The sequence below is a fragment of the Panicum virgatum genome, chromosome 5K (genome assembly GCF_016808335.1).
Source record: "Panicum virgatum strain AP13 chromosome 5K, P.virgatum_v5, whole genome shotgun sequence".
Lineage (NCBI taxonomy): Eukaryota > Viridiplantae > Streptophyta > Magnoliopsida > Poales > Poaceae > Panicum > Panicum virgatum.
Window position 1 is genome coordinate 43,271,748 of NC_053140.1, and position 138,667 is coordinate 43,410,414.

The 138,667-nt window shown below is 46.6% G+C and overlaps 12 protein-coding genes, 2 long non-coding RNA genes and 4 pseudogenes across 19 annotated transcripts in view; 7 read left to right on the forward strand and 11 right to left on the reverse strand.

Annotated features, from left to right (window-relative positions):
* The window catches only part of LOC120707562 (putative receptor protein kinase ZmPK1), a 2,664-nt gene extending 2,642 nt beyond the window's left edge, over positions 1-22 (reverse strand). Inside the window, exon 1 of the mRNA XM_039992479.1 lies at positions 1-22. This exon is cut by the window's left edge and continues 2,642 nt beyond it. The gene's annotated coding sequence lies outside the window, so the exon portion shown is untranslated.
* Positions 23-15,286: 15,264 nt separating this feature from the next.
* Positions 15,287-17,022, forward strand: LOC120707564. The gene is made up of 2 exons (XR_005689024.1): positions 15,287-15,444; positions 16,033-17,022. It is a non-coding gene; the product is annotated as an uncharacterized LOC120707564 (long non-coding RNA).
* A 1,886-nt stretch (positions 17,023-18,908) lies between these two features.
* Positions 18,909-21,679, reverse strand: LOC120707563 (putative receptor protein kinase ZmPK1). Its single transcript, XM_039992480.1, has one exon. The coding sequence runs from the start codon at positions 21,465-21,467 to the stop codon at positions 19,080-19,082; it is 2,388 nt and encodes a 795-aa protein (XP_039848414.1). The 5' UTR covers positions 21,468-21,679; the 3' UTR covers positions 18,909-19,079.
* Positions 21,680-36,870: 15,191 nt separating this feature from the next.
* Positions 36,871-39,567, reverse strand: LOC120707565 (annotated as a pseudogene).
* A 3,660-nt stretch (positions 39,568-43,227) lies between these two features.
* On the forward strand, positions 43,228-46,076 carry LOC120707566 (annotated as a pseudogene).
* Positions 46,077-47,942: 1,866 nt separating this feature from the next.
* On the reverse strand, positions 47,943-53,553 carry LOC120710126 (annotated as a pseudogene).
* A 197-nt stretch (positions 53,554-53,750) lies between these two features.
* On the forward strand, positions 53,751-54,749 carry LOC120710127 (putative receptor protein kinase ZmPK1). Its single transcript, XM_039995795.1, has one exon. It carries the CDS (start codon positions 53,751-53,753, stop codon positions 54,747-54,749), a length of 999 nt encoding a protein of 332 aa, XP_039851729.1.
* A 2,522-nt stretch (positions 54,750-57,271) lies between these two features.
* Positions 57,272-58,652, reverse strand: LOC120707567. The gene is made up of 2 exons (XR_005689026.1): positions 58,313-58,652; positions 57,272-57,614 (listed from the first exon to the last, which is right to left on the reverse strand). It is a non-coding gene; the product is annotated as an uncharacterized LOC120707567 (long non-coding RNA).
* A 6,447-nt stretch (positions 58,653-65,099) lies between these two features.
* LOC120707568 lies at positions 65,100-68,110 on the reverse strand. The gene is made up of 5 exons (XM_039992481.1): positions 67,916-68,110; positions 67,472-67,773; positions 67,010-67,095; positions 65,500-65,582; positions 65,100-65,306 (listed from the first exon to the last, which is right to left on the reverse strand). Exons 1-5 carry the CDS (start codon positions 67,933-67,935, stop codon positions 65,279-65,281), a joined length of 519 nt encoding a protein of 172 aa, XP_039848415.1. The 5' UTR covers positions 67,936-68,110; the 3' UTR covers positions 65,100-65,278.
* Positions 68,111-69,829: 1,719 nt separating this feature from the next.
* LOC120707569 (putative receptor protein kinase ZmPK1) lies at positions 69,830-72,453 on the reverse strand. The gene has a single exon (XM_039992482.1). It carries the CDS (start codon positions 72,384-72,386, stop codon positions 69,993-69,995), a length of 2,394 nt encoding a protein of 797 aa, XP_039848416.1. The 5' UTR covers positions 72,387-72,453; the 3' UTR covers positions 69,830-69,992.
* A 9,491-nt stretch (positions 72,454-81,944) lies between these two features.
* LOC120707570 (auxin response factor 2-like) lies at positions 81,945-87,501 on the reverse strand. Of its 4 annotated transcripts, none has more exons than XM_039992485.1 (11): positions 86,960-87,501; positions 86,601-86,846; positions 86,432-86,516; positions 85,846-85,936; positions 85,601-85,765; positions 84,660-84,779; positions 84,491-84,563; positions 83,431-83,596; positions 82,484-83,349; positions 82,290-82,380; positions 81,945-82,207 (listed from the first exon to the last, which is right to left on the reverse strand). In XM_039992485.1, exons 1-10 carry the CDS (start codon positions 87,212-87,214, stop codon positions 82,372-82,374), a joined length of 2,076 nt encoding a protein of 691 aa, XP_039848419.1. In that variant the 5' UTR covers positions 87,215-87,501; the 3' UTR covers positions 81,945-82,207; positions 82,290-82,371. The 4 variants fall into 4 exon arrangements, with proteins under 4 accessions (XP_039848419.1, XP_039848418.1, XP_039848417.1 ...); XM_039992484.1 differs by having other exon boundaries at positions 82,290-82,409; positions 84,690-84,779; positions 86,960-87,500; XM_039992483.1 differs by having other exon boundaries at positions 82,290-82,409; positions 86,960-87,497.
* A 10,552-nt stretch (positions 87,502-98,053) lies between these two features.
* Positions 98,054-112,085, reverse strand: LOC120710128 (annotated as a pseudogene).
* Positions 112,086-113,395: 1,310 nt separating this feature from the next.
* Positions 113,396-115,485, forward strand: LOC120710129. The gene is made up of 3 exons (XM_039995796.1): positions 113,396-113,479; positions 113,568-114,621; positions 115,478-115,485. The coding sequence occupies exons 1-3, from the start codon at positions 113,396-113,398 to the stop codon at positions 115,483-115,485; spliced, it is 1,146 nt and encodes a 381-aa protein (XP_039851730.1).
* A 507-nt stretch (positions 115,486-115,992) lies between these two features.
* On the reverse strand, positions 115,993-120,211 carry LOC120707571 (NAC domain-containing protein 73-like). Its single transcript, XM_039992487.1, has 3 exons — positions 119,699-120,211; positions 119,365-119,566; positions 115,993-117,003 (listed from the first exon to the last, which is right to left on the reverse strand). The coding sequence occupies exons 1-3, from the start codon at positions 119,855-119,857 to the stop codon at positions 116,402-116,404; spliced, it is 963 nt and encodes a 320-aa protein (XP_039848421.1). The 5' UTR covers positions 119,858-120,211; the 3' UTR covers positions 115,993-116,401.
* A 7,201-nt stretch (positions 120,212-127,412) lies between these two features.
* LOC120707572 (pentatricopeptide repeat-containing protein At5g46100-like) lies at positions 127,413-131,020 on the reverse strand. Of its 3 annotated transcripts, none has more exons than XM_039992488.1 (2): positions 129,370-131,020; positions 127,413-128,423 (listed from the first exon to the last, which is right to left on the reverse strand). In XM_039992488.1, the coding sequence occupies exon 1, from the start codon at positions 130,891-130,893 to the stop codon at positions 129,451-129,453; it is 1,443 nt and encodes a 480-aa protein (XP_039848422.1). In that variant the 5' UTR covers positions 130,894-131,020; the 3' UTR covers positions 127,413-128,423; positions 129,370-129,450. The 3 variants fall into 3 exon arrangements, with proteins under 3 accessions (XP_039848422.1, XP_039848423.1, XP_039848424.1); XM_039992489.1 differs by having other exon boundaries at positions 127,429-128,449; XM_039992490.1 differs by having other exon boundaries at positions 127,429-128,423; positions 129,365-131,020.
* Positions 127,686-128,692, forward strand: LOC120707573 (protein DMP6-like). The gene has a single exon (XM_039992491.1). It carries the CDS (start codon positions 127,793-127,795, stop codon positions 128,444-128,446), a length of 654 nt encoding a protein of 217 aa, XP_039848425.1. The 5' UTR covers positions 127,686-127,792; the 3' UTR covers positions 128,447-128,692.
* A 1,531-nt stretch (positions 131,021-132,551) lies between the features above and the next one.
* On the forward strand, positions 132,552-133,510 carry LOC120710695 (two-component response regulator ORR12-like). The gene is made up of 5 exons (XM_039996293.1): positions 132,552-132,639; positions 132,904-132,950; positions 133,073-133,150; positions 133,279-133,349; positions 133,429-133,510. Exons 1-5 carry the CDS (start codon positions 132,552-132,554, stop codon positions 133,508-133,510), a joined length of 366 nt encoding a protein of 121 aa, XP_039852227.1.
* A 1,553-nt stretch (positions 133,511-135,063) lies between these two features.
* Positions 135,064-138,234, forward strand: LOC120707574 (protein DEHYDRATION-INDUCED 19 homolog 3-like). Its single transcript, XM_039992492.1, has 5 exons — positions 135,064-135,538; positions 135,647-135,834; positions 136,902-136,979; positions 137,072-137,352; positions 137,757-138,234. The coding sequence occupies exons 1-5, from the start codon at positions 135,463-135,465 to the stop codon at positions 137,863-137,865; spliced, it is 732 nt and encodes a 243-aa protein (XP_039848426.1). The 5' UTR covers positions 135,064-135,462; the 3' UTR covers positions 137,866-138,234.
* Positions 138,235-138,667: the final 433 nt, after the last annotated feature.

Consider the following 138,667-nt stretch of genomic DNA (forward strand, 5'->3'; position numbering starts at 1 on the left):
GACACACATATAAACCTAAATTTGTTTATCAGAGTGAAAGCTAAATGTTTGATGACGTAATAGCAGATGCGTAGATCAGATCTCGGCCATGTCACATGTTTAATATTCGATCGGCTTATCGTGGCCAACAAGGATGCTGCCATTGCCCGTGACCCTAAAGTAGCTTTTTTTTAATTGATGCTATGTTGATCATGTGACTCTAAGTCGTAGACTAGCATTGAAGCAATTTTTCCTCGGTTGGTATCGAGCATCTTGGAAATCCCCGGTGTAAACTTGCGCGCGAGCGGCGTCGTGCGCAAACCACATGTATCGTCTCTGCTTGTTAAAGCTGCATCTTTGTTTGATTCTTTGTTAACAAAAGTTAAAAGGCAATTTTGAACTTTCTTATTTTCCCCAGGAATTTCAAAACCCACGGTAACGTTCGTCAAGATGTTCATCTGGAAGCCGTGTCAAAGTGTAGTTTGGGTGCCTTACTGTTACTCTGGGAAAAAGAATCGTAGCTGAAAGATATCTTTGCGACTTGGCCAGAAGCCCAGAATAGCTACTAGTTTGACGGAACGACTTGTAGCATCTCAATTTACTGTTCCTTCAGTTACGTTTTACTATAATCTCGTTTGGATCCAAATGCTAATAGGTGAAAATCCAAACGGGAGTGCTAATAGGGTGGGCTAAACTATAACTAAGAATCCAAGACTTAAAAATTTTAGTATTTGCTTGGATGCTAATATGTGCTAAAGTTTAGCATTTATTTAGGCTATCCAAATATACTGGGAGCTCTAGAGGTGCTTGTTATTGTGACGGGAGTTGCTTGATGACACCTTGCTGCCTTTTCGGCCACTCACCAAAGCAACAAGGTTAGTATCTGGTTACTACTACTACAGCCGCGAAAGGTCGGGCGGTCGAGTTGGCTAGCCCGGCCTGGTAGCATCGCGCCCCAACATGTCCTGAGTTCGACTCTCAACGTAAGCGAATTTCTGACTATTGGGGTAAAAAACCCACTCGCTGTGCTCGCCGTGAAGCTTGGCTGTGGCAGAACCGCCAAAATTAATTCAGTTAAAGTGCTCTAACTATTATCTACATACACTTCAACGGAGTAATCTGACAGTCTGTCAAGTAAAATCCCGATAACACCACTGTATTTCGGATCGAAACAACATACCTCACTCGAAAGTGAGCCCAGATATTACAATAACCAAAATTTTACAAACTTCAAAGTAAATGTTATTATAAACTAAGTTTGAGAATTCAGATGGAGTACCTTAGAAATTTGAAAGTAGATAAGTTCTTCAGAGTTTTAAAGACAATGGAAAAGAAAACGATAACTAGCGTCGATATATGGCATCATGAAGAAGGCCGTACATGACGTCAATCTCACCAAGTATTCCCAATGTTACTTGAAAACAATGTTAAAAGCAAGACTGAGTATACTAATACTCAGCAAGGCTGACCCGTCTTAAGGGTATATAACATCCCTTTAACTAGACATGAAAGATTTGTGAAGGCTCTGGAGTTTATTTGCTGAAAAGCAATAAAGAGTAGGTCCTTAATTTCAAGTTTTAGCTTTCAAGTTCTAGTTTCATTAACCATTCTAGATTTGCACCTATCTATACAAGTATGGTATAGAAATTAATTGCATCCAACAAGATTGAGTATCATCTTTGTTTCACTTCTTACTCTATGTGACAAAGAGATTAAGCAGTCTCATTATCCGTAAGAGGCGGAACAGTTCGAACCGAAATTCCAATCCTTGCAAGGTAAAACCTAACGCACACACTTGGAGCACTATTGAGTCACTCTCAAGCAACCGTTTGCTTCTCATTTCGGTTCATAGATCAGGACCACTCTCCTCGAGTACAGCGAACAGTCCACATCCTATACCCCGTAGTCGTTGCGTAACATATAATAAATTTTCGTCATAAATTAACTTTCTATCTCTAAGAGAGAGTGGGGTAAAGTCCATTTGCCGGGCCGATCAGTTACTAGGCTTGCCGCGTACCATATTTACGGCATGTGGCTAGTACTTTCAAACGCTTAATCAACACTACCACACACTGCGGCCTTATCAAGTTTATCAACATAGATGGATTACCACCATGAAACTTGTATCCCAATCCGTCCATGGTCCTTGTAGTGATTGCAGAAAGTAAACAATCAACTCCTATAAGCTCGCGAGTGACAGGCAATCACTCGATTTTTACCGGTCCTATTAGCATGGCAGCTAATCGAACTCTGTTTCTAGTATTCAAACAATAGGTACCTAGAATTATGCATCTAAGGTTTTCATTCAACTCCAACAACTTAAATGCACAAATAAAAGTTACTAAAAGTGGCATAATTTAAAATAATAGGATTATGCACCGGGGCTTGCCTTTAGAAGAGTCTATAAAGTTAGTACGTTGTAGTTCTTCCGAGGCGAAGTTCGAGACTTCAGTTAATTCCGCAACGTTGGTTGGACTTCACATAGTTCGCTTTCGGATTTCGGGTTCACGTTCAGGTTTTCGTTATCTTCCGTAGTGTTGACTTGGACTTCAGAAATATCCCTGTCTGGTTCCTGGAAATTGGAATAGTTCGTACTTTCTGTCGACTAGCGATATCGTTTCTATATGCAATGTAGTACTCGAAATTAGTGAAGTGCTTAAGTATAGCTTTCCTTCACTAAAGAGTTGTTATCCAATAAAGTAAACATTTAAAATTAAACTTAAAAGTGTTACTTTACTGGGCAATCATTTATAGAGTAAAAAGGAACACAAGGAATTACATAAAATAACAGGACTAGCTACACTAAGTAGCATGGTTTGAAAACAAAGAAAAGCAAGGGTAGTTCTATTTAGGAACATGGGGTGGGTTGAATTTGAATTCAAAAGAATTTCAACAACTAGGGTACCAACTCAAAGTGAAAAAGGAATGGCCATGTATATGAATCAATCCAAACATGGAGCTTATTTCAACAAAAACAACACTAGCATATGTGAATTAATCCTAGAACTCAAGAATAAATCAAAAACTCAAGTTAAACAATGCAAAAATTATCCCAAAAATTACCACAAGCTACTTGTGTTCATTGGAGTTCATGGTAAAAAGATGACCCCAATAAATTAACAAAAACATGCTTTAATAAAATAAACAAATGCATAAGTTAGAAATAAACAAAGCACATGAAATAATAAGCAAAAACCAAGCATTTGAGCCACAAATTTTATACAAGAACATACATAGCATATAGATTACATGTTTCAAAAATCAAGAATAACAGGGCTATGATTAAAAAGATATAAATAAATTTCTCATTTGCTAACAATTAAACTAGAGCACAAAATATAAAGTTTCATGCAAACTTTAGTAGCCAAAGTGATAGAGCTAGTCAAGAGGAGCACAACAAAATTAATTTGGCATTTTTATGATTTTTCTACATTTTTCTAGGAATTTTCAAATTTCACATGAAAAACATAAAAGGGTTCTGGACTTTTTGCATAAAAGACCCTAGAAAGATTCTAATTGAAGCAATTAGGTCCCTTCCATGGCCGGCGATGGGGAAGCTCCTGGCCGGCCAAATTCTGACGAGGATGGCTCTCCTCCGGTGAGGGCAAGGGGTGGGAGAGCAAGAGAGGTTTGTGGGCTACCTTGTGGTAGTGGTTTGGGGGCTCGGGGTGGTCGGTGGCGGCCTGTCCACGGCGAGCAGCGGCCGGCCGGCGAGGGAGACGGCGCTGAGCGGTGTTCGGTTGAGGGAAGGGAGGGGTAGCTAGGCTTGGAAGGTTCCAAGGGGCGAGGGCAAGCCTATGGATCGCTCAAATTGGACAGAGATGGGGTGGAGAGAGTGTTCCGCGTGTGGCCGGTGAGTGGCGGCGCGGATGGTGGTCGCGGCGGTGGATAATGCCGGGGAGAGGGGCTCGGTCAGTTATTTATAGCCTGGAGGTGGAAGGGATGAGCAAGAGAGGGAGAAGATGAGCTTGTTGAAGTCTGTGAGCAGGATTCGGCGGCGAGGATGCCGTCCAGCGGCGGACCGGCGGCGTGGCGCGAGCAGGAGAGGTCGGGCGCACGTGGAGTGCGCGAAAAAGGCCAGTAGGGGCAGCTTGAGTGGCGGCGGAACCTTGGGTGTGGCACGTGGAGGCGACGCAGATCAACAGGCGGGCGGGGGAACCGGTGGCGGGGCAAAAACCACGGCGGACGGCGGACGGCGGCCGGGCAACGCCCCTGTTTTCCAGCAGAGGGAAGAAGAAGATGAATAGGAAAGGGTGGTTTTGTAATATTCCGAAATTTCAGGGGCTTAACTATAAAATAAAATTTCCCGTTGATCTAGGGCTCAAATGAAAAAGTGCCCAAAATGAAAATTATTCAGTTTTTCAAGACCTACAACTTTCATGTTGTGCATTCACTAGATCAAAGGATTTTGAAATATTTTCAAATTCGTCAAATCTTTTAAAAAACAAAAGAACCCAACTTAAATTTTGAAATTGCAAGGGTATCCTTAAGCTTAAAATATCTTTTTATGAGGGTAAAAGTGAAAAACAAAAAATGCATTTTAACCCCTCATAAATTTTAAAATTTAGCCTTTTGCCAAACTATTTTGTAAAAAGAACTTTGCATTTTTCCAAAATAACAAAAATACCCTTGTTATAGAAATCATGGTTTAAATTTTTAAATCAACACAAAATTTTATTTTTGACCCCTAAAACCTGGATTGTCACATTGGCCCTCTTGGGCATGGGCCAGGGTTCGAAGGGTTTATCTACCTAGGTAAGTTGGTAGGGTTTCCTCTTAATGAAAAAACAGTGGGGCCGCCCACCCCCACCCCCGATAGAGGTTTTTTTACTACTGCTACAGCCTCTATTTTGACAACAACAATGTGCTGCGCCTCATGTATGATGGACCGGATATATTTCTATATATTAAAGACGCACTGCTCGGCGAGCTTCCATTCGTCCATGTCGGCCAAAAAATTTTACACCGTCCGATGCACATCTCATGGCTCTCCTCCCTTCCGCCGCAGCCCAAACCCCGCCTCCTCGTTCCCACCGCCGTCCCGTCCTCCCCTGCTCTCCTCCCCGCCGCCGACCCACCTCTCCTCCTCCCCGCCATCCCCGTCCCAGCTGCTGCTCCTCCTCCTCCTCCTCCTCCTCCCCCCTCCCCGCCGCCAACACGGCAACCAAGCTCGGCGCCGGCGCCGCTCGCGCCGCGTGGGCCATCGTACTCCTTTCCCCTTATCCTCGGCACTCCCGTGCAGCGCGGAACTCGCGCGGCCTCCTCTTCCCCACCGGCTCTCTCCTCCTTCCCGCCGCTTTGGTGACTTCGGGCGCAAGAAGCGAAGGGTAGCTCCGGCGGCCGCGACGGCCATGGGCATGGCGTACGGGAGCTCGTGGGGAGCTCGCTGGTGGCATGGAGAGGGAAAGACGCTACTTGGGGCAGGTTGAGGAGGGTTTGGGGGTGCTCACCTCGAGAGGAATCGGACCGAGATGGCCCAGGCGAGGAGATCGACGGGGAGGTATGTTCTTTGGCCGAGAACAGAGGAAGGCGGAATTGGAGCGAGGAAGAAGATGAGCGGTGTGACTGGACAGCTCGGCGAGCTCGATGGTGGCGAGGAGCTGCACGAGGGCCTATTTATAAGCGCTGGAAGGCGGTGGAGAGGCGGGGCTACGGTGGTGGCCGGCCGGCGAGCTTGGCGGGTGGCTTTAATGGCGCTCGGCCGCTTGTGAGCGTTGCGGAGCGGCGTCTCGAGCGGCGAGGCGGCACAGGGTGACGGGACCAGTGCAAGTGGAGGGGCCCAGCCGCTCGGTGTGGAGCTCGGCGTCGAGCTCTGCTCGAGCAGTGCAGGCTCGGGCGGCGAGGCAATGGTGCTGTGCTGTCGACGGGCGGCGCGGCGAGCATCCGGGTAGCCATTGATGGCGCTCGGCATCGCGAGCGGCGAGGCGGCACAGGACGACAAGATAGGTCGGGCAGGGCCGAGCGGCGCGCCGGGCGTCCCGGGCGCGTGGTGCGCATGGGGCTCAGGGACGCGTGTGCGGTGCGTGGGTGCGTTGGTGTGGCAGAACCGCCCGAATTAATCCGGCTCAAGTGCGCTAACCATCACCATAAAGGTAATCCCGGCTAACACGCACTTCAACCGGAGTAATCCGACAGTCCAGTCGGGTAGAGTCCCGATAAAACCACCTGAGCTGCATTCGAAACCCAAAGCTTACATGCAACTCACACGAAGGTGAGTCCGGAGAGTACAACATTTCACAAATTCTTACATCACAGAGTCTTAACTTAAATATTACAAACCGAGTTTGAAATATTAAAAAGTTACTTGAAATTCAAATTGAAAGTAGTTCAGAGTTCAACTGCAACGGAAATAGAGCGAGTTCTAAACGACGATACAAGATGTCATGATGAAGCCCGTACATGACATCACTCGGCATTGTCATCTTCGGCCGGAGTCGAATCCCATTCCACCGACCAACCAGGGGGTAAAGTACACGGCCAAGTCAAGCTAGCTACCTGATCTTCAAACATATCACCTGAAAACAAAGTTGAGCCACAAGCAAGGCTAAGTATACTAATACTCAGCAAGGCTTACCCGACTAAGGGTATACTTAGCCCTTAATCTAGACATGCAAGGCTTTTTGGCTTGAGGGGTTTGTTTTGCCGCAAAGCATTAACGAGTAGATCCTTAATTTCAGGTTTTAGCTTCCAAATTCTAGTTCAATTAACCATTCTAGGTGAGCATCTATCCAATAGCATACATGGAGGAAAACAATTATCTTTCATCATCCAAACAACCATATTCATCATCATCATCTTTCACTTCTTACTCTATGCGGCAAAAGGGTTAAGCAGTCCCAATATCCGTGACAGGCGGACGATTCAAATCGAATTTGTTAACCTGGCCAGGCAGACCTAAACACACGCATGGGAACAGAGTCACCCACACAACAGTTCCCTTCAATTCCCGCTTCACGGAACAGGCCCGCTGTAGCAGCACCGTCCAAATTAAACCGGCTTAAATGCACTAACCATCATCTTAATACTTAATCCAGTTACTGTGCACTTAAAACGGTGTAACCTGACAGGCTGTCGGGTAAAATCCCGATTAAACTACTGTACTCCAGGATCACAATTGCACTTAGACCCGTACGAAGACGAGCACAGGTGTTACCAGCATACAGAAATCTTCAAATTAATTTACAACACCAGTTTTACATAAAAGTCTTAAATACAAACAACAGAGTTCAAACGCACAGCGGAAGTTTAAAACTGAGTTCGAAATACAATACGATAGCTACGACGACGATAAAAGGTGAGCTCCACATCCTGCCCACCGATGTGACGCCAACCTGCCCAATCTTCACGGGGAAGACGGGGCCCACTCGACGGTCCAACCTGGAGGAAGCGGCTGTCCAATCCAGGACGCACAGATCTCCTCGAAGTCCGCAGGGACACAACCTGCTCAGAAGGGTTACAACAACAACCCTGAGTATACTAATACTCAGCAAGGCTTACCCGACTCTGGGTATACTTAGCCCATTACCTAGACATGCAAAGCTTTTTGGCTCTGGAGTTCTTTTGCTGAAAAGCTGCTAGAAGTGAATCCTTACTTTCAATATTTTAGCTCCATTTAGTATACCAAGTATTACTAAGTTCGCCTATTCATCTAAAACACACATGGTGGAACAGATTATCTTTTAGTAACTTCCAAACCAGTCTTTTCCATTCCGTTTTCATTCCACTTTCTTACTACGATGTGACAAAGAGATCAAGGCTCTCATAACCGCGAGTCACGGCGAATCGATCCGATTTAACCTTGCAAGGTGGACCTAACTCACACGACACATGCAAGCCCCGTCGGGCCACTCGCGTCAACTGTTTCCACATTACCACGACATCTGAACTACGCCTGCTAAAACCCAGGTGATGGGCCCCTCGCAGTGAACTCCCGGAGAACCCGGAGGCGGCATCCTATCCAACACCCACCAACTCCCACGCCCAGCGTAGCATGGCGGAATTCAAATCACCGCTGTAAGGTGGTACACAGCTTACCGGTTTCGACTACCTCCTACTTCCGGTATGTGGTTAGTACTGTTCAATCCTCGATCAGCACTGCCAACAACGGAACGGTCCTCAATCGACACAGGCGGAGCTAACTTTCCATCCATTCCATACCAAAACCAACTCATTTCCGCCCGGTCTCCATTTCTCTTAACTCCACAATTCATTTCAAGCCAAAGCTAAGGGATCAAGATCCTAAACTTGCGAGTGACAGCAATCACTCGACTTCTACCGAAATCCTATTTAGCAAAGCATTTCTATCGACACCTGCATACTAGTATAGGCCCACGGTACCTAGGGCACATGCATACTATGGTTCCATTCAACTCCTAGAACATAAATGCACAATACTTAAATAAACGATGAATACTTTAAATTATGGTTATGCTCCGGGGCTTGCCTTGCAGGTCAGCGGGGTTAACTAGGTCTCCGGGGGCGTGCTCAACGGCGTCCTCCTGTTGCGCTCCTGCTCGTGGCTCCTGGACCGGCTCAGCAACTAGCTCGTGGACAGCGTCGGTCGTGGCGTCTACACGAATAAAATATGTCATGCAACAGATAGGACACAGAGCAATGCATAAGTGTTTACGATGCGAAACCAAAGCTCAACATTTAGCCTGCAGTGTTCCTTCCAAAAACAGCTACTAACTTTAAAATAAATAAAAGAGCATGGCGAGGGCAAACTACAAGCAAAACCCTAACTTGCAAACATGATCTAGCAACACAATTAAACAGCGTAACGCGAAGACAGTAAAGCATGCCACGGAATTTTTCCGACAATGAACGACGATCGGAAGCATTTGTCTTAACCCTAGAAAAGCAATTAAACAACAATTAGATCCACACACTTGCATATAGAACAAGCACCTGAAACTTTTTCAGTGAACAACACATACCAAGAGTAAGCTACTGCAAATTTTTCATAATTTTTAGAGCCATGGAACTACCTACAATAATTAAACTAGGTTTAAAGCAAACTGAATTTTCACCACAGCAAAAGTGACAAAACACAGGCACAAGTATTTTTCCTCAGAAGCTTGTGATTTTAGAAACCTAACAAAATTTGTTTCGCATTTTTCACATTTTTCTGTAATTTTCTACGCAATTATGAACTTTCAGCCGAAATAAAGAATAAAACTGAAACATAAAAGGTAAAAGGGGGGGCTGACAGCCGGGCCCCACTTGCCAGGGACCCAGGCTCGCCCCCCTCCTCTGCTTTGCGCGCACGGGCGGCGCGCGGCCAGGCGCAGCCCGCGGCGGCGCTCCCCGCCGGCGGGGCCGGCCAACGGCGCTGCGGCGGGGCCGAGCGGAGCGCCCAGGGCGGCCGGGATACAGGGCGGCCGGCGGCGCATGGGAAGGCGCAGAGGGAGGGCTGGCGCGGCAGCTCGCGGCGGCGCACAGCCACGGGCGGCGGCGGCGCATGGCGTTCCGGCCGCGGCAAGGCCAAGAGGCGGCGGGATGGGGCGGCGCAGGCTTCAGTGGGGCTGAGCGGTTGCGGGGCGTGCAGCGGTGGCCCGCGAGCGGGGGCAGGGAGGCCCGGCGACGTGCGCAGGCGGCGCTCAGCGCGTCCGCGGTGGCGCGGCGGCGCTCCGACGGCGGCGGCCGCGGATTAGGGTGGGGAGAGGGTCGGGGAGTGAGATAGGGTTGCGGCCGAGCTCACCGTGGATCGATTTTGCGCGGAGGAAGGCCGGAAGGGGGTCGTCGTCGTGAGGGGCGAAGCTCGGAGCGGAGCTTGACGGAGGTCGACAATGGTGGCCGCGGTCTGGAGCTCGGTGCTAGGCCGATTCGGCCGGGAAACAACTCAATCAGGCACGAGATGAGGCGGAGGAGGTGGAGGGCAAGGTGAAACGGGGTTCGGGAGGATCAGGGCGCAAGGAACGACGGCCGGGCGATGAACGACGGCCGGCGCTGCGCGTGACGAGCTAGGGTTCGCTCAGTCCGCTTGCTGCGCGAGGAAGGGGAACGGGATGGATTGCACTGGAAGCCTCTCGACCTAGCGAGGAGAAGAGCGGCGCTCGGACGACGAGGATCGCCGGGATGAACGACGCGTGGAGTCGCTCGCCGGCGTTCAGTCGCCGGTATGGGCGCGGGCGTGCACAGTGCCGAGCACTGCAGTTCCTCTGCTCACTCGTTGACGATTTCTAACTCGATTTTTGACCAAATACAACTCCAAATTTCATATAACAACTTGAAATTTGGCCAAAATAAAAGTTGGAGAGGATTAAAAGATCTACAACTTTCATTTTGGGCGGAAGTTGATTTGGAGCTCAGATCAAGGACAAAAACGAGATCGAACACAGCTAAGTAGATGTTTACTAAGCAAACACGATTAGCGTTAATGACGAATTTGAGTCCACGATTAGCGAGTTAACTCGTGATTAGCGAGACGATTAACACAGGGGTGTTACACCCACCGCCCTCAAGTACAGCAGTACGACGACTCTGTACTCGCCATTAGCTAGATGTGAACAAGTTCAAGACGGTGGGGAGTATGTTCCGGCCTCGGTTCAATCCAGTACTTAAGCTTACCGATTACCATATTCTCGGCATATGGTTAGTACGTTCAAACGCTTAACCACCACTACCACACACTGCGGCCTTATCCATTTTTACTAAACAGACGGGGCATCACAAATGTCACAGCCCCGCCCGTGAGCCTTATAGTTGCAGTATGTAGTGGACATTCAATTCCTATAATTCTCGCGAGTAACAGGAAATCACTCGACTTCTACCGAACCATTAGCCTAGCCAACTAGCGACCTAAACCAACTAGTGTTCAAGCATAGGTACCCAGGATCATGCAACTAAGGTTTCAATCAACTCCTGTAAACGTAAATGCACAAGTATATAGAAATATAAGCAGTTGCATAAATCTACAGTAGATAGGACATGCTCCGGGGCTTGCCTTGCTATGCAAAGTTAGTCTTGGGCTCTTCCGAACTTTGGTTCGGGTCTTCGGCGGCTTCAGTTAGATTAGCTTGGGCTTCATGCTGCTCACTCTCGGACTCCGGCACCAGCTCGTACGTATCGTCGGCGAGAGTAGTCGAATCTACACGAGATGCATATGCATGAGTTTACGTGATGATCTCAATTCATGATTTAATTCACTATAAAGTTGTAAACCAACACAACTCCAGTTAAGTTGGAGATTATGTTCTCTTTATTGGTCAATCGTTTATAGAGTACTATCTAACATGATTTTATTCATAAAAGGACTAGGAGTTTGTTGTCTTTCGCTTTCTTGACATGAAGAAATGGTATTTTTCTTAATTAACACTATACTAACCTGTAACGCCATAACTAGGGTTACATATACTTTCTGGTACTGAAATTTTTATGCAAGGTACAAATCTGAGTAACATGGCTACTGTGAAATTTTTAGCTAATTTCATTGAGCATATTAATTATTAAAAAGACATTAAACAGCTACTACTAGGAGCAAGATTCATTTATACAGAAAAAACCACACAAGTAAAGATGCTACAATTTTTACTGAGGCTTCCTACTCTTATGTGGCGTCCACTGTTAATTTTTCAGATTTTATGGAGCAGTAAACAGAGCATGAAAAAATAGAGAAACATATAGCTGTATGGATCAAAACTAATTTCCATAGACTGTTACACTAATTTCTAGAGGCTCAAACTTTACCAGAAGGATTTAGTACTCTAATAGAAGCTCTAGTAAAAATATGAGATTTTTCTATATAGAGAAACTATTTGTCTTTATTTAGTACATTTCATCCTACAATAAATTATTTGGATCAGTTTGACTTAACTAAAAATTTCCAAACTTTTTCTGAGGAATACATGAATCACAGTAGAGAAACTGTAAAAGTTTCAGCTAATTAATAATATCGGAACAACTTGGATAAATAAAACTATTTAACCTAGGCATAAATAAAGATCTATTAAAACCTATAGCTAGATTTCTCCTATGGTCATGAAATTTTTACACAGAGCCATTCTATTTGCTAATACAACACTGTCCAAACCTCATAACCAGAACATGCATATAACTTGAGATACCATAAAAACTACCTATTATTTGTATTTTAAATAGAGCAAAAACTAATGAGCAAAAGAAAAAGTGCATGTAACAAAAGTTGTAGATCTCTTTGCAAAGATTCCAGAATAGTTGAGTTTGCATTTTTCTGACTTTTCTACGATTTTAAACGAATTTACAATTTCGCTGTTTGAAACTGAAAACTGAAAACGAGATTTGCAGTCATGCCCTTAACTTTAGCGCAAAACCCCCTGGGATCTAAAAACAAATCACAACCATGCCCTTGGACGGAGGTTGAAGAAGGGCAGGATAGGGGCGGCCTTTCCCGGCCGAAATCCGGCAGCTCCGGTCGCCGGCGGCGAGGGGAAAGTGGGGGAGGAGCTAGAGGAGACCGAGCTCTACCCGTTTGTGGGCTCAAATGAGGTTGGGGATGGCCGGAGGTGTGCTCCCCGCGGCGAGCAGTGGGCGGCGGCGACGGCAGGCCGCGGCGGCGGCGCTCCGGCGAGGGGAAGCGGCAGTGGGGTGGTCTGGGAGCTTCACCAAGCCATGGAGAAGCTAGGGGGCTTGCTCGGGTGGAGGAGGGCCGGAAGGGAGAGCTCCGCGGTGGAGCTTGGGCGGCGGCCATGGCGGGCGGCTGTGGCTCGCGTTCCGGCAAGGGGAGTGGCGGGAGCGACTGAATGGCGGCTCGGGGAGATGGAGTGGAAGGCGACGAACGTGTCTGGGTGGTCGTAGTAGGTCGGGGCGAGCCCGGATGGCGGCTCAGCGTGGAAGGCGAGTTCGGCTGCGAGCTCGAGCTCGGCGCAGCAATGGTGGCCGCGGTGCGGCTCGGTTGCGCGAGCAGGGAGCTCTGCGTGGGGAAAAAGAACAAGGGGGAAAGGGATGGAGGAGTGGGATGCTTTGGTTCCGCAAGGGAGGCCAGGCAGCTCTTGCAGGCGTCGGGCAGGGGCTGGCCGCGGCGCGAACGGCGCTTGGCCGGACGCGGCCGTCGCCGAGCGTGGCGTGCGCGGGCGGAGCAGCGAGGGCGGCGTGCGCGCTCGAGTGGGATGGTGATGGCGCGGCGCAGCGAGGCAGCAGCACGGCGACAGCAGGCGCAGCGAGGTAGTAGCGCGGCAGCGGCGCAGCAGCGCGAGCGTGCGCGCTCGAGTGGCTGAGCGCGCGCAGGGAGAACAGGGAGAGCGAGGGAGGGGGGAGAGAGAGAGTAGAGAGAGAAAGAGATTTGACTTTAAGTTTTCTCAAAATTTTCAATTGGATGATGAAAAAGTTTAAATACGAAAGTTGTTCAAAATTCAAAATCCTACAACTTTCATTTCAGGCACAAACTCATTTGAAGCTCCGTTTGAGAGTTAAAATTTGAAACTTAAAGGTAACCAAGAACTCCCTACACAGTTTGTATTTCAAAATTTTCTCCAAATTTTGCATGGCAACTTGAATAACTTTGAACATGAAAGTTGTTTGTCATATAAAACTTTATAACTTTGGTTTTAGGCAAAAGTTTATTTAAGCTATGGTTTGCACTTTGTATTTTCGGATCTTTTCAGCATTTTCTGAAATTAATTATGGGAGAGAAAGGTAATGTGGATCGACTTATCATTTCATGTGCAAAAACTCACTTTCTTCCCATGGCTTCAACTAGACTTTGGTTTATTATGATTTTAGTGAGGTGCCTATGAAATTTCACAAGCAAACTTGCATCAGTTTAAAAACTATTCAAAGTTTTCGACCTATGCACATATACACTTAGACACACATACATACACATCCATTTCAACGTTTCTTGGTTAAGGATGCATGATTTGGTGCTAATGACTCTGGTTCATCTAATTAAACACCTGGGGTGTCACAGTTGGCTGGCCTGCTGATGCTAGTGCTTCGCTTGCGTGCGTGCTGTGTTCAAGTGCTGCTTGCACGCGTGCAAGCTGCATGCCGTGTGTGTGCTAGAGCTCAGAGATGAGAGATGATAAAAGGGAGTTGGTGCTTGTGCATGAGGGCACGTACACGTGAAAGAAGTGATTAGGGATATTTTAGAGAGAAGTTTATATACTGATGGAAATACAAATGAACGAAAGATGTGGTTGGCTGGAAGAGAATATTTTTGGATGGAAAGAAAATGAGCTCAAGAAGATTTTTGCAAAGTTTTAAAATTGTTTTTAACGAGTGATTTATTGGGGTGAAATTTATGGATGTTACAAGTGTCCATACTAGCAGAAGTGCTAGATATGAAACAAAATTTTCATTAGTGCACAGATAGAGAAATTTTGAAGTTTGGGTGCTATATAAGAAAAGAGCAACTTTTTTTTGATCGGAACACACATGTATTAAGTTAAGTAAACAGTACAAAGTCTAGTACAAATACAGATACGCCCAGGTAGGATACAGAGTAGCTGCTCCACCAAAGTACTTGCAGAAAGGCCCCTAAAAAAAGAAGAAAATACATTAAGATCCTGGGACCTCTGCAACTACACGCCTGTGGACGCCGCCGCCACCTGCCGTCGCCGGAGGCTGCTAGAAACAGTCACCGCCGACCCCAGGTCGGGAGGATCTCCATCGCCGCATGGCTTTAAGAAGAACCGCAGTAGAAAAAGCAAACACTGCAGATCCATCGGTCAGGGACCCGCCCAAGCTCCAGCGACCCTGGACCAAGGCTCGCCGTCGGCGACCGCCGCCGCCGAGCGAAGATCGAGCCTGGACCACCCACCAAGGAACCGCCGGACCTCCAGCTTGCTCTGCACCCTAAAACAAAAGCTTCATACATCCACCGCCTACCGAAGCCGAGGAAGAACGAAGACCAGACCCCTGTGCAGGCGTTCCACGCAGGGAGCACCACCTCCACGGTCTCGCCGCCGGCGTCGGAGTGGAGCACCAACAGGGCGAGGAAGAGATCGAGAGGACGTTATTCCTAAATGACGCCGCCGCCGCCGCCTCGCCGCCGCCGCCGGAAACCAAACCCTAGAAGAACTAGTAACTAATATACACCGCCAGGCAGAGAGACACCATTCCCGCACACATCCGAGGGCCCGAGGGCCGCCGGAGGCGGAGGGGAACGGCGACCTCGCCGGCGGGAGCACGGGTCGCTCCCCTTTCGCCTCTCTCAGCTGTAGCAGGGAGAAGAGAGGAGAGAGTTCGAGAGAGGAGAGAGTTGGTGACGGAGTACAATGCCAGATAGATACGTAATTTTCTCTATTTTTTTTTACTGATGAGTGGATCGTGTGGGTACATTTTGGATGTGTAGAAATGAAGGGACACCAATTGGGCTCACAAGCCGGCCCAGTTGCTACCAACCTCGCCATTCAATAGCAGCCCAAAACTCCATTGTCATCCGGCCGTGGCCTTCTCCTGCCCCAACGCGCCGCCGCTCCTCCGCCGTCCGCCGTCCGCCGTCTGCGCCCTCTCACCAGGCACCAGCCCGCTGCATCTGCAATGAGGGTAAGCCCTCTCGTCATCTCCATCTTCCTTGTCGCATGCGGCTGCTGCTGGCACTGCACTCACTTGCTGTTGATACCCATCGGCCTCGCCGGTTCCTGTTCCGGCTATCACTGGCGGGGTGCGCGCCTGGAGAAATTGTTGATTTGTGGATTAGAACTATGGCACGTTAGCTTAAGGTCCATTCCAAACAAAATAGCCCCCGCGCGCTTGATCAACATAGAGCATTTGGCAGCTAGTGCTGCGTGCTGCCCAGAAGGCCAACCATGTAAAATATGCGGGGGCGGTTATGTGGCGTTAGGGTTTGGCTCTGTTTCAATCAATACCTTATTCGCTTCCGATTCTGGAGAAAATAGAGTCAAGTTATGCATGTTTACAGAATTCACGCGACATAATAGGTGTCGGTAGCCAACTTCTGGATACCTCATTTTTCTTCGGTTTTGATATAAAAGATAGGAATCACTTATTGTGCGTTTTCATGGAACCCAGAGTTGAATCAATTATCACGCTAGGCGAAGGGGCAGTAATACTTTTATGAAGGGTCGTAGTTCCATGTTAATCAGTAGTTAACATTCTTCTGTCCTGGTTCAGAACATTGTAAAACAAATTCTGGTGTAGCATGGTGGGGTCAATGCCACAAGCTTCACCATCAGAGCAACTTGTGCAAGGAAGGTGGAGGCTCCATTTTTTTTTTGAACCAATGGCAGGAGCTCTACCGCTCAATTAAGACGAAGGAATGATTTTATGTACAAGGAGGTTAGTCAAACGAGATGCTAACAGAGCATCCGAGTAGCTAACCACCCCACGCTACCCGGTTGAGCACTAACACGATGCACTGCCATTGGTCATCATTGCCGAGCATGGAAGCAAAGCTACCAGCAGCTCCCACTTCCGATGGCAGGCCACCTACGAGCCACCTACCGAGGAGGCTCAGCGCCCGTTGCGCCAAACCTGCACAGTGGGCGGTGCTACCGAACTCGTCGCCCTACCTACCGGCGTGGTGGCCCTCGTGCCTTCTCTGGGGCCGGTGATCGACAGTTTTGGTCGCTTCTGCGCCGATATGCTGCTGTGCAAGTCCGCTGGCGCCGGATCCGCCCTCCATCGGGCTGATTCTTCTCTCAGATCATGGCTGGGGGCCTACGACACCACCGCGGTCACCGGGTTACTCTCCAATTCGGCATGGCCATCTTTTCCGTCGACCGTGGCAGCGGCATCACCGTTACTTCTTGCTGGAATGGTGGTGATGCCGGGTAGGTGTTCCAGGCGAAAGCCCTTTTCGGCATTGTGTAGGTATCGATAACGGCGGCGCTTTTGGGCGTCGTTTCCTTGAGGCGTTACCGTGGTGTCACCTACAACTGTCAGTGGATCTCCGGGTGAAAACTCAAGTCCAGCTTGCTGGATGTGGCGGCGATGACATCTTCGATGTCGTTCTCTTCTTGAAGCGTCACCTTGGAGGTCATTCGGTCCGACTTTGGTACTTCAGCGGCATCAAATAATTCGGACATCAAGTTTCTAAGTAAACGAGAGATGTGGTGTTTGGTGCGGCATAAAGACTTTACAAGGATGAAACGGAGCGAAGAAGAAAGTTAAAGCTTAGTCTTCTAGTTTTCTTTCATTGTTTTAGAGTTTTTTTCTTGTATTCTGAGAACCTCATTTGAGGTGTAGAGTCTAAGAACTCTTGTAACTCTTGGGTATATATATCCACCAGATGGATATAGAGGCCGGTTTATCCCTTATCTAAAAAAACGAGCCACCTACCGACGGGTTCAAAGCACGAGGCTGCAGCTGGTCATCGTTGCCAAGCTTAAACAAGAGCAGCTCCGACTTCCAGTCACAAACCCCACTTCGCCCCGGCGGATGCAAACCCTCCGTAGAGCACCGAACCATGATGAAAGGGGCGTGCCGCATGTCATCGTTGCCGAGCCACGTCCCTGACGCAGCAGCTCCGACTTCACATTGCAAGAACCGCCTCCACGCGTCTACCGGGTGCCGAGAAGTGCAAACGCCGAAGGAGACATTCAAAGCCTCGGTGACGATCCAAGTGCAACGCCTTCAGGAAAGAAGCGACGCCGATAGCGCCACCGTCGCACGTCCACTGCGGACCGGGCTTTTTCACCCTTGGATGACACTGCTAGTAGGGGTGGTAAAGGGTCGTCAAATTTGGCCTAGATAATCTAAGGGCCAGGCCCTAAACGGGCTGGGCTCTAATCCTATACAATTTTGAGCTAAAAAATTTAAGAGCCAAGTTGGGCTGTGAAGTGACCACTAGGGTCATGGCCCATTACCACCCCTAACTGCTAGAAGGGAAGACGCGACGTCCCCATTAGGAAAAGTGGCGCCTACCAGCGTCACCGTCATCAAGGCTTTCACCCAAAAAACCCTCTAGCACGATGTCGGGCCTTGAAGCACCCCATGCCTAGCAGCACCGCCCTCACCGTTGTCCCATAACCCCACACACATCCGTATAGAGGGGTATCAACGTGCTAGCTCCTCGCAGCAGCCGCACAGCTGCGTCGACCGCCACCCCCTCTGTCCGGGCAACCTGTAGAGCCGGACCTGACTCCGGCACTGGCACCCGCCGTCGGCCTCCGCTAGAAGCCACATCCAGCCACGAACTCGGCGCCCCCGGCAGACGCCCCCGCCTCCGTCCTCAACTACCCAGGCCGCCGCAAGTAGGCAAGCTAGGCCGAGAGCCCCCCCTGCCGCCCCGCGCCTACACGGGCTCCGGCTGCCACTGCCACAGCCACCGTCGCCCGCCACGCCTCCTGGCTAGGGTGAGCCGGATCCAGCCGCTGGGGCACCGGATTCGGCCACCAGGGCAGACTAGGCCGGCGCCGCGCTGCTAGCGAGGAAGGAGGTGAGGGGAAGGCGGAGGAGGAACCTCCAATGCCATAAGAACCCGCTAGGCCCTAGTCGGTGCCGTAGGGGCGGCCTAGCCGAGCTCCACGCAGCCCGGGCTCGGCCCCGCCCCGCCGGACCACCACCATCCACGCCACCACACGAGAAGAGGCCTTGCCGCCGCCATCCCGGTGAGCTGCGCGGCCTTGCCGGCATCCTGCTTCGGCGGTGGCGCGGCGGGAGAGGGGGAAGGAAGGTCGAGGCGGCAGCTAGGTTCGGGGCCTCCCGGGTTGCCCGAGTGGGGGGCGACGCATGGGCAAGGGGAAGGTTCAGACTCGCACATCCATTGGAGGCTCGATTTTACTGCTGAAAAGAGGTTGTTTCCAATAAATTGTGTGGATGTTGCTTCCTCAGGTAACAAAATAGTTCCTTGTATGTCTTTGTGTACAATGATATCCTAGGAGTATATTTGCCTATTGATGTGGATAAGATTTATCAGTCTTTGTGAATATGATGTGCTGAAACTTGTGATGGTGAAAATGTTTAGGGAGATGAAATTCTCGGGCTCTGCTGCTCCCCTCTATCTAATTAGCAGATGTAATTGAGATAAAGGAACTGCAGCTGCTGGGTTCTAGTAATTTTGACATTATTGCATTCAAATATCACAATCTCCACATTTTACATTACATCGATTCAGTCAGAGCTTTTTATCTTGTCTCATCGTTCCTATAATAACATGATAAAGTTGCACTTGGCATGAAACTTGTTACGTCTTCAGCTAGTCTGGCATCTGTTGCAAGTCAATATGAATAAGCAGGATGGTAGTCATCATCATCACAAGACATGAGCACCTTGACAATTTCATCCATTGTCGGCCTCTTGCTTCTTTCTTCGAGGCATGAAAAGGCTATTTTCACCATTGCAATTGCCTGCTCTGTATCAAAATGGCCATGCAACCTATCATCAACAATGTCACTAACATTCCCGGAAGACAGAATATGTTTAGCCTCCTGGACAAACTCCAGGAAATCTATCTGTCTTTCCTCTAACAGTATGCCACTTGAAACCCTGATTCCAGTCACAATCTCCAGAAGTACGACCCCATAGCTGTAAACATCAACCTTTGCATTGATTGGCAAATTGAGTGCCCATTCTGGTGCCATGTACCCCATTGTGCCTCTCATATGGGTAAAATTGAAGCTAGTGCCATCTCGCTTCGCAAGCTTGGCCAGTCCAAAGTCTGCTATCTTGGCATCGAAGTCTCGTGTTAGGAGTATGTTTTCTGGCTTCACATCACAGTGAACAACCCACTCAAGGCATTCATGATGAAGATAAGCAAGGCCTCTTGCAGTGCCCAGGGCAATTCTGTACCTTTGGCTCCAACCAAACAGGCTTTCCGTACTTCTCTCACCAAAGAGGTACTTATCCAGTGACTCATTCTCCACATACTCGTACACTAATAGCCTGTTTGGCCCTTCTGAGCAAAATCCCCACATTCTGACTAAATTTATGTGATTGATTCTTCCAATAAGTGTCACCTCTGCCCAGAATTCCTCCTCTCCCTGGCGAACATCTGTAAGCTTCTTTACTGCCACTATTTTCTTATCTTCAAGCACACCTCTGTAGACGATTCCTGCTCCTCCTCTCCCAAGCTCTTCTTTGAACTTTCCAGTTGCTTCCCTTAGTTCTCGGTATGTAAACCGCCTGAATTGGTTTGTAATCATCTTGTACCCATCCTCCATTGATTTGGGTATGTTATGCTTCTTGAAGAAAAGGTACCAGCCCGTCACAATAACAAGCAACTCTAGAGCTCCCAGTATTGCAGCAAAGGCATAGAAGTATGTCCAGTTTATGTTGTCCTTCTTTGTTCCATACATACTTGCTGATCCTCGCTTGACCTCAGAGCCCGGTGGTCCACAGGTGAGGCTTTCCTTTTTAGAGATTGGGGATAAAGAACTATTCGAATTTTTTGGTACTTTCATATAGTTGTCTCCAGGAAAATACATGTAGACCTGACCATTGTAAAGTAAATCTTTAGTGTAACACCAACCATCTCCAGCCTTGTATGTGAAAGATAAGCAGGTACTGATGTTCAAGCAAATGTTCCTGCATGCTTCAAATGAGATGGATTTATTTGAGGACAGATCAAAGCCATAGTAGTCGGCATGAGGTTGCTTGACAAATGTAAAATCCTCAGGTGATTGGTTTTTATCAGTCAAGAACATTGGTTGGCATCCTTGGTTCCAATTTGTTGGATCAACCATCTCATAATCTGGAGGGCATCTGCACTGGAGACCACTGGAGTAGTCACAGAGCCCATTCTTTCCGCATAGCCCGTGCACATAGCACATCTGTGTTACAGCCTGTCCTGTGACGTTCCATTTCCCTGTTGATGCATTCAAACTGTACATTCTGAAATTGCCATCGTAATCGATTGTGATCCTTCTCTTGATTCCTGGACCTGAATCTGAAGCCTCTATCTTAAACCCATCACTTGACACAAAATTACCCATGTCATCTAGAACTGCTGTCCTGGTGCTGTTGAACCTACTGCGGCCATTTTTTTCAGCGTTGTAATCCGGACTTGGCCAGTAGATGCTTGTGATCTCTGGGCCGTCATACAACATCCGCAGGATGTTGTCGTTGTCGAAATAGAGGTGATAGTAACCAGAGACTAACCTTGTGCCCTTTGTCAGGTTCTGCCCCGGGAGCAAGGTGTCCGTTGGCGAATGGAAGCTCTGCCACACGATATTGTTGCTGGAGTCGTTGATCACAAGGTTGCCGTTGTTGAGGAGGACTACTGTTGTGTGCTTGCCTGACGATGTCCTGCTCTCCCACACCGTGGAACCATTGGTTTCTGTGAGTATCAGGTTGCCGTCGTGGTTCAGCGATATCCTGGAGCCATATTTGTTCACGGGAGAGTAGCCACTCGCCGCGAAATAGGGGTTTGCCGTCCAGACGACAGTTCTATTGGTGGTGCTTGTGGTGTACCAGATGGAGAAGGTGAGAGCATTTGTGCCAAGCTCGTGGAAGCCGCAAGAGAAGGTGCGGTCCGGTGAGATGAGGAAGACCTCGTTGTGGTCCTCTCCTCTGATGTGCGAGCCGGTGGTCATGGTCTGCCATGGCGATGCACCAGAGCAAATCTTGGAGAGCAATGGAATAAGGAGGAGATAGAGCAGTGCAGTCATTCTTCTTCTCAGGGAGCTCTTTTGGCTGTGGAGGCGTAGGAAGGTAGAGCAATGGTGATAAGGTGGGTTGGTAGCTAGACGATGACACGCATATAAACCTAAATTTGTTTATCAGAGTGAAAGCTAAATGTTTGATGACGTAATAGCAGATGCGTAGATCAGATCTCGGCCATGTCACATGTTTAATATTCGATCGGCTTATCGTGGCCAACAAGGATGCTGCCATTGCCCGTGACCCTAAAGTAGCTTTTTTTTTTAATTGATGCTATGTTGATCATGTGACTCTAAGTCGTAGACTAGCATTGAAGCAATTTTTCCTCGGTTGGTATCGAGCATCTTGGAAATCCCCGGTGTAAACATGCGCGCGAGCGGCGTCGTGCGCAAACCACATGTATCGTCTCTGCTTGTTAAAGCTGCATCTTTGTTTGATTCTTTGTTAACAAAAGTTAAAAGGCAATTTTGAACTTTCTTATTTTCCCCAGGAATTTCAAAACCCACGGTAACGTTCGTCAAGATGTTCATCTGGAAGCCGTGTCAAAGTGTAGTTTGGGTGCCTTACTGTTACTCTGGGAAAAAGAATCGTAGCTGAAAGATATCTTTGCGACTTGGCCAGAAGCCCAGAATAGCTACTAGTTTGACGGAACGACTTGTAGCATCTCAATTTACTGTTCCTTCAGTTACGTTTTACTATAATCTCGTTTGGATCCAAATGCTAATAGGTGAAAATCCAAACGGGAGTGCTAATAGGGTGGGCTAAACTATAACCAAGAATCCAAGACTTAAAAATTTTAGTATTTGCTTGGATGCTAATATGTGCTAAAATTTAGCATTTATTTAGGCTATCCAAATATACTGGGAGCTCTAGAGGTGCTTGTTATTGTGACGGGAGTTGCTTGATGACACCTTGCTGCCTTTTCGGCCACTCACCAAAGCAACAAGGTTAGTATCTGGTTACTACTACTACAGCCGCGAAAGGTCGGGCGGTCGAGTTGTCTAGCCCGGCCCGGATGGAAACAACATACCTCCCAGTGACGTTAGATGCCACCTAACTTATAAAACATAATTAGGACATACGAACTATCTACTCTATTCCTTAGCGCATCTAACGTCAACTTTTCGAAAATCCGAAATTTTGCAAAAAAAAAAAAGTTTACTTAACGCAGTTAAGTACGCCAGGAATCACCCCAGTGCAATTAGCTCTGATGCCAGCTGTCACAGAACAGTCCAAATAATACCAATTAAGTGCAATAATTAACACTTAAACTCAAACCAGAATTACTGCACTCAATCAGTACACTCAGACCGCCTGCTGTAACCAGGATCGATTACACAGGAACTCTCGCCAAAAGACGAGCATAGATGATTACCGGCAACAAAAGCGTTCAAAGCCATTTACAATCCGAGTTTATAACAGAAGTACCACCGTACTACAACAAGTGTTTACAAGTCAGTTTTACACTTCAAACCTCAGAGTTCAAACGCAGCGGAAAGTAATTTAGAGTTTAAAACAAGCTTCAAAATACATTACGATAGATAACGTCGCAGACAAAGACGAGCTTCACACCTTGCCCACTGATGTGAGGCTCACCTGCCCGAACTTCATGGAGAAGACGGGACCCACTCGACCGACCAACCCGGAGGAAGTGGTTGACCAATCCACGAGGCGTAGATCTCCTCGGAGTCCTCTGGAACGCATCCTGCTAAAAATATATGGCAACAACAAGCCTGAGTATTCTAATACTCAGCAAGACTTACCCGTCCATGGGTATACTTAGCCCATTAACTAAACATGAAAAGCTTTTTGGCTCTGGAATTTGTTTTGCTGAAAAGCTACTAATACTGGATCCTTACTTGCAATATTTTAGCTCAATTTAAGTTTATCAAGTACCAACTAGATTTTCCTAAACATCTAGAGCACGCATGGTTGATCACATTATCTTTTCAGATTACCATAGCCAAACATTCTCAGTTCAAACTCATTCCACTTCTTTACTACGATGTGACAGAGAGATCAAGGTTCTCATATCCGCGAGTCACGGCGAATCGATTCGATTTAACCTTGCAAGGTGGACCTAACACACACGTCACATATAGGCCCCGTCGGACCCTACGTGGCAATCCTTCACATATGCACACCGAAGAACCGAATTGCCCTGCGACCCGGGACTGCTAGCCCCACCGATACCATCGAAGGGTCAGCCATGAGTTTGTATACTAGCTCCACTGGTGAAGACAGTATCAAGTCCGGCTACCGGTGCACATATGATATTGAGCTTACCGGTTTCGACTACCTCCTACTTTCGGCATGTGGTTAGTACTGTTCAATCCTCAATCAGTAGTGCCAACAATGGTACGGTCCTCAATCGACACAGGCGGAGGCTCACTTTCCATAACTTCCATATCCATAACCAATTCATCTCCGTCCGGTCTCCATTTTTCCTTTCTTTTTCTCAAAGATTCATTCTCCAGCAACTTTTCATAAGTCACAAGACCTAACTCTCGCGAGTGACAGGAATCACTCGGCTTCTACCGGGTTCCTAATTAGCAAAGCAGTTCTAACGGTGCCTGTATACTAGTAGAAACCCAGAGGTACCTAGGGAGAAACATGCATACTAGGTTTCATTCAACTCCTAGAAAACTTAATGCACAATATTTAATTAATAACATTGAATACTGAAAATAGAGGTTATGCTCCGGGGCTTGCTTTGCAGGTCAGCGGGGTTAGCGACTTCTGGATCTGGCTCGACGGCTGCTTCGGTTTGCGGTTCTCTTGCTTGCGGCTCCTGGATCGGCACAAGTGTTCATGATGCAACGATAACACCGAAAGAAAGATTATTTGGCAGCACAAAAAGAAAAGATTGCGGCTAGGAGCGAAACACGTGCAGAAACTCAACTTGCCGACACGAATAAATCACAAACTTTACTAGCATGAAAATACATTGATAACACATGCAAGAAAAATTTATTAACCATTATTGAGAAAAGAAAACATTTACTTTGCTACTAGCTACAATAAATCGAGCATAAATGGACTTGCAACACACGCAAAGCTTTTACCCATGGAAATTTTTCAGTGAACTACACATACAAAAAGTAATTTACTGAACAAATTTCATAATTTTCAGAGCAATAGAACAACCGGTATTAAATAAACTAGGTTAAACAAAAATTGAATTTTTAGCAGGGGCAAAAGTGACATTAACCAAGCACAAGCATTTTTCTTCTGAAGACAATGATTTTTGAAACCTAACAAAATTTAGTTTGCATTTTTCGCATTTGCTGCATTTTTCTTCAAATTTTGCAAACTTCACTCAAATCAAACAAAAACAAAACCAAAGACCACCCCCTACCCCCACTGACCAGCGGGCCCCACCCGCAGTGGAACAGAGGGAGCAGGGGCTCCCCTGCTCTGCCCCGGCCACGCCTGCCGGCGGCGCGCCGAGCGCGAGCGCGGGGGCCGTGGGGGGGGCGGCCAGCAGGACCGCGCGGCGGCTCGCGCGCAAGGGGGCACGTCGGCTCGAGGCCCGCGCAGGGCAGCGCGAGGGCGGAGCGAGGCGGCGGCGGTGTGCAAGGCCAGGGCGACGGCGCGCGGCGTTCCGCCGGCGGCAGAAGGCAGCGGCCGCGGGGTGAGGCGGCACTGCGTCCAGCGCAGCTGAGCGGGGCCAGGGCGCGCGGCAGCGCTGCGGGGGCCCGCGCAGAGGCGTCCCGCGGCGTGCTCACGGCGACAGCGGGCAGGCACGGCGGCTCACCGGCGGCGGTGGCGCGAGATTCGGCCGGGGAAGGGGTCGGGAAGGGAGAGCAGAGCGCGGCCGAGCTCACCAGGGGCTTGATTTGGGCGGAGATGGACCGGAGATGGGGTTCGACGGAAAGGGGCGGAGCTCGGGGACGACGGCAATGGCGGCACGGTGGTCGGGAGCTTGATTCGGCCGGCGTGCGGCACGAACGGGCTTAGGGAGGGGCGGTGGAGGTGGAGGGCGAGGTGGTGCGGCTTGGGGCGTGGAGAATCGAGCGGGGTGGCGAGGATGGCCGGCGTGGACGCCGGCGGCGGCCTGCACGGCTCTGCTCGGCACGGCTCGAGGACGAAGGAGAAGGAGGAGGAGAAAACGGACACGGCTTCGTGGGAGATAAGGACGGTGCGTGAGCACGGCAGACGAGGTTTGCCGACGGCCGACGTGTGGCGCGCCGGCGACGATGCGGGGTCGCGGTATGGGCGCACGTACGGCTTCACTGGAGAGCCCAGTAACCGAATTGAATTCGTTTGAAATGATTTTGAGCAAAATTTGACCACCCAAAACTCTAAACTTCATATGGGAACATGAAATTTGACCAAAATAAAAGTTGTAGAGGGATAGATGGTCTACAACTTTGCTTTTGGGCGAAAATTGATTCGAGGCTCGGATTAAGGAGAAAAACGAGATCGAACGCGGCTAAACAATGTTTCACCACGCGAACTCGATTAACGCTAACGATGAGCTTAAGTCCATCATTAGCGGGTTAAGCACATGATTAGCATCGCAAATAACACTGGGGTGTTATAGCCTTCCCCCCTTAAAAGAATCTCGTCCCGAGATTCACGCACGAGAAAACGTATAAGATGAGATGGGGCATTTGAGAAGTACCTTGATGAGCGTTTAAAAAGTCCGGATACTTGGATCTTAGAAACTCCTCTTGCTCCCAAGTAGCTTCATCTTCGGAGTGATTACTCCATTGAACTTTGTAAAATCGGTTGGTGGTGCGACGAGTAACTCGATCCTTGCCATCAAGTATCTTGATAGGACGCTCAGGATAAGTAAGATCAGATTCTAACTGAATGGTGTCACTGTCAATAGCTTCAATTGGAACTCTAAGACACTTCTTGAGTTGCGATACATGGAAGATGTTATGAATTGCCTAAAATTTTTCTGGAAGATTCAATCGGTAAGCCACAGGACCACATCTTTCTACAATTGGGTATGGACCAATGTAGCGGGGAGCTAGCTTTCCTTTTATCCCAAATCTTTGCATGCCTTTCCAAGGTGATACTTTTAAATAGATGTGGTCACCGACTTCAAAAATAAGTGGATCACGCCGTTTATCCGCATAACTCTTGTAACGGGACTGTGCAATCTTCAAATTCTCTTGAATAAGATGAACTTGTTCTTCGGCTTCTTTAACCATGTCAGGTCGAAAAATAGTCCTCTCTCCAACTTCGGACCAATTCAGAGGAGTACGACATCGATGACCGTATAAAGCTTCGAATGGTGCCATTTTTATGCTTTCTTGATAGCTATTGTTATAAGAAAATTCTGCTAATGGGAAACATTGATCCCATTTTTGTGGATAGGCTAGGACACATGCGCGGAGCATATCTTCTAAAATCTGATTGATTCTCTCCGTTTGGCCATCTGTTTGAGGGTGATAGGCTGAGCTGCGGATCAATCGAGTTCCTAAACCAGTATGCAATTGTTCCCAGAAGCGAGCAACAAACTGGGTCCCTCAATCTGATATGATAGTCTTTGGCACTCCATGTAAACATAGGATGCGATCCATATACAACTCGGCATACTTCTTTGCTCGATAGATTGTTTTAACTGGAAGAAAATGTGCGGATTTGGTCAGTCGGTCTACAATGACCCAGATCGAATCATAACCCTTTTGAGTTCGGGGTAAACCGACAATGAAATCCATGCTGATGTCTTCCCATTTCCATTCAGGAATACTCAAGGGTTGCAACGTTCCAGCTGGCCTGAGATGACTAGCTTTGACCCTACGACAGATGTCACATTCTGACACATACTTGGCAATTTCTCTTTTCATCCGAGTCCACCAAAACTGTTGTTTCAGGTCTTGATACATCTTGTTGCTACCAGGATGAATTGATAGTCGAGAGGTATGAGCTTCATCAAGAATTTGCTTTCTGAGCTCAAAATCTTTAGGCACCACTAATCGGTTCTTAAACCATAACACATTCTCACTATCTTGGTGGAAACAACTTACTTTCGAATCTCCTTCTGATAATCTCCTCTGAATTTCCTTTATTCCTTTATCTTTCTTTTGTGCTGTGATGATTAGATCACGAAGAGTAGGAGTGAGTTCTAAATTGTCCAGTGTGCCATGTGGTACAATGCTCAAGTTCAGCTTTTCCATTTCAAAGCAAAGAGACTCTTTTAATGGTATAGCTGAGATGCAATGACAGTAAGCTTTGTGACTTAGCGCATCTGCAACTACATTCGCTTTACCAGGATGATAATGCACTTCAAGTTCATAATCCTTGATCAGTTCCAGCCATCGCCTTTGGCGCATGTTCAAATCAGGTTGAGTAAAAAGATACTTAAGGCTCTTATGGTCCGTGTAGATGCGACAAGGACTACCCAAGAGATAATGCCGCCATATCTTCAGAGCATGAACTACAGCAGCTAATTCCAAATCATGAGTTGGGTAGTTTTCCTCGTGGCGTTTGAGTGACCTAGACGCATATGCAATCACTCCGTTCTCCTGCATCAAGACACAACCAATACCAATACTAGATGCATCACAGTATATGTCAAATGGTTTTGATGTATCGGGTTGAGCCAGGATAGGTGCAGAAGTTAAAAACTTTTTCAGAGTATGGAAAGCCTCTTCACATTTGTCATTCCAATGAAATTTGACACCTTTTTTGAGTAGCTCGGTCATAGGCTTAGCAATTTTTAAAAACTCTGGGATGAATCGACGATAATACCCAGCTAATCCTAGAAAGCTGCGGATTTCCTTAACTGATATTGGAGCCTCCCAATCCAACACATCTTGAACTTTTCCTGGATCAACTGAAATACCCTCTGCAGATATGACATGGCCTAAGAAAGGAACTTCTTTAAGCCAGAATTCACATTTGCTGAATTTTACATACAACTTGTGCTCTCGTAAACGTTGAAGAACAATATGAAGGTGTTTGGCATGCTCTTCTTCATTCTTGGAGTAGATCAGGATGTCATCAATGAATACCACAATAAACTTGTCCAACTCAGGCATGAAAACCGAATTCATAAGATACATGAAGTAAGCTGGAGCATTAGTCAATCCAAAAGACATGACTAGGTACTCAAATAAACCATAGCGAGTGGAGAAAGCAGTCTTTGGAATGTCCTGAGGTCTGATCTTTATTTGATGATAACCTGATCGAAGATCTATCTTAGAAAATACTTTAGCTCCGGCTAACTGATCAAAGAGAATGTCAATGCGAGGCAATGGGTATTTATTCTTGATGGTAACCGCATTTAGAGGCCGGTAATCAATACATAACCTCAAACTTTGGTCTTTCTTTTTCACAAATAAAGCTGGGCATCCCCATGGTGATGAGCTTGGACGGATGAAACCCTTATTCAGTAGGTCTTGCAATTGTACCTTCAGTTCTGCCAATTCATTTGGTGGCATCCGATATGGCCTTCTAGAGATATGTGCTGTACCCGGTTGGAGTTCAATAACAAACTACAGGTATCTGCTCTAAGCTTTTACCCTCCAATTTATTTATGGTTGCATTGTGTGCCTTGTACTTGGTCAAAGGTAACACCGTAGAACCATGTGCACGTGAATTGATATGAACAGCATGCGCCCGAGTATCCAACACAACTCCATGTGCCTTCATCCAATTCATACCCAATATGATATCAATCCCTTGATGTGGGAGAATGATAAAATTGGTCGGAAAGATTCTCCCAGCCAAGTTGATTGGTACCTTTCTTGCCATTTGGTTTGTAATTATTTGACCACCTGGGGATTGAATTTTATATGAAGTATTCATGCAATCAATTTTCAATCCGTGCCTATCTGCACAAGCCTTACTAAGAAATGTATGCGAAGCACCAGAGTCGAATAGAACCCTAATTGGATGATCATTGAGGGAAAATATATCCGCCATCACGTGTTCCCCTTCTGGCACGTCCTCACAAGTGGTGTAACTCACACAACCATCCTTAATATAAGGCACCTTCTTTTTCTTATTTGTATTGCTAGAGCCTTTTCTCAGCTTGGGTGGAGTGTAATAGATATTCTCCGAGTGTTGACAACCCTCGGCTAGGTGATGCTTGCACGGATCAGGGTGGGAGCGAAAAATATGCTGCAATACGAGTTTCTTTTGCTCCAACTGTGGAGGAGCCACAAGTTCAGGCATCCCCTGTTGTAGTTGATATTGAGTTTGGGAAAAGCTAGTGGACACCAGGCGTAGGCGTTGCACAACATTCCCAGAGGACCCAATATGTGATTTCTTCCACTTTTTCGCCTTTTCATGCTTTAGCATTGCATCTTCTTGGAGAATAGCTTTACTGACCAAGTCACTGTAGCTGGTAAATGTTCTCACTGCTAAACGCATGAGTAACTCGGTATTTAACCCTCTCTGAAAACAATCTTGCTTCTTTTCATCGGTATCTACGTGATGTGCAGCATATTGTGGAAGATGATTGAAAATGTTGGCATATTCCATCACTGATTTGTTCTCTTGTTTCAGATTTAGAAACTCCTCCACTTTCACTTTTATGAAACCTTGTGGAATATAATGTGCCCTAAAAATCTCTCTAAATTCTGACCAGGAAATCTGTCTCTCTGTTGGTTGCATAGCTAAATGATTGGCCCACCATATCTTTGCCGGGCCTCTCAGCTGTTGCACTGCAAAGGCAGCCTTGTCCACTTCTGTGCAATTAAGAATACCAAACTTGTCCTCCATGGTGCGAATCCAAGCATCTGCCTCCAGGGGATCTTCGGCCTTGTGGAACAGAGGTGGTTGGGTGGCAAGAAATCCGACGTAGTCAGTTTCTGCTGGTGGTGCTTGTCGACCTCTGCCAGCATTACTTTGCACCAGTTGCCTCAATAATTCGGTCTGCTCATTGCGGTCGGCGATAAGAGCCGCAATAGCCTGAGTCAAGGAGGGAGACGGTGGTGGCTGTGTTCCTTGACCCTCATTTCCACGGTTAGCAGTGTTGTTATTGCCCATCTGCAAAAGCACCATCCCTTGGTTAGCCATTCCGCTATCGGGACTAATCCATGCAAATAAAGAATGTGCATAATTAATATGAACACACAGCATGAATCGTTCCCTTCGCGATATGGTTCACCAAGAGAACAAAATGGTTTGCTTCAGTTGAAACCGCATCTAATAGGGTTGAACAGCAGGTTGGTAACTCGGCTAGCTATAACGTTGCAGTCTTAAGGTTGCACAACTATTAACTACGAAGCGACCAACCAACTCGAATATGCTAGATGCATGCACGCTCTATCGTTCTCACCCAAACAATTACCAATTATGGTATACGAAGACGACTAGTGGCACAATTACGTACTCTCCCTATATATACTAGTCGTTCCTACGATCAAGGGTTCATAACGTGCTTACGTAGTTAGTGTTCCTGCAAACAAACCAAGACAACAAGAGAGAGATATAAATATCCATTTCTGGACCCTTCGTGCCAGCACACACGAACGGCCCCCATGTGTCCTACGCCACACGGGTAACGTATATGCAGTTTCTCACATATTCACACATACATTACCATCCACTATAGAGATGGCACCCAAACGTTCGACGCTGAATGGGCAGCGCTGCATACGTTACCGAAGCAACGTATTCACTTCCCGTACAAATCGCCTTACGGGACACCCAAGGGTACACGTGTCCCAAGGGTACACGTGTCCCAAGGTACACGGTTATGACCAACTGCATAACAAGTCTTCACCTCGTAACATTGCCTTACGAGATGGCCGTGATCACAATCACACGGTAAGAAATCCGCACTCCATATCAGGCGGCAGATAGCGACAGGCTCGTTTGAATTGAGCCTTATCACCTCCTCGTATGCTCAACATACGGGACCCGCGCACGTATGAAACACGTGGGCTATTCTAAGGACTATCAGGATACTCACCTTGCTTACCTCAATGTAGCTGCGTCGTTACAGAATAGTAGTTGTGCATACAAGTAAGGTTTAACGAGATGTAAATATTGTAAGTGCTGGAATAAAATAGATACTTAGATGCCACCTAACTTATAGAACATAATGAGGGCATACGAACTATCTACTCTATTCCTTAGCGCATCTAATGTCAACTTTTCGAAAACCCAAAATTTTGCAAAAAAAAAAAGTTTACTTAACGCAGTTAAGTACGCCAGGAATCACCCCCCCCAGTGCAATTAGCTCTGATGCCAGCTGTCACAGAACAGTCCAAATAATACCAATTAAGTGCAATAATTAACACTTAAACTCAAACCAGAATTACTGCACTCAATCAGTACACTCAGACCGCCTGCTGTAACCAGGATCGATTACACAGGAACTCTCGCCAAAAGACGAGCACAGATGATTACCGGCAACAAAAGCATTCAAAGCCATTTACAACCCAAGTTTATAACAGAAGTACCACCGTACTACAACAAGTGTTTACAAGTCAGTTTTACACTTCAAACCTCAGAGTTCAAACGCAGCGGAAAGTAATTTAGAGTTTAAAACAAGCTTCAAAATACATTACGATAGATAACGTCGCAGACAAAGACGAGCTTCACACCTTGCCCACTGATGTGAGGCTCACCTGCCCGAACTTCATGGAGAAGACGGGACCCACTCGACCGACCAACCCGGAGGAAGTTGTTAACCAATCCACGAGGTGCAGATCTCCTCGGAGTCCTCCGGAACGCATCCTGCTAAAAATATATGGCAACAACAAGCCTGAGTATTCTAATACTCAGCAAGACTTACCCGTCCATGGGTATACTTAGCCCATTAACTAGACATGAAAAGATTTTTGGCTCTGGAATTTGTTTTGCTGAAAAGCTACTAATACTGGATCCTTACTTGCAATATTTTAGCTCAATTTAAGTTTATCAAGTACCAACTAGATTTTCCTAAACATCTAGAGCACGCATGGTTGATCACATTATCTTTTCAGATTACCACAGCCAAACATTCTCAGTTCAAACTCATTCCACTTCTTTACTATGATGTGACAGAGAGATCAAGGTTCTCATATCCGCGAGTCACGGCGAATCGATTCGATTTAACCTTGCAAGGTGGACCTAACACACATGTCACATATAGGCCCCGTCGGACCCTACGTGGCAACCCTTCACATATGCACACCGAAGAACCGAACTACCCTGCGACCCGGGACTGCTAGCCCCACCGATACCATCGAAGCGTCAGCCATGAGTTTGTATACTAGCTCCACTGGTGAAGACAGTATCAAGTCCGGCTACCGGTGCACATATGGTACTGAGCTTACCGGTTTCGACTACCTCCTACTTCCGGCATGTGGTTAGTACTGTTCAATCCTCGATCAGTAGTGCCAACAACGGTACGGTCCTCAATCGACACAGGCGGAGGCTCACTTTCCATAACTTCCATATCCATAACCAATTCATCTCCGCCCGGTCTCCATTTTTCCTTTCTTTTTCTCAAAGATTCATTCTCCAGCAACTTTTCATAAGTCACAAGACCTAACTCTCGTGAGTGACAGGAATCACTCGGCTTCTACCGGGTTCCTAATTAGCAAAGCAGTTCTAACGGTGCCTGTATACTAGTAGAGACCCAGAGGTACCTAGGGAGAAACATGCATACTAGGGTTTCATTCAACTCCTAGAAAACTTAATGCACAATATTTAATTAATAACATTGAATACTAAAAATAGAGGTTATGCTCCGGTGCTTGCTTTGCAGGTCAGCGGGGTTAGCGACTTCTGGATCTGGCTCGACGGCTGCTTCGGTTTGCGGTTCTCCTGCTTGCGGCTCCTGGATCGGCTCAACGGCCAACTCGTAGACGGCTTCGCTCGTGACGTCTACACGTATGAAAAAGGATGCCATGCAATAATTAAACTAGTGCAATGAAATGACACAAGTGTTCATGATGCAACGATAACACCAAAAGAAAGATTATTTGGCAGCGCAAAAAGAAAAGATTGCGGCTAGGAGCGAAACACGTGCAGGAACTCAACTTGCCGACACGAATAAATCACAAACTTTACTAGCATGAAAATACATTGATAACACATGCAAGAAAAAATTATTAACTATTATTGAGAAAAGAAAACATTTACTTTGCTACTAGCTACAATAAATCGAGCATAAATGGACTTGCAACACACGCAAAGCTTTTACCCATGGAAATTTTTCAGTGAACTACACATACAAAAAGTAATTTACTGAACAAATTTCATAATTTTTAGAGCAATAGAACAACTGTTATTAAATAAACTAGGTTAAACACAAACTGAATTTTTAGCAGGGGCAAAAGTGACATTTACCAAGCACAAGCATTTTTCTTCTGAAGATGATGATTTTTGACACCTAACAAAATTTAGTTTGCATTTTCGCATTTTCCTGCATTTTTCTACAAATTTTGCAAACTTCACTCAAATCAAACAAAAACAAAACCAAAGACCACCCCCTACCCCCACTGACCAGCGGGCCCCACCCGCAGTGGAATAGAGGGAGCAGGGGCTCCCCTGCTCTGCCCCTGCCACGCCCGCCGGCGGCGCGCCGATCGCGAGCGTGGGGGCCGTGGGGGGGGGGGGCTGGCCAGCAGGACCGCGGCCCGCGCAGGGCAGCGCGAGGGCGGAGCGAGGCGGCGGCGGCGTGCAAGGCCAGGGCGGCGGCGCGCATGGGGCTGGGCGGCGGCGCGCGCGGGGTAGGGCGGCGGCGTGCGGCGTTCCGCCGGCGGCAGAAGGCGGCGGCCGCGGGGCCAGGGCGCGCGGCAACGCGGCGGGGGCCCGCGCAGAGGCATCCCGCGGCGTGCGCGCGGCGACAGCGGGCGGGCACGGCAGCGCGGCAGCTCACCGGTGGCGGTGGTGCGAGATTCGGCCGGGGAAGGGGTCGGGAAGGGAGAGGAGAGCACGGCCGAGCTCACCAGGGGCTTGATTTGGGCGGAGATGGACCGGAGATGGGGATTCGACGGAGAGGGGCGGAGCTCGGGGACAACGGCAATGGCGGCACGGCGGTCGGGAGCTTGATTCGTCCGGCGTGCGGCACGAACGGGCTCAGGGAGGGGCGGTGGAGGTGGAGGGCGAGGTGGTGCGGCTTGGGGCGCGGAGAATCGAGCGGGGTGGCGAGGATGGCCGGCGTGGATGCCGGCGGCGGCCTGCATGGCTCTGCTCGGCACGGCTCGAGGACGAAGGAGAAGGAGGAGGAGAAAATGACACGGCTTTGTGGGAGATAAGGACGGTGCGTGAGCACGACAGACGAGTCGCCGATGGCCGACGCGTGGCGTCGCCGGCGATGACGCGGGGTCGCGGTATGGGCACGCGTACGGCTTCACTGGAGAGCCCAGTAACCGAATTGAATTCGTTTGAAATGATTTTGAGCAAAATTTGACCACCCAAAACTCCAAACTTCATATGGGAACATGAAATTTGGCCAAAATAAAAGTTGTAGAGGGATAGAAGGTCTACAACTTTGCTTTTGGTCGAAAATAGATTCGAGGCTCGGATTAAGGAGAAAAACGAGATCGAACGCGGCTAAACAATGTTTTACCACGCGAACTCGATTAACGCTAACGATGAGCTTAAGTCCATCATTAGCGGGTTAAGCACATGATTAGTCAAACGAGATGCTAACAGAGCATCCGAGTAGCTAACCACCCCACGCTACCCGGTTGAGCACTAACACGATGCACTGCCATTGGTCATCATTGCCGAGCATGGAAGCAAAGCTACCAGCAGCTCCCACGAGGCTGCAGATGGTCATCGTTGCCAAGCTCAAACAAGAGCAGCTCCGACTTCCAGTCACAAACCCCACTTCGCCCCGGCGGATGCAAACCCTCCATAGAGCACCGAACCATGATGAAAGGGGCGTGCCGCATGTCATCGTTGCCGAGCCACGTCCCTGACGCAGCAGCTCTGACTTCACATTGCAAGAACCGCCTCCACGCGTCTACCGGGTGCCGAGAAGTGCAAATGCCGAAGGAGACATTCAAAGCCTCGGTGACGATCCAAGTGCAACACCTTCAGGAAGGAAGCGACGCCGATAGCGCCATCGTCGCACGTCCACTGCGGACCGGGCTTTTTCACCCTTGGATGACACTGCTAGTAGGGGTGGTAAAGGGTCGTCAAATTTGGCCTAGATAATCTAAGGGCCAGGCCCTAAACGGGCTGGGCTCTAATCCTATACAATTTTGAGCTAAAAAATTTAAGAGCCTAGTTGGGCTGTGAAGTGACCACTAGGGTCATGGCCCATTACCACCCCTAACTGCTAGAAGGGAAGACACGACGTCCCCATCAGGAAAAGTGGCGCCTACCAGCGTCACCGTCATCAAGGCTTTCACCCAAAAAACCCTCTAGCACGATGTCGGGCCTTGAAGCACCCCATACCTAGCAGCACCGCCCTCACCGTTGTCCCATAACCCCACAGACATCCGTATAGAGGGGTATCAACGCGCTAGCTCCTCGCAGCAGCCGCACAGCTGCGTCGACCGCCACCCCCTCTGTCCGGGCAACCTATAGAGCCGGACCTGACTCCGGCACTGGCACCCGCCGTCGGCCTCCGCTAGAAGCCACGAGGCGCATGTCCCACCATGTCGGGCGCCGCCCCTCGCCCTAAGGGCGCCACATCCAGCCACGAACTCGGCGCCCCCGGCAGACGCCCCCGCCTCCGTCCTCAACTGCCCGGGCCGCCGTGAGTAGGCAAGCCAGGCCGAGAGCCCCCCTGCCGCCCCGCGCCTACACGGGCTCCGGCTGCCACTGCCACAGCCACCGTCGCCCGCCACGCCTCCTGGCTAGGGTGAGCCGGATCCAGCCGCTGGGGCACCGGATTCGGCCACCAGGGCAGACTAGGCCGGCGCCGCGCCGCTAGCGAGGAGGAGGTGAGGGGAAGGCGGAGGAGGAACCTCCAACGCCATAAGCACCCGCTAGGCCCTAGTCGGTGCCGCAGGGGCGGCCTAGCCGAGCTTCACACAGCCCGGGCTCGGCCCCGCCCCGCCGGACCACCACCACCCGCGCCACCACGCGAGAAGAGGCCTTGCCGCCGCCATCCCGGTGAGCTGCGCGGCCTTGCCGGCATCCTGCTTCGGCGGTGGCGCAGCGGGAGAGGGGGAAGGAAGGTCGAGGCGGCAGCTAGGTTCGGGGCCTCCCGGGTTGCCCGAGTGGGGGGCGACGCAGGGGCAAGGGGAAGGTTCAGACTCGCACATCCAATGGAGGCTCGATTTTACTGCTGAAAAGAGGTTGTTTCCAATAAATTGTGTGGATGCTGCTTCCTCAGGTAACAAAATAGTTCCTTGTATGTCTTTGTGTACAATGATATCCTAGGAGTATATTTGCCTATTGATGTGGATAAGATTTATCAGTCTTTGTGAATATGATGTGCTGAAACTTGTGATGGTGAAAATGTTTAGGGAGATGAAATTCTCGGGCTCTGCTACTCCCCTCTATCTAATTAGCAAATGTAATTGAGATAAAGGAACTGCAGCTGCTGGATTCTAGTAATATTGACATTATTGCATTCAAAGATCACAATCTCCACATTTTATAGTACATCCATTCAGTCAGAGCTTTTTATCTTGTCGCATTGTTCCTATAATAACATGATCAAAGGTGCACTTGGCATGAAACTTGTTATGTCTTCAGCTTGTCTGGCATCTGCTGCAAGTCAATATGAATAAGCAGGATGGTAGTCATCTTCATCATCACAAGACATGAGCACCTTGACAATTTCATCCATTGTTGGCCTCTTGCTTCTTTCTTCTAGGCATGAAAAAGGCTATTTTCACCATTGCAATTGCCTGCTCTGTATCAAAATGGCCATTCAACCTATCATCAACAATATCACTAACATTCCCGGTAGACAGAATATGTTTAGCCTCCTGGACAAACTCCAGGAAATCTATCTGTCTTTCCTCTAACAGTATGCCACTTGAAACCCTGATTCCAGTCACAATCTCCAGAAGTACGACCCCATAGCTGTAAACATCAACCTTTGCATTGATTGGCAAATTGAGTGCCCATTCTGGTGCCATGTACCCCATTGTGCCTCTCATATGGGTAAAATTGAAGCTAGTGCCATCTCGCTTCGCAAGCTTGGCCAGTCCAAAGTCTGCTATCTTGGCATCGAAGTCTCGTGTTAGGAGTATGTTTTCTGGCTTCACATCACAGTGAACAACCCACTCAAGGCATTCATGATGAAGATAAGCAAGGCCTCTTGCAGTGCCCAGGGCAATTCTGTACCTTTGGCTCCAACCAAACAGGCTTTCCGTACTTCTCTCACCAAAGAGGTACTTATCCAGTGACTCATTCTCCACATACTCATACACTAATAACCTGTTTGGCCCTTCTGAGCAAAATCCCCACATTCTGACTAAATTTATGTGATTGATTCTTCCAATAAGGGTCACTTCTGCCCAGAATTCCTCTTCTCCCTGGCGAACATCTGTAAGCTTCTTTACTGCCACTATTTTCTTATCTTCAAGCACACCTCTGTAGACGATTCCTGCTCCTCCTCTCCCAAGCTCTTCTTTGAACTTTCCAGTTGCTTCCCTCAGTTCTCGGTATGTAAACCGCCTGAATTGGTTTGTAATCATCTTGTACCCATCCTCCATTGATTTGGGTATGTTATGCTTCTTGAAGAAAAGGTACCAGCCCGTCACAATAACAAGCAACTCTAGAGCTCCCAGTATTGCAGCAAACACATAGAAGTATGTCCAGTTTATGTTGTCCTTCTTTGTTCCATACATACTTGCTGATCCTAGCATGACCTCGGAACCTGGTGGTCCACAGGTGAGGCTTTCCTTTTTAGAGATTTAGGATACCAAACTATTTGAATTCTTTGGTACTTTCATATAGTTGTCTCCAGGAAAATACATGTAGACCTGACCATTGTAAAGTAAATCTTTAGTGTAACACCAACCATCTCCACCCTTGTATGTGAAAGATAAGCAGGTACTGGAGTTCAAGCAAATGTTCCAGCATGCTTCAAATGAGATGGATTTATTGGAGGACAGATCAAAGCCATAGTAGTCAGCATGAGGTTGCTTAACAAATGTAAAATCCTCAGGTGCTTGTTTTTTATCAATCGAGAACATTGGTCTGCATCCTTTGTTCCAATTTGTTGGATCAACCATCTCATAATCTGGAGGGCATCTACACTGGAGACCACTGTAGTAGTCACAGAGCCCATTCTTTCCGCATAGCCCGTGCACATAGCACATCTGTATTACAGCATGTCCTGTGACGCTCCATTTCCCTGTTGATGCATTCAAGCTGTACATTCTGAAATTACCATCGTAATCAATTGTGATCCTTCTCTTGATTCCTGGACCTGAATCTGAAGCCTCTATCTTAAACCCATCGCTTGACACAAAATTACCCAGATCATCTAGAACTGCTACCCTGGTGCTGTGGAACCTATTGTGTCAGTTGGTGAATGGAAGCTCTGCCACACGATGTTGTTGCTGGAGTCGTTGATCACAAGGTTGCCGCTGTTGAGGAGGGCGACTGTCGTGTGCTTGCCTGACGATGTCCTGCTCTCCCACACCGTGGAACCATTGGTATCTGTGAGTATCAGGTTGCCTTCGTGGTTCAGCGATATCCTGGAGCCGATTTTGTTCACGGGAGAGTAGCCACTCTCCGCGGAGTAGGGGTTTGCCGTCCAGACGATGGTTGTATTTGTGGTGCTTGTGGTGTACCAGATGGAGAAGGTGAGAGCATTTGTGCCGAGCTCGTGGAAGCCGCAAGAGAAGGTGCGGTCAGGGGAGATGAGGAAGACCTCGTCGTGGTCCTCTCCTCTGATGTGCGAGCCGGTGGTCATGGTCTGCCATGGCGATGCACCAGAGCAAATCTTGAAGAAGAGCAATGGAAGGAGAAGATAGAGCAGCGCAGTCATTCTTCTTCTCAGGGAGCTTTTTTGGCTGTGGAGGCGTAGGAAAGTAGGGGTACAAGGTTGGTAGCTTTATTTCTGCTTTAGCTCCTCGCAGTTTAGCTAGACGATGACACGCATATACTATGTTCGATGCTGACTTGAACTACTTGAAAACTGACCCAAGTAGGGCCAAAACCGCAGGCCGATCCAGGTGTACACACTGTATCCCGCAGTGTTTCATTTTGGCTTTGGATGACGTCAACTGATGGGAACGTTTTGCATTTGTGGAAGAGGATAAACGACAGCAGGAAAGACATGGATTAATGTATAATAGACCGGTGGGTTGTGTTTCTTTTTTTGGCACTTTTTTTTTCTTTTTTGGCACCGGTGGGTTGTGTTTTTGAGATGATGACCCTCAAACTGTTATATTTATGTGAAATTGAATGCTCGAACACTTGCACAAACCTAAATATGTTTATCAGAGTCAACGCTAAGTGGCTAGCTGTATATGTGTACTATATTTTATCACCAAAAGTTTGATGACGTAATAGCAAATGTGTAGATCAGATCTAGCCCATGTCACGTGTTTAATATTTTTGCAAGGTATCTTGTTTAATATTCGATGGTTTATCGTAGCCAACAAGAATGCTGACATTGCCTGTGACCCTAAAGTAGTTTTTTTTCCTTCCCTTTGATGCTATGTTGATCATGTGACTCTATAGTCGTAGACTAGCACTGAAGCAATTTTTCCTCGGTTTCCTTCGAGCATCTTGGAAATCCCCGGCGTAAACATGCGCGCGGACGGCGTCGTGCGCAAGCCACCTGTATCGTTTCTGCTTGTTAAAGCTGCATCTTTGATTCTTTTTTAACAAAAGTTAAAAGGCAATTTTGAACTTTCTTATATTTTCCCCGGGAATTTCAATATCCATGGTAACGTTCGTCAAGATGTTCTTCATCTGGAAGCCGTGTCAAAGTGTAGTTTGGGTGCCTTATTGCTACTCTCGGAAAAAGAATAGCAGCTGAAAGATATCTTTGCGACTTGGCCAGAAAGAATAGCTACTAGTTTGAAGGAACGACTTGTAGCATCTCAATTTACTGTTCCGTTTACTATAGTCTCTCTTGGATCAAGTGCTAATAACAGGTGAAAGTGCTAAATTTTAGCATTAACTCATCCAAATGAGAGTGCTAATGGGGTGGACTAAACTTTAACCAAGAATCCAAGACAAAAAATTTAGCATTTTCTTAAGTGCTAATATGTGTTAAAGTTTAGCATTTCTTTAGCCCATCCAAACATACCTTATACATTTCTAAATAAATAAAGCGCCTAGTCATCTTCCTCTCCACTTCATCATGTCATTATCTTTTACCCTGTGGGCATCTTAGATAGAATATATAGACCATGATTCTGACGGCATGGCCTGGTCTGGTCCTGCAGGATCATGATCAACCACGCAATCGAATTGTCCTCGCTCTCCTCGGTCGCATCAACGCTGCTCTGCCTGTGCAAAGTCCATATTCAATTAGCGCGTGCTATGTGCCTTGGCAAAAGAAAAAAAATGCTTACACTTCTCATTCGACCTCAAGGGAACAAAAATTAGTAGTACCCTAATCGCCCCTATTAGTCTATCCTAATCCACATGTGATCGCAACTATTCTATCTCCGGAACACCTCTATTGTGTGAACAACTGAACGTGACCTCGTCATCAGCAACTTGGTTTCACATCTTGCTCGGCTCGTCGCCTGCCAACCGGTAGCGTGTATTTGTTGCTCGTGATCGCGCCATCGCGGTGATCAGGATTCAGAACCAGCGGGCCCTCGTCCGAAGTGGGCCAAGGCCCCCATTTCGGCCTCCGGGGGTCCAACGCAAGTGTGGCACTATTTTTATGCAGGATCACTGCGGCAGCGTCAGCGCATCTAGTGAAAACATTGACCGTATCATCGCAGTCTTGCATCCGGTGACCTGCCCTGCTGCGGTCGTCTCGGCCAGAACAAGTCATGATCTGTTGGCTCTAGCTACCTCTCGTGTTCAGTGGCAGCGAGTGGTCTGTCTAGAAGAGGAGGGGTCACTGATTGATTGCTCTGCTCACCGAGTCGCTGTGCACGAGCACGACCGCGCGAGGAGACAAAGTGCGGTCAGGCTCAACGGTCTCAAACGTTGGTCACTTGCTCGCAACTGGCCTCTGCTACGCATCGTGGTCAGTCAATCCCAGGAAAAAGAAGAAAAATGGGTAGCTGCGAGTATTTGTATTCCTAATATGGTTATTAAAGACGTCCCTTGAGCGAATCACGTTCGTCACACACCTGACCTAATTGCTCAAAAAAAAACACCTGACCTTGGCACATCTTACAAGCAACATTTACTCTCTCTTTTTTTTTTTGGGTGATAGCGGAACAGAGCAATTTTGTGGCTTGGGGGCCCGGCAAGGTCACAAATGTAATTCGCGCCCCACACTGATGATGGCCTAGCCCGTAAGCCAGCCGATCAATTCGGCAGCCGAAAGGATCAGCCTTTTCAACGGCCTGGCCCAAAGCACGTTCCGGTGTCTGTAGGCCCTTAAGTTTTGGCCCGGAGTTCGCTTGGGCTTTTCCTTTCCAGGCCGCAAGCTCCTGGCATTTCTTCCGAATTTTGGCCATTTGCCGTCGGCGTTAGCAATCCTTCTTCCTAAACCAAAAGAAGCCAGTTCATCCTATTCAAACTTGAACGTTAATTCTCAAACCCAAAACACACTATCTGACTATTATTCAGAAAAGCACCAAGAAAGGTTTAGTTTTTATTTTGAGCATCACCAGGCAAAGTTTAGTGATCGTTAAACGCACGGATGAGCTGCTTTTATTGGAGCATGTCCGTTTCAGATCAGATGTGATAAAAGGCTGGACTTTCAGAACCTTGCTTGGAGATATTTTTCAGATGACATCAAGGGCTCAAGGCTGCAGTTACTCTAACACGTTCACACGTCACGCTCGCTAGCAACACATCACAGGTCTGGCCGACATTTAAGTTGACCATCTGAGAGAGGCTGCCTTGCTCTTGTCCGCACACCGTTGAAACCGGTATCATCCAGAATTTGACTAACCATGGAACTGGAGCTCTGCACGGAATAAAAGGTTTCTTACAGATCTGCAATACTGCAAGATCGATACGGTCCAGAAAAAAGGGGGAATTCTGCACTGATATTTCTTCATTTTACTAGGTTCTTGTCTACCCTCACTGAAATGATATTAATGTCCTCAAGAAAAAGGGGCAACGAAACGCAAACCTGAATGAAGAAAATGATTGAGTATAGAATTCTGAAGTATTGGAGAAAAAACTTTTGTTCACTTCTGCACTCAAATGATCAAAACAGATAGACTTACCTGGCCAGAAATCCATGATAAAGATGAACATCACTAACACCGTAACGAACAGGGCGATGCAACTGGCAGGCCGCCAACGGCAATTGTCCACCTCCACAGCTAGCAATGCCCAGCATATTCCCCCCAAAAAATGGCATATAATAAATAGGTCAATGTATCCAATAATTCTCAACTTCTCATGTTTATGGGGAAAATGCCTAAGGAAACCACTACAAAAATGTGACGCTGAGAAAGGACATGCAGCATGTCACCAACAAACTTCAGTTGCCGATTTGAAGGGCTGGCATCTAGCTGATATAACTCAACGATATCAAAGCCATGTGAAAAAAAAAATCATTGAAAGGCCAAGATTTTCGTTGAAGCAAAACACGCTGAAATAATTCATGGAACTTCCTACAAAAGCAGAAGGAAACAGATTTTTCTGCATTCAGGTCAATCCAGCTCATGAACCTTGAAAAATTCCATAATTCCATTACATTCATCCCTCCTCTCTCTGTATAAGCCTGCTCATAACTTGGGCGTAGAAGTTGCAGCTTCCGTTAAAGTTTGCCTTCCCAAAACCGCCTTCACAGCAAGTGGGTGCTGAAACGAGACCATATAAATTCACGTCCATCATAAACAGAAGCACCATACCATGACCTCAAGAGTCGAGACCTAAACATGGCCATGTCCCTTTCTCTAATTGTTCTTCCATTGCTCGCCATTCTCCCATCCTCATATGCTTCACGCAAACCGGCGATGCTAGGCACTGGCTCATCCTTATTGGTAGAAGACTACAAACAAACTTTCCTTACCTCGCCAAATTCCGATTTCTCCTGTGGCTTCTATGAAGTTGGAGGGAATGCTTTCTCCTTCTCCATCTGGTTCGCAAACACCATGGAAAAGACTGTCGTGTGGTCTGCAAACCCCAAGTCCCCTGTGAACGGCCATGGCTCCATGGTTTTGTTGAACCACGATGGCAACTTGGTCCTCACTGATGTCAATGGCACCGTGACATGGGATAGCAAGACGGGTTCTGGGAAGGGCACGACAGTTGGCCTTCTTGATACTGGCAACCTTATCATCAAAGACTCCAATGGTGCAGTTTTATGGGAAAGCTTCTCTTCACCGACTGACACCTTGCTGCCTTTTCAGCCACTCACCAAAGCAACAAGGTTAGTATCTGGTTACTACAGCCTCTATTTTGATAACGACAATGTGCTGCGCCTCATGTATGATGGACCAGATATATCAAGCATCTATTGGCCAAGTGCAGACTACAGTGTGTTCGAAAGTGGACGGACAAAATACAATAGCTCCAGGATTGCAGTCCTCGACTCTGAAGGTTATTTCCTATCAAGTGATGGGCTCAATGTAAAGTCATCTGATTGGGGTACTCAAATCAAGAGAAGGCTAACGATTGATTATGATGGAAACCTCAGAATGTATAGTTTGAATGCATCGAGTGGGAATTGGATAATCTCATGGGAGGCCATAGCCAAAATATGTGATGTGCATGGGTTATGTGGACAAAATGGGATATGCCAGTCTTTGCCAAGCTTCCATTGCTCATGTCCGCCAGGACATGAGATGATTGATCCACAGATTTGGAACAAAGGCTGCCGGCCGCAATTCAACAAAACCTGCAACAACACAGAACAGTTTGAGTTCATCAAGCTCCCCAAAACTGATTTCTATGGCTTTGATCAGAGCTACAACAAGTCTATATCACTTGAAGAATGCAAGAAGATTTGCTTGGATGCCTGCTTGTGCTCTGCTTTTACATACAAGGCGGACTTTGCTACACCAAAGCTATACTCTTTAATGGCTACAACTATCCAAGCTTTCCTGGTGACCAGGGTTAGAAATATCGGCCGCAATTTCGCGATATACCCGATATATCGGGTTTATCGGTGGGGTCCGATATTTTTTTATCGGCCGAAATTGATTTAATGAATATTTTTTATACTAAAAAGTAAATTAAAAAATAAATAAAAAATAAAAAAATAAAAAATAAAAATTCCCGATATTCCCGATATATCGGTTTTATCGGTGGGTTCCGATTTTTTTCCCCTACCGGAATTAAAAACCCTGCTGGTGACAACTATATAAAATTACCCAAGAATTTGGGCCTAACAACATCTTTAGTCTCCAGAAAGTCTCAACTCGCATGCAACCGGGATATTCCTGAGATTGTAGAAGGATATGCAAGTATGTACGGAACGAATAGTGTCGATAAAAAATGGACAACTTACTACGTGTTTGCAGCAATACTGGGAACCCTAGTACTGCTCTTTACTGGAACAAGCTGGTGGTTTCTTTCTAGCAAGCAATATATACCCAAGTCAATGGAGGCTGGCTACAGGATGGTAACAAGCCAGTTCAGGATGTTCACACACCGCGAGTTAAGGGAAGCAACTGGAAAATTTAAGGAAGAGATTGGAAGAGGGGGCTCTGGAATTGTTTACAGAGGGGTACTTGATGATAAGCGAGTAGTGGCAGTAAAGAAGCTAACAAATTTCTCACACAGTGAGGAGGAATTGTGGGCGGAAATGAGTATCATTGGAAGGATTAACCACATGAATTTAGTAAGGATGTGGGGTTTTTGCTCCGAGGGTCAACACAAACTACTAGTGTATGAGTATGTGGAGAATGAATCTCTTGACAGGTATCTATTTGGCAATGTAAGTAGTGAGAGACTAATTGCATGGAGCCAGAGGTTCAAAATAGCATTGGGAACAGCAAGAGGCTTGGCCTACCTGCATCATGAGTGCCTTGAATGGGTGATTCATTGTGATGTAAAGCCAGAGAACATACTCCTGACCCGAGACTTTGAAGCTAAGATAGCAGACTTCGGACTAGCGAAACTCTCGAAGAGAGAGTTCCAGTTTCAAACTCACCCACATGAGAGGAACAATGGGGTACATGGCACCAGAGTGGGCGTTAAACTTGCCGATCAACGCAAAAGTTGATGTCTACAGCTATGGTGTTGTCCTTCTTGAGATTGTTACAGGAAGTAGGATCTCAAGTGGGATAACAGCGGATGGGAGGGAGATCGAACTTCGGCAGTTTGTGCAGGTCTTGAAACAATTTGTGGAGAGTGAAGATGTCAAGGATATAGTTGATCGTAGACTGCAAGGTCATTTTAATCCAGAGCAAGCAATGATAATGTTGAAAGTTGCTATAGCTTGTCTTGAAGAAAGGAACAGCAGACCTACAATGAATGATATTGTAATATCTCTCTTGGCATGTGCTGAACAAGATGATCACCCCGCCTACTCATGGTGAGCTGCAATAAGCAATAATGTCTCAGTTTGCAAAATGAGGATTTCAGATTCTCGAGTAATATTTGGAAGTAAGGCAAGGAGTACTTGAAAGAGAAATGTAGATAGGTTGCTTCCTTTAATTCTAATTGACTATGGAGCATTAAAGCAGCATCGTTTTACAGCAATAAAGCAGTATTGTTTTACACCACACTAGTGGTGGATATTATCATACTAATGTTTCTTCTTGGATGGAATTTTACAAAATTTTAGTTTGTTTATAAAGCTCCTGGTCGCTAACTTTTAGACACATACAGGTTTGATGCAACTTCTACAAATTTATTCGTTCAGTCAGTATTGTTTTTCCTCTTTTTAGAGACCTCCTTTGGTGCACCCATGAGAGGTCACTTATTCATACCTAGCGCATCCATGAGAGGCTGCTAAAAGGTCAGAGTAACAGGTTGAATAAATTATCAAGTTATCATCAATTTAACTATCTCAAAATTATGGAACACTAAATAAGCATTTTTTTCACACTCACACTAGTGGTGCATATTTCTCATACTAATGTCTTCTTGCCTGAAATTTCATCAGTATTTTAAAAATAGTTTGTTTAGAAATTTCCTGGCCACTAACTCTTCAACATATACATATGGGTTCCATACAACTTCTACAAATTTATTTATTTTTAGTAATAGTACAGCAACTTTGTTCGCTTTTCTCTTAGATCTTCTGATGCGTAATATAAGTTAAAAAACACCGGTATTCTTCGTCCTCTTTTAAACAATCCCCCCTCCCCCTGTGGTGCATCCATGACTCCATGAGAGGCTCTACTTATCATATTCATAGTTACTACCTCATGCATCTGGCATCCATGAGAGGCCACTCAAAGGTTAGAACCCTCATTTCCTGATTTCCTCGCAGGGGGGCGGCAGGGGGGCGGCAGGGGGGCTCAGCTTTTATATTTGGGGGGGGAGCCTGCCGCCCCCCTACCGGGCGGGCGGGCTGCGTGCCGCCCCTCCACCGGGCGCCTGCCGTCCGGCAGGGGGCGGCAGGCTCCCGCCAGGGGCCTCCGTGTAAAAAAATTATATTTATTTATATGTAAGTCCCTGCCGCCCCCCTGCCGGGCGGTAGGGGTATAAAACTGTAAAATGTGAAACCGAAAATATATTTCTATAAAAAACGTTTTTAAAAAATATAAAAATAAAAAAGCCGCCGCGCGGAGGAAGGCTCCTTGGAATTTCTTGGACCTCTCTAGAATTCCCGATGGGCCGAAGTTTCAGCTGCCAAGAGGCGAGGAGTAGAACTGTAGAAGCCGGCCCCGCCCTGTGTATGTGACTTACACTGTCATTTTTTAAAAGAAAAACATATGCACAAACATTTGGTTGTTCCCATGATTCCATGAATAGTCGCAACAAAAATGAGCTGGAATTCCCATACTTATAAAGTCGTAGATACAAATGTACACGAAAATTTATTTTTTCTATAATATCAGTCATTATTGTTTTTGCATGTACTATGTGAAGTAGCGATGGTGAAGAGTTAACGGTGGAAGCATGAAGAGATGATGCTTTTTCATACCGCAAAAAAAGATGATGTTTTTTTAAAAATAACCCTTCAGATTTGGAAGTTTTCAAAGATGGTGAAGAGTTAACAGTGGAAGCATCAAGTTCAAATTTATACATAAGTTGCTATTAGTGCAAAACATATTCAAAATATATGCAAGTGGAATCTAATTTTATTCGTCTCATCACATAGAACACAACAGTGCAATCGGTACTCAAAAAGAAGATTATATGAAGAAGATAATTTTTTATAAAGCAGTTTTGTGTAAAGAAGTTTGGAGAGCTAGCTGATGTCATCCATATACCTACTAACTGCTGTATTGTGTCACGCAATTACTACATGTGCAAGCCCGCCAAATAGGTATAGTTGATGTGGTCTCCCTCGCGCATTAGAGCGGTCCTTTTTTATTGCAATTTTCGTGCGGGTATTGGCCAGTACAGAAAATTTTGTTTGAGATTTGCATCTCGTTATTCTGATAAAATAGGCTCTAAAATTGCAGCAATAAATAAACACACATAAAAAATTAAGTAGGTACGCTCTAAACATCATCAACCAATTGATTTTGGCGGCCTAACGACCTTAAGTAGTTGTTAACTAGTGTAACCCTGAAGAGATTTTGTAGTGACAGACCTTACAATTTCCAAAATACTGCAGCTACAGTTCAGTGACATTTTATCGGGAGGACTCATCACGAGTCATCATGACCTGTACGCGGGGTGCCCGTCCTCATCATCGCACGCTGTGAGAGCCTGGGCGATGCCATCCATGGTCGGCCGGCTGCTCCTTTCCTCCATACACGATAAAGAAATCCTCACCATTTCCAGGGCCTGCCGGGGATTGAACTGCCCCTGCAGCCTGCCGTCCACCAAGGGCAAGACGTCCCCGGTATCCACCACCTGCCTCAGCCCCTGGGCGATCTGCGACATCTCCAGCCGCTCCCCGGCCGCCGTCGTCTGGTCGGAGACCCGGCTCCCCATCATGATCTCCAGCAGCACGATGCCGTAGCTGTAGACGTCGACCTTGGCGTCGATGGGCACGTTCCGCGCCCACTCCGGCGCCATGTACCCCATCGTCCCTCTCATGCGCGAGAGCTGGAGGCTGTCGCCGGCGCCGCCCCTCTTTGACAGCTTGGCCAGCCCGGGCGATCTTGGCGTCGAACTCCCGGGTCAGCAGGATGTTCTCCGGCTTCACGTCGCAGTGGATGACCCACTCGAGGCACTCGTGGTGGAGGTAGGCGAGGCCCCTGGCCGTGCCCAGCGCGATCCTGTACCGCTCGTGTGACAGAATCGCCAAGTTAACGTTTTAATTAAGCGTAATGACCATTATTTGAACGCATCAGACGCATTAGCTTAATTAAGTGTAACCTGACAGCCTGTTTCCAACCCACAGGCCGATCGAAACACACCAGAAGTCTCGCGCGACGACGAGCACAGACGGTACCAGCATAATATAATTTCACAAAAATAGATAATAACATAAATATTTACACAACAGCTTTAAATTTAAAATTTACATAAAATAAATGACAGCAGCGGAAGAGAATATGACATGAGAGAAGAAAATTTGATTGAGAACCAATAAAACAAAACGATAACTATGAACACGTGAGGACGTCACATCGAGCCCACTGATGCGAATCCTGATTAGCTTCTATACTTGAAATAGGGTAAACAACAAACCCTAAGTATACTAATACTCAGCAAGACTTACCCGACTTTTAGGTATACTTAGCCCACATATCTAGACATGCAAAACTTTCTGGCTGGTGGATTTATTTACAGAAAAACATCTAAGGGTAGATCCTTAATTTCAAAATTTTAGCTCAAATTATAGTTATAAAGTTGCTACACATCAATAATTTGCAAATCTATAACAATCAATGTGAAAACATAATTGATTAAATAATATCAACATGTATCATATCATTTCATTTCATTTCCTTACTACGATGTGACTCGGAGATCAAGGTGCTCATGTCCGAGAGCAACTGACGGCGAATCGATCCGATTTAACCTTGCAAGGTAGACCTAACCAACACGGCACGTATTTGCCCCGTCGGACATTACGAACCAACCATTCACCTCCCCGTCTCGAATTACAGAACCGCCCCACCTACATATAGTCAGCCGGGCTCAACGAGAGACAACCAAAAGTAAACATATGCATCACAATTCTCCGCGACTACCCGACTCGCCCTAAGGGGTGGTGATGAAGTTCTGTACTTTTGAAACGAGGCAGTACTAGGCTTACCGGTTTCGACTATCACCTACTCCCGGCATGCAGTTAGTACAATTCAAACATGATCAGCAGGGCCAACAACGGTACGGTCCTCAATCGACACAGACGAGGCTAAGACACCAGGAACCCTGTCCTGTTGCCATACCTATATCTCATCATCATTCCCCCGTCCGGTCTCAAATTTCTAATCATTCCATATTATATTTCATATCTCATATACTGGAATATAAAGATAACTATAAATCTCGCGAGTAACCGGAAATTACTCGACTTCTAAGTATCCTATATCTTGCGAGTGCAAAAAGTCACTCGACTTCTATCGAGAAGTATTAAGCATAGCATTTCTATCGTCCTATACATGCTAGTATAATTCAGGGAAACCTAGGGATCATGCAACTAGCGTTCTAATCAACTCCTGAAACGTAATGCACAAATAATAAATACATATATAGGTGTCATAATTTCAAATAATAGGATGTGCACCGGGGCTTGCCTGGGATTGAGACTAAGTCAGTGTTAGTTAGATGATACTCGCTTGGCGAGCATCTTCCTTTGGTCATGCACATCGGGTTCCATCCATCCGTCTTCGGGATATGTCCACCAACATCGTCTTCGGGTTCGGTTCCAGTAGCACGTCCTTTATATGGTTCATCTATCGTACCTAAATGAGATGCGATAATGCATATATATGAATGCACAAAGATACAATACACAATGCATCAAAAAGAGCAAGCAAGACAGACACAAGGTCACGACTGAGCATCCATAAGTATGAAGGTCATGAGCTAGCTTTAGCAAGCATGCAAATAATATCAAGCTTAAACAAGAGTTGCATGAGCAACATCTAACATGTCATACATGACTTATGATCACCAGAAAACATAGCATCCAACCCCAAACTAATTTATCTAAAGTCTTTCTTAATTTATTTAGATAATAAGACATACATGCATATATATGATCATACATGTAAAGTGCACAATAAATTCTACCAAAATCACAGTAGATCACCAATACTCCTAATAGTCTACTGCACAAATTTCACATGCTCATGTTTTATATTTTATTGATTATAAAAACAAATCTTTATTGCACTTAATCGTGTGAGAGCAAGTTAAATGTAAAACTTCATATTTTCTGTAAACACATGGACATATTATATTTTTTTAGACTAAAATAACATCATACAAGGGGCAGTTAAATCACATTTTCCATTTTACACATTTCTATTATTTATAAACTATTTACTTAGCATTTAACAAGTTAAATAAAAAACTCAGTCATACTATCCTCAATGAAGTTGAAATTTTTACCATAGTACACACATCACAAGAATAGCCTACCATAAAAATTTCATATCATTTAGAGTAATATAACTACAGTTATGAAAAAGACAAGCAACACTAGCATTAAAACCTTAACAAACATAAATCTGTTTTTACAGCAAATATTGTCAACTAACACCCATGATATTATGATTCCACTGCATAGATCTACTCACAAGGATTCCAAAACATCTTAAATTGCTATTTTACGATTTTTCTACTATTTTCTATGGATTTTCAAAGTTTCAAGCGATTTGGTCCCTGAAACACTATTCCTATGAGTCTATGACATTGCAGAAAACCCCCTGCACTTGTTTGAATTTCAGCCTGAGGTCCCTGGTCGCGAAACAGAGCAGGGGAGAAAAGGGGAACGGCGATTCCGGCCATGGGAGGGCTTGCTGGCGGCGAGGGAGGGGTGGAGGAGCGAGCGGAGATCGGCGCGGACCTGTAGGTGGCCTTGGAGCGCGAGGAGGCGGTCTGTGGCGGCGGCTCCACGGCGGGTGGCGGGCGGCGGCGGTGCTGTGCCGCTCCGGCGATGTTCCGGCGAGGCATGGAGGTGATGGCCGGGCCCGGGGGCTTCGTTGGGATGAGAGCAAGCGGATTTAGGGGTTGGTGGAGGGCGGGACGAGCTCAGTCGACGGCTCGGCGTGGAGGTGCGGGCGGCGACCATGGCGGCGGCGGTAGCGGCAGCGTTCTCGCAGGCGGCGAAGCCGGTCGGCGGCGAGGCCAGCGTGGGGAGGTCCAGGGGCGCGAGGCGCACCTCATGTGCGTCGGTGAGGTGGAGGCGGGCCGGTGGCGATGCGAGGCGGCGAGCGGGGCGGAGAGGCACACGTCGGCTCGGCTCGTGGCCGCGCAGCCATAGTAGGCGACGGCGCAAGGCACGCGGGCAGGTGGCCGTGCGTGGGCTCGGCGCTGCGGCAGCAGCAGCGCAAGAGAGCGGCGCTCGTGCGTGAGAGAGAGGCGAGGGAGAGAGAGGGGCAGCGGTCGAGCAGCAGTAGCGTGTGACGCGCGGCACGCCCCGTGCTCTGGCGGTGCCGTGGCCAAATTGGTCACGGTGTCCACGCACATGGCAAAAATATCAGGATGTTACAGCTCGCGCCACGGCAGGGCCGTCCGGTCCGTGTCGAACAGGTGCCTGTCCAACGACTCGTTCTCCACGTACTCGTACACCAGCAGCCTGTGCTTGCCCTGGGAGCAGAACCCCCAGATCCTGACGAGGTTGACGTGGTTGATCTGCCCGATCACCGTCATCTCCGCCCAGAACTCCTCGTCGCCTCCCGCCACGTTGGCCAGCTCTTCCTTGAAGTTCCTCGTGGCGTCCTTGAGCTCCCGGTACGTGAACCTCCTGAACTGGCCCGTGACCATCCTGTAGCCTGCCTGCAGCGAGCTGGGAATGCTCTGCTTGCTGGAGAGGAACCAACACCCCATCGCGATGAAGATCAGATCGAGAAGTCCCAGCACTCCGGCGAACGCATACAAGTACGGCCACTTGGTGCCGTTTCCGGGTCTCCCGAGCGTGCCCGGTGATTCTTGGGCGACCACGGGGACGGTAGGATCGCAGGCTATGCCTGTGGTGCTCCGCCGTGCGCTGGCCGGAGGCGCCGAGGCGTTGAAATCCATTGGTACTTTGATGTAGATGTTCCCGGGGAACGCTGAAGACGTGAAGCCGTTGAATAGCACGCTTTTCGGGTAGCAGACGCCCTGGCCTTGAAGCTTGTAGGAGAAGCCGACGCACAAGCACATCTCCAAGCAGATCTTCTTGCAGTACTGGAACGTGACGGATTGGTAGAACCACAGATCGTAGCCGTAGAAGTCAGTGTGCGGCATCTTGACGAACTTGTACCGTGGCTGCTGCTGCTGCTACAGGCTGCAGTTAGTAGCGCTGAACATGGGCCTGCAGCCCTTTCGCCAGTCCCGCGGGGCCACCATCTCGTACCCCGGCGCGCACGAGCACCTGAGGCTCGGCTATAGTTTTCCATCAGGCCCGTGGGCTGTGGGCCGGCCCGAAGCACGATAATTGGGTCCGGTACACGGCTCGGCCCGGCACAAAGGTAAACGAGCACGGGCTGGCCCGGCACAGGCGTCGTGCCGTGCCTGGGCCGCGCCGCTGGCACGTGGACGGGCCCGACCCGGCACGGTTAGCAGCCGGCCTGACTAGGCACGTGGGCCGGCCCATTAGCACAAAGCCCACGAAGACCGCCAGCCCGAGCCGGCCGGCCACATAAGGGGGAGGGGGCGGCCGTGGGCGCCGGTAACCCTAGCCCCCCCTCCATCCCCCGCTCCTCGCCAGATCCGCTCAATAAATCTTGAAATCATTCTGAGTTGAGGGAGTGGCCGGCCACATTTAGAGCTGGCTGTACTCTTTTCCTTTGTAGGGTTTTGTCCTCATGAGGTGTGGGGTTTTACCTACAAAGGTTTTTAACGAGGCAGCACCCAAAACAGCTCAATAAATTTGTTATCATGAAATGTGCTTCTGTTTTGTGATTTTTTATGAATTTGAAGAGTAATCTGGACCACAATTTTGTTCGAATACCAAAGTTTCAATTCCCCGGAATCGCTGCAACTGCAATCATACGGCATGCCGCATATATTATAGGGAAAATCAGCAATGACCTTCGAGATCGACCGAGACCAAGGACGCAGCCACGCGTTCATACTGGTGAACCGCGTGCTAGATCTGGAGAAGAACCATGAGCAGTGCAGAAGCATACTATATACATGTAAACCCATGCACACGCATGCAAAAGGTTCGTGCACAAGCACAACATCATGGAGAGATGGAAAGGTACGGGACCTGTCTAGCCTTCATCTTGCTGTTCGCCGTCGTGCCGTGCCCTTCGGCGTCGGCGCCGGCGCCGGAGCCAGCGGCTGAGCACACGCTAGGCGCCGGCTCCTCTCTGTCCGTGGAAGACCGCGCACGGCCGTTCCTGACTTCCCCCGACGGCGCGTTCTCCTGCGGCTTCCAGGAGGCCGGCGAGAACGCCTTCTCGTTCTCCGTCTGGTACACCGGCGCCGCCGAGAAGACCGCCGTCTGGACGGCGAACCCCGGCGCCCCCGTGAACGGCCGGGGCTCTAGGATCTCGTTCCGCCGCGACGGTGGCCTTGCCCTCGACGACGCCAACGGGACCACGGTGTGGGAGAGCAAGACGAGTGGCGGCGGCGGCGGCGGCGCCGTGACCATCTCCCTCCTCGACACCGGCAACCTCGTCATCACCGGCCCGTCCACCGGTACGGGCGGCCGCGCCGTGTGGCAGAGCTTCGACTGGCCGACGGACACGCTGCTCCCGTCGCAGCCGCTCACCAAGCATATGAAGCTCGTCGCGGGATACTTCAGCCTCTACTACGACAACGACAACGTCCTGCGGCTCCTGTACGACGGCCCCGAGATCTCGAGCATCTACTGGCCGAATCCGGGCAACAATCCCTTCGATAACGGCCGGACAACCTACAACAGCTCGAGGATCGGCGTCCTCGACGGCAACGGCGCGTTCCTGTCGAGCGACAACCTGGGAGTCAATGCCTCCGACCTCGGCCGCCCCGGCGTCAAGAGACGGCTCACCATCGATCCCGACGGCAACGTGAGAATCTACAGCCTGAACGCGTCGACTGGGGGCTGGACGGTGACAAGGGCGGCGCTGGCGCAGCCGTGCTCCGTGCACGGGCTGTGCGGCCCGAACGCGGTCTGCGAGTACCAGCCGAGCCTACAGTTGTCCAACGGGCCGAGCCCGGCCCGACCCAGCACGATTAGGTCCGGCACGATTAGCCCGGATAACTAATCGTGCCGGGCCGGGCCGGCCCACGTGCCCAGCTCTGTGCACGAGCATGGCATGAGGGTCTGTTTGGCATTCCGGGCCGGCCCGATATGCCAGGCGGGCTTCGTGGGCCGTGCCAGTCCGAGCCCGGCTAGGCATCTGCACCAGGCCGCCACTCCCTCAACTCAGAATGATTTCAAGAATTCAAATCTAAGATTCAAATTCATAAAAAATCACAAAACAGAAGCACATTTCATGATAACAAATTTATTGAGCTGTTTTGGGTGCTGCCTCGTTAAAAACCTTTGTAGGTAAAACCCCACACCTCATGAGGACAAAACCCTACAAAGGAAAAGAGTACAGCCAGCTCTAAATGTGGCCGGCCACTCCCTCAACTCAGAATGATTTCAAGATTTATTGAGCGGATCTGGCGAGGAGCGGGGGATGGAGGGGGGGCTAGGGTTACCGGCGCCCACGGCCGCCCCCTCCCCCTTATGTGGCCGGCCGGCTCGGGCTGGCGGGCTTCGTGGGCTTTGTGCTAATGGGCCCGCCCACGTGCCTAGTCAGGCCGGCCCACATTGCTGATTTTTTATGCTGGCTGTACTCTTTAAATTTGTTATCATGAAATGTGCTTCTGTGGCTGCCGCCACCAGCCTCGCCCTCGGGTCCCGTCTCCCGTGGCTGGTTGGCCGCACAGGCCGCAGGCCTCACCCCGCGTGCCGGGCCCGACTTGGCTGCGCAAGGGGAAGCTTGGACTGGACCGAGGGAGCAGGGCTGCCGGCTGCTGCTCTTTGCGGTGGAGGAAGAGTGGAAGACACAGAGGAAAGGACTAGTGGCGCCATGCTTGTGCTGCTCGCCTGCTCGGTGGCTGGTGAGAAAGGAGCAGAGAAGGGGAAGGGAAAGGATAAGGCTGATGAGAGTGTGTGGGCCGTGGCTGGCGTGAGAGAAAGGATAGGGGGAGGAGGCGGCTCCTTGCTATTTGCCTATGTGTAGTTCTGTACACTTAAACTTCTGTTACTAATTGTTATATATTGCCTTTTTAATTTTTTCTAATTTTAATGTGCACTATTATTTATTTTATTAAGAAATTTATAAAACGTATCCGCATATTAGATTTTTTTGATAAAATGCCGTATCCATGCTGCATAGCCTCGTGGACCTTTGCTTCCCGCTTGCCTGCAACCAGGGAGTCAGATATGGGTCGCTTACCTTTGGCGTCGAAGGGGCGCGGGTGTTGCCGGGCATCGCACAGTTCCGCCCAGTATTTCCGAAGGAAACCAATGGAACTCTCGACGGACAGCTTAGCCTCATCATGCATCAGGTTGTTCCGAACCTGCCAAGTTCTCCATAGTAACAAGAGTAGCTTTGCCCCTTCATCCATCATACATGAACACATAGTGACACATCGTGGATAATAATTTTGTATATACAATAACATGAATAATTTATTAATAATGATAGAAACAATAATTTAATATTTTATATTGGTGCACTTTAGTATTTCATTATAATTATATAATTTAAATTCAGATTTATTAAGGGTCACTTTAACTTCTAATTATAACATAATTGGATAATTCATAATCAAATTTAGAGGGCATAGGCAAGTAATTTAAATTAAGGGTTACTTTATAATGGGATAGGTGAGTAATCTAAATTAAAATTAAGGGTTACTTTAGATTTTTTTTATAATAGTAGAGGTGGGTAATTTAGATACACATTTAGGTGTTGTTGTAGTCTATTTTTATAATGGCAGATGTGGATCTAATGTGAGGGGTACGACGGGTCTGATTTGAGTGAAAAAAGTTTTCAAAAGTTTTCAATCTTTATAGTAATATATATAGAATTACTAATTGGAAGCTTATTTTGAGAGGTGGGTAATTTAGATACACATTTAGGGGTTGTTGTAGTCTATTTTTATAATGGTAGATGTGGATCTAATGTGAGGGTACGACGGGTCTGATGTGAGTGAAAAATATTTTTCAAAAGTTTTCAATCTTTATAGTAATATATATAGAATTACTAATTGGAAGCTTATTTAAGCCATCTAGGATTCTAGATAGACACTTAAAAAATATGACCACGGGAGTTGAACTGAAATGACTTAATGATGTCAATTTAAGATCAGATCATTGAATGTGGCAAAATGGTGCTCTGAGAACTGAATTTAAGAGCACAGATCACTGAAGTTGAAGCCTGTAAGTTTGGATATGGATTCATGTTTGGTGCAAGAAGTTTCATAGGGGAACTTCAGCTTAGGCTCCTTATATACTACTAGTAGGCTGCACGTGAGTGCCGCACGTGGTGACAAAAAATAAGTATAATATAAAATGTGTACTTGTGGCACACATCCAGTGGCCACAATCCATCGTCATTATTGTTATTAAACAATACAATACGAGCATTCACAGTAAAGTCTAATGCAGTTAGATGCACACTTGCCATGTTACCATTGTGCTCCCTAGCCGCAAACTGAATCAGCTGGCCATGGTGCCGTTTAGCATCACACAGGTTAAAGGTATTTAAACTATCTAGTAAACAAAAACTTACCCAATACCAGAACTATTTTCATAGACACTAAGGTATAATAAACTAACAATAATGTTTACAACTCCGTGCTATGTTATTGAGATCAAACAATCCTTACACTACCATTGAATGCTGCAGAATTGATGCTTCTACCCTTTTCATGATCATGTCCTACCTTTGAATTTTACAAAATAAATGAAATTGAAATACAGGTGAAATTTGCCCATGCAATTATAAAACTATTATGCTGCCTCTTTATTTCCTAAAATTCTATCATTCTGTACAGCTTCTTGGTTTATGTGCTTCGGCAAAATTTGATGAGGGATGAACATGAGTGGAGTCAGAGTGGTCTTCCCTAATCTGCGAGACAAGAAGGTGGCATATATTTTAAATTAAAAAGGATAGAACTAAACTAAGAATTATAAAGCCGTGAAAACACAAGGCCCATCCTTTTGATAAGAACATGTGCTGAACTTGTTGGAACTGACTAATTAAATGACACCAATTTCAGCAAGAGTCTTTTTGTAATATGCCTTGGAATTGAGTACAGCTACATGTCAAGCTCCAGTTCCGATGTCATCAACAGTAAGTATAGGGTATTTAGGGCTAGAATTATCTCCCTTGTGGGTACCATACTATTATGACATGTTCAAGGTAAAAACTCCCGTCTGTTCAGCAGGTTGAGGTTGCACCCCCAGGTTCCTTAAACTCGATCCGGGCATATTAAACAACATAAATTACAATGGCAACCATCTAATCAACCAGGAGCTATCTAAACTAAAACCAAGAAGGCTACAAACCTGGCAACAGATGAGCCATAGCCCAACAGATGAGCAATAAACTAAACAGCACAAATATAGGCAGTAAATAAGATGTAGATACTTAAGCTGCAAAGTGAAAGAAAGATGGCATATTCGCTGAATATACCATGGAGGTTTAGGCTAGATGTTTCTATTTAACAGCCTAATAGACACGTCAACTTGGATGGGAGAATATACACAACCATCTAGCATGTCATCCTCAAAATCATAAGATGCAGTCCATAGGAATGAGCCCACCTGCTGATTTGCTCGAATGGTCGTATCATAGGCTGTCATGTTCTCATTGCCTCGTGGAGGTGCAAAAGATGGTGGTGTGGTAATTCACTCTCATGCATTCAGGCTATGGATTGAAAAAATCAGGGGAAAATGAAGCCTGAATGCGACATCTCGTACGGGGAAGAAGAAGTCGCCGCCAGAGGCGGAACATCCATGAATTTTGGATGTCCCTTCTATCGAAGTTGCTCATGTGGATCAATATTTTCAATTCCTGTGACTGAGAGAATAATTAGAACCATGGTCTGTGCACCATTTGCATTGCAAATAGAAAAGTCTAAACCAAGAGGGAAACACTACCGGGAAGATCCACTACCGGATTCACTGGCTTTGCCGAGTGCCGGTTACACTTGGCAAAGGCCAGTTTGCACTCGGCAAATTCTTTGCCGAGTGTAACACTCGACAAACACCACTCGACAAAGCCTCCCACGGCACAGTGATCTTTGCCGAGTGTCGGATTTCGGGCACTCGGCAAAGACTTTGCCGAGAACCTTGGCACTCGGCATAGGAGCCACGTGGCGCGACCCTGGGCGGCATCTTTGCCGAGTGCCTAACGACAGGTACTCGGCAAAACGGCCGCCCAGGGTCCCGCCACGTGGTCGATTTGACGAGTGCTGGGTCTGGCACTCGGCAAACTTTCAAATCTTTGCCGAGTGCCTAACAGCAGACACTCGGCAAAACGGCCACCCAGGGTCCCGCCACGGGGTCGCTTTGCCGAGTGCTGGGTCCTGGCACTCGGCAAACTTTCAAATCTTTGCCGAGTGCCAGAACTTTAGCACTCGGCAAAGTGGATGTTCTGCTGACATGTGAAGGCCATTTTCAATATAAATACAACAACATTTTTGCCGAGTTGACACATTTTTTTCTTTTTTATCTGTTTTTCAATATAAATACAACAACAATATATATAAATGCAGGGACATTACAGGCAGTTATAACAATAAATATATAATTGACAAATACGAGAATAGCATCGATACAAATAACGAGTCCATCACATATATCACAAGTCCGATAGACAATACATCACATAGAACGAGTCCATCACATATATAAAGTCCAATACATAAAATATGCCCACAAGCTAAGAGTCCATCGACGCGCCAAGTCCACTAGTGTACAAGTTACGAGCAGGTGTCACTCACGGTCAGGTGGGGGGGCAAGATTGCCACGGAGCCGCCGGCGAGTTCTGGTCCGGAGGAGGGTCGTTCGATGCGTTCCACGACAGATACTGCAAATAGAAACACATAATTTGAGTAAGAATAACAAAGATATAATAATTAATATCTACAAACAAAGCATACTCACGGGAGTGTCAGAAGGTCTTGCAGGAAAGTAAGGCTGAGCTGGTAAGGCGAAGGGAGGAGGCGGCGTCACATAGTTCATCGACGCGCCAAGTCCTTGCTTCCAGGTGACCATGCTGTGCAACATAACCGACTGCTCCTCCCTCAGCTTCCACTCCTGCTCTAGCTTGGCCTCGATCTCCATTCGGCACCTCCTCTCCTCCTCAAACTTAGCCTCCATCTCGGCCTAGAAGATTTAAACCTCCATGTTACAATATGAAGCAAATTTTCATTTTAATCATAGAACGGAAACTAAATCTAAACTAACCTGTCTCTGGTGCACGTTGGCCACTGAAGTCTCAGGCCGTGGGCGTATGGGCGGGGTTGAGTCGGTGGTACTTGCAAAAAACTAGCGAGAGACTGGGCGTACTCGTCGTGTCGACCAAGCTGTTGGCGATCAAGTACCGCCCGTGCTTCTTCCCTTGTCCCGCCCTCATGATGGCTTCTCCGGAGAGTGGCGCGGTGGTCGGATCCCAAGTCTCCCCGTGGAGCGCCTTTCCCACCTCCGTGTATGCATTAATGCGCGCGTGGATGCTTAGAGGCGGAGCCGCCGGGTTGTAGGCCACGTCCGACGTCGCCCTGCCCATGTGAGACATGGCGTACGCCGTGAAGTCGTTGCAAGACTGGACTGGATGAGACTCCGACTGCCAAGAAGTCAACAAGATGATTAGTAAGAATTAAAAATATAGCTTTAGAAAGAATGAAGAAATTAGTGAACTTACCCAAGTATTCTTGTACTCGCCGAGGCTATGGCTCCCTTGATGATGTGCCGGACGCGGTATCATCAAGCGGCGCTCCCAGCATAAGGCGTGCTAGCGGACCCAATCCTCGCTGATCCACTTGTCCACCATCATAGACCAGCACTCGGCCTTGTTTGCGCAACAGTTCGGAGGCACCTAAACGTAATGAAGTGCATGACATATTGTAATATCAAATACAAGATAAATGAGTAGAGATGGCATTTATTTACCCTTAAGTACTGGTCTCGCGTGAGAAAGATGTCCCTTGCAGCTGGTTTCTTGACACTCCTTTTCTCGAACTCGGCGCAGTACACAACGACGGCCTGGACACGCGCCTCGTAGTGCATGTCCTTCACCAGCTTGTAGCAAGCCTGGTGAGCCCGCTCGTTCGCCCGGGCCTCATAGCCTTCCTCGCACCTGTAGAAATCCTGCATATATACCCACAAGATAATTGCAATTATTATTCCAAAAATTGAAACAGAATGTGATATTTCAACCATTTTAGTGCGAGGATGACTTACCCACAACTCCCCGACCACCCGCCTCGTTTTGGTGGTAAAGTTCCTTCCTTCGCGATCAGTAGCGTCCGGGCTGGCCATGTAGTGGTCCCACGTGTATGCCGGCTCCAGCACCCCAGCATGCATCACGAGCCCGGGGAAGTGCAGCCGGCACAGAAGACCCAAGATACCATTGGGCTTCCATTTGTGCTCACCAGGTTGCACAAAAAACCACCCCCTGCAAAAGTGTTTAAGGTAAAATTTTAGTTAGTATTGCAATTTTAAATATATGTAATACATAATAAATAAGTACTAACATACTTACTTAGGCTCTAGTGGTCGAATCATCGGGCGTCTCGCTAGAGGTATCGGACGTCGCGGGAGTTGCGACGGTCCACGCAACCACACCACCCACTCATCTCCTGCCGCCCCCTCCTCGGCCTCCTCCTCGTCCTCCTCGTCCCCTCCACGTGCTCCTCCTCCTCTTCTCTCCCCTGGTCCTCCACCCTCCTCCTCCTCCTCCTCCTCCTCGTCCTCTACAGGAGAAGGGGTCCTCTCCCTCCTCCTTACCTTACCTCCTCCACCACTCCCACTACCTCCTCCTCCACCCCTCCCTCTCCGTATCCCTTTCCCTCCCCCTCCTCCACCACCTTTACGAACACTACGGCTCCCGGACCCCTCGGGTGCGTCGGACCCACTACCGCCTCCTCCACCACTGCCTCTGTACAAGGAGCTCAGCCAAGTCATCTTGTGACCGCCTGGCATCTTTGTTTAGTTACCTGAAATCAAAAGGAGTGAACAAATTAGTCAGGATAAACAATACTTGCAAATAAATGAAAATAAATGAAATATAACTACAAATTAGCATAATACATATTAAATATTGCGAGTCCTACATGTTTTAGAAGTAGTCATCATAATCGGGATTAGCTGGATCGTAATCCTCATCATCACTATCAGCTATGTCAACATAACCAGCAGAATCCGAAGGAGGAATGTCGTCTTCACTGTCTCTGCCTAAACATAGTCGCTCTAGTAATTGTAAGTCCTGAATATTTTGAACCTCATCTCCACCTTCCTCGTCAACTTCCCTTTCATTGTCGACTTCCATTCCAATCTCGTCGGATAAGTCTATCTCAAAACTCCCTTGTAGCCCCTCTTCTTGAAAAAACTCTCTATCATTGTTGTAATCTTCGTTGTTTGGGAGAGATAGTTTGCCGTGTGGCGATACTTTATACACAACATCGCAACCCCAAAGACGGTGGTCGGTTTGGCACGGGTATGAGAGATAATAAACTTGTATGGCTTGTTGAGCCACAATGTACACATCTTCACCTTTTAATGTTGAATCCTGTCGAATTTCAACTAGACCAACACTAGGGGTATGTCTTGTTAGTGTTGGATCAAACCAATGGCATTTGAAAATGACTGGAGTGAGCGGTACAGAACCATGAAACTTGAGTTCGTATATTTTTTCAACTCTTCCGTAATACTCGACTCCGTCTTGACCTGGCGTAAAAACACCGGTATTAGTGGTTCTTCGATTGGGTCGACTCTGCTCGTATGTCATTGTGTGGAAGCGATATCCATTCACGTCATAAACGTTTAACGACTTGACCCTGTAGCTAAAACCATCGGCAACCTGTCTCAACTCGGCACTCGTGGACGAATCAATTTGGCCCTACAAGCGTATTCAGGATAGTTTCTCATATAGTTCGAGGACAACGAAATGGAATAGAACTATGAATTCAAGACTACCTTCTGTTGAAACCAATAAATGAAATCGGGTTGTGAATTTCCCGCGCCATTTTTAAGAAGACTCTCCATTTCCATCGGGGTTGAAGCCCTTGAGCGACGCCAAAATAGTTGTTGAAATTCCCTGTATCAAAAATGACAAAGGGGGTTGGATGCTAAGTAGTGAAAACTTGTGAAACGGAAACTCCTAATCCCACCCGACCATGCATAGATGAGGTCAGTTTATATGATCCACTCCTATCCAAGACAGAATTTCGGCAGCACCTCCCTGCTGTTCTCCAGATACACGTCCCGAAAAGGGAGATTGTGTATCCGAAGAACAACAGGGAGATGATGCCAAAACTCTGCCTCGGATCGGAGTGGACCATATAAACTAACCCCATCTACGCATCCTCGGGCTGTCCAAAAACATGGACAATTCGAAACAGATACGGCCATCAATATGCAAATATCTGCATACTTCCAACCGTATCTTTTTCAAACGGGAGACGCCTAACTGGTGTATGTGCTATAACATATTCGCGGGTTACTCTTCAAAATATAATTATCAATAAACTAACTAAATATAAAATCCATTTGTCGATATCTATATAATCTAAAATAACCTAACTCGGCTGGGGAGGCGTTGGCGGCATTTGTCGATATCCATTTGTCCAGATACTATATACAAAATCATTTTAAATAAATTAAATAAACAACATCTAAATATTGAACTAAATAATTTAAAAAAAATACCTTGGTGCCTCAGCTGGGGAGGCGTTGGCGGCGGCGGGGAGGGGGCGGCGCGGCGCGGCGGGGAGGGCGCCCTTGGGCGCCGACGAGCCGAAGCCCGGCGCCGGCGGCGGCGTGGAGGCGGGGCTACGGGCAGGGAGCCGGCGGCGGCTTCTCGCCGCGGTGCGAGGCGGGGACGGCGGCGGGGCGGGGCGGGGCGGGTCGGCGCGTGACTGAGGTTTGAGTGAGCGAATGAGTGAGGGCGCGTGAGCCGGTGGGGGTTATTACAACGCTTTGCCGAGTGTCCTGATCTGGCACTCGGCAATTCAGGCTTTGCCGAGTGCCAGATCAGGACACTCGGCAAAGTATCTGTTTGCCGAGTGCTAGATCAGGTGGCACTCGGCAAACAAATTTCTGCCAATTCTATTCTTACATGCAAAACACAAAAAAAGAATAAGATACGAATTTAAAATAAATATTATTTCACAAATAATAATTTCAAACTCAAATAAAGATAATTAGAATTTCAAGTTTCATGATTTTATGCAAGAAAACCAACTATTTCATGTGTTTCTAATGTCAAATTGAATTTATATCAACAAATTGAATTTTATGCAAGAAAACCTATTATTTCAAGTGACTACCAACTAAATAAATTGCCAAAATAATGCAACAATTTATTGTTCATGATTACATGCAAAAAATCCTATTATTTTATGCATTTAAAGATCAAATTAAAACTAAAACTAAATATATTGATTTTCATGCAAAAATAATTTTAAATATAGATAACTAAACAAAAAATTAACCAAAATTTCACAGTACACTTGTTTTGTTGTTATTTCTCTATATAAAAAGTTTCACATTGAGAATCATATGAGACTTTCATTTCAACCACAAATCGAACCGGATACTACGCATCTCTCTAAAACTTCTTCGGAGATCCTCCGGCTTATAAGTGACGTATCTTGTCACATGTCTAAAACGATGTAAATTTTTTTCCACTCAATCCTAGCATGAAACCAAGAAATTTGCACAACTACCATAATTTTTAGATATTGTATGCTATTTTTGGTTTTTTTGCGAACGTCCGTGCACACGCTTGTGATCAAGTTTCCTGATAAAGATGCTTCAACTTTTAAGTTCTTTCGCAGATACGGCATCAGTTTGGATTCAGGTACATGAATATCAAATTTCCATTCATTGATTTCGAAATTTCGACCCACTACTAATTTTAAATTAACTTCGACCGATTATTCCCCGCACACATAAAATTAACAGAAAATAGTAAACCAATCAATAAAAGTTTTTTATGTTAGTAGGGATTAAATTATCAAATTTAAGTAGGGAGCAAAAAAATTTGAAGGACAAAAGAAAATTTTTTTAACCAAATTTGCTGAGTGCCTTATCTCCAGCACTCGGCAAAAGAAACTTTGCTGAGTTCCTTATCTCTAGCACTCGGCAAAATTACTCCTTTGCCGAGTGCCAGGTGGTGGCACTCGGCAAACACTTGACGCCGTTAGCCCCCCTAACGGGCGGCGCACGGCGGGCGCGTGTGCTGGGCACGTGCGCAGTCTTTGCCGAGTGCCGCCGGGCCAGCACTCGGCAAAAGGGACATGTTGCCGAGTGCCACTTTTTGCCGACGGCCTGCACTCGGCAACGCTTCGGCATGCCGTGTGTCTGATGTTTGCCGAGTGCTCGTTGCCTGGCACTCGGCAAACCATGTCTTTGCCGAGTGCCCGTGTCTTAGCTCTCGGCAAAGGCCGAGACACTCGGCAAATTTGGGTTTTCCGGTAGTGATCAGCGCTGGGTCTAGCTCTTTTTCGCCCCTGCGATGTGTTCGTACCATATGCAAGAGGACATGAGTGCTCCACCTTATTGAAATCAGGTCTTCACATGAAAATAAATGAAGCTGTGAAGAATTGTAGCAAGCCGTAAGATGGTAGAAAAGGCCAAAAACACTAAACAAATGACTTGCATGAACCATCGGCACATAACACAATCACCAGAGGATCATCACTCCAGCAACAGTAGACAACATGGGGAGCTAACTTTGGTAGGAGCTGACCAGAAAACTAACTAATTAAACTAATCATTCCACATACCTAATACTTGAAAGCTCGCTGATCCTATGCTGTGTACCTGCGCAAGCTGATATCTGAATATCCCAGCTATGGTGGGCTTGCTCCTAAAAGTCAGAAAGAGAATGCCAAGTTGTTGATGCAATCATAATGGTAGATAATCTGAAAGCCAATAGGTCCCAGAGCTACTGAAACGAACATGGCACTATTTATGCCATTTCGAGTGATTTTGGTGATCGAATGACAACACAACATTTGGACTAATATGATTGTTAAGATGATCATTCTCAGGCTTTTAGGTTCAAATGATGACAAAGTGAAAGAGAAGATAGGCATAGCAAGGCCCGAAGGCACCGGTTGAACCGACGGTCCAAGTCAGCCTATAGGCACCGGTTGAACCGACGGTCCAAGAAAGGGCATCGGTGCATTGGGCGTATTGTGTACCAGAGACGATGTCAAGTGCCCAGGAGAAGTTTCTTCAGCACCGGTTCAACCGACGGTGCATCGGAGTATTGCGTCGGTGCATTGACGTCAGCAGAAGAGAAGAAGGCTGTGAGTGCCCGGTTTAACCGACGGGCAAGCATCGGTTCAACCGGTGGTCACTGTGTCAGCAGTCAGAAGTTCAACGGCTACTTCGTGTCTTAGAGTGACCGGATGAACCGACGCTACCCCTGCCAGAGGCATCGGTTCTTCCGATGATACGCAGATTTTCTGCTGACCGTTGGAGCAACGGCTACAAGACTTGGTGGCCTATATATACGCCTCACCCCGGCCATTTGAAGATTGCTGGAGTTGCTGAACATACCACACACACCCCAGAACATCTCCAAGCCATACAAAAGCATCAAGATCATATCCTTAGCCCTTAGCACACTTTGAGAGTGTTGTGTAAAGAATTAGCTCTTAGTGAGTGAGATTGTAAGGCCTTGAGCCTTTGTGCTGTGGTTCTCTAGCGAACCAAAACAAGAGCTTGGTGCGCCGGCACCTTGTAGCGTGAAGCTCGCCGGCAACGTCATCGACCCTCCGACTTGGTGTGGAGCGGCGACGACATCTTTGTGCGGGGGACGTGGAGACCCCCATCCTTTGTGGAGAAGCTCCTTAGTGGAACTCCGAGGCCAATGTGACCGTGATTGTGTTCACGGAAGAGACTTGGTGGCCGAGTAGCAATACTCTTAGTGAGTGCTACAACAATGTGGATGTAAGTGTGCCTTTGTGGCTAACCGAACCACGGGATAAACACCCGCGTCAAGAGTTTGCTTCTCATATCCCGCTCTTTAAGCTTCCGCATTTCATACTAGCAATTTGTGTGCCTTTTACTTTCATAGAATAGTTTCTTGATAGGAAAGGCTATAGGTTGCTAAACTCTTTTGGGATAGGGATTTCACACTAGAACAACCTAGTTGCACATCTAGATAGCATGTTTTAGTTTAAGTTTTGTGCAAACTAGTTGGAGCCATATGTCTAAATTTTTAGAGTGTCTAATTCACCCCTTCCCCCTCTTAGCCTAGAGCACCCGATCACTTTCAGCTATTACCGTTGCCGCCACTTCTGCTGCTATTGGACTTCTGAAAACTAAACCGTGGAAAAAAAAAATAGGTCCAACAGCTCCTGAGGCTGCCGCTGCAGAGAAGTTAGAACAGAGCGGTTAATCGAGGTTTTTAGGTTGAAGATGGAACCAAATTCATGTTAGGACAATGAGTATTGGAAAAGCATAATTGCACGACAAACATCATATTGAGCACAAGGAGCCTTTTTTTTCTTGAAGACCACCAACAGTAAATCTATTGTTGCTGCTCGACATATAAAAGTGCTGCTCCTTTGACAAATATAAAAATTGCATCTACTCCGTCAGAATATTCTAGTCATTGTTGTGAATCCTATTACTGAAACCAACAAAAAAAATATCATTACTGTGCGTATAATGATCCTTGCCAGCATTTTGTCAAGCATGTGGCGGCAAGGATGGAATGATGTCAGACAGCGAGCTGCAGCTTACCGATGAATTGGGAGGCCATCTCCAGCAAAATCCATTCCAGCGAAGAAGATGAGAGCCAGTGCTTCAGCCAAGGCACCTCACGGTCATCCTCGAAGTTGTTGCCCGTGTTCTGATGGTCCTTCAACAGGTCTGTAGCATCGGATGCATGGAGGAGGCTTTTGTAGTTCCGTTCCTGCACTGAGGGAGCAGCTGTGGAAGCCCATGGGCCAACGCCGCCGCCGCCCGGCATCGCTACAAGGAGAGGAACGACGCCGTTGGGGGAGGGGAGGCACTGCCGTTCCACTTCTCCTACACCAGTGGATCTGCAGCGAGAGGGGTGAACGCCTTCTCAGGGATGGGCCGTCCACCGGAGCCGCCGTCGGCAACGAACGCCTCGACCCGTGTCCGTAGTCGCCGCCGAGGCGATGTGGATGGGAAGGAGAGTCGGAGAAAGAAAGGGAGGACCTCTGTTGCTGCATTTCCATCCCCGTCGGGTCCGCTTGTTCCCCGTCGCGCTTGGCCAAGGATGGGAGCAGCGGAGAGGAGCGGCGATACCGCGATAGGAAGGGCGCCGGACGCGGAAGAAGATTGGGCAAGGGGGATCGCCGGATCGGTGGATGGCCGGCCAATTTTGATGCGCACGAAAGCGTGATTGACGGACGAAAGATGTGCTCTCGCATTGACATCATTAAGTAATCTCAGTTCACACAACTTCAGCGACAAACTCTCAAATGAACAAAGACATTCGAAATTCAGTAATCTAACATATGTTCTGTAGATGTTGGTGCATTTTTATGTCGAAGTTAGAAAAGTTTGACCTCAAGAAAAAAAAACTCAAACAACTTATCTTTCTTGAATTTTCTGATGAATGCCATTTGCATCCATTGACCAATTTGATTTTGAACGGATTTGATTGTTTTTTCACACTACAGAAGGAACATACATCTAGAGACTGCAAATGCCTGCTGTCGGTGTTTTACCAGCAAGTTCTCCGAGTTATACCCCGAGGAGATTGATTGTAGGCAGGGACTCGCCGAGATCAGAACGCGATGGTGTAAGGAATACAAAGATTTAGACAGGTTCGGGCCTCCGGAGCGTAATATCCTACGTCCTGTGTGGTGGTTTGTATTGCCTTAGGTGTTATTCAATATGTCTCGTCCTCCTTCTAGAGGGGTCCCTGTCCGCTCTTATATAATATGGGGAAACGAGATTACATGGAAAGTCCTAGTCGAGTTCTAATAGGATCCTAGTCCGAAGAGTTCGGCTAGTTTCCGTGTACATCGACTAGTTCTACTCCTATTCGGGTAGATACAGTAGAGGTAGGGTATACCAATGTGCTACTCCCTACTCTAGAATATTCCACGCACGTGAGCAGTCTCGTTGCCCCGGGTCTGACACCTGCTTGTTGTAATATATCCTAACATTATCTACATAACTCTATAGTATATTTATGCATACTGCAAGGGATCCTAAATAGATGTTGGTGCACATTCCAAAAAAATCACCGTGCATCTGAACAGTTATGTTGGTTAGCCAATTGCCACTCTATCTAGCATTTGCTCAAATTCTTGTATTCACACGCTTGTTTCTACTGTGCTCCTAAATATTTTCAGTATATTCTAATTCAGATTTATTCTTGGATCTGCTTATCTCATCACAAGAGAATGGCTAGATAATAATACTGTTGAACTACTAGCTAATACTAAAATCAATTATTTTAAAAAGTATTTATTAGTCACAAGAGAATTATCTGGCACATATGGTTGATATTTCCTACTGCTTCACAGAGAAAGTAGCAAAGAAAGTTTGACTGATACATATTTGGAGTTTGGAAAATACAATATTATACAACAAGAAGTAAACTTCATCACGCTTTCAAAAATAATTATAGTATTTTTCTAAATGTATAACTGATAACCATGATGGATCGATAAGTCTTTAAAGTTTTTTTGAAAACACGTGCGGAACACACACTTTACTAGTAGTAAGATATTTAGCAGCTGATATTGCAGAGAAGCTTATCCATATCTAACGTATGCGGTATGCCTTTGCCAGTCAACCAGTATGAAAAGCCAAGGCATGAATGGAACCCTTGATTCATTATAGCCCATACAGTGGCCGGGTATGATGTAACTAGAAAATCCTATAGCTTTCTCCTTGCCTTCCGTTGATGTTCTCAAATCCTAATCCCACTTTTCTGATTTCGTCGCAGCTTGGTAAAGTCACCTCCTCTTCTATGTGCCCATAAAAATAAAAAAAAATAACTAAACCCACCAGCACGGCGCTCAATCAGAACATGAGAATGGCTGTATAAAAATATAAAATTGATTGACTCTTCCAAATTATGCCATGCCAAAATCCAAATATGCTTCGACTTAAACGCTGAAATGTGCCATTAGTTTGTTGTACCAATGGTGTTTGTACACAGATAAACAGTTAACCATGAAGACTACTGACAATTTTGTTAGTTTGCCATCAAGCCGGAACATCTCCCTTTTCTTAAAAAGAAAAGTTACTTTGCCAGCTGCGGCGTGGTTATGAGTTATGACCTGTACGCGGGGTGCTCGTCCTCGTCGTCCAACTCTGTGAGAGCCTTGGCAATCTCATCCATAGTCGGCCTCTTCTTCTTCTCCTCTATGCACAGCAAGGAAATTCTCAACATTTCCTGGGCCTGCCGGGCATTGAACTGCCCCTGAATCCTACTGTCCACTAGGGACCCGACATCCCCTCTAGCCACCACCCGCCTCGCCGCCTGGGCGACCTGCCCAGCCTCCAAGAGCACCCCATCCGCCGTCGTCTGCTGCGATATCCTCCTTCCGGTCACGATCTCCAGCAGCACGATGCCGTAGCTGTAGACGTCGACCTTGGCGTTGATAGGAAGGTTCAGCGCCCACTCGGGCGCCATGTACCCCAGCGTCCCCCTCATGCGGGAAAACTCCACGCCGGAGCGGTCGTCCCTCTTGGACAGCTTGGCCAGCCCGAAGTCGGCGATCTTGGCGACGAACTCCCTCGTCAGCAGGATGTTCTCCGGCTTCACGTCGCAGTGGACGACCCACTCGAGGCACTCGTGGTGGAGGTAGGCGAGGCCCCTGGCCGTGCCCAGCGCGATCCTGTACCGGTCGTCCCAGGGCAGCGGCCTCCTGTCCGTGGCGAACAGGTGCCTGTCCAGCGACTCGTTCTCCACGTACTCGTACACCAGCATCTTGTGCCTGCCTTCGGAGCAGAACCCCCAGGTTCGGACGAGGTTCATGTGGTTGATCCTTCCGATCACCGTCATCTCCGCCCAGAACTCCTCGTCGCCTTGTTCCACGCCTGCCAGCTTCTTCACGGCCACCACCCTGCCTTGGTCGACCACTCCACGGTACACGACGCCGGAGCCGCCCCGGCCGAGCTCTTCCTTGAAGTTTCCCGTCGCGGCCTTGAGGTCCCGGTACGTGAACCTCCTGAACTGGCCTCTGAGCATCGTGTAGCCGGCCTCTAGTGAGCTGGGCGTGCTCTGTTTGCCTGAAAGGAACCACCAACCTGTGGCAATAAAGAGAAGATCGAGGACTCCGAGTACTCCTGCGAACGCAAACAAGTACGGCCATCTATTATCCTGGGATCCTGTGAGCGCCACGGGATCGTCGTTAGGATTGCAAGCAAGGCCTGCGGTGCCCCGTGCAGAAACCGAGGTTGCTGCTGCTGACGTGTCGAAACTGTAAGGAACTTTGAGGTGTGTGCTCCCGGCGTAATTTGGAGATCTGTAGCCGTTGAAGAGCGTGCCTTTTGGGTAGCAGACGCCTGTGCCCGCAAGCCGGTAAGAGAAGGCGGCGCACGAGCACATTTCCAGGCATAGCTTCTTGCAGTCCTCGAACGAAACAGAGAAGTTCACCGCCAAGTCGAATCCGTAGAAGTCGGTGTCCTGCAGCTCGACGAACTTAAACTTCTCCGGCGGCGTAGCATGGATGCCGCAGCTGGTAGTGCTGGAGCTGAGCATTGGCTTGCAGCCTTGGCTCCAGTCCCGCGGGTTGACCATCTCGTGTCCCGGCAAGCACGAGCATCTGAGACTTGGTTGGTATTCGCATATCGCGTTCTCGCCGCACAGCCCTTGCGCGGAGCACGGTTGCTGCAGTGCCGCCCATGAGACCGTCCAGGCTCCCGTTGACGTGCTCAGGCTGTAGATTCTCAAGTTGCCATCGTGATCGATGGTCAGCCGTCGCTTGATGCCGGGGCCCAGGTCGGAGGCCTCGACCACAAGGTTGTCGCTGGAGCGGAACACGCCGGTGTCATCGAGGACACCGATCCTTGAGGTGTTGTAGCCTATCCGGTTGTTCTCGAACAGGCTATAATCCGGATTCGGCCAGTAGTTGCTCGATACCTCTGGGCCGTCGTAGAGGAGCCGCAGCACGTTGTCGTTGTCGTAGTAGAGGCTGAAGTACCCGGCAACCAGCCTCGTCTCCTTGGTGAGCGGCTGCGACGGGACCAGCGTGTCCGTCGGCCAGTCGAAGCTCTGCCACACGGCGCGGCCGCCGGTGGACGGGTCAGAGATGACGAGGTTGCCGGTGTCGAGGAGGGAGATGGTCAGGGCGCCGCCGCCACTGCCACTCGTCTTGCTCTCCCACACCGTGGTCCCGTTGGCGTCGTCGAGGGCCAGGTTCCCGTCGCCGCGGAACGAGATCCTAGAGCTCTGGCCACTCACCGGGACGCCGGGGTTCGCCGTCCAGACAGCGGTCTTCTCCGCCGCGCCGGCGTACCAGACGGAGAAGGAGAAGGCGTTCTCGCCGGCCTCCTGGAAGCCGCAGGAGAAACTGCCATCGGAGGAAGTCAGGAACGGCCGCCCGTGGTCTTCCACCGTCAGAGAGGACCCGGCCCCTAGCGCGTGCTGCGCCGCCGCCGACGGCCACGGCACAGCGGCAAGCAGCAAGATGAAGGCTAGACAGATTACGTATCTTGCCATCTTTCGGCGTTGTTGTGCACTTGTGCTCGCTAATGGGAGCGAGACCACAAAGCGGAGCGTGCTAGCTGCTAGGTGATCTACCCGTGCACACAACACCACTCACTAATGAATCATGTATATGTATATGCATCAGCACCAGTCACGGGGTCACACGGTCAGCACTGTCGGTCCACCAGTATGACCGGTCCGCAAATCCAATTTGACAAGCGCTTGTTAGAAACGTTACTGGCGCGCGATACCACGCACTCCACTCCACCCGTCCAACAGGATCCACAACCACGTGCGGATGCCGGCGTAGCGCCCGCTGTTTCATTTTTATTTTTCATTCAATTCAATCATTTTCTATTATATATTATCTTAATCGTATTCTAATTTTTTCAGCAAGATCAGTGGTAATGTGAAAGACTCTCGTACCCTGTTTGCCTTGTGGGGTTAGTTTTGTCATGCAAGTAAAATCCAACTCCTTAGTTAGATAGGTAACTAATATCAAATTTATAGAATTACACTCTTTATAGGATTTTTTTTCAAACACAGAATCACACTTTTCGTGGAATGGAGGGAGTACCATTTTTTACATGTGTGTACATTGTGTACAAGTTATACATAAAATTCTCTAAATAACATTCATAAAAGATAAAATAAAAGTTATAACGTATAAGTTGTTCATATCGTGAAAGTGGTGGCACAAAATTGTCAAGTAATGAAATTATCATTAAGGAGTTATGTGTATAAGTTGTGTATAAGTTATAGCTTTCTAGAAATGAAAAATCTATCGTGTATAAGTTATAGCTTTCTAGAAATGAAAAATCTATCTATTATATAAATATTTGAGTGTTAGAAGAAGCCACCACGTTTACTGAGAGAGGCTAGAAATTCCCACGTTAATCTAAAAAAGAGAAGAATTTAAACCGTTGGATTTTACGAAGATCCAACGGTCTGTATTATCCCACGTTTGCATATTATATTAAAAATATTTGTGTATTTGCTATTGTAGTCGGACACCTGAACTAGGACTCAATTAATATCGAGAAAGGTAGCATAGTTCGATTCTAGGCAGGGTCATACTAGGACTCGATCAAAGCAAAATCGTAAAACAAAGGTAGCTTGCTTACGTTTCTAGGCAGGATTAAAAAAATAAGAAAAAGTCACATCATAAAATATGTCCGTTTTTAAGTACATCAAAGTTTGGTTCCTCAGCTCCAAGGCCACCTCTGCCACGTATATTCTCACGCTCGGTATATAAATATAACGCTAAAACAATTGGTACAATTAACTTTGTCATGCATAGTTATTCCTAGCCGAAAGAATTTCTCCATTGTTTCTCAACTAGATCTCTCAAACAACTGGCCTCAGGAATTCATCAACTGAATAACAAGTATAGTGTTAAAAGAAGCCACCACGTTTGCTGAAAGAGTCTAGAAATTCTCACGTTAATTTAAAAAAGAGAAAAATTTGCACCGTTGTATTTTATGAAGATCTAACTATCTGTATTATTCTAAAGAATCTATATCACATAAAAAACTATATTAAATTAAAATTTTGTACTTCCTATTTCCTATTAGACTCGGGCTCCATTGTTTTATTACACTCGGACTATATTGTTTCCGATCTAAAAAAAGACTCCATTATTTTCGTGGCGTAGAATTCGTAAGGCAGTGTGCTTTTCTAGATGGGAACATGTGTTGTAGCATTCACTCACTTCTCTGACTTTTGCAGTCTATCAATCTTAAATTTGATTAGTAGGCTTTGCAGCCCTAAATCTGGCCATAGCAGAGGATTACATGGCATGCTCTCGCTCAGCAATACGATTTGAATACGACTGTACTCCATGGCAAATATGGCGGAACAAAATTAACTATAATTTGATACATTGAAGACCCACTATTTACACAATAGGATAAGAGTCTTATCAAGCTGAGGGCATCGATGGTGTGCTGCTGTGATCAGCGGCGCCACTAGAAAAACAATTGACATTTATCTATAATATTAATTCGAGAGTGTTAAAAGAAGTCACTATATTTGTGGAGAGGGTTTAGAAATTCTGATGTTAATTAAAAAAGATATGGATATACTCCCTCTGTATAGAAAAAGAATGTTGTTTTGGATAAGCTCTGAGTCAAACATTGGGAATATAAATCATGAATAACTTTTAAGTTATTGAGTTTGAAAAAGTGAAAGCCATATGAATAGATTTTTTTAAAAAGCACTTTCATAAAAATATACATATATCATTTTTGAATAAATATTTTTATAAAAATAAGCGGTTAGAGTTATGCTTTGGAGATCCTGTTCCTATCCTTAAAGTCTTCTATTTTCTATATGAAGGGAGTACACCGTTAGATTTTATGAAGATCTAATGGGCTAGATTAACTCGAAGAGAAATTTCCACGTTAATCTAAAAAGCAAAGGATTTACACAATTAGATTTTATGAAGATCTAACGGTTTAGACTTATTTGAAGATAAATTCCATGTTAACCTAATAAAGAGAATGATTTAAATGGTTAGATTTGTAAAGATCTAGCGGTTCATATTAATTTAAAAATTCCATATTTAAACAGCCAAATTAGAAATTAAAAAAATAGGATAGACCAAGCTTATAACGTCAAAGATTTTTGACAAAAGATATGGAAATTCATCTTTCATCCATATGCTATTCAAGTCAAAATGTATTGCGTTAGGAAATAGTATTATTGGTTTTTCTCAGCGCCATGGGAATGGGTCCCCTTAGCTCTAGACACATCGGGGGTAGATAGACACAAGGCCATTCAAATATATATATCAGTGTATATTAGTATTAGGAAATAATTTGATTTGCAATTTTGTGGACAAAAGGCATAAGCAAAAGGGGAAAAAATATCAATCATGCAAAAGGTTTTGAAGGGAAGAGCAACTGTACATGAGTGGTGATATGATCTAAAGAAACCAACTCAGAATCAATATTTGACATGGATATACCTATTTATGGGTTGTCCAACATGATGAACCTTACCCGTCCGTAAAATGTCATTCCAACTAATATGTTGACCCGGTTTGGATAGAAATTTTCGATCGGCAATAAACAATAGGTTGGATAGAGGTCGAATTTTCTTACCCAAAGTCCAAAAAAAACTGGCCCGACCTGAAAATTGGGTTTAACCCAAGCCTGATCACATATCGGGCTAGGCTTGGATTAAAAAAAAAATCTAGCCTGGTGGTCAAGTCGGGTCGAGTTCGGGCTGAAGAGAATGCCGAGCTTTTTTAGACCCGACCCTTGATTAGATATGTATGACCCCTGATCAGGTATGTATATTAAGTTGCGGACCATCTGAGATGCATCTTCATTGACTAAAGTGTGTAGTGGGCAGAACCTTCTTGGGTCTAAATGTAGCAAATGGAATGAGCACAAGGGGCTATACCTTGCTTGCATAACAACAAATTTATTGATGCAGCCGCCTCAAAACAAGGTGAGCATGTTTAGATCTGTTGTAGCAATTGGAGAGATTGGATATGAAAAACAATGAAGACAATGCATCCACCACTCATTAAGTTTTTGACTAATATTAAAAAACTAATTCTAATGATCTCAGGGTAGTGTATATTAAGTCACTCATCTAAATCTTATTCTTAAAAAAAATAAGAGTAATTTTTAACCGTAACTAAAAATTTTAGACAAAAATATTCACTACCAGTCAACCAACAAATATATTTCTATTGAAAGCTTAATTTTTATATTCCTTTCAATAATACCAAAAATATGTTTCTATGTGAGGTATTCTAAAAATTTATATGCCACAAAATATTATGGTGGGAAAAACATAGATGCTACCTTCGTCTAGGATATTGGGACAAAACAAATACAATGATGTCACAAACAATGCTATTGGCATAAATTTCTTTTACAGTAGAATACAAATGTGATTACATCCATTCAAAATTATTTACAACTTTAGTTTTGTCGTAAGTGGAACATTTCTATTCACTAACCAGGATAGTAAAATATATTAATTTTCATAATGCCAAATAAATACACTATAAATATATATTTTATGATAGATTTAATGAAACTAATTTGACGTTATAGATGTTGGTACTATTTTCTATAAATTTAATTTGAATTAGATTAGTTTCAATTAGAACAAAGATAATATGTACCTAATAAAGTGACTAATAATTTAGAATAGAAGCAGTGACATAGAAAATATCAAATAACTAGCTACCCGCGCTATTTGCGCGGGCCACCTTGCTAGTTATATAAATATTTGAGTGTTAGAAGAAGCCACCACATTCGTCGAGAGAGGCTAGAAATTCCTACATTAATCTAAAAAAAAGAAAAATTTGGACCAATTTTATGAAGATCTAATGGCTTAGATTAATCAAATAGTCCATGCCAAATACAATCAAAGATATTTAGTTATTGTAAAAAAAGAGTATGCATATATTAAATATAGAAAAGAAAAGAATGTAAGATTAATACAAAGGGTCCATGCCAAATATGATCAAAGATATTTAGTTATTGTAAAAAAGAGTATGCATATATTAAATATAGGAAAAGAAAAGAATTTAAGATTAATTCAAAGAATCCATGCTGAATACGATCAAAGACATTAAATTATTATAAAAAATAGTATGCATATATTAAATATAGAAAAATTAAAAAATATAACAGTAATAAGATCAATATATCTCTTTACTAATTTTTCATCTGTTCTTTCCAACAAAAAAAGAGAAACAACAACAACCAGTCGTACTAATAAAAATAGAAAATTAGGGATTTATTTTTTTCTTTTTATAAGAAAATAGTAGAGAGACAAACATCCCACCTTTAACTAATTCTATTGGCCGAATTGACCAGATCAAAACTACAACAAATTTATAGAGGGTGCAAATCATGAAAAGTAGAAGGGAAGGGAGAGAGGTTAAAGCTATCTAATTTCATGCACTAGGTTTAATTTGGACATCAATCCAAAATCATGTTTCTTGGAGTGTGCCATGGATCTCACAAATATGATATAAATGACAACAAACTCTACTCGGCAGAATATTAGTTTTGAAAGAAAAAAACGAGGACAATTATATATGCATGTGTGAATCAAGCCAACCATGCAGCGCTCTAAAATTTGTTTTGGATCATCATCATCTCCCTTTGCCTCGCATGTTGGTCTTCCGTCTGTTTGCTTGATTCTTAATTACAAAGCGTCTTTGGTGAGAATGGCTCAAGGGCTCAAGGAGCCAGAGTGGAACTAGACATGTGAATATCGATTATCACATATTTGAGGTTTTTTTAGTGAATCATCACCCCTATTCGCATCGCGGTCTCCAATATATTTGCTTGATTCTTTATTGTGAAAGCGTCATCGGTGAGATTGGCTCGAGGAGCCAAAGTTGAACTAGATAGATGGAGATCGATACATCATAAATCCAAGGCAATGAGATGCATGTCACCAATAGCATAACCATCAAGAGGGACAAAAAGAGTGTGGCACTCATCCTGTTACCGCTGAAAGAACAGGCAAGGGAGCGTTAAAAGAAGCCACCACATTGACCAAGAGTATCTAGAAATTCCCACGATAATTTTAAAAAGAGATACCGTGTGTCATGAAGATTGAACGGTCTAAACTAGCCTAAAGAGGCCATGTTTAAAACTAGCCCAAAGAGTCCATATTAAATACGTTCATCGAGAGGATTTATAAATTCACACATTAATCTAAAAAGAATATACACCATTGGATTTAATGAACATCTAACAGTTAAATTTAATCCAAAAAGTATATGTCAAATATAATTAATAAATATCTAATTTCAGAATAAAAAATAGGATATGACCGATCAAGATCGGCTGGATGTTACTCAGGTGCTCTAACAACTAGGCTAGATTTTCTTTCACTTAATATTATTCAAAATATTTCACAAATCAAAGTTCAACATCTAAGTTACAAGTTGTTGGCTTCAACATCACTAATACATACATATAAATATATTAAGTACCTACATATAAAAACTTTGTAAAAAGATAAATATGTATCCAAGTTGACCCCATCTTGCGAATCATCAAACTTAAATATTATGTGCTACAATATGCGTCCATATTCAAGGTTACCTAATATTATTGAATCTTCATATTTAGATTTTGCAAGTTAAAATATAATAAATATAGAAATGTGATATATAATAAAGCAATTTAAAATCTGATGATTTAATACAAACCCATAGGAAGCTGCAAGTAGTATTCAACGAGAGAGAACGAGAGGTACAGTAAATAAAATACCAAATAGACTATTTTGTTAACATAAAAATTTAAGAAAATAAATAAAAAAAACTAGCTACCCGCGCTATTAGCACGGGCCACCATGAAAAAAATATGATTTCACCATTAAAGTCAAAACTAAAGAAGTTTTAGGAGGAGATGAGGTCCAACCAAATAAATTGTTAGTGTGGCCATGGAGAAGTATAATTTAATAGCATTGTTTAAAAAAACTATGAGTAGAAAAAAGTGAATACGAGTGAGACTTTGAGAGAATGATGACGACCATTGCCGGCTATAATAATAAATTTGTAGAGCCCATAAACAGCACGTAATAGAGAAAATATACTGTGACCATAAAACAAAATAAATGCATATATGCATAAATTTTAAGGAATTGAAGATGGAAGAATAAAAAAACTAGCCACCCGCACTATTTGCGCGGGCCACCTTGCTAGTTATATGTATAAGTTGTGTATAAGTTGACTAGAATAAGCTAAGTTATGTGTCGTTCATCGCAGAAGTGACGCTACAAAATTACACTCTTATAAGTTGTCTGTCAAAAGTAATATATAAAAGTTGTGTGCATAAGTTATGTATCATGAAAGTTGTTACATAATTACTCTTACAAGTGGTATAAAAAAAATTATATAAAAGTTGTGTGCATTAGTTATGTAACACGGAAGTTTGTATTAGTTATGGTCTAAAAAAACATGCGGAAGCAGGAGAGAAACCGGAGCTCGAAGCACAGAAAGGGAAAGAGACGTGTTAGACGCGGAAACCTAAAAGGGAAAGGATGATGTGTTCGAAATCGCTCGCCGCTAGTCTGGCGCGCGCTCGCTGACTAGGCCAGCCCATGAACGGTCTCGGTCATCGATTGCCGTATCCGAACAAAATTGTGGTCCAGTTTGCCGTTATTCTTGAATGAAGTTAGACGTGCCCGTGCTCTTGCCAAACTGTTCGATGCCACTATAGATATGCGGTGCCTGCATTTTTGTTTGAATGAAAAAATTTAAATTACTCTTCTTATCTATAGCCAAAGTTTAGATAACCCTCTAAATTATCGTTTGGTTCATTTTACCTTCAAACTATGCCATTTCGTTCAAATTACCCCCTAATATAATTTAGCATTTTTATTTCTCCATGTACATGGAGATTTTTAAGTTGAAATTTTACAAAATAATAGTACACACCATAGCGCATGTTAGAAAAAATACATCATAATTTTTTATTATTATTTTGATAGGTTAGGATATTTAATAATAGAGTAAAATACATAGTGGGCACCTGAACTTGCAGCGTTGTGTCAAATATGTCCATGAACTTATAAACCAGACGTCTATCCCCTCGAACTTGCGAACCCGTTCACCCCAGGTCCAGCCCGTTTTGCATGGCTTGCATGGCACTGTGAGGCAGGGTTTTGCTACAGTTACCCCGGATTGCTACAGTAAGCGCGTTTTGTTTTTCACTTTTCTAATTTATTTCGGCTGAATCTTCAAATAAATCATAACTCTTCGATACGATATCGAATGAAGATGATTTTTATATGAAAATTGTAGCCCTTGACGAGATATACAACTTTCTAGTTTTGAATTTTTTCATTTGATGATGTTAAGGTGCTCAAAAAAAATATATAAAATTACAGCACCATAATAATCGCGTATTTTTGCTTGTCGCATTAGAAAATTAATATATTTTTTGTTTGATGTCAAATGAAGACACTTTGTATACCAAAATTTTAACACTTTTAACGATCTAAATTCTTATAATTTTGAGTTTTTACATTTGAAGTTGTTAAGATGTTGATAAAACAGTATAAAGCCTCAACATCTTTCGCGTACTTAATATGTTGTTTTATACTGTTTTATCGACATCTTAACAACTTCAAATATGAAAACTTAAAACTATAAGAATCTAGATCTTTTAGAGTGCTAAAATTTTAGTATACAAGTGTCTTCATTTGACAACAAACAAAAAATATATTAATTTTCTAGTGCGACAAGCAGAAGTATGTGATTATTATGGTGCTATACTTTTGTATAATTTTTTTGGGCAACTTAAATTCATCAAATGAAAAAACTCAAAACTAGAAAGTTGTAGATCTCGTTGAGGGTTACAATTTTCATATAAAAATCATCTTTATACGATGTCGTATCGAGGAGTTATGATTTTTCGAAGATTCATCCGAAATAAATTAGAAAAGGAAAAAACAAAACCACGATCCTGTAGCAAATCAGGGGGTCACTGTAGCAAATCCCGGCCGCACAGTGACAAGCAAGCCATGCAAAACCGGGCTAGACCTGGGGTGAACGGGTTCGCAAGTTCGAGGGCTAGATGTCTGGTTTCTAAGTTCATAGACCTATTTGACACAACGCTGCAAGTTCATTTGCCCACGGTGCATTTTACTCTTAATAATAAATTAATTATTGGAGTTGAAAATTATATGAAAACTAATGGAAAAAATTATAATTTTTTTCTATATATGTATTGTGATGTCCACTACTGGCCTATTGCTCTGCAAAATTTGAAATTAAAATTCAACTTGTGTACGGAGAAATAAAAAATAAATTATATTAAAGTGTAAAATAAACTAAATGGTAGGGGTAAATTGAACCAAATTATAGTTTAGGAATTATCCAAACTTTAGCTATAGTTGAGGTGAGTAAATTGAACTTTTTTTCTTGTTTGAACATTTATTTAGTAACACTAGTGATAGGAGGTTAGTTATTACCGAGGGTTAGTATTTCTAAGTTTTTAGTTGTGTTTTGCCAAGTTTAGGACAAGCATACTAGTGTCATTTAAGGGATTTTATATAATAACATGTGTCATGTTAAGATGACTTTTTTGAGATTACACACTACAACTCACAATCATAATGCACGCACACTTTTTTGAGATTACACACTACAGCCCAGATCCTTAGCAAATTGGAGGGAGTAGTAGTTACTCATTCCGTTCCAAATTATAGTCTGTTTGACTTTTTTTGACCTCAAATTTGACCACTCATCTTATTCAAAAATTTATACAAAATATCACTTCATTTGTTATAGCTTGCTTTATTAATAGAAGTTCCAAAAATGACTTAAATTTGACAATGTTTGCGCAATTTTTTTAAACAAAAAGTGATCAAACTTAGGATAAAAAAGTCAAACAAATTATAATTTGAAACAGAGGGAGTACTACTTAGGTGCTTCTACGAGCGAAGGGATGCTGCTGCTGCAAAACCTGTTTTGAAGAGTGCGCCTGTATTGCTTTGTTTCCTGGTTGAACAAACCAAGAAGGGGACAAGCACACACACCATCACCATATGGCGTCACCAGGACGAACCAATTAACCATAGCGAAACAAAGACTTGCCCCAGGAGCAATGAAACCATTCAAGTACTTGGAACATAGTTCTGATCCAAACAAGCCCTCTAAAAGGCTTGACATAACCTTACAGCTTCAAAAGATACAAGTAGTTCGCGCACCACAACTACTAATTGCTACAAAGGTAGCCTGAGATGGAGGTAATAATGAGGTATTCAAAGCTTTAAGGTGCATTACAAATTTTGATAATCATCCATGATTCATGCTGCCATCCAGCGTGTGGCTGCCGACCCTGCAAAAATACAGTGGCTGGAGGTATCAGCACAAGGGAACAAAACAAAAAAAAAACAGAGAAGGTTTTGCGTCGGACTAACATGAAAGTTGCAGTTGGTAACCCTTTCTGCATCTTCTACATGGATAAGCCGGATGGATCAAACCATATCCACCAGCGAGACATCAACCACCCTGCCAACAACAGGCCTTTGCTCATGAACCTGCAGAGCTTCCAAATTAATGACCAATCACCAAAACAATGTCGAAAGGGGGGGAAAGGTTAGAAAGCACTTACAGTGGCCCAACAGCTGCTTAGTGATTTTGATATTTGTGGCTGTGAAGGCTGGAGCCGAGAATTACAATTTGCATTGCAAGAGTCTGCTTCATCACATGATCGGACCTGTTCAGCCAATGAGATACCAAAGATTTTGCAGCCATTTTCAACGGTACTCTCATTGTTTGATTCATGCTCTGCATCACTGACAGGGGAGTGCATCTTCTCAGTTCCAGTACATTCATCTATGGCTTCGCCTGAAACAAGATGAGGCCAAAGGGATAATGCTTGGTTGCTTCTTCCCATGTCTTGAGTAGGGACAGCCCTATCATTTCTACCATCCTCATCCTTATCCAGGCAGCTGTACTCATACTCCAAGTGAGGTACCTTAGAACTAGTTTGTGAAAACATCAGCACAGATGATGGGGAGGATGCTTGCAACAGAACTGGTTTTGTTCGCTGTCGAAAGTCACACCCTTGCGGTGTAGGCCATTTATAAGCTGCACCAGTTGCATGCATACAGTCAGGTTGATACATGCCAGCAGTCCTTATATGGACATCAGCCAAATCTCCTCGGAAAGGACGAAACACTTCTTGACCTTGCAAGACCTTTTGGAATCTTTGTGATTCTCCAAAGCCTGAGCAATGGTAGGGAAACCCAGGGGTTCCAGTTGGAGATCTAACACCAAATCTTGGAACCCCTAAGATATTGTTACTCTTGTTGATAGAGCTACTATGTTCATCACTATACTGCAAATTTCTTGCTTCAGTTGCCTGCGAAGCTGAAATAGCAGTATCATCATGGGTTTTGAAACCCAAAAATTCTTGACCTTGCAAGACCTTGTGGAATCTGGCAGATCCCGCAAAATCTGAAGAAACGCTTCCATCTGTGAAATAGCAAAAGAGAGAAAATTGAGCACGACACATAAATCTTGGGTAATAGTTCTTTTACATGAAAAACTACCTACATGGAAGCATGATCTCCGTGTTAACTTGGGGGAGGCATGGTTTCAGACGTTTTGAATTTGGAGCGCACAGATGGGATTGAGATCCTGAAACTGATCCTGTAAGCTCAATCTCCCAAGGAGAAACCCTATTGGACCGACGGCACTCTATATCATCATCCCATCTGACCTGTCAAGATGACATCAGTCAATAACATATGGAAGCCTGAAACAAGATTTCAGAAGGAGCAGATTTAACATTTAACATAGTAAACAGGATAAAACTTTGCATCAAGGCTCAAGCTGAAGTCTGATCCACAATAGCATGTAAACTACAGCTTTGAATTTTACATCCTACAAATATCCTGGAAGATAAGTAAGAAAACAATAGAGGAGGCATTATTTAAGATTAGCTTCTACAAGCTATAACTCTTATTCAATTAGGTATACTGACGAACTCGCTCAAACCAACTAGAAGTATGAATTTCAACTACGACGAGGCATGATGTTCAGCAAATAATTAATTGAACATCAATTTCAGACGCACTAGATAAGTACAACTTGATTAGTACCATAATAACCAAAGCAGCAGCAACAACAACAACAACAACATAGCCTTTTTTCCCAAGCAAGTTGGGGTAGGCTAGAGATGAAACCCGAAAGAAATAAGTTCAAGGTTCAGGCACATTGATAGCTAGTCTCCAAGCGCTCCTATCCAAAGCTATCTCTTTAGAGATATTCCAATCCTTAAGGTCTCTCTTAACCGACTCATCCATAATAACCAAAGCAAAAAATAAAAAATAAATTGAACATTTTAAGCATTAGTACTAGCTTTCTAATGAGTACATTAACAGATTTGTTCCTTCAAATCTTCAATATCCACTAGGCACAGACATTTTGATTCTACTTGCAAGTTGCAAACAAAACTATGCCCTTTCAGAAGGGCAAGCCAGGAAGGACGTCAACAAAGTACTACTGGACTCAGGCATTGATTTTGCTTGCAATCATAATCATAAAAACACTGCTAATATTGAAACTGATATCAGCATCCATCTTATATGCAAATCATGAGAAAAGAACATACCACCAAGGATTTCCATTTTGAACCATGCCACATAGGCTCTGCCTCTCTGCTTCCAATTATTATCCCAGTGCACCTAAAAAAAGAATCCCACCATGAGTGAAATCAGAATGATCTGTGTGCATTCCAAACCCTTTGACAAAGATGAATATTATTATTGAACCATAGTAACCTTCTTTCAGAAGCATCGTCGCTTTCATACCTCATTCTGCATCTCATTCCAACAGAAAATGGTTGATTGAAGCTTCTCATGAACTTCCAATAGGGTACAATGAATTCAGATTGGCTTAGCCTGTAAGTTCAAGAATTATTAGAAGCAGGAAGGCATCACACATCCTTCAAAATGGGGACAAATTAGCAAAAATTGCAAATCTCACACTCCTAACTACTCACAAATTTAATCCTGGAACTAAAAAAAAACTAAGAAGTAGCACCAACGAACTGCATAAGTATTAGACATTATTTTATATCAATAACATTGTCATTACCTAAAGTTTGAAAGATTAAAATTCAAAAACAACCTTAAAATCGAAATGAACCTTGTCATAATTCCCGAATTCTGAGGATCATATGCTATGGCCTAACTTTTATTAATGGAGACACAAGATAACAGCGCAGGGGCAAGGAGATGAAATAAAAGGGATAGGATTTGCATGGTCAGGACTCAGGAGGGAGTTGGATTTTGGTGGTCAACTATGGCTTATGTAGTGGTTGGCATCCCTACGTGCTCCGACTGATCCCCACAGTACAGCATTCTATGAGAGGAATTGAATGGGATGGATGGTAGAGGGCTGCCTGCGCCCAGCAACCACAGCAGCCACTATTGAGGTAGTTCAAACAATTTGGATGGGATACATGAAAACAGGCAGGATGTATTTACACATCAGAAGTTTTGAAACAAGTAGTAGTCTCCTTGCTACTAAATGGCTCTAAACAAGGCATTAAGTAACAAGATTATGATCTTGCATTTTGCTATTGTTTTTTACTGCATATATAGCGTGCACAACCTTCTAGCTTAACTCTAGCTGTGCGTTAATCCAACCTTGTCAAACATGTACAGACAAAGACATTCGAATAAGATAACAAAACAACCAGAAAAAATACTTTTGTTACCTGGGATTGTAGCAGATGTGAAAAACAGTCCTCAAGGCCACAGCTTGTGTGACATTTCCCAGATTCCTATGATTGGAGCACTGGTTATGCAGCGCAGGAATAAGATTTACGTTTTTAAGCTGTGCTGCTCGGCGAACTCTCAATCGAAGCACTCCATCTTCACCACTAGAAAAGGAAGAAAAATCTTTACAGAAGTGAAGGTACAGTATGTTCCAGTTAATGACAAAATGAGCTAAATTGCATACCGAAGGAATAGAACAGCATCTCCAGAGACCAGCTTCTTCTTATTAACAAATGCGCTCCATCCAGTGGTTAAGAGATGCCTTCGTGGTTGGCCTGTAATAAAGCAGGCCTATCAGAAACTCGGGACCACAAATTTCTGAGTTATCCAAAACTAAAAGAATCCACAAACTCCTCAGAAATTGCTGTTTGCCGGTTGCACGATCTTTTGTCAAATATTAGTCACTTTTCCTGACAGTTTAAGTTAACTTTGAGATACATATGTTCAGAAATGTGCCTAAACTTATGGAGTGAAATGAAGCAAATGCAAATACAGTAATCTGCAATCTAGTGTAGTTCGATTATGTTCATCATCCAAATAAAACCAAACAGGCATTTGGTCAGTCACTACTCACTACTGAAGTCTGAAAATGCAGGCCCACTGGGCACATTTGAAGCAATCCCATTAAACAGAGTCCCATTCACATGCAAAGAATATGGAACCCATGTTTCCAGAGAATCGTAACAAACAAGCAGAACGCACATAACCGGTACCGCTCATATTCAGTCACGAAGCCTAGCTTAATCAGTGAGGAAACTCTCCTACCGTACCTCGATAGATATGACGGAACTTCCACTCCGTGCCGTGCAGATCCTTGGCCACGAGCTCCTGAGACGGCCTCTGCAGGCTGTAGTCCTGCACTCGCCAAACCCAACAGAGTCAGTAACACAACGTGAACACAACCCAATAATGGAGACCTTCAGTGCTAATGGGTCGTACCAGCGGCGGGAAGCAGTCCTCGGCGGCGCGGCGCGGCACGGAGAAGCCGCCGTGCGTGCTGGTGTCGGAGGCCGTGAGCGTCTTGCAGAACATGTGCGGCGTCCGCGCGAGCGGCTTCGGGGCGCCCTCGCCGTCGCGAGCCGCGTCCTCGTCCTCCCGCGGCCGCGCACGCGCACGCCTCTCCGCCTCCTCGTCCTCGGGCAGCAGCGACACCCGCGCGTACACCTCGTCCGTCGCGCCGTCCGCCTGCACGAAAACGAAGCTCTCTCTCTCTCTCTGTCAGTCAATACCTCGAGCACATTGCGCTCGCGGGCACCGTGCCGCGCGACCGAAGCCTCGCGCGCGCGCGAACCACTCACGTGGAGGTTGACGTCGACGACGCGGCAGAAGACGTGCGGCGGCACCGCCGCAGGCGGCGCCGCGTCGGCGCCGACGTGCTCGAGGTGGCCCTGCGGCAGGTACACGACGGCGCTGCCCTTCCGCGGCAGCGGCGCGACGGGCCCCGCGCACGCGTGCCACAGGTCCAGGCACACCGCGCCGCCCGCCCTCTCCGCCGGCGGCGCCTCCTCCTCGTCCTCCTCCCCCTCGACGGTGTTGAGGTCGATGCCCGCCATGGCCGCCCACAGGCCGCAGCTAGCAGCGCCCCGCCCCCACCCCGGTCGGCTCTGCGGAACGAGCAACCAGCAGAAGCGCCCGATGAGTCGACGGACGGAGCGCGACCCGGGGCTTAATGGCGCGGGGGGAGGAGTGGGTGGGGAGTGGAGGCGGAGGCGCAGGTGGGGCGGCGACACATGGTGGTGATGGCCATGAATGGCTGGGGTGGCTGGCTGGCTGGTTGGGTTGTAGGCGGGGGAGGGGAGGGGAGGGGAAGTGGTGGGGAGTAGCCGAGTAGGGCGCAGGCGAGAGCCAGGCCTAGGGCCTTTGAAATATTGCCGTTCCCTGCTGCTGGTGGCAGAATCGGATAAAGCCGCGGTGGTTTTGTTTGACACTTCTTTGGTTTCCTCTCTCTCTCCTCTCGCGCCCGGCGGACGCAGCAGAGCAGAGGCATGGGCCTCGCTCGAATAAACACTGTAGCAAAGGAGGTGGCCGGGCCGGCGATGGTCGACAGCGCAAGCGCGAGGGGCGGGAGCCGCTGCGGCAGCGGCAGAGGTGGGGGACGACGGGCTTCTCACGCTACTGTGCCCGGCTGCCTTTGCTCACTTGCTCACGCTGCCAGTGCCAGGTTTTTCTTTTAACGCGGACCAGTAGTCTGCCAACTTAGGCGACCTCCAACGGCGCCCTGGACAGCGCCTCCCACCCTACGTAGGGGGCTTGGGGGAGCGAGCAGTCCAACGGCTCCCCCACAGCTCCCCCACGTAGTGGGAGAGTTGAAACTCCCCCCATGTATGAGGGGAGTTGAAATTCCCTCTATATCTCTAATCACATCGTTTCTTCGCGATATTAATCCTGTTTGAACCCCGTAACACAATGATAATGCGTATTATGACAGTACAAATACTGTATGATTTTTTTTAAATTCAAAAACGTTAAATAAATAGTTAGTTAATGAGTGATGGTATATAGGGGGAATGGTTGGAGAGAAGGAGTTATAGGGAGAGGAATCTTTTGGAGGGAGGTAGTAAAATATAGTAAATAGTATGTTTGGAAGGGGTTGGATGGGGGAATGGTTGGAGAAAGCCTTAGTACGGCAGTATCTCTGTGTGTTTACTACAGTAGTGTTGTAAAAGAAAAGCTGCTGACGATGCTCGTCTCCGTCCATCACGGCCTCTGCAGCCGAGCTCGCAGCTGCTCGTGAACGGCGCATCCTACTTTCACTCAGCATTGACATTGAGCTATTTTCTTTTTTAAAAAAGACATTGAGCTATATTTTTAAAAAAATTGAGAAAAAAACATTAAGCTACTTAGATAAAACTGAAGGGTAATGGTTTCTATTTTGTACATGGACATGGTCAAGGAAAAAATCGTATGGATCGTGCAGCGAGTGAGCGGCACAACAGGTGGATTTGTACGTTTTGCGGGTGATGAATGAAACCAGTTGACGCCCATCACCACCGTTCAGCATGGCCAAGCAAAACAACTCTTCGCTTGTCCCTCGCCGATCGTGACAAACTCGGGCGGGGCACACCAGCACAGTACGGCGCCCTGGATCGCCGAGCGTCCTGTGGCCTGGTACCACCAGCAGCACCACCACCGGGCCTGGCGCCCCCCCCCCCATTGACACCAGGGTTTACCTTTTCGTTTTTTTTCCGAATCCCGCCGTTTGCCGGAAACGAAATTTCGACCGAAATTTCGCCGAAATTCGCTAATTCCGAATAGAAAGGGACCTCAAATTCAAAAAACGAAATTTCGATGAATTCCGACCGAAATTTCGGTGATTTCAACCGAAATTCGGTGATTTTCGACCGGAAAATTATGTAATTTGTGTTTTTCCTACTGTTCTCGAGGTCAAATGAAAAACTTTTGAATACCAACTTTGTTCGGTTTTTCGAGATCTACAACTTTTGTTTTACGAACTTTTTCATTTGAGCAATGGTTTGAAAGTTATTTAATTATTTCAAAAACTACCAATTAAAAGTCTTTCATTTCATGTGACAACTTCCATTTTCTCTCTTAGGCCTCAACTGGACTTTTATTATTCTTGTTATTGCGGATATGCCTATAAATTATTACAATATAATACATCCAAAGTATATTAGAATTATTACAATCCAAAGATACAACATAGGCAAAGGCATAGTCCATACTAAGTCCATGTAGCATATTCTCTGCATTTAAATACAACAGAGTACACCAATTGTTATATATATTCATCATCTGACAAGGAAGCTTAATTTGTGTAACAATGTTAGAAATTATTCTGTTGACTGCGCATACATTGTAAAATAAGAAAACGAATCTAATCTGTCTCGGTAGTTTACCATCCTTGATAGGACAAAGATACTTTATTCGTGCGTACAAGGCAAGCAACCTATATAGTACAAGCCTAGCAGTCAAATCTCCAGACAAATTTTTATTTTAAAGTGTGAGTTCGGTCATGAAAAACATATTAATAGCTGGTTAAAATTCCTGACAAATAAAGAAGAAGCGTTTATGTGCGTATAAAATTGAATAGGTACCTCACCAACATCATGATAAACCAAAGTCTAGTTGAAGTCGAGGGGAGAAAACAAATTTTTGCACATGAAATGACGAGTCATTCAAATTACGGTTTCAAATATTAATTTTAGCCTAGCAAATGATCTTAGATTTGAGTGTGTTCTAGTCCTATTTGCTCAGAAGAACACCTAGTTTTTTATCATATTTTTTTCGAATTTTTTATAAATATTTTTAAATTTTTAAATTTGAAAACAAAAAATACCAAAATTTTTCTTCCCGGTAACTAGCGAAAACGAAAAAAACACCGAAATTTCGGCGAAATTCGACCGAAAAGTTAACCCTGATTGACACTGCCATCGAACTCCCTGCAGCCATCTGGGCACGTTGTCGTTGGCCATGCCCTCTCGGCGTCGCTCCCCCCACCCTGGATGGGCGCGCGCGGCCGAGGGCCCGGTCCTCTGTTGCAGGACACATGCTTGCATGCGCTCGGTTGAGCTGCGGCTGCTGCTCCGGTGGGGGAGAGGGACCCTGCTCGTGCTCCGGTTCACGGCCATCGGCGCCCATCGCCATGTTACCAGTTACCCTGGCCTCCGATCCATGAGTTGGCCCAGTCCCTCATGGTCCATGCTACAAAATGCTGCTACGTGATGCATGCTTCCTATTCTTTCAGATATACGTACATTCTGAGGCTGATTGGACTTGACCCGTCCTGAAAGAAAGAAAAAAAATCTTGCCCCTGAAGGAGGCGCTTTTGTCGGATTGCGCTTGTCCATGGCCATGAATGCTTGTCGATCCGAACTTAAAGCAGAATTTTCTTGTTTAGATCTGTTGGGGAAAATCACCAGCGCGACTGTGCGAGTGCCGCTGTGCATGCACGACCACGGTTGGCTGTTGTTGGTATCCACCAACTGTTCGAATCTTCAGTGTACTCGATGGGTTTACCATTACTGCCAGCGTTTCCAGATGTCCATCTCGTGACACCATGGTTAGGCCGCCACGAACACAAGAATTCCTCAAGGGAAGGTCCCTGCGTCGGAGTACGCCCGAACACCAGGGCTGGCCAGCACGAGCCAGGCCCCCTTTTATCGAGCAAGACCCCCCGAGATCAGAGCATTGATGGGCCATGGCTCTCGTATCGCATAGCAAGACTGTTGAGGCAGCTGCTGCCGCTGCCAATTTTGACGGCCCTGCCGCGTACTGGCGCCATCATTCGGAGAGGAAATTTTCCCCTGCTACAGTCCAGAGCGGCCAAACAAGGGCGACTCTCTTTCCCTGTCGATTCGTCGTCCTCCTCGCCTCCGGAGCCTGGCCGGCGCCGGAGGAGGGGGGATCGACAGAATCGGCTAGATTCACTTTCCTTCCTTACTTTCTAGGTTCTAGTAGCTAGGATTAGGTCTCGTGGTGGCGCAGGTGCGATGTGCGCCGCGTCTTTTGCTACTCTGGGTGGCTGCCGGAGTTGAAGGGGCTGGCGGTGCTGCCGGCGGCGGCGGCAAATCTGGTGTCCTTCTCTGCGGTAGCGGACCATGGAGAATAAAGTGGCCTTGGGCGATGTGTCGACATCTCGGGCCTTCCTCCCCCCTGCTCCATCTTCGACTGAGCGACGACATCGAGGCGGCGGCGCCACGGTCTGCGTTGCTCCCGGCGATAGGCTGCGGTGGGCGTCGATCTCCTGGCAGTTGGTGATGCTCGTGTCATCGATGGGGAGGAGGTTCGGCTCCTTCAAGGCGGATCCGCGCGAGGACTACCTACTCCGGCCGGCCTGTGAGGTTTGTGATCTCTTCCACCGCGGAAGAGGTGGATCCAAAGATCCCAATGCGCCTCGATCCCTAAATATCCCTCGCAGACGGCGACGAAGACCACCGCCTACGAGATGGAGTTGGGGCTGAAATTGTGCAGCTCCGCTCCATAATGGTCGCACAACGCCCGCATGAATCACCCCACGGGATTCGGCTCTGTCTCCTCCGGCCGCTGGGAGATCCACGCCGGCGCCCCTGAGTCGGGGTTCAACGGGAGCAGCCTGTCCTCAACTAGCCGCTCCAAAACCGCCTCGGTGGCGGTGGATCTCCCCCACGGCAACGGCTCCTGGATGTCCGCCATTGCTTCAGACCAAGGGGGGACACGGGGAGGCAAGCTCTACGGTGGCTAAGGTGCGCTCTCGCTTTCCTTCCTCTACTTCCTCTTGCTCTCGGCTACGTGCTCAAAATTCAGGGGAGGCGAAGGCAAATGGCCAGGTGAGCCCAAAACAACCCCCTTCTCCTCGCTTTTATTCACGACAACGGACGGATCCGCCGCCACGGCCGAAATCTACCACATTGAATGCGGGAGGTTTTGCTGTCACTGACGGCCGGGTCCCACGAGCGCGGAGTCTCCCATGCGCGGACTCCGCAATAATTACGGCGCGGTAACCGACGGGCGCGGCGCGACTGTTGCGCTGTTCCATCCGTCAGCCGCCGCCCACGCCGCTTCGCTTACCCGAGGTAGATGACTGAAAAGGCGCCCCCGCACCGCACCACACGAACCGGGCCACGTCGCCCACGACCGGCGAAAAACTCGCTCGCGTGACCCACGACTCCGCACCATTCGCAAATTGTGACGGAATATTCCTCCCGGGGGCTCTTTGCCCTCGAAGGGATCACATTCCGAGGCCTTACTGATCAGGGGTTCGAAGCCTGGCCTGTCGAGGGTTCGACAGGCGCCCCAGATCGCCAGAGTCAGGGACTGCATGGATGTGCCGTAGAAGCTACCCTCGAACGCGGAGTTCGAGACATCCTACGCAGTGTTCAAGGCTAGTCAAGGGTGCCTAGTAGGGGGATCCTATCGAGGGAGAGCATCGAGCCCTCGGACCCTATCGAACGGGTCCGAGCCCCGCCTAGCGAACCTTCGCAAGCACTTTATGTGACGTGTCCATGGACCACGAGCTGACCCTTATCGAACGGGGCACGGACGTCCGCTTGAACTACCCGCTAATAGCTCACATAAGCAGCCATAGCTCACGGCCCGGGCATGGGTAGCATGGTGCGCTTCACCCCTCCTCCCTGCGGAAGGGCGACGAGGGTCGTAATCAAAGTCGAGGGTTCCCCTGAACGCCTTCACACAGGCCTGGGCTCGGGGGCTCCTCGCACACCGCGGCTCAGGCTGCACCCTCGAATAAGTCGACGACCGTCGATCGTGAAGTTCCGCATGTCTAACCAAATCCCCTACTATTAACACGCGCCCGCCGGATGGTTAAGCTGAATGCCGGGTCGCTGTACCAGCACTGAGAATGCCGAGGGCGGCTGAAAGAGTGCCGATGCCAGCTGAAAAAGACGCTGGACGGCCACCCCAGTGAAGCAACCCAGCGGGATGATGTTTATAGCCCTTGGACGAGTACAAACACTCCTCCAAGGCCTCGAGGGCTACACTAGCGGGTGCGCTGACGCGCCCCCACGGAGGAAACTTCACACATATTCGAGATCTGTAACCCTTTGTATATCCCTATACCCTCGGTCATCCTCCCCGTAAAGAAGAAAGGGACTTTATTGCTCGATGCAACTAAAGATTACAAAGGGTTACCGGCGCGAAGCCGTCGAAAAATACAAACACGTTGCCCACCTGTGTGGCAATTTTCCCTGTCTTGGGGAGGAGCGAGCGCTGGTGAAGAGCACCGAGTTCTTGGCCGACATGGCGGCCAGGCTGCTTGGATGCGAGGAACGGCCCCCAGACCGCACGAGTCCAGCGGGATGCGCTCCTCGCAAGCTTTCTCCTAGCATCTCTTCCACCGAAGACCATGCGGGGGGTCGAGCTGGCGGACAGCACCCTCTGCACCGTCTCCCCGAGAGCAACCTTGCTGCCGGGGGGGGACGATGCGAAGAGCGGCCGCCTAACCTGGCACTAACGCCAAGGTCAGGCGTCTCCATCCCCCTTCAGGCTGGGGGACATCGCAGAAGCAGGACCCCACGGGTCCTATGCTCTTTTGCTGATCCCACAGAAGCTGAGGGATGGTGCGCACGCCCTCTCCGGCTTTCTCCCGCCGCTCACAAGCATTCTTCTAGCATCAAAGCTTAAAAGCGCCAGGCCACCCCATCTGGGGGCCGGTCGCAAAAGGCAAGGGAAAACATTACGAGACTTAGGCGATGCTGGAAGTAAGAGCAGGGAAGTTGGAAAGGAAAAGGAGTCCCTCAACCCCTATTTATATTTGCGTCGCGCACCAAGCTTTAAGCTTGTCGAAGGGCGAAGGTTTGGGCAGCCCGTGACGACGCGGCACTCCACGAGCAAAAGATGCCCTCGGTTACCGCGCTGAGACGCGACCGAACAAAATAAAGCCGAGTCACTTTGGCCGAAATACCCTTTGGCCGAATCCCTTGACTCGACCAAAGCCTCGGGGGCTACTGTCGGGTACCACGATTAGGGACACCCTAATTGGGGTACTAAGATCACCCTAAAAAACGCAAACACGCGTTAGGCAACTAGGCCCACGAAGGCCCACGACCTCCTTCCAATCTGGAAGAAAGGAAAGAACTCAAAGAAGCCCAGCATGTGGCCCACTTGTATCCTCCCTCGAACCCGCGGAGCGATCTCCGCCTCGCTCGAGGCCACCCCTCGGCATAAGGGACAAACGGCCCTGCCGCTCACCCACCCGTCGTACGGAGGTATTAAGTGCCAACCACTCCTACACAGCGCACAGGACAGACGGCGTCAGGCCGCCATTCCCCACAGTGGCTGTGACCGGAGTCCCATCCGCCAACTCCGGTCCCTGCTCCGCCAACCCGGACGCTGTGGCAACACTGTAGGACTTGCGATGCGGGACGAAGCGCGCTCGGCACAGTTCTGTTACTATTCTGCCAACTCTGGCCGTCCTGACTCCACCTCATCACACGTATGGCCCCGGACCCACCCCGTATTCGGGAAGGGATCCAGTGTCACCACGAGCCCCTCAGAGAGGGACGCCCAGCGCTAGCAGCCGGAGGCCCGGACCACCCCCTCGAGGGGTCCGGGACCTCCACGCGACCCTCGGACCTCCTTTGTGCGCATGCCGGCACTCTGTCCAGGGGGTCCGGGATCGTCACGTGCCCTGTCACCGCCGAGACAAGCAAGACCCTAACCTGCAGGGCCCACAAAACGCCATCACGCCACGTCTGGAGGACAGTACACCCTATAGCGACGCCCACGCCGCCTGCTGGGGTTGGCGGGACACTGGCGCGATCTCCGCGAGGAAGGACGATGCACAGGACGACCACCACGCCCGACACCATACCCCACAGTGTACTTCCCACAGTACTCGACTATTGTATCCCCACAGCTCGGGGAGAAACGACGACTTCCGCGATCCCCTATACATGTACTCGTCCCTCCTTGCGTCTATAAAAGGAGGAGGCGAGCTTCCCTTAAGGGGGTCGGTCAGCTCTCTAGGCATCACACCGCCCACAGAGCACACACTCGCTTCTAGTCCCAACACCGCTATTCGCCACGCTCAACTCCACTTCTAGCAGAGACTTGGGAGCCACCATCCCTCTCTCACCTCGCCTGTACCCCCTACTACAAGCACTCCGGGTGCAAGATAATACAGTGCCATCGCACACCCTCTTGCTGGACGTACGGCCTCGTGGCCGGAACCAGAATAAATCCGTGCGTTACTGTGTTGGCTCTTGCATCAACAATTGGGACGAGGAAACACGCAGCATTTACTAGTTGGGATCCGTGCCTCCGGGTCAGGACACCGACACCTATACTCACACCCACATGCCTACCTTAAAGAGATGGTCTCAAACACCAGTTTTCAACATGTGTTGAAGGCCATCAGGAAATTTTGGAAAATCCACCGAAATTCGTCCCCACAGGGATCGAACCGGGGACCTCCTCCGGAGGAGAGGGCGCTGTCGACCAACCGGTCGCAGGCCCGTTCGCGCCCCTCAGCGATTGGGTTGGGCCCCTCCTGCCCGCCCTGGCGAGCGCGACGCGAGGCACCCCCTGCTCCCGCTCACTGGACGCCGTCCACGGATCCTTCATCCTACACGTCGCTTCGGCGCCGGCTGGGGCTGGCTGGGCTCCCTCTGCCCGGCGGCGCATCCACCAAGGACCGAGTCTAGTCGTGGCCGTCCGCCTCGTCCGCGGCCTGGGCAGCCTGGGGACTCCACTCGCTGCCCGCGCGCCAGGCCAGCTGCCGCGTGAGTACGTGAACAGTCAAGGCATCGTTGGCTTGCGACCGTGGAGCGAGGGAGAAACTTTTATGGTCTTTGCGGCGGGCAGGACAGCGAGACACCAGCCCGCCCGCGCGCAGCAGCAGCGGTGGTGACAGACTGACAGGTCGGGGTCGGGGGAAGCCGCTCTGCCATTTCTTCTGCGGCGTGGAGGGGCTAGCGGGGAGCGGAGCACGGGGTGGGTGCCGGCCCGGCCGGGGGGGCCGCACCCACGCGCGCGTTGTCGTCTCGGCTCGCGTCGCTGCGACGACGGGTGTTTTGATCTGCTCGTCCTCAAAACTGCGTCGCGTTTGTTTTTGATTAGCTTGGACCTTGGAGCGGATCCATCTATCGATCGCCTTTGCCTGTGTTTAGTTGTAAAAACCATGCGAAAAGTATTTGCGAAAAACACTATAGCACGTTTCGTTTGTATGTGGTAAATATTGTCCTACCATAGATTAACTAAGTTTAAAAGATTCGTCTCACAACGTACATCAAAATTATGCAATTAGTTTTTTATTTACATATATTTAGTACTCCATACATAAATTATTTATTATATTTAATATTTGCATAATTAGTTTTTTATTTACATATATATTTAGTACTCCATACATAAGTTATTTATTATATTTAATGTTTCGATGTGATGAAAAATTTAGAGGAGTTGGGGGACTAAACACAGCCTTTGTGTGTTTTTTCTTTTCTTGAGCTGCTTTTTGAACTGGCGACGATGCTTGCATGGCAGCTGCACACGCGCGCCGCTAGCAGACGGGTGGCACAAAGTGCAGCAAGCAAGGCCTGCGTATGGTCGGATCTCGGGTGGAATGTATGCTATCGGCCAGTCTCCGTGGGAGTTTCATAGACACAATTATCTAGACTAAGAATTAAGTAATTGTGCTAGATGAGTTTCATGGTGATAAAATTCTTCTCCCATCTCATGAAACTCCACTCTTTTTTCTTCTTACTATGTCAACAAAAATAATAATATTTAATATTATTAAACCCTCTATAAAACTTCTATTGAAACTGAGCTCAAGTAGTCACGCCCGACCGGCATGGCAGCATCACGTGTGGTGGCCGGGCTTTCCTGACGAGCTCGGCCGGACTTCTGTTCGCCGGCCGTCTCTTCGGCCGTGGTGAGGACGCAAGTTTCAAAGCAGTAACGTGCACCAGATCATGTCGCGTGTCTGCCGATCGTGTTCACGTGTCCGTTTGGAAACATGCTCCACGGCAGATAAAGATCTCCAGGGGTGTGTTTAGTTCGCCAAAAGTTTGCATAAAAATTGTTGTAGCACGTTTCGACTTTATTTAGTAACTATTGTCCAACTATGAAGTAATTAGTCTCAAAAGATTCGGTCTCGTCATTTACAACCAAACTGTGCAATTAGTTATATTTTTTAACTACATTTAATACTCCATGCATGTATTTTAAGATTTGATGTGATGTGCGTCAGGGAAAATTTTTGAAAACTTTTCGCGAAAAGTTTCGCGAAAAGTTCTAAAAAAATTTCACTTACTCCAATTAGAACATCAATATACGCCTAAGGTTAGCATGCTGCCACAGATGTGGCGCGCCTAAGCTGCCTTAATTGAAGTATGTGTTTGGTTCATTACTCCGCCTAACATTAGACATCTTGTAAAAAAGTGTGGTAACTGTTTGTTTTGCTACCACACCTAAAGTTAGGCACACATGAGAATGTGTGGTAGCTGTTTGTTTTGCTATCACACATAAAACTAGCCACACAAATAAAAATAGAGAAATTAACATAATAAATTGATGAACATATCAAATAACAGAACCGCAATAGTTATCATCACAATCAATGAACATAACATATCCATATGCCCATATCAAATTGATAATGTCTGCACATCATGTCAATAACAACCTTAATTGGTTCACATTAGTTACATTATAGCAAACTATGCATTAACAAAAGTGTGAAGCATCATCTAAGTGCTAAACAAATTGCTGTGAGCAACACCATCTATCTTCATAGCCATCATATATCAGCCTAGAAGAAGTGCAAAAGAATGAGCCTTCATTGACACCATCCATCTTCAGTTAAGTTCTTGGATGAGTCTACAATGCAAAACAACTCACTTTAGCAAAGTGCAAACAATGCAAGTAATAATTGACCAATTGCAACATATATCACATGGGCACATAAACAAAAGCGGCCAACCACCTAGGGGAATTCACAGCCCTGCATCACTAAGAAATTTGAATACCCATGATTGAAATGTCACCTCAGCTGAACCAGATAGAAAACCACGCATACCCTTTTGATCTTTATGTGCTAGAAAGGTTCCTACCATCAACTTTTGATCGGTAGTTAGTGTGATGTTTTCAAGTCTTTGCCACAATATACCATCAGAATTAGGCATAGCAGGTGGAGGTGGCGCTGGCTTCTTGATTTCGCGTTAAAGGGCCACTAAAGTAGTTGCAATTGTATCTCCTATTTTTGACATACGGCTCTTTGGTCTCACATCTCTCTTAGAATGTTTACCCTCAGCTCTTAGACGCTTCATTCCAGAGCTGGATGAGCTATTCTCAGCAACTTGGGATGCAAAGCTAGGTTTACCACTTATAGGAGAAGGTAAAGTGTCAGAATCATCACCTAGGTCATCTACTGGCTGAGCATAGTTTGACAGGTCATTGAATATATCATCATCATAATCATTATCTTCATCACCCTGCGTGTCGTTAGCCTGCGTGTCATTCGTGCAAGTAGTTGCATCCATAGCAAGAGAACCATCAGCACTGCTGTTGAGGAATAGTTCTTGCACTTCATTATAGAATTTGATAGGCTTAGCAAGGAGCCTTCTTGCCCTGTCCTGCAGAAAGTAACATGTCGCTTAGTAGTATATATTACACTGAAACAGAAAAATGTTAACAAAAATAGAGTGAAATAATAGATTCTAACTATAAATATAATAATAGATTCTAACTATATACATATGTTACCTCAAAATATGGGTGAAATCTTCCCGGGCTACTGGATATCTTTGTATGTGTCTCGGTGGTTCTCATGGTAGTGATGTCGCGGGACAAGATGCATAGAGCATCTAAAACAGAATTAAAATACCTACTAACCGTCTCCCCGGACCGCAAGAATTCAAAACCAACTGATCTATTTGTCCATCTATGGCCAACAAATTTCAAGAACATAGCAACCTGCTCTTCAATGGAGACGTTGATAGTGTCCTCTAGCAATCCACGGGACCTTAAAAGACAACATAACCTATGGGAAACAAATTTACGCATACGCAGCTCGCTAATACAGTTGGCTTCAGTCCCATTATACAAACGATTCAGGCGCCTTTCCCTTTCTAGATCTCTTTGTAACATAGAACCGTATTTGATATGCCTCTTGGCCAATCTATTTTCTTGCAGCTTGTACCACAACATACAAACACAGATGGCAATGCAAACAAGCAATCTTCTTCTTCGCAAGTAATGATCGTAAAAATAGCAATACTCAAGATATAGCTTTTTTGCACCCATCTATACAGATTGTAAACTAATTAAAATACACACAAAACACAACTTGAATCAGTAGATTGTAAAGTATTTAAGATGCCAGAATATTGATATACCTTGGAGCAGCCCCTAGCGATGTTCGTTTCTGCATGCAAGAAAGAAAAAAGAATGTTAGGTACAGAAATAGACAAATGAATCTTGACCAAGATCCACGGCATTAGCAAGCTCCTGGCCGCGTAGAACATGACCGCCTGTGCACACACGCATGCAGCTAGCCGCATGGGGGAAGAATAAGACAGATCCACGGGACAAGGCATGGACGGAAACACATCGAGCAAGCCATGCAGACGGCGCCGACCAGGGACACGACGGCCACCAAATCCATAGCAGCTAGGCCCTATCGTGAATGGATCTTGAGCTTTTGCAGCAGGTGCTGCCATGGCCGCCCACAGATCTGCAAGTTGACGGCTGGTTCTCCCATGGGAGCACCTGCTCCCACGGTGCAGCGGCGCTTGCGTGCTCTATGCGCGAGGAGAAGGGGAGACGCGTACCTTCAATCGGCAGCCGAAAATGGGGTCGGGGACGTCGTTCAGAGCGGAGGTGGGAGGTGGAAGCTCCGGTAATGGAGGTCACAGGCGACGGGAAGGGAAGGAGTGGTGGCGGCTGGAGGAAAATAGGGAGTGTGTGGCGTGCCTTCGGGGTGCGGCGCTCAAATCAACCGCTGCAGGTGCGGCGTGAAAATTGTGTGGCATGTCGTTGGAATCGCACCTAAGAAAGTGTGGCCGACTAACTTTAGCTGTTCACCAAACGCATGCCTCCGATGCTATGGCGCGCCTAAGGTTAGGCTGTGGCGCCTTAGGCAGCGAACCAAACACGCCCTACGTCTGCTTTTCTGGCTTATCAGGATCGCTAGCTAGTCTGATGTTGACGTTCCGTAGCGCCCCGATTTGTATACCGCAAGCGCACGGTTCGTGTAGCTTTTCCCTTAGAGTATTCCCCCAACGTTTTTCAATCCACAGAACCAAAGATACAAGAAACAATCTACTAACATAGAGATTCCTTTGTGTTGAGATGGTGAAAAACGAATCTAATCTACTAAAATGACAAACACCGAAGGTAGCAAGAGAAAGTTAGAGATAACCAATCTAGATCACCTAGATCATGCATATGTTGTAGTTCCAGCTAGATGTAGTGAAGCAAGATAGATGTGAATCTCAATGAAAAGCATCTTTAAACCCAAAATGTCCAATCCGATCCTTCGATACCCCCATCTACTAAAGAAACGCCCTGTCACGACGCCCCCCCTTTGGATGAAAGCACCCAGAAGCAAGTCGAACCCCCTTTGGTAGTTCTGCCATGAACCTCTAGCCACCATTACTACAAGATCATTCTAAGCGATCTATCTCGATAATAGATCTAGGATGAAGCAAACCCAAAGAAAGAACGAAATCGAAAGAGAGAACATGGTCTTTAAACATTCGGAATCACAAGTAACTTCACCCTGAATGATTGTACATCACAAGATCACAACCGGGGCCCTACCTTGATCTTGATGATCCTAGCTCCAGAACTCCGACGTGGTCTTCCTTGCAAGGTTCCCACGTCGGCTAGGGAAGCCCCTAGACAACTAGCACGACCCTCGGCTCTCCGAGAGGTGTCCCTCTATCTTCTCTGCTCCTTGGTATCGTCTCGCGAATTGATCTCTGCTTGAGCCTCGGGGAGGGGTCTTTAAATAGCCCCAAGAAACCCTAAGTCGAAGGTGAGGCCGAGAAGCTCTGGAAAAGGCCTGGGCCGGCTGGCTCAATGGGCCCAGGCCGGCCGGCCTGGCCCATTTCCTTGCCTCCTCGCGTCCTCCTTTCTCCCCAAGTCTTCTGGAGTTTATGCCTTTCATGATTGCACCCCGTGGGACGTCGTTATCTTCGAGATATCTTCGAGGAAAAGGATAGGATGGAAAATCCTTCCTTAAATCTCTCTTTGCTTTGCTTTGCCCCGAAGTATCTTGATCTTATCTTGTGGGCTTTGTCCTTTGGGCTTCATTGGAGGGTGGATGTGCATGAATGGGCCTCTAGTCTTCATGGCCTTTGGGCTTCGTCTTTCTTCGTGTCATCGCGTGATCGTGGGCCTCATCATTTCATGCTCCAAAATTGGTCAAAAACCTGCAAAAACTAAGTACCTCCAAAATATGTGTGCAAATGCGAAAACGACCAATAATCAGGCCGAAGTTAGGATGGTTAGTGATTTTGATATTAAATTCATGCCATTATCAAAGTTAAACAGGGGATAAAATGGATACTTAAGGAGCGCCAACATTCCCCCCATGCTTAAACCTTGCTCGTTCTCGAGTAAGTCTTTGATAAAAATCAGCGTTGCCTTTCGGTGTCCAATCCCTGCACTTGATCATACACGAGAAAACACAATGCTCCCAAAAATATTTTGCAGTTTATAGTTCAAGTTGTAACCAGCTCTTTCAATGTGGAAGGTAGATACAAGTTAAATGTTTCTCCACAATTATTAAGCACATGCTCTCAAAATTAAACATGTCTCAGAATTAAGAAAGTAAGTTCCATAAATAATGCTAAACCAAGATTAATAATTTAAACCTCATTGCAGTTTGCTCATGGAAACTCTCAGCTCATCTTGTCTCTCAAACTTGCTAGAACTTTCTCCTTTCTTTCTCTCATATGTATGTGTGAGGCTTTATCTGGAGCTCTGGAAAGGTTACTCCTAACAAAAGATATTATAATCAAGATATTATCAAAACAAGAAATACTTCTTATGGATTTACCGAGACTCGTCAAAAAGACCATTGGAAAATAATTTCTTTGTGGAGAGGGAGAGAATGGAACACACACTTTAGATGGTGGACATGTGCAAATGGCAACGGTTGATCCCAAGGCACAACTGAAGTCCTTGTTATCGGATTGCACATGGTTGGAATAATTGAGTATAGAATAATCTTCAAAGTACTTGAATTTTAATGAAGCAAATGGGACCGAGGAGCTTTTCATCATCATTCATTTTTTTTCTTTCTTTCTTTTCTTTTTTTTCTTTCTTTCTTTTTGCTCCTCAGAACCATTGGCAACACAATGCACTTACTCCACCTCCCCCCATGCTTGAACGTTTGCTTGTCCTCAAGCAATGAAGTGATGATAACTTGATGGAGTGAGTGCACAAAACTCGTATCAATTCTCTGGACTCAACTTTGGAATTCAATGGGGCATCTCCTCGTAAAAGATTGAAGCCAACAGAGGAGGAAAAGGGGCAGGCCTGCCGGCCTAGGGGTGTTGGGCCGGCCGGCCTACTGCCTGTAGGCCTCCACTTCTTCGGATTTTTCTACTGTGAACTCTTTGATGCTTCCCAAGCTTATGTTTTACTGAATTTTGCTCTTGATTCCACTATTTTGCCATCGAAATAATAATATATACTCAATATATAGGTTGTGGTCAAGGAGGTGTTTCACAAAAAGATGTTTTTGGTTAAGGGTGGATATCCAGAGAGGTTTGCGATGTTCCCGGTATATAAACTCACAATGCATGGATAGAATGGCTAGCAAAAGAGATGTATACAAAAATACGGAATGGTCAGCTTCTTAGTCTCGTACCAAAGAAGATAATTCTTGAATTAATTCACCTGAAAATAAATCTTGCTCTATGGTTTGTCATGATATAACATTTAGGGTTTTAGAAGGGTAGAGCAATTGCAAAAGGTATCATTGACCAGGTTAGCTCAAAATTAAATCCGAATTAAATTTTCCTTGACAAGCTTAAGTAAGAGAGCAAGAATAGAAAGATGTGGGTCTTAATTTATCATAACCTCCACAATTGAATTTGCCGGCATTTAATTAATTTTTCAGATGATCTTAGGTAGAGCATTAGTTTAATCATGCATAAACCAAGCACAAGAAAGTAGACAAGGCGGCAACGATCATCATATTTTAACATGGCACAAACTTTCTATCATCATTACTAACCATATCATTAAAGTATGGGTGATGCATTTATTTATCATGGTGATGAAAGCAAAAGAAAGCAAATTGCAGACATGCTGAAAAAAAATAAAACAAAAATTTGCTACGCACACACAAGCTTGCACACATGCTGAAAATAAATGAAAAGAAATAGAAAAATCCAAACCACACGTGCGAGCACTTTATTCATGGTCTTGTCGTCGATCACTCTCCTTGATTGCCTTTTGCGTTGTATCCTTGGTCATAATATTGTTGAAATGCTACTCCATTAAATTGTTCCGATGGCGCTAGGCCTAGAAGTCCCATTTGATATGCAATTCCCGTGGTTCCATCTTCTAATTGGCTTGTGTGCCTCCAGATGGCGTCTATGTCTTCCATGTTTCTTCTTGCATAGGCACCCATGATTCACATTCCTTGTTCCGGTTGAGGGAGGTCAGAAAATTGTGCTCCAAATGACGGGTTGGGCATCTCTCCTTGGTATGATGGGGGTGGGTAGCCATAGTTGCTAAATGGTGGGGGCGCCTGGTACACCGGTGGAGGCGCCGCCATACCATGCCCCCATGCTTGATCTTGGTTTCCTTCCCATTGACTCGTCCATCCTTGCGAGTGTCCTTGTCCACTTGATGCACCTTGAAATTCATTCCTCCAATAAGCGGAACTTGGTGGTGGAAGCTTTACTTCTAAATTTTCTTGTTGTGCCGACTCCGATGTTCCTTCAATCAACCTTCCTCTTTTTGTTTTCTACACTTTTGCTCCAATGTTTTCAACTCGTCAATCGGTCCTTCCTCTTGCGAATAATTTAAGCCTTTGATCGGAGAGGGAAATATCCATCTTGGAGATAGTGAATCCCTTCTTTTCATCCCCTCCGATATAATGGCCTTGCCTCAAATGTTCGATCCCTATATCTCTTCCCGGGACATAATATTTTTGGATCACTGCTAACCCCGGATTCATGGCTCGAGCTATTAGTGTAAGATAACACCCTGAACTAACTTCTCCCGTGCCGGATGATGCTTCACAAATCCACCTTTCAACCATGATGTAGGTGGGATCAATCACTTGCTTCTTCACCAATGCTGCATACATCCAATTCAATTCTTGGTCGGTGACCTTTGATTCTCTCATCCTCCCGAGAATTCTTTTGCTCACCCAAGAGTGGAATATTTGGAGGATCACATTACTTATATTCTTCCTTTGGTGGTTGACATCTTTTGCTATCTTTGTCCAAAACTCATCGAGCTCTCCATCTTCGACTTCCACCATTTCATTTGCATTGCTTTTGAACCCGAGCAAACTCCCTATTTCTCCATAGGTGATGACTTTTTCTTCATTCTTGAGCCAAAATTTCAGACATGAAACTTCTTCATCATCCACCACTTCCGTTGTTTTCTCCAGTGTCATGAACATCTCCAAAGCCACTTCTTCTTGCATGTCTACCGTAACACCGTCAGAAAATAACTTCCAGCTGATGTTCTCCAAGAGCTGGTAGATGTCATGATGGAATCCCAACTTCTCCAATGCTTCATCATCAAAATCATAATTTGCTCACAGCCTTCCCTTCATGAACTTGAGCCTTTCTTCTTCTTCTTCCTTTGACAAGATAATAAACCCATATTCTAAATTCTAGGGCTTGTATGGTGGTGGTGCGGATGACCTTGTCGAACGCCGTGGAGGAGGTGGCATCCCTTTGGTGAATCTCATGGAGGAGCTTCTCGGGTCTCTCATCCCACCAAGGAGCAACATGCCGCTCCTCGGTGCGGGGTTGTCTTCCTCCATGCTCCGCGGAGACTCGGAGACTGAGTGCCTCCGCGAAGAACTTGCCGATGCATCGGATGTTGATGAACGCGTCCTTCTCCTCCCGGTGACAAACCTCATGATGCCACTCATGGTGACTCCTTGCTGCACACACTAAAAAACAAACACACCGGGGGTTTCTTGCCGGTGGGAGAACAATATATCGAAGAATGGAGCAAACTAGGATTTGTGGCGAATTTTCGGAGATTTTTTGGAGTTGATTTTGGTGGACGAATTTTTCAGAGCTCTAACTTATGTTTCTGGTGAAGAACTTGAAGAACATAAGCAAAGAACTAAGTGAGGAGCGTACCTGTGAAAGGGGAGCACCAGAGCACTTAAAACGAGGCCAGGCCGGCTGACCTAGGGCCTTGGGGCCGGCCAGCCTAGGGCATTCCTGGCCCTCCTTCACTTCATCTTTCTCTGGTGGCTTCCTGGTGCAATTATTTGCTTCTGTCCAGTACATCTTTCATGCTTTGCACCGTCCAAATCCCGTGAACCACTCCTTTTTTGCCTTTGATGTCCACTTGCAACATTATTTCTTCACTTTGTATCATTCACCTTGTCCCATACTTCATCATTCATCACATGGTGCCATCTTTGCTGAAAATTTCATGTCCTTCCCATGCATGGCTGCTCCCTTCTTTGGATCATTTGCGTGTGGTGGTAGGTAGAGAGCACAATTCCTTCCCGTGAACTCACTTTGATCAATAGATGTTAATCAAGCACATAAACCCTCTACAAATCATGCTTAGATGTTGAATCCTCCTCTAACTTCGAAATTTCAGAATTAACTCAAAGCATGAAATGAGCTTAAATGAATAATCAGAGAGGAATCAAAACATCTTTACATTTGTAAGTCGAAAAATATTTTCTGACTACATTAAATTTGGTTGCACCGGAACCGTTCACTTTCATGAATTGATAGCGAACAATCTCGAATTCAACCGTGGGTCTTGGGTTTAGGTTCTAATTTTTGCCAAAATGAGAGAGAATTTTTTTGAAAAAATGAACAATTAAAGTTAGGAAAAATTCTAGTCCAATGATAATGAAACTGAAAATTATCTCTATGTTTGAGCGAACCTACGCATCAAAAATTTAAATAATATAAATATAGCGCGGCTTTACTCGTGTCTTTTATCTCAACTTGGTCCGGCCGTCATGGAGAGGACGGTCGCCAAAAATAGGTATGGAATTTTGGATGTGGCTTTCTCAAGAAGAGGCAAATAAATCATAGGATGGCTCATGTCATTGGTTTAAAATAAGAAGCAACATCGAAATGACCGAGCGAATAAAATCCAAATCGAATTGTTCGACCGAACGACCAATTGTTCAAAAGTTTATCATGTCCTTGCGTAGGAAAATTCTCGACACACTTACCCAAATCTCTCGCGGGTTGTCCTCCCGGCAGCTTATTCTTGACTCGACGAACGGGTTGAACTCCCGGCAGCTTTATTCTTGACTCGACGAATGGGTTACCTACCGCAAAGCGCTTCGTTTATAGTCTATAGCTAGACTTTCTTCTTCTTCACTTCGGACCAATGCTCGGTGATGGCGCTGCAGTCTTGGGTACCCACTTCCGCAAACTCCTTGGTGCGGGTTTGTCTTCCAGGTTAGTCAGCTTTTTGGTCTTCACAGGCGTGCTTCTAGCTTTTATCTTGACGGGTGCAACAATCTTCTTTGTCGCGATGGACGCGACGACTTCTTTCTCCTTCTTCGCTTCCTTCTTGTTCGGCTCCTCCTCTTTCTTTGGCTTCTCCTCTGTGACATGGCGGTGAGGCGGAACATATTTGACATTGATCATGTTGCATACCTCGATGCGTGGACGAAACTTGAACTCGCTTGTGGTGCCATTGATGTCGAACTTGATCTCCCCCTTGCCAACGTCGATGTTCGCCCTTGCGGTCTTGAGGAAAGGCCTCCCAAGTATGAGAGACGCCTTGCTCCCTTCTCCCATATCGAGAATCACGAAGTCAACGGGGACTAAGTGTTCTCCAATCTTCACGGGCACGTCTTCGGCGATTCCCAAAGGATAGCGAACGGAATTATCCGCTAACTCTAGGCACATGGCGGTGGGTTCCGGCTCCGGTAAGCTTAGCTTCTCGAACATGTTCTTTGGCATGACGCTCACATTTGCGCCGAGATCACAAAGTGCTCTTTCGAACATAAGAGATCCAATGGAACACGGGATGGTAGGACATCCGGGGTCCCTCTTCTTCTCAGGAGCTTCATTAGCGATTGCCGCGCTACACTCCTTGGTTAGCTTGACGGTGCTTGGTGGTATCTTGCGCTTGTTTCCCATGATGTCTTTGAAGTAGCGAGAATATGTTGGAACTTGTAGAGCGTCCAAGAGCGGCATGTTGATGCTCAACCTGCGTACCATGTCAACAAATTTGTTGAATTGCTCATCTTCATGTTTACCTTTGCGGTATCGTGGCCTTGGCGGTAGAATCTTGGTGTCTATATCATCTATCTCAAACTCCGGCTCTTCGGTGACTATCTCTAGCGTAGGAGTAGGCGCCTTCTCCTTGATGATGGTCTCCACTTCAACTCTTGGCTTAGGCTTCCTTGCTCCTGCCGCATGTTCGGGTTCTTCGGTCTACTTTCCCGAGCGAGTTTGAATTGCCTTTGCCGTCTCTGGACCTTGAGGTTGCCCCGGCAATTTTCCTTCGTTGCTAGATAAGCGTCCGGCGAGCTGGGCTACTTGCGTTTCTAGCATCTTCATCATGTTGAGTACTTGAAGGTTAGAGCTCCCGACCTCCGTCACCTTGCCATCAATGTTCTCCAAGATCTTGTCCATAGCCTTGAACTTGGTGACGGTGTCCTTGTTGATCTTTCCTTGCTCCTCCATGAACTCCTTCAATTGTATACGAAGAGGCACCGAGTTTTGTATGGAAGAGCTTGCATTAAATTGAGGTCTACCTTGCCCGTAGCAGAAGTTGGGTTGAGGGATCCATTCTCCCTTCTTCATGTAGTCGAGCATCTTGGCTTCCTCCGGGCAATTCTTTTGGACATGGCCGTACTCTCCACATTCTTCACATGTAGACCTTGCTTCGGCCGCCTTTAAATCAATAGCTTGGGCTTCTCTCTCTTTTCCACTTCCATCTTCTCCAACCTTCTCATGAGCGAGTCGATCTTCCCTTCTAGCACTTCTTCTCGTTCCGCTTGCAATACACTCTTCGCGGCGCCCACGGCTTGGAGTGGTTGTAGGCGCCCCGATGATGCTCATGCGTCATTGTCCGCCACCTTCTTGAATAGCTTGAAAACTTGAGTCGGCGTGAGCTCAATGATCGATCCTCCTGCCGATGCGTCAATAATCCCCCTTGATGCAGTAGTGAGGCCTTGATAGAACTTCTGGACCACATCTTCCCTTGAGAACTTGTGATGAGGTACGGTGCGGATGTAGTCGTTGAAGCACTCATAGGCTTCCGCAATAGTCTCCGTCGGGGCTTGCGCGAATGTAGCAATCTTGTTGCACAAAATTTGGGTCTTGCCCGGCGAGTAGAACTCCGTCATGAACTCTTTCATCAAGGACTCCCAATTTTGCACCGTGTGTGCCGGTAGAGAATGAAACCATTGCAGCGCTCTCCCAAGTAGAGAGAACGGAAAGAGCCTCGCTCTAATTTGATCTTGAGTCATCCCTTGCAAGTCGAAGGTGCGGCATAGTTGGAGGAACGCTTGAAGATGTAGATTAGCGTCTTCTTTTCCAGTGAAGGGAGAGCTTTGCATCATCCTTATGATTGAAGTCTTGATCTCGAACGGAACTCCGATGTTGTCGAGATTTTGGATCGGCAAGTCCCGAATGTCCGGAGTGCATAGCTCTCCGATCGTACGCTCCTGCTCCGGTAGCGCCATCCCTTGGTGAAGTGGCGCCTCCTTTGGACTTGTTGGTGGAGTCGCTTGAGGTGAAGACGATGAACCGGCGACTTCTTCTTTTGGATCTACTAGTTCCAGCTTACTTGATCGTGCTTCTCGTCTCCTTTGCCTGTAAATTTTTTCTGTATCATCAACAAAATTTTCGGGTTTGTTGGAGAGGCTCCCGTCCATCTCTTGTTAGGGGTTAGTGAAAAGAAAAAAATATACGAGATCTAAAAGATGAATATACAAGATCTAAAACATAAAAGAAAAATAAAGCAAACTCTAGATTAAATTGATTTTCGTGGAATGGATCCATTTTTTAGTTAGCACACAAAAAAAATAAGAGTTCTAAAAAGGTCAAAAATAAAAATCAAGAAAAAGAAATATTTACGAAAGTAAGTAAGATTGGATATTAAATCGATGGTTCCCCGGCAACGGCGCCAGAAAAGCTTGTTGACGCTCCTTAGCGTCCTGATTTGTATACCGCAAGCGCACGGTTCGTGTAGCTTTTCCCTTAGAGTATTCCCCCAACGTTTTTCAATCCACGAAACCAAAGATACAAGAAACAATCTACTAACATAGAGATTCCTTTGTGTTGAGATGGTGAAAAATGAATCTAATATACTAAAATGACAAACACCGAAGGTAGCAAGAGAAAGTTAGAGATAACCAATCTAGATCACCTAGATCATGCATATGTTGTAGTTCCAGCTAGATGTAGTGAAGCAAGATAGATGTGAATCTCAATGAAAAGCATCTTTAAACCCAAAATCTCCAATCCGATCCTTCGATACCCCCATCTACTAAAGAAACGCCCTGTCACGACGCCCCCCTTTGGACGAAAGCACCCAGAAGCAAGTCGAACCCCCTTTGGTAGTTCCGTCATGAACCTCTAGCCACCATGACTACAAGGTCATGCTAAGCGATCTATCTCGATAATAGATCTAGGATGAAGCAAACCCAAAGAAAAGAACGAAATCGAAAGAGAGAACATGGTCGCTAAACATTTGGAATCACAAGTAACTTCACCATGAATGATTGTACATCACAAGATCACAACCGGGGCCCTACCTTGATCTTGATGATCCTAGCTCCAGAACTCCGATGTGGTCTTCCTTGCAAGGTTCCCACGTCGGCTAGGGAAGCCCCTAGACAACTAGCACGACCCTCGGCTCTCCGAGAGGTGTCCCTCTATCTTCTCTGCTCCTTGGCATCGTCTCGCGAATTGATCTCCGCTTGAGCCTCGGAGAGGGGTCTTTAAATAGCCCCAAGAAACCCTAGGTCGAAGGGGAGGACGAGCAGCCCTGGAAAAGGCCTGGGCCGGCCGGCTCAATGGGCCCAGGCCGGCCGGCCTGGCCCATTTCCTTGCCGCCTCCCGTCCTCCTTTCTCCCCAAGTCTTCTGGAGTTATGCCTTTCACGATTGCACCCCGTGGGACGTCGTTATCTTCGAGATATCTTCGAGGAAAAGGATAGGATGGAAAATCCTTCCTTAAATCTCTCTTTGCTTTGCTTAGCCCCGAAGTATCTTGATCTTATCTTGTGGGCTTTGTCCTTTAGGCTTCATTGGAGGGTGGATGTGCATGAATGGGCCTCTAGTCTTCATGGCCTTTGGCCTTCGTCTTTCTTCGTGTCATCGCGTGATCGTGGGTCTCGTCATTTCATGCTCTAAAATTGGTCAATAACCTGCAAAAATGAAGTACCTCCAAAATATTTGTGCAAATGCGAAAACGACCAATAATCGGGCCGAGGTTAGGATGGTTAGTGATTTTGATATTAAATTCATGCCATTATCAAAGTTAAATAGGGGATAAAATTGATACTTAAGGAGCGCAAACATCTGCTAAGCATACGCATCTATAATATAAATCGCTTCCTCAAAAAAATCTAAATCGCGTGAGGTGAGGCCGCAGCCGGCCTGCACTCTCGTGCTCCAATGAGGCCTTGTTCGGCTGGGATGAAAAGCGCTGGCTGGGCTGGTGTACAGTTCCTGCTGGCTGGACGCACTGTTCCTGCTGGGCACGCGAGTCGCGGTGGGAGAGAGGAGGCGCTGGGGCAGCGGGTTCACCAGCCGGCTGCCGAATGGCTGGGCTGGTGATCAGCCCAGCCAGCCCAGCCACTCTCGCGCATCCGAACATGCGCAATGCGATCAATGTCGGCTGGAGGGTTTGGGTTCCTGTGGAAAGAACAAAAGGACGCATGCATATAGTCATATAAGCAAATGATCTTTTTTTAAAAAAATATTCAAAATCTCGTGGTTCGGCGTATATTATTAATAAAGAGAAGAGAATTGATCTAGTTTATAGGTAACAAATATCACGCACGGACATCGCCTCGTACTACGAAAGAACGACCATCACCTGGAGGATGAAGCCATATTCAGGTTGTTCAATTTCTACATCCTACGACGACGGCCTTCTTCCTTCTCTCACTCAGAAGCTTCACGAGGTTTGGGTTGCCGGTGCAAGGATGGGTTTGGGGGCTTCAGGAGGTTTGGTTGCCGGGGATGGGGTCGTCTCCGGCCTACAAAGGAAGCTCAGCGTCGATAGGTAGCGGTGGTGGTGGGTTGTGGATGGGGCAGGCGAGGAGGCAAACACCGCCGAGCGCGGTCGTGGACAAGGCCCCGTTCGGATGGCTGGCTGGTGGAACAGTAACTGCTGGGGACTAATGTTGCTGCTGGAAACAGTCGAACGGCTGGATAAGCCACGAGTGCGCGAGCGCCGCTCGCTCCGCGAGTCCGCATCGCCATCCGCGACTCGCTCCGTAGGCGCCGCGCCACCTCCCCAGAGCTCGGCCGGGCCACCACGTCGCGCCGGACGCACCTCTCGATCAGCCTGACCATCAAGGCCACGGCGTCCTACGGGCAGCTCCCCGCAGGCAGCGCCGGGTCCACGAGCTCCTCCAGCCTCGGTAGCACGTCGCCGCCGCCGCCGTCGAGCTCCTTGGCCAGCTCCCGCAGCGCGGCGAACGGGTCGCCCACGCCGTCCCCCACCAGCTCCTCGGCGTCCTTTCCCGTGACTAGCTGCAGGAGCACCACGCCGAGCGAGTACACGTCGGCCCTCGGCGACACCACGCCGTGCTCCAGGTACTCCGGTGAGATGTACCCGCGCGTCCCCACGATGTGGCTCGTCATCGTGAACGGCGCCTCCCGTCGGCGCCGGCGCCGCCCGTGATGGCCCGTGCGGCGCCGAAGCCCCGGAGCTTGGCGTGCGGCCCGTCGCCGGTGAGGAGCATGCTACCGCTGCTCACGTCCATGTGCATGCACGGCGGGCGCGCGTACTCGTGCAGGTACCGGAGCCCGACGTCGAGCCCGACTTGCAACCGTTGCGCCCAGGTCGGCGGCGGCGGCGCCACCACGCCGCCAGAGCCAGCCGTGAGGAGGCGGCGGTCCCGGAGCGCGCCGTTTCCAGCCAGCCGCAGCTGTTTCCAGCAGCAACAGTAGTCCGCAGCAATTACTGTTCCACCAGCCGAACCATCCATTCCAGCCAGCCATCCGAACGGGGCCAATATGCGGAGGTGGTGGGGTCCCTGACGCTGGAGGTAGGTTAGAGAGGTGGGGTGGTGGCACATTGATGGCGGGAGCCATCAGAGGCGGTAGTGGAGGGTGCGGCGTGAGGGTGGGCAGCCCCAATGGTGGCGGTCAGCGGCGGTGAATCCAATGATTGTTGCTATCGGAGATGAAGGGCGGAGGGCAGTGCGGGGGAAGCGGTGATGACCGGTGGTGTTCAACGATGCAAGAAGCAAGAAGACGGTTCTGGGCTGCTTTAGGCGATGGGTGCCAGTTTCATCACCATATAATCACGCCCCAAATGTCTAGAGATACATACATTTTTTTTTATTTTGAGCTTCTATGTATGGAACTGAAGTGTTTCTCTATCTGCAGTTTCTATTTTGAAGGCGAGGCGGGATAACACGTCATTGAAAGGCGAAATCTACAAAAAGAAAAGCGCTCATTTTTTCAAAAATTGAAAAACGTTCGAATAGTTTCAAAAAAAGAAGATTTCAAATTGCCGAGTAGTTAGAAGCAATGGGTATTCATCATTTGGCCCGCAACATGAACATCTCTCACGAGCCTTGCCATACAGGCCGCCCCAGCAGAAATCTAGGCGCCCAAACAAACGGAGCCCGCGGCCCGTAGCGCTCAATCTGCTTGCCTCATAATGTTATTATTTTTTATGGGGTCTCAGAAAGCTTTTCTTTTTGAAGAAAACCTCAGAAAGTTTCTAGTAGAAGTAACGCGATAGGCAGACGCACGGCTAAAAATAGACCCCAGAAGCTGGGGAACGGATTCCGGCGGCAGCTTTGCCAACTTCCGACGTGGCGACGACGTCTGTGTTAATATAAATCCGGCTCCGAGCCGTACCGTGCCGGGTTCAGCTATAAATGAATCCAATCCATAGACAGGCACGCGTCAATTGTTAGTTTCCCTCAACGCGCTCCAACATGGACTGGGCCGGGCTGCCGGCGGAGCTGCTGATCGAGTTCGCCGTTCGCCTGACCGTCATCGGCTGGCTCAACTTCCGCGCCGTGTGCGCGCCGTGGCGGCGCGCGGCCGAAACGGCCCTGGCCGCCGGGTGCCTGCCTAGGCCCGAGCCCCCGTGGCTGATGCTGTCAGGACGACACGACTACCGCCACCTTCTTCTCCTTCCTGGACGGCCGCTGCCGCACGGCGCCTCTGCCGGAGCCGGCGATCCGGAGCCCCCTGTGGATCGGCTCGGCCCGCGGCTGGGTCGTGACCGCCGACGAGGAGTGCTCGCTGCACCTCCTCAACCCCATCACCGGCGCCCAGCTCCCGCTGCCGTGCATCACCACCATGGGCGGCTTCTTCCAGGCCCTGCCGCGAACCGCCGGTGGCAAAGCGACCGGGTTTCTGTTCGACGAGAGCTCATTCCTGGCGGTCCATTGGCCGGAGAGAGCCTTCTACGAGCATGCACGGCCAGACGAGATACCCATTGATCGAATGCCGCAGCGCTTCCTCCGCAAGGCCGTACCCCTACGGGACCCAGCATCAGGCTGCGGCGGCGACGGCGAGCACCTCGTCGTGATGATCCACGGACCCAGGTACAAGCTCGCGTTCGCGCGCCGGAGAGATGCGAGGTGGGTGACGCTGCCGTCGCCGTACCTGTTCGAGGACGTCATACTTCACAAGGGGCAGCTGTACGCGATGACGGCATGCGGCGCGCTCCTCGTCTGGGAGCCGGACGGCGAGACGTTCAGGTCGCGGGTCGCTGTCCCGGAGCACGATGAAGGCGAGGAGTACGTCGTCTTCAGGAAGTACCTGGCAGAGTCGCTGGATGGTGACCTGGTGCTGGTATGGAGGGAGCACAGGAGCAGCAATGGCGGGGACGGAGAGTCTGATGACAGCAGCACGAGCGACGACGACGACGGCGGTGACTATGCCAAGCCCGATCCGACCGTAGGATTCCAAGTATTCGTCCTCCGCGAGGGCCGTCAGGGAAGACGCGAGTGGAAGGAGCTGCGCGATCTTGGAGGCGCCGCACTTTTCATTGGCTACAACTCGGCGGTGTTCTTCCCAGCCGGTGAGGTCCCCGGTTTGCTACCTGACTGTATCTACTTCACGGATGACACGGTAGGCATCATCTCCTGCCGTAACAAGCAGGAGCCCCGCGACATGGGGGTTTTCACTTTTCAGCATGAAGAACAAAGCCGTAACGCTGATGCCATAAGTGGACCTGCACTCAAACCATTGGCCCCCGCCCATTTGGGTCACGCCATCTATAGATATTGTGAAGGTGTAGATAAATCACACAAGTTCCAAATGTATACAGTATACTTCCGAAATTGTTTTTTTACTCACGTGCAAAAACAAGTTATTTTACCCTATTTAGAAAATATATATGCATGCAAGAATCAATTAGTGCCAAATATGGATAATAAATATAGTTATTTATAATCTTATTAGCTAGTTTGTCATAGAATTTCTAAAATAATTTGTATTTTGGGATCAGAGAGAGTATTTCTCATACTGTTAGGTGCTTTCAAATTGTTGGGAGGAGAAGAAGATGGGAGGACCTCCTACCGGTGCCGTCGCGGGGAAGAAGATGGGAAGGAGGAGCTGGTCGCTGCCGCTGGGAGGGACCGAGGGAGTGCGACCGGCGTGGGGAGGCCAGGAGAGTGGCGGACACAGAGAAGGGAGGGGAGTCCTAGAGGGTGGCGAATGTGAGGGCAGTGCAGAGCCAGGAGGAAGAGGATAAGGCGAGCGGAGGAGAAAAAACAAAAATGAGTAAAGTCTCTTATATGTGGGACTTATGTGGTTGATGGAGGTATTGGAGATTAGTTTTTGGTAGTCTGCTGTGTGGGGGTGATCACCAAGAATGCAAAGCAACTGTTGAAGATGGGGCAGAAGATATTTTGGTAGTGGGAGTTAAACAACGTGCTAGAGATGCTCTTAAGTCTTAAGGCCATAAGAGAATTTCCCTCCATACCCACCTCAAGATAGTGCTAAATGGAGAGAGCTCTTCGTGTAGCATTTAAGTTAATTTAAACATGCAATCTGAATAGCAGGTGCCTGAAAGTTACAAAACTTGCCATTGCCTACCTGAAGCCACGTACTCCACGAACTCCAAGGTTCAGGTTGACGGGGTCGCTCAAGATTGGTCAGGATTCAGGATTGAGTTTTTTTTTCTTTTTTTTCTTTTTTTTAAAACAAGGTCAGGATTGAGTTGAGGGCTTAGAACAGGGAGAGTAGTAGAGTAGATTGTTGGAAGCAAAGCTTTGCATGCTTTACGGGTCAACACCTTTTCCTTCGCTACAGGAGCAACAACAACACCCAACAAAAATTATACAGCCGATAATCTATATCTATATCTATATTTATACCTATTACTAAAGCGAGTAAGGTTTGCACACAAATTTTTAGTTTAGTATGTTAGTTTGGTCCGTCTATATTATTGACAGGTGGGGCTTAGTCCATCCCGTATGCGAGTCGGACCAACCCCCTCCGTCCTCGATCACATAGATTTCTACAAATTAACATACGAACACCAATACATATCCGATACTTATACCAACTTTATCCGTAGCAACGCACGGGCATAATTGCCTAGTTCTTCCAAAAGAAAATGTACACCAATTTGTATACATGTAGAAGTCTTTTAGTTAAGAACTAATATACAGTATTGAACTCACTCCAGCATTATTCTTATTATGAAACAACATATCATTGAACAAAAAATGATAACGTCAAGTTACGTATACTTGTAACAATTAATGAACAATGTATAGTATCGATCCCTACTCCTCTGATATCAGCATCTGTACGTCCAGCTACCCACTGAACACCCCTCTTATTGTCCAGCGTTACGGTTCAGTTAAGTCTTGGATCCCTTCTTGTAACTCATGAGGGTGCCTTATCTTCCTGCCTTTAATTTCTCTCCCCTCTAATAACCTATATCAGTCGAATTGTTGCACACTTGCACATCTTGGTCATCAGGGACCAAAGCCAGCCGCCCCTGCCGTGTGCACCTCAAAGTTAGGCATCAGGTGAGCAGAAAAAGCCGCCCTGTTGTTAGGAGCCGCCTGGTTGTAGCCGATTAGCGCCGCCGGGCTGTAGAAATCTACAATGCCAGCTGCCTCCTTCAGCATGCTGTTGCTACCGCCACTGCCGCCGTCATGGTGGTGGTGGTGGTGGTGATCCATCGTGGTGGCCGCGCTAGCCGCGAGGGGGACGACGTCCTTGGCCGTCGCCGACCCGCTGCCGCACTGCCTCGGCTGCGTCTGGTAGAACACCTTGGACACGACGAGCTCGCCGTCCTTCTCCTCCTCGTCGGAGCCCAGGTGGTACTGGTGCATCACCCAGTTGGTCTTCTCCGGCTTGCGCTGCTTCCCGTAGTTGGTGTAGAGCACCAGGATTTTCTTGTAGCCCTTGAGCTTGCCGTTGGTGAACACCGGTCGGGTCTTGCCCGTCTTGTGCCACCGCGTCTCGCCGCCCTGCTCGTCGGTGTGCACCTTCCGCCGCTTCCGCGTGCCGGTCGTGTATGCTTTTGACGGGCGGTGGAAGAAGTGTCGGATGAGGCCGTCCTTGCCGACACCTGAAATTTGACCAAGACGCCGTGCCTAGCTCAAATATATGTCAAGTAGTGGAAATGAAAACAACTGCTTATTATTAATTCATATATTAGCTATATATGTTCAAGCACAAGCAACGTTTCCACGTGTTCATCAAACATAGTTTTTTTTTCTCATAACACGTTCTTAGCCTAGTACGATTTGTCCAAAAATATAAACCATATAGCTTTGTGTTTTATTCCAATATTTCGCAAGCTGTGTGAATTTATAGAATAAAATTTACAGAATAAAACTATAAAACTGTTCCTTCAAAAAAAATACAGAATAAAACTATAAAAATGGATGGTTATAATTAGTGCCGAGAGTAAATTGCGTCATTTTCCTAATAACTTTGAAAGGGAATATCGTGTCCGTATAAAATTATTTGATGGTGGCTTTTCTTTTTCACTGCTAGAAAACTTAGCATTAGTACCAGTCAGCAACCCTCCTTTAGTACCGGGCGGCTGACCAGTACCGCTTGGTCGGTACTAAATGTCAAAACGTCTGGTACTAAAGGAGAGTTATTTAACACCGGTTGGTACTAAACGATTTTGCACCCAAAGAATAAAGAAAAAGATGAGGAAACAGACGGGAGGCCCTGCACACACGCATTTCACGTGTAATAATATGCGCTTGCGCGGTCCCTGAGATTCAAACTCAGGGCCTCAAGCCTCATGCAACCCTTCCTTACCACCTCACCTACATAGCATATATGATGGAGGTGGATATGGTTGAAAGAACCCGTAGAGGATCATTTAGTACCGGACCAACACACCGACCGGTTCTAAATGATGGCCCGGTACTAAATGATGACATTTTGTACCAGATGATGTCATCAATCAATACTAAATGACAGCACCATTTTAGTACTGGGACATAACACCAACCAGTACTAAAAAATGATATTTAGTATCGGTCAATGTTTTGACCCAGTACTAAAATGGCTCCATGGGCTTTTAAATTTGGACCTAGTACTAAAATTGCTCCATGCCAGCTTTAGTACCGGACAAAATTATGGCCGGTACTAATGTGCATGGATGAAAGATTGTTTTTGTTGTATTGTCTATTGCATTTACATTGTTGTACCCCGAGATATGAGAGGAAATGATATAATAAAATAATTGACACCTTAATTCCATATCAGGGATTAATCTACATAAATCACACGTCAGATATATAAGAACAAAATTTGCACCTTTAAAACAATTCCAAGTGATTATTCAAATTTAGGGACAAAATGGTAATTTTTGTCCCAAAAAAACATGTGCCTCTCTACGTATACTTGGACTTGTCAGGTTTCTTTATTTCTTGCGCGAAAAAGTAGTGCCTCTAGGAAGAAATCTTCGAAAGCAAAAGGGGGAAAACACCATGATTAAATTGCATTATCCCACTACTTTATTATATCATATATATATCTGAATATATTGTATTCGATCATACTTCAGATAAATAGAAATCGAAAAATCTAAGGATAAAGGAGAAAATCTAAATAGAAATGGAAAATCATTTACACCATGTGCGTCCTAAGTCATGTCAAAGGTTATACTTGCTTGATCTGATGTTGCGTGCAGCCTGCATGACGTAGACCTCTGAATCTCTGATGGAAACTGCGTTCTCTCAACCTATCGTTTTCAGGTACAACTAAACTATATGCCAAGTAGGACAAGCAGTTACTTCAAAGGCAGTGGCGGATGCAGGATTGGAGGCAAGGGGGCTGAAACGATAGAGATGTTGATTTGTGTGAAAATTTAATGGTGATTTGGATGTCTTGCTACAGTGTTTTACGTGTAATTAGGGGGGCTTGAGCCCCCCTCCTGTATCCGCCCCTGTTCAAAGGCACCCTTTATCGATATTTATACGTATCAGTCTCAAAAGCAAATTACACTAGTTGCACATGGATGCATCAAGAGTTTAATGGTGCTCATACACGGAAAAAAGGCAATAAATATCAATCCACATGCACTTTTACATAAATTACGTGAGTTTGCGGACAACATACTGAATTTCTGTCCGTGATCTGATTGATTAAGTAAGGCCACCCATCAATTGAAAACGACTAGAACTAGTAGATTTTAATCCTTTTTTAATACCAAAATATATACAGATTTATCCATAGAAATTAGTCTTCAAGCTACTAGCTTCTCAGAGGCTCAGGTTACGTTCTTCCGTGACGGATCTATCTATCTATCTATCTTCCTCGATCGACAGGTCCAAATTAAATCTCGATCAAGAAAGAGGTCGACCGTTTACTAACTCTTTGGATGGCTGCTAACGCAATGCAAGCAAGTTTGATTGCCCGCAGGCAGAGGACAAGTGCAAAACGTGGATGATCTAGACGTACGTACCCGGAAGCCTCTCCGGGTGGGTGTAGCAGATGCCGTTCTCGCCCTCGATGGTGGGGATGAACTCGTCGATGAGCGGGTGGAGCTTGCGGGCGTCCGGCCTCGCCTTCCCCTCCAGGTGCTCCAGCAGCTCCTGGTCCGTCGGGTCGAACTTCACGCCGGCCGGCAGCCCCGGCAGGTCCTGGATCGTCGCCGCCGCCTGCAACTGACAGACCGATCCATGCATCCATCGATCGATCGATTCACTTGCGTTAAAACTTATTAAAAAATTAACTACGAATAATCACTGCTCTAACTGTGCTTTAATTTGCAACGAACACGGTGCATGCATTGCTACCTGCTCATACTGCGCGCGGTGGCCGCAGGAGGGGCAGGTCCTGATGAGGTTGACGTGGGAGGACGCCTGCTGCTGCTTCTTGGCAGCGGCGACGGCCGCGGCGGTGGCCAGGTTGTTCTCCACGGCGCGCACGTCGTTGAGGCTGTTGCACCATGTCATGGCCGTCGCCGACGAGGCGACGGCGACGGTTGATCTCGCCCTCTCCACCCCCCGGCCGCCCCCTCTCGATCTCTTACCACCTCCCTCTGCCTCTATCTCCAGAGGCGAAGGGGAGTGCGTGACGAGAGTAGAGTGAGAGAGAGGAGAGAGAGGGAGATCGAAAGGCTCTCCTTGTCCGGTGCCGGCCCTCGCTTTGCTCTCAGCTCGCCCCCATATGAGGCAACGCCAAGGCTGATCCCCCGGGGAATGACAGGCCGCGCGCGCAAAAGAAGAGAGAAAGAGTGGGCGGGGGCGAGGAGGAGGGAGGGAGGGAACAAAGCGCCCGCCCAGGAAGAGAACAAAGAGAAAAAGAGGGCAGGAGGAAGCTTGTCCCTGTTAAAAGCTACCGCGCGCCGGGCACCAGCAGCCACCACCACCGGGCGTCGATGGATCCCCCCTAGCTAGCCGGCCGGCCTGTACGTGCCCGCTCGCCGCGCCTGGTCGCTCGGTGGCGCTGTCTGTCTGGTACAGGGGAATAGAATTCTCAGCAACTTTATGGTTGTTGTTGCCACCCGAGAAGATCGATCTATCGCAACGAGGAGCGAGCCAACTCGAGCTCGATCGCCAGGGCAAATCGATCGATTCTTCAACGGCTATAGAAACAACAAAAGAAAACCAGCAGCTGCCAGCACCGTACCGTACCGGCCGATCCGGCTAGCCAGGTAGCTGGAGACCGACCAGGCTGCAGATCGGAGAAATTTGCAAAAATGGGACCGCAAATATTGGCCTTTGCAGTTTTGCCATTGGCCCCACATTTCGTAGGCACAGATGGTCCCCCTGTGTCATTCACTGGGAGTGGCAAATTCACGAGTGGTGAGTGTTTGCAGTCCTAATATTGCAATTTTTTCCTGCAAGATCGATGGATCGCAGGACAGACAGGTGAAGCTAGAGCTAGCCGTGCGCGAGAGATGATGCGATCGCAATCCAATCACCGCAGGCGAGACCAGTAGCCGATGGGCCGAGGTGGAGTCGCTGTAGCCATGGATCTGTGTGTCGATGCGCGCGTGGACACGTAGGGATTTTTTAAGTCCCTGTCACGTCAAAAAGAATTTTATTATTTTGGAGTATTAAATAAAATTTGTTTATAAATTTTTTTGACAGCTGAGTGCTAATTCGCGAGACGAATCTAATGAGCCTAATAAATCTATAATTTGCTACAGTGATGCTACAGTAGCCATCCACTAATTATGGATTAGTATACCTCATTAGATTCGTCTCGCAGTTTAGTCCTAGGATTCTGAAGTTAGTTTTATAATTAACTTTTATTTAATACTTCTAAATACTAAAATTCTTTTTAATATGACATAGACTAAAATTTAATCCCCTGAAATCAAACAACCTGGGCAGGGGAGGATCGGCGCGCTCGCGGCGGCAGGGGGATAGCTAGATGACCTGCTGGGCGAATGCTGGGTGGTTGCTTGCTTGGCGCTCAAGTCTGGGCATTGGGCAGCCGCGAACGCAACGCGAGCCGGAAACCAGGGCCAGGCGCGGCGGATTCTCTGCGCGGGCCGGCCGGGGTCCACGCCAGCGGCCGCGCGCCGCGAGTTGCTGCGTGCACATCGGCTGGGATGGGGATATGGTGGCGCGTGCGATCGATCGAGCGAGCGAGCTCTCTGTCTGACGCCGACGTCCATTAGATTCATCTGACGGTTAACATTTTGCACGTCTGAAAGGATCACCTGCTGAGTGCCGACCCGAGACCGGTGATTTATTTGCCGTATACTACTAGCAGACCAGGATATGAGCCGGCCTGGCCGGGCAAGGCTTGCATTCCAAGAAATGGAGAGAACCTTGCTACTTGTCTCGCAAGGCGCAGGAGAACAGTACACAGTTACACTACACCAGTCAGCAAACATATGAAGTGTGTGCACCTGTGTTGCCCACGTTCGTATATTAAACGAGACTGTTCGTTCGTTCATCGTCAGTGCAATCTAGCTATAGCCAATAATTAGTATACTATCTAAGTCAAACTTGTTCAACTTTGACCATCAATACTCTTACAAATGAATTATTTTAAATATAAACACTTACTCTAAGTAGATATTATGATAATATTATTTTTATCTTATAGATATTTATAAATTATTTACTATTTATAGTTAAAATTGAATAAGTTTGATTTTGACTAAACCAAGAAATGCTTATATCGTGAGACGGAGGGAATAACTACTATCTCCATTTTTTAGATATATGGTATTATTGATCTTTGTTTTTTTTGTTTGACCATTCATCTTTTCTATAAATATTTATGCAAACATGTAAATTTGCAATCTAATTCTAAAATACTTCTAATACTATACATGTAGTGGTGGTATTATTCATTTTACTTTATTTAACTAATTTATTACGTAAATATTACTGGTCAAATTTTGAACAAAAGACGACGGCGACGTGTATTTGAAAACTAGTAATAAGTTAAACTGGCCGCAAGGTCATTGGAGTTAATTTTTTCTTCTTCCCGTGACTACTACTGACTAAGAGGACACGTCTATGGGTCGTCACTTGCGAGCACCTCAAGCTAGGTACCGATCGACCGGCGCGCGGCGATGGAACAGAAATACTATACAATAGATCGGCCCGTGGTGGCGCGGAGATCTGCGCATCACCCGCTCACTAAGCTGCTGAGGTGCCTAGAGAGTGAGAAAGGGAGAAGGGGCAAAATGGGAATAAACGAGCAGCTAAAAGCAGCGTGAAGGAGAGGGGGGTGGCACGGCAGCTAGCCGGCGGGGGGCGTGTGCGGTGGTGGAGTGGAGATGGGGCAACCTGATTCGCGACGCGCGCTGAGGCGAGAGAGGACGTCCCACCGCATCGCCCTACTACTTGCCGCCGCGGTGCGCGCGAGCAGGATCAGCAGGGTGGAGGGGTCTCTCTAGCTAGCCAGCCGCTTTTAGCTATGAGGTCACCGTAGAGTGTCTTGGAAGAGATCTCGCTCTATACCCCCAACAGCTAGAGACTTGAACCGTCCATCTACCGCGCGCGTCCGTCCGTCCGAGAGCGGCGACGTCGACGCGCACGCGCCCAGCCAGATATCAGGAGATGGAGATCGACCGCAAGTAGCTCTGCTCGGCTGGTGGCGTCCCGTCCGGCGGGGAAAGCTGCGCCCACCGCGCCTGCAGCGCTGCGTCGTCCAACGACGACGCGAGTCCTGGACAGCCCTGTACATGTGTTTAATTTTGGCTGGTGCTCATCAGCTGCATGCTGCCGGTCTCCGTGGTGACTTGGATGCATCGCGGTCGTCGGTCGACTTCACGACGAGGTGAGGACACGGTGACGCCTGAAAGCGGCCGGCATTCCATTGCGTGCTGATGGTGCATCGCGGCATCAGGTCAGCTTCAGGCATCCTATACGCTGCTCATCGAGAGGCGCGAATTCAGAAAATCCTCCGTGCTGCCTCGCGTGCCTGCGGCAGCGTGCCAAGATTTGCAAAGCAGGGGGGTTTTGTTGCGGGCGTTGCGTTGGTACTGCGAATGTTCAGTGTGTGTTGAAGCGGTTGGTTGTTGGTCCTGCTATCTGACAAGTGTGTGTAGACCATCATCTCCGCAGAGCGCTTTTAGGTGGTGGGAAATAAATTAAGAAAATGCTAAAGTACAAGTGCAGGGCCCCCACTACTAGCTAGTAAGTACTTGTTAGGCATTAATCCCAATTAAGATCATGAGTTCTTCCCTGCAAACTAGAGATTAGCGGCAGGCCAGAAAAGCCTGCTTCTCTACTGCACACTTGATAAATAGCTAGCACTACACACTGGACAAAAGTCTACACTACACTAAACAGTGGTACCTTTAATCGCCCATGGTCAGTGCTAATCATTGGACAATACATCAAACCATCAAACAAGAATAGTTTTATAATTAAGGTGTGGTGCGTGTTGGAATCACATGAATATTTCTAGGTCAAGATCGGTCTCATTTTACCTTTTATTTTTCCTTTGAAACCTTCCACATTTTTTTCAGTTGAGATGTAACTTCTGAAGTTCCGTGTAAATCAAGTTTCTTTTTTTTTGGTGCTCAAGATTGGCATATGTTTTTTTCTACCAGCATATATATCGTATTCAGTTTCCTCTCTTATAATTCAGGCAAGTTAGTGTACCTTAATAGAGTTGTAAGTACAAAATTTGCACGTCATCTTCCTCAATTTTAAAAATAAGAGGACAAAATAATAGGAGTATTATTTTCTAGCAAGTAGCAAGTACTCTGGCTGTAGCTTGGCTTGCAAGCCTCTCTCTTGGTGAACCATGCCAATCCTACGCTCGACCACTACACATACACACGCATATGTTAGCTATGAAGTGTGCGTTGATGAGTACCTAGCTATATATAATCTAATCAGGTAATTAATAGTGATATCCTAAATCCTAATCAACTCGCAGGGGACAAAAGTCTCGCCGTCGTCCTAACTCCGTCACTTTGAAAAAATGGCAGCAGGTACTTCCCAATAGGGATCAAGTTTGATCTCGACGTTTTAACGCTACCTTTTTGAACAGATGGGCTCAAACGCATGCGAAAAAAACGGGAGACTTCAAGGATGCAATCCTCGTGTTTGGTTAGCTGACACGTTAACTTTACACAAAAAGACGAATGCATGCATGGAGTACTAAATGAAATTTATTTGCAAAATATTTTTAGGGATGGAAATAACTTTTCGAGACGAATCTAATGACGGTAATTAATTGATGATTTGCTATAGTGATGCTACAATAACCATCCTCTAATCACGCGGTTAAAGGCCTCATTAGATTCGCCTCGCGATTTACACGGGGGTTGTGGAGGTGGTTTTATAATTAGACTTTATTTAATACTCCTAATTAGTGGTCAAAGAGAAAAAGTTTCTATGAAAATTTTTCCACACCAAACCAAACACGGCCAATGTATCGAAGTTTGTCCAGAAAGATGCGCCAGGTTCCTTGGTTTGGCCGTTAACTCGGAGCTGTCGTCAACGTCAAAGGCCCCCTTTTATGAAGCACGAATTGAGGTGGGGAGAAAGTCGAACTAAAGGAATGAGCAACACATGGGCATTTGGAATTTGGTTCTAGGGTTGTTACTACAACTAAACAGAGTAAGATTGTACAAATAAACTTTTGGAAGAGACACAGTAGACTACATGAATTTTAATAGAGAATACAGTACGTAATACAAAGGAAATTTTTCCATGAGACATTCATGTTTATTGTTTCTCCATAATTCCTATGGAATTCTTTAGAGGCCGCTATTGTGTTTATTTTAATGAACATCACCGTAGGATTTATTTTTCATCATTATTCAATTCATTGGAAATTATCCCAATTGTACGTTCAATAAAAAAAGTGCCTCAATTCTCTTGATGCATCGAAGCTAGAACATATCTTTTGCTGCTTTTTGTATGTGGTCATTCGAACTAATAATCAAGTGCTGTGCAAAAATGTGTGTGTGTGTGTGTGTGTGTGTGTGGTTGGGGGGGGGGGGGGGTGGGGGGGTGTGGAAGGGCTCCAAAAGCTTCTATATATATATGGCGCAAATGTAAGCTTCATGGTCGATAATTATCCAAGTTTGTTTGGTAGTTAACAAAACTAAAGAAGGATATTGTCATCTTGAGACATGTATTGCTAGTGTGGGGCATTCATGTGCTATGTTGCCAAGCGGATAAAGACGCACACCCCCCTTAAAGAGCAAAAGGACGGTGCTCCAGCCTTCCTGTGACAGGGATACTGGGATTGCATGCGTTTCAGTTCTGATGATAGAATGCGTGAACCTAATCAAACTCGATATGGCCATGCGAGATTTATAACCTTAATTAACCTACCACAAAAAATGTTACTGGAACTAGGAGTTAGTTAGGTATTTACTTTTTTAGATACTCCATCCCGTTTTAATTTACAGATCGTTTTAGCAAATCTAGATACATAATTGTTCTTATGTATTTAGACATAGTGTACATATATTTAGGTGCGTGATAAAATCTAGGTATCTAGATTTGATAAAATGACCTACAGTTTGGAACAGACAGGGCCGGGCCTGGGCCAGTGCCAGCGGTGCGACCGCACTGGGCCTCCAGAATTAGGGGGCCTCCAAAAATTAGTGTGCTAATAGGCCTCACAAGTATCAACAAAGTCCAGTTAGTCACAAGTCACAGATAGCAGGCCTGTTAAAGAGGAAGACCAATCGATCGACTCGACGACTCCGCCGTCCGTCCGGCTGCCCGCCTCATTGCGCCTCCTTCCCTCCTCGACTTCTTCGCGTCGCGACTCGCGAGACGCCGGGTCGCCGGCCGGCCACCGTGCAATCTACAGATCACCGCTGCTGCTAGCTTGTGCCCGATTGCCAATTTGCCATTACCGATCAAGGTTCAAAATCTTCCTCAGACACATTCCCTTGTCTATTTTTTTGTTCCTAACAGTAGGGTTAGATATACTCAAACTAATTTCGATTTTTTTTTATCAACGGTAGTTTTCTTTTCAGTTTGTAGGGTCACCCAATCAAATCACATGTCTTCCAGTAGAAAGTTCGCATCCGGCATTGAGAAGGGGCTGCTGGATGAGATTGATATTGACACTATCATCACTGATTTTGCATCTAGAACTGTTAGAAGAAATTATTTTAAATGATCTAAAGATATTTCTCTTTTGTATTTTAAACTTGTTAGTGTGAGATTGGTTAATGACACTGAATGTTTTAATATTATCTTGTATTTTTATGGTGAATGGGGGGCTCCATTTTTTGTTCCGCACCGGGCCACAAAAATGTCAGGGCCGGCCCTGGGAACAGAGAGTTATTACTGATAGCTCACTTAGGCCGATCTCAAGGAAAAATGGTCTTCACACAAAACTACAAGATCCCCTGGCACATGCTGCTTATCTGAACTAAAGCTTCTTGCATGATCATGCCATGATGCAAGACGGATGGAAAGAAAGAAGTAAAGAACCACATGATTAAAGCCGTGCGCTGTCGTCTCTGGGCGACTTTACGATGTTCCCCCGGACTCCTGGTGAGTGGCTACAAGGTATGCGGCAGTATTTGTGCTAGAACCTTTGGTGCCGTCAGCAAAGCTGCACGGGTGAGCAGCTGGGGCCACTGCAGGAGGTTTTTGTCTTAAGAAAAGCATTTTACTTGTCGGGGACTAAAGCGGTTTGTTCCGGTGATCCTTATGGTCTCGTGCACACGACATGCATGCAAGCGTATGTTCGTTCTCCTTTTTATTCGAGGATGGAAGCAACGCTTCATGCAGGCATGCATGGCTGCATTGCTCTTCTGATCCTTGTAATGGACATGGTGGCATGTTCATCTATGTTCGATCCGTAAATAGTCACGTGGGCCTGGGTTGGGCTTTAGAACAACACTTCGGCCCATAAATGTTGGGCGTTATCGAGCCTAAAACTCGTTCATGTTTCTTTTGTTTAGACCACATAGGAAAGAAATGACGGTTTTTCTGCAGATTCTCGTCGAAACATTCACGGTTCCTACCTCTTCGCGCAACAGCAATCCATTTCTTCGTTCTTAAATCTTAACAGGTCCAATTACCCCCAAAGAAAATAATAAAGCCACCATACAGTAACCGAGTGCTTTATGCAAATACTAATTACTATTTAGAATGTTACACAACCGTGTGGGTTAGAACAAAACAGCTGGTGCCTTGTCAATAAATAAATAAATAAATAAATAAAACAGCTGGTGCGCCAAGGAGAAACTCCAGCCCCAAAACTTTCATTTGTCTCGCCAGCAACCTAAAAGCAAATCTCCCATGTCAGTTTTGTTCCTATTTTTACTGCAGCGGCGTCCAAAATGGGCAGCGAACAGAAACCGACCACCACATTCCCTTCACACATTCCTTGATTCCTTCCCGTCCATAAGCTGAAACGCCTGTCTTCTCCTCTAAACTCTGATATAAGATCCCCCTGGCTTCGTCGGAGCAAAGAGGGCAGCGACAATGTCTGCTCCACACCTCAATGCTGAACTGCAGCATTATCAGAGCCGTCCTCTCTTGTCCAACAGAGCTGATGACAACTACAACATGAGCCCCATGCAAAAAGCGATAGGCCAGACATACCAGAGCACTGGCCACCTTGCGAAACTCCTTCCTTCAGGCACGGTTCTTTCCTTCCAGCTCCTAGCCCCCACCCTTGCAAAACAAGGCCACTGTGGTGACATGAATCGGATTATGACAGGAGGGCTCGTGGTGCTCTGTGCCCTCTCCTGCTTTGTTCTCAGCTTCACGGATAGCTTCAGAGATATGGAAGGGAAGGTACGATATGGGTTCGCCACATTCAAGGGACTGTGGGTCATTGACGGCGGGGCTCCTCTTGAGCCCCTTGCAGCAGCGGAATACAGGATGCGGTTTTTAGATTTTATACATGCCATTGTTTCAGCGATGATTTTTGTTGCAATCACACTGTTTGACCAAAATGTGGTTTCTTGCTTCAATCCAGTACCATCCGAGGATACAAAGCAACTTCTCACAGCATTGCCGGTTGTCATTGGAGTTATTGGGAGCATGCTGTTTGTTAGCTTCCCGACCACCCGTCACAGCATTGGCTCCACACTCTCTAGTTCAGTAGTTCCTGTTGAAATCAATCAGTTGTAAGCCCTACATAGGAGAGTAGATACATAAAATTGCAACACCTTTCCTTTTGAGCAATAATACTTTAGGAAGTGGAGATTCAATTAAGAAGTGGTGAAATTGATGATGATATTCGACAGATTGAATTTGCATATGCAATCTATGCCGGGTATATATTATCCTTTTTGTAGTATCAACTGTAAACAAAGACCACAGTACAAACGCATGAAACCATTCAGTCGACCAGCTAAACTGGCAAACTAAAAATAGACTTTTCTTTTGCTGAATATCTATCAAAGGCCACCTCCAATGAAGCAAATGGAATGTGTATGAATGGTCAGACTGATTGCAAATTGCAATAAAATGCATCACTGCATGCGACACCTTTTGGCACTCTATACAATTATTTGAATCTCCAATTGAAGTTTTGAGCAATTAGTATTGGTATACATGTTGTTTAAGATTGTTTGCATCTATTTCAGTATTTCTAATCCCCCCATTAAGTGTATGGGGACATCCTAAACAGAAACTGATAATGACTAGTATGCATCCTAAACAAAAATTAAACAAAAAGTTACAATATTTCTTTGCCTTATCTGCACAGTATTTTCTTCCTTGATTAGAAAGAACATATGTGCAGAACAAAGATACTTTGTTGTTTCTAGCTATGAGAACAAATAAGGATAAGAAAGCATATGCAGCAAGCAAGGACCACATCTATTTTACTCTTCCAATAAATCTAACAACTTTACTAGACATTTAACTATTGTTGCTATGCAATAGTTTGAGCTATAAGTTCCTACATCTGGGTTTTTGAATTAGGGGATTTTCTTTTGTTTGTTTTCTTGGAATGCTAAAGCCCCTTCCCACACCAACACCCAATTCAAACAGGTCTGCAATATATCTTTTATACAGAATGGCACAGGAGAGAAATCATCACACCTTACCTGAAGAGTAAGCTGGCCAAGCTGCATACTTTATGCTAGCGACATTAAGTAATAATACAGCATAGAGCCATATTTCTCAAATCAACTAACAGTTAGCTGGTTCCATATCTCCTCGGCTTCTTGTCTCACCTCCTTCTTACCCCAGTATCCACTGATAACAACATCCCATGTCTCCCTCTCAGGAATGCATCTCTCTGACAGCATGTCAAGCACAACATGAGCAGCTTTCTCTAAATTGTTCTTTTTGGATAAGCTCTCAACAAGAAGATGGAAAGTGGTTGGCTCAGTAGAAATGCTTCGAGTCCTTGTGCTCTGGTAGACCTGAAAAGCCCTGACAAGTTCACCCTTAGTGCACAACGCTGTCAGCACAGTATTGTTTATCTTGGCATGCAGGCCCCAAGTCACCCGGTTCGGTTCAATACCGGAAAGAACCATCTCATCCAGGTAATTTGCAGCCTCCACAGCCCTTCCTGCATCACATAGCCCAACAATTAGCTTCCCAAACAACCCAGCATCAGGCTTCCGCCCCTGTAGACGCATCCGGTCCAAGACCTCCATTGCCTCACTCAGCCTGTGCTCCTTACAGAGCCCATCAATCATCAAGCTATATGTGATCGTATTTGGCAGCTTCTTCTCCTTGATCATCCTATCCAGCAATTCCAATGCTGATAATGCACGTCCACCCTTGCACAAACCGTCAATCAGCGAACTATAAGTGACCAAATTAGGCGAGATCCCTCTCCTCCCCATTTCATCGAATACCTTTAAAGCATCATCAAAGCAGCCCTCCCGTGCGAACCCGTGGATAACAGTGGTGTAAGTAACAACAGTAGGCGCAATGCATTTCCCCACCATCTCGGAGAAAACCTCGAGGGCCTCGGCCAGGCGGCCACGGCGGCAGAGCCCATCGATGATGGTATTGTAGGAGCAGGCGTCGGGTTTGCGGATGTTCCGGAAAATTCGGAGAGCGTCTTCGATGGGGGTGGCGGCGTCGGAGCAGTGGGCCTTGAGGAGGACGTTGTAGGTGGCGGCGGTTGGGGCGAATCCGGCGGCGCGCATGTCAGCGAGGAGGGAGCGGGCCAGATGGAGTTGCGAGTGCGCGACGAGAGCGGCGAGGACGGCGGTGTAGGAGCGAGCGGAGTGGGGGAGCGCGAGGTCGGAGGGGGCGGAGCGGAAGAGGTGGAGGGCAGCGAGCGGGCGGTGCGTGCGGGAGAAGGCGCGGATGAGGGTGAGGAAGGGGCCCTCGAGCGCGGCGGCGGAGGGGAAGAGCCCACGCGAGCGCGAGAGGAGGGAGGCGGCCAGGGGGAGGTGGCCGGCGGAGGCGAGTCGGGAGGTGAGCAGAGACACGGTGTCCGGAGACGGGGTGATGGTGATGGGGTCGGGTGCAGAAGTGGAGGCGGCGGTGGCAGCGTCGAAGAGCGCAAGGGCGCGGCGAGGGTTGCGCTCGGCGCGGACCAGGCGGTGGAGGTGGTCGGAGGTGAGGTTCTTCGGCCATTTGTTCGGCGTGGGGTTAGCCGGCGGCATCGAGGCGGTGGTGGGACGAAAGCCCGAGAGGTGTTCGGCGGAATGCCGTGGAGGCGTGGAGCGCGAGGACACGGGACTTGAGTAGAGTGCGGCGAGGGAGAGCTGGGACAACACGCGCGGAAAAGGGCCCCGGGGTTCCTATACTGCTTCGGGAAGATGGTTAAAAGATGTCTTTAAAGCCCACTAAGCCACAAACGACTTATTACATCATATATGCACCACAACGCCCCATTACAAGCACGCAGCCATTAACACACCGACACACACATGCAGCACAGCAATGGACAGGTCCACAAAAAAAAACAACGGACAGGATGGCAGGAGGATTGGCTGGCGGCAGGTAAACTTTCTTTGCTTTTTTCCCTAGTATATGCGACCATGATTCATAGTTTTTTTAAAATGTTTAAAACCTAGCATGTTTAAAATATTAAACTGGTATAGTCAACATTTTAAGTCACTACAGTCAACATGAATCAAAACCTAGTTCAACAATTCTAATGAACTATTTCAACATTTCACATGGAATTATTGATGCAGTATATCTACAATGTTGAACATGCATATTTAAAATGTTGAAGTGTTATAATCTGAATGTTGAATTTTCAAAAAATATTTGAGAAGTCAAAATATATTCATATTGGATCTTGTTCTGTTGCAAAAATTCCAAATAACATTGTGGTTCAAACGGAATCTAAAACGCACTTACGGTTTGAAAGAAAATTTAAATCAAAGTCTCAAATTCAAAAGGGAACCCATCCGATTTCTCACTGCACCCTAGATGCGCCACGACTCAGCAGTAGGCACGTGTCGAGCTACTTGAACTTTGAGTTGCTTTTGAATTTGATTCACAAATTTAACTTATTTTTAGATCATTTCACCTCTTTGCACTAATTTCATCATTGTTCACATTTCAAAATTTCGAATTTCGTGTTTGATAAAATTTGGGTCATTTCAAACTCCAAAATTTATATCAACCATTTTCAAAAAATTTAGGATCACATGTATTCTTTCTCACTAAAATCATTTCTTTTGGCAATTAAGGATATTGAACACCTAGGGTGTAGGCCTAAAGTTGTGCTAAGCGTTGGACCCTTAGACAACCTAATGTTGTGTAACATCCTGAGACTGCAGTGCACATTCCCTTACTCGATTAGGGGGAACAAACAAAGTATAGCCTGCATGGAGCCTAACATTTCTTGTACTGATTCTTTCTTGAAGCATTGCAGTCAAAATGTGCAAATGGATGGTTCTTATACATTAAAAATACGAAGAGAGTTTGCTGTGGATATATTCTATAGGTTATGGATATGCTCGTTTGCTATATTGTAAGATGTGGCAGTCAGTATCTTGCTATTATTTATATATTGGTAAATCTACAACATTACTCTATCTAAAGCTACAAGATTACTCTATCTTAACGATATCAATCAATATAGCTGTGATTTTTTATTACCTATTCTAAAGATATTGCTAGTACATCATGTCTTAAGGATAGTCAGTATTGCCATGACTTCATAATCCTATCCTGAAGAAGTTGTAGTACATCCACAAGTTCCTATATATACAAGTACATAGTGTCTTCACTCCCACAATAACTTTGCAATACAAACAGATCTATTTTGAAAGTTTGTAAAGTCTACCTAAAATAGAGAATAATAATGGCCAGTGCTCATGTTCTTATAGTTGACGACTCTTGTGTTGACCGTCTTGTTGCATCAAGAGTCATGGAGAGTTGTAACATTAAAGGTGCAACAACTACTATGAACTTTCTATCATCCATCTATCTTTTGTGATGCATTGCTCATTTAGTTTCATATTTAATTCACCAACATGTTTTCTAATTATAATTGGACGCAGGTCATAAATACCATATTTATTTTAGACTATGTAGTTTATTTTTTTATCATTTATTATATTATTATTTATAATAATATATTTCAGTCTTAAACTCTTTTTAATCATCCTAGCGCTTCTATATTTGATATTGCTAGTGTTGTTGTTGTTCTGCAGTGACCCCCATGGAAGGTCCTAAGGAAGCATTGCAGTTCTTGGCTATGGTATATAATTTATACATTTTATGTGATTACAATTTATAATAATGTGTCTACTTATTTTAAGTTCATTTGGTTATTTGTGTGTTTGACATGTTTCGTTGCATATGCTTTTGAATATTATATAGGAACATGATGTGAAGCTAATACTGACGGATTATTCTATGACTGATATGACTGGCTATGACTTTCTACTAGAGATGAAGGTGTGCTTATTTTTTTTAAAAAAAATTCTAATTTCTTATTTTCATTATACTCCATTGGATGTCTTATTCCATTACCTGTAATATTTGAATGTTGATGACTAATAAGAAAGTTTTGTTTCTCCACTCAGAAATCACCAAAGCTTAGTCACCTTCCTGTGGTGATTATGTTCACTGATGATGTCCCTGAAACGATTAAAAAGTGAGTAGATATAAAAACTTGCAAGTTGTATTTATTATATATAATTGTTATCTAAGTATTCTATTTGTTTTATATGAAGGTGCCTTGAAGGAGGGGCTAAAGACTATATCATGAAGCCTATCAAAGTTGCAGATGTGCCCCATCTTCTTAGCTACATTTGATGAGTTAACAAGGCGACAAATAAAGACGGGACAATAGACTCTTCACAGGGTTACACTCCCTGTTATCGTTAATTGGATATGACCATGTATGGTCCTCTTTTATGTCATCATTTATGTGCAATGCATTTGAACTTTGTAAGATCATACCGTGACTTTTGAGTATCATGTCCGCTCATCATGCCTATAAAATGGTTTTCACCTATTATGTTTACCGTGGCGAATATGTTGACCTCATCAAATAACATCAAATCATATAATATTCCAGGGCCATGCAAAATTTCAGTTTTGACAAACACTTGTACAGTATGGAACAGAAAAGTGAAATCAGTATTTAAAACTTACCGACACAGCCGAAAATTATTCACACGCAGATTTCACTTTTTTCCATGCATTTTTTTCAAGCTCAACTTTTGTGTGATAGTAGGTGATAATGTAATTATGTCCATTAATATTTTTATTTGAAATTTAATTTACACAATCTTCTGAGTAATATTTTATACTCAAAAGTCACGTAGCGGCCCGCCCACAATGGCACGAAGCTCTCCTAGCCTTCTGCTTGATTTTCCAGTGCGCGTCCATTTCCATTTCCACCCCTCGGGCACCCGCTGCCGGGCCGGCCGACAAAGCAGCCTCTGCCGAGCCATCCGCTCTCCCGCTCCACAAAAAATCCCCGAGCCAGCCGGCCATTCCCGTCCTAAGGCTTTCTCCAACCATTTCCCCCATCCAACTCCCCCCAAACATATTATTTACTATATTTTACTACCTCCCTCCAAAAGATTCCTCCCCTTATAACTCCTTCTCTCCAACCATTCCCCTCATATCTATTCCCCTATATACTATCACTCATTAACTAACTATTTATTTAATGTTTTTTAATTTAAAAAAATCATACAATATTTGTACTGTCATAATACGCATTATCATCGTGTTACGGGGCTCAAACGAGATTAATATCGCGAAAAAACGGTGTGATTAGAGATATAGGGGGAGTTGAAACTCACCCTATATATGGAGGAAATTTCAACTCCCCCCTATATATAGGGGAGCTGTGAGGGGAGTCGTTGGAGGGCTCGCTCGCCCCCAGCCCCCCTACGTAGGGTGGGGGGAGGGATACGGGGTGCCGTTGGAGAACGCCTAAGGCCAACCACGCACGCACCCGCTCGCACGCATCCGCGTCGCACACACACCACACCCTCTCCTCCTGTCCTGCCGCCCCAGTGGCCCACGCGGTTTCCCGCGGGCGCCGCGGTTCTTCCTCCTCCCTGACCCTGCCAACGCCCCACGGCCACGGGCGCGCGGCGCCGGCCCGCCCCTATCATCCGCGCGACGCGTCCCGCGGCTCGGCCCGGCTCGGCTGCCGCGTCCGCCACCACGCGGGGCCCGGGCACCCCGCGCGCCCGCCCCACCCGTCATCCGCGCGCGCCGCAGCGGCCAGTGGGTCGCAACTCGCAACCGGCGGGGGAGTGAGCGGGCGGTCGCTGTCGATGGTGCCACGCCACGCGCTGACTGCTCGGACGGGGATCAAAGGGCCCCCACCCCCACACGACGCCCGGCCCCCATTTCTCACCCGCTTCCTTCCCTTTCCCCGCTGCCTGCCGATAAGAAGCTCCCTCGCCGTCTCCTCTCCCTCTTTCTCCGTCCTCGCAAAATCCTCCCCGTATTGAGAGCCAAGAAAGTAAACGAGCCGAGGCATAAAGGCCGGGAGCTGGCGAGGGAAGCGAGAAAATTTTTCTTCCCGGGGAGGAAATCGGGACGGCCACGGGTCAAAATCGTCTCCTCCTCGCAAGCAAGCCTCGGCTCCGGTTGGTGGTGGTGGTGCACTGCTGGTGCTGCTGTCCGAGACGAGAGCGGGTAGAGGAGACCACGAGCTCGAGAGGAGGGAAAGGGGGAAGGAGCTTGGCAGAAGGCACCAGACGCGTGAAGAAGCTCCGAGCGAGGAATCGAATCGAGCCATGGACTCGGAGCACTGGATCTCGCGCCTCGCCGCCGCCAAGCGGTACTACGCGGCCCAGCTCGGCCACATCGACGGTGAGGACGGCACATCCTGCCTTTCCTGCTCCTCTCTTCTCCCTCCGCCGCGCGCTATGCGAGCGATCGAGGTGCTGATTCGCGGGCTCCGTGTCGGATTGGGTGCAGATATGCCGGGGATGGGGGTGGAGGAGGTGGAGATGGAGATGGAGGACGACGGGGACGTGGAGATGGAGCTGGAGCTCGGGGACGCGACGTGGCCGGAGGTCGCCTGCCCTTACTGCTACGAGGACCACGACGTCGCCTCCCTTTGCGTCCATCTCGAGGAGGACCACCCGTACGAGCCCCACGCCGCGGTGAGTCAGTCAGCTCGCCGCCTCGCCGTGCCCTGCAGGACTCTTTATTGATAGTGAACTGTGAGCCTGGGACGTGATGCAAAGAACTAGTTTTGATTCTCCGATTAGAGCAGGACGAAACGCTGTAGCTTGCTTATTGGTGTGTTGACCTGATGTATGAGCCCATGAGCTTCGATATTTGGGCTGGTAACCTTGTCAGAGACGGGAACATGGAAATTCCCGAGTAATTGTAGTCTTGATGACGCTCCTGCTCTCTTGGGTGTCCTTGTGCTGTCTATTTGGCAGATGCAATAGTAGGAGAACCAAGGTTCAGTTAATTACAGAACTGAAGCTACAGCTCGGTAGCTTCCTGCAAAGATGAGCACATCTGACTGGAAATTATGTCTTAGTGAAAAATAGAATCTTTACATGATGCACCTGCTCTCTTGGGTGTCCATGTGCTGTCTATTTGTTTGATGCGGTAGTAGGGGAACCAAGGTTCAGTTAATTACAGAACTGAAGCTTACAGCTTCGCAACTTTCTACTAAGAGTAGGACATCTGACTCGAAATTATGTCTTTAGTGACAAATAGTAGAATGTTTATGAGGATTCGAGATTAGGCTTATTTGTGTGCGTGTTCAGATTATAGGTTCAAGGAGTGTGTTTCCTTGACTTGAAATCTCCGTAAGTTCATTAACCGATGTTAGCTGTATTTGACAGTAGACAATAAGTCGCCAGAGCTTGCATGTCTGGAACATTTGAAAGCTTATGGGAGAAATTTCTATCTGTTTTAAATGTGTAACCTGATTCCATTGGTTTGAGAGGTGAAACTGGGATAGTGGATTCAATTGTTACATCTGGTTGTGTGACAGAAGTGTATTCTCAAAAAGTTTATCTGCGTGTAACAAGGATATTGCCAACTCAGTTTTAGTCATTCTGGGTGGCCAAAATAATCGTTTTTGTCAGTATTCATCTATGCCAACTCATAATCAAGTTCGACACCTTATACTGTTTTTGTAAATGCTGTACTGTTAGACTGTTAGCAGTGGATTGATCTGTTCTCATTTTCATTGTTACTTTCATTTCAGCCCTGCCCCATTTGCTCCCAAAGGATTACAAGAGATATGCTTAACCATATCACCATGCAACATGGTTACTTGTTCAAGGTTCATCCCTCTTCCTCCCACCCTCTATCCAGAATAAAATTCTTGTTAAGACTTAGAAGTTTCTGACAACCTATTTTTATTTCTATTTACAGAACGGTCACAGGTCTCGCAGATATATTATTCCTGAGAGCCATGGAATCTCTTTATTGAGCCGAGATCTACGTGGTACTCATTTACAGGCTCTTCTAGGGGGTGGTCATAGCCACAGATCAAGTAGCACAGCGACCACAAACATTTCCAGTGATCCTCTTCTATCATCATTTGGCCTTAGCTTCTCAACATCAGATGCACCAGAACCATCAAAATCAACAGCTTCTATCCCAGATGGTGCCTCAGCACGAAAGGAGACACCAGCTCAGCCTTGGGAATCAAGGTATATATTACTCATGATTATGTTTTCCAGATTCTTTGTGAACTGTTTTAACCTCCTATTGTGGCCAGGCCAAAATTTTGTAGCTATTATTGATATAAGTTGTTGCCTAACTAAGGTTAGGAGTAGCACTATGATAGTTTCACACATTCATGTTCGACAAACTCTTTCCTTCAATAAACACTCCTACCCTTAAATGGAATTATTGAGCAAGCAGTTTGTAGTTTCCACAGCGCCTCTGCACTACGACTAATTAGCAAGAATCACATAGGGATTTGACTTGACAATGTTTTATATCTTCTTGTTTACGCATGCTGTCAAGTGATGTGCTTTGCTCCCTACAAGTTTTTAAGGGCTAATTAAATTCAATATGTGATATTGAATTTGTATTCCCTTTTCAATGGCAGTATTGACTCATCTCTCACGAGCGAAGAAAGGGAACAAAAGCGGAAACAGGCCACCGACAGAGCAACCTTTGTGCAAGGCCTGGTGCTCTCAACTCTATTCGGAGACTGAGTGTTCAAACAGCCATAGGTTGGTTGCTAGATGGGCGCTTACTCCTGCCTGGTCCGCATAGTCTGATAGTACTCCACCAGGGTTGGTGGGTCTAACTCTGATGGCAGGAGAATGCACCTGGAAACTCTAGCCGCGTTCTTCTTTGTTTCAGTAGAGTGCGGAGTTGATTCGTTCATGATACAGCTTACTTTAAGCTAGCTGTTGTACCTTTCTTTTATCAATTTACCAGCCAGCAATCCCATAACTGTAACTCATTGGTACATTGTGTCTGTACCGACATATAACAGCTGTAACATTTACTCTATACAATGCAAATGATGGCACTTGTATGAGAGCAGTTGCCAAAGTGCAAGTCCTTGTTATAGACCACTTCAGTATTCTCATATGCAAGTGCAGACAAGGATGGCGCGGTTGGATTGAGGCTGTATGTGTTTTCTTTTCTTGATCAGCCGTTCAACCTTTGTTTGCATTGCTCTGTGTGAACGATAGCTGATGTGGAATCCCGCTGACTGACCCGGTCCGGTGTGCATTGACCGATCGCTGTAGAACACAGGCTTGAAAATGCTCTTGCGAATCCATAACCATGCTCGTCCAGGTGAACTGAATTGCTTCCAGCCAATCCTCCCTCACTACCTTTTTACCATGTCTATAAAAAAATATTACAATAACTATACTATCCAACATATACACTATTAACATATACTTCACAATGAGTTCAACAAAATAAATTTGGTATTGTAAATGTTATTATTTTTTATATAAATTTGGTCAAAGTTTGCCAAATTCAATTTAGGACAAACTT

What these genes read in the sequence shown, in the direction of transcription:
- LOC120707563 (XM_039992480.1), bottom strand. Translation starts at nt 21,467, where the DNA reads ATGACTGCACTGCTCTATCTCCTCCTTATTCCATTGCTCTCCAAGATT.
- LOC120710127 (XM_039995795.1), top strand. Translation starts at nt 53,751, where the DNA reads ATGGAAAGGTACGGGACCTGTCTAGCCTTCATCTTGCTGTTCGCCGTC.
- LOC120707568 (XM_039992481.1), bottom strand. Translation starts at nt 67,935, where the DNA reads ATGGAAATGCAGCAACAGAG. An exon ending in ATGGAAATGCAGCAACAGAG is followed by an intron (nt 67,774 to 67,915) that starts GTCCTCCCTTTC and finishes CTCTCGCTGCAG; the next exon opens with ATCCACTGGTGTAGGAGAAG. An exon ending in GATGGCCTCCCAATTCATCG is followed by an intron (nt 67,096 to 67,471) that starts GTAAGCTGCAGC and finishes ACTTCTCTGCAG; the next exon opens with CGGCAGCCTCAGGAGCTGTT.
- LOC120707569 (XM_039992482.1), bottom strand. Translation starts at nt 72,386, where the DNA reads ATGGCAAGATACGTAATCTGTCTAGCCTTCATCTTGCTGCTTGCCGCT.
- LOC120707570 (XM_039992483.1), bottom strand. Translation starts at nt 87,214, where the DNA reads ATGGCGGGCATCGACCTCAACACCGTCGAGGGGGAGGAGGACGAGGAG. An exon ending in GATGCTGTTCTATTCCTTCG is followed by an intron (nt 85,766 to 85,845) that starts GTATGCAATTTA and finishes TTCCTTTTCTAG; the next exon opens with TGGTGAAGATGGAGTGCTTC. An exon ending in CACGGAGATCATGCTTCCAT is followed by an intron (nt 83,350 to 83,430) that starts GTAGGTAGTTTT and finishes GCTATTTCACAG; the next exon opens with ATGGAAGCGTTTCTTCAGAT.
- LOC120710129 (XM_039995796.1), top strand. Translation starts at nt 113,396, where the DNA reads ATGGACTGGGCCGGGCTGCCGGCGGAGCTGCTGATCGAGTTCGCCGTT. An exon ending in GCTGGCTCAACTTCCGCGCC is followed by an intron (nt 113,480 to 113,567) that starts GTGTGCGCGCCG and finishes TGATGCTGTCAG; the next exon opens with GACGACACGACTACCGCCAC.
- LOC120707571 (XM_039992487.1), bottom strand. Translation starts at nt 119,857, where the DNA reads ATGACATGGTGCAACAGCCTCAACGACGTGCGCGCCGTGGAGAACAAC. An exon ending in ACCGCGCGCAGTATGAGCAG is followed by an intron (nt 119,567 to 119,698) that starts GTAGCAATGCAT and finishes TCGGTCTGTCAG; the next exon opens with TTGCAGGCGGCGGCGACGAT. An exon ending in CCACCCGGAGAGGCTTCCGG is followed by an intron (nt 117,004 to 119,364) that starts GTACGTACGTCT and finishes GTCAAATTTCAG; the next exon opens with GTGTCGGCAAGGACGGCCTC.
- LOC120707573 (XM_039992491.1), top strand. Translation starts at nt 127,793, where the DNA reads ATGTCTGCTCCACACCTCAATGCTGAACTGCAGCATTATCAGAGCCGT.
- LOC120707572 (XM_039992488.1), bottom strand. Translation starts at nt 130,893, where the DNA reads ATGCCGCCGGCTAACCCCACGCCGAACAAATGGCCGAAGAACCTCACC.
- LOC120710695 (XM_039996293.1), top strand. Translation starts at nt 132,552, where the DNA reads ATGGCCAGTGCTCATGTTCTTATAGTTGACGACTCTTGTGTTGACCGT. An exon ending in GGAGAGTTGTAACATTAAAG is followed by an intron (nt 132,640 to 132,903) that starts GTGCAACAACTA and finishes GTTGTTCTGCAG; the next exon opens with TGACCCCCATGGAAGGTCCT. An exon ending in ACTTTCTACTAGAGATGAAG is followed by an intron (nt 133,151 to 133,278) that starts GTGTGCTTATTT and finishes TTCTCCACTCAG; the next exon opens with AAATCACCAAAGCTTAGTCA.
- LOC120707574 (XM_039992492.1), top strand. Translation starts at nt 135,463, where the DNA reads ATGGACTCGGAGCACTGGATCTCGCGCCTCGCCGCCGCCAAGCGGTAC. An exon ending in AACATGGTTACTTGTTCAAG is followed by an intron (nt 136,980 to 137,071) that starts GTTCATCCCTCT and finishes TTCTATTTACAG; the next exon opens with AACGGTCACAGGTCTCGCAG. An exon ending in GCTCAGCCTTGGGAATCAAG is followed by an intron (nt 137,353 to 137,756) that starts GTATATATTACT and finishes TTTCAATGGCAG; the next exon opens with TATTGACTCATCTCTCACGA.